Source organism: Mastigoproctus giganteus, chromosome 7 (assembly GCF_048544385.1).
Source record: "Mastigoproctus giganteus isolate SK-2022 chromosome 7, ASM4854438v1, whole genome shotgun sequence".
NCBI lineage: Eukaryota > Metazoa > Arthropoda > Arachnida > Uropygi > Thelyphonidae > Mastigoproctus > Mastigoproctus giganteus.
In genome coordinates, this window is record NC_143581.1 from 20222996 (window position 1) to 20367174 (window position 144179).

Below are 144179 nucleotides of genomic sequence, written 5' to 3' on the forward strand. Positions count from 1 at the left end.
ATATCTCCGAAGCTGTTTACTGCTGCCCTTGAGGAAGCTTTCAGAAGATTAGACTGGTCGCAGAAAGGAGTCAATGTGAACGGAGAGTACCTAAACCATTTACGATTTGCAGATGACATTGTGGTCATAAGCCACGATCCCAAAGAATTAGAGGAAAATCTTAATCAGTTATGCACAGTTAGTAAGGATTTTGGACTAAAGATGAATATGGCTAAAACAAAAGTAATGATGAGCAAGTATGCCGCAAAAAGGGAAATAATGATTGAAGGAGCAGTAATTGAAAAGGTGGAGTCATATACTTATCTGGGACAAGTTATTAGCTGTAATAATGATAAATGGCTGGAAGTCAAGAGAAGAACAAATTTTGGATGGATAGCATTCAGGAAATATAGTCACATACTGAAGAGCAATATCCCAGTTTGTCTGAAATGTAAAATAATGAACCAATGTATACTCCCCACCATGACTTATGGAAGTGAAACTTGGGCACTCATCAAGAGAATGGAAGAGAAGCTTAGAACTACACAGCAAAGAATGGAACAAATTATATTGGGAATCAGACTGTTAGATAAGAAGAGAAACACATGGATTAGGCAGCAAACTCAAGTAAAGGACATTCTTTTCAAAACTAAAGAACTAAAATGGTCTTGGGCAGGGCACATAGCTCGAAGACATGATGACAGATGGACTAAGAAAATAACAGAATGGTACCCAAGAGGAGCTAGAATGAATCAGACTGTTAGATAAGAAGAGAAACACAGGGATTAAGTAGCAAACTCAAGTAAAGGACATTCTTTTCAAAACTAAAGAACTAAAATGGTCTTGGGCAGGACACATAGCTCGAAGACATGACAGATGGACTAAGAAAATAACAGAATGGTACCGAAGAGGAGCTAGAAGAAAACCTGGAAGACAAAGGCGGAGATGGATAAATGAAATTCATGAGTTTTTGGGTAGTAAATGGATGGCCAGTGCTCAAAACAGAAGGAACTGGAAAGTTGCTGGAGAGGCATTCATCCTGCAGTGGATTGAAAATGGCTGATGATGATGATCATCATCAGTACTTAGTCCAAGTCTATAGAATTTAATAATTGTCTGAGAATAGTAGTCACCTTTACGAAAGAAAAACTCTTCCCTATACCGCTGATGGTAGTTACATCTTTAAGTAAATCTGACATCCATACACTGTGATTACTGTCACCTAGTGTTCCCCTTATCTTCGGATTCTTAATGCATAAGAGTCACTACTGATAATCAGATTCAGAGTATTACTCCCTCTAGTTTCCTTCCTGAACATGCTGCTGTAGAAAACAATCATCCAATAAATCCACAAAAGCTTTGCTAGTGTGCGAGTGACCAACCCACAAATTCCAGTCAATATCTGAGAAATTAAAATTCCCTATTGAGACACACTGATTTACTGGCCTATTCTATTTCTCTGTACAGTTATTACACTCATCAGAATCATTAGGCCTATAACACACTCCTACTCTTATTTTTGCTTTCCCTGTGCTTATGTCACACCAAACTGATTCAACATTGCACTGTCCATCTATGTCAACTGGATGCACTTCCTTCGATTTTATGTATTTCTTAACTAACAGCACAACCCCTCCTCCCTTCCTATCCTTTCTGTACACATTTTACTCCCCAAATTCCAATTCTGCACTGCTTATATCTGTGACACCATGTATCTGATGTCTTGACCAGCACTTCATATTCATCAAATTTATTTACTATACTCCTAGCATTGGCGTACAAACTATACATGCCCCAATTCTCATTCTTAGGTACCCTAAAACAGCCCATGTATTTACTTGTTCCATGATGACTCTCAGCAGTTGACAGCACCTTGCTTTCCAGTCTGCTGCTCATTCCAATAGAAGCAGTGCAAGAATCACTTTCACCTCTGCCTGTGGCTACTGTTATCTACTGTTATATATACTGTGAATCCCCCAAGCTAGCAGTTTTCCGACCAACCTAACACTGACTCGATAGCATCAGCAAATATTCTTGCACCCTTTCTATTTAAGTGTATCCCATCCGTGTAGAAGCAGTCTTTCCTGTTAACAATCACAGAAGACACTTAGGAAAATTCTACCCAATGAGCCTTGCACAATCTCTCCAGGGCCGCATCATATAACCCGTATCATGTCTGGGCAGAAGTGAAGACACTGTCAAATTTAATCTTAACTCAAGACTTTTTTTTTTATCACAAAAGATTTCTATATTTTAGATAACCAAAAATTATCTTTATGATTCACACTGTGCAACTGAAGCTCTTTTTTTAATACCAATTTAACAATGGGAGAATGGTTGTGGGCCTATTAACAAGAGGTGTAAACTGTATTGAATGCACTTAAATGATGTAGAATAAAGTCAAGAGGTCTAGAATTTATTTTAATATTATTTAACCTTTAAAAAAATTTAAAACTTTATTTGAATTTTTTTTTTTTTTGGTAAAATTATTTTAACATTACTAGTAGGGAATGGTGCAGAGATCTGTTGAGCGAGTTTCAGTAACATAGTGAATTAATGAACAAAAGAAAACAGTGAGCTCAGTGTGCAGCAATATAAAATGTCATTAAAATCAATATACGTAAGATATGTAATGATTCTGATAATTCACTAAAATCTTAAAAAAAATTATACTAGAAAACGCTGATAAAGTGAGAAATGTGAATATAAGCATCATGTAACAAAAGGTAAATTTTGCAATGACATTCAAAATAATTTCATATATTAACTGAACTGTGTAATTAAGATGGCTGAATTGTATTTTATCTTGAATTGTACATACTTTTAAAAATGGAATATTCTGGTTTTATAATTTAAAAAATTTTCAGATTCCCATTCTTTATAAGAAATATACAGTTTTCTTCATCAAAATAATCTGATCACCTTAAGAAAAAGGACAACCTTGGTCTATATTCCCCTTGATGATATGCTTAGGTAATAACTCTGAGGAAGAAAGGAAACAGGTTTAACTTATACATGCCAACATTTTGTAAGGATTGTCTGTAGTCTGCCTTGAATGACATTGGGAATATCAGGGCCTTTTGAAAAATTCTGTACAATGTGTTAATATTATATGTTGGTTTCAATGAAATGATGCACTAACTTCCACAGCTCATGTGGCAGCAATACTGCTGTAAATCACTTCCACAATAAAATAATCACAAGAGGTACTGATTTCACATACCAATCTCATCCTCAAGACTAAATTTTTCCCTTAACTGATTTTCCCCCCGCAGAATACTCAAAACAACTGTTTACAGAGATCCCGTATACCTATTGCTCTGTTTCAATTGATGGAAATATTGTAAGCACTGTTAAAACCAGGTTCCTACATAAATGATGAATGCAATTATCCTTGTTTAGGCTGAAATGAAAGACATTTGGAACACATTATGCACCAACAGATAGGTAAAATAAACTCTTTTTATACAGTAAGTGAAATGTACTTTTTCTGTGTAGCAAGTGCTATAATAAATGAATGAAAAAGAAATGTGTTTTGTGGTATACTTCATTATAAACCATTCTGTATTTATCAAGGTGAACTCCCCCCCCCCCCCAATAAACATTTACTTTTTTCTAATTTTCACAGACTTGATTAAATAAGGCCTCAGATATTTTGGAACCATGGAGGAACAAAAATACTAATGCTGGAAATATATGAACATGTCTCATTAAAGAAGTCATTATTAGTCCAAATAAAGTCAAATAAGCTCATAAATAATAATTTACTGAAACCAGTGATTATGCATAAAAACTTAATTAAAACAGAAATAAAATAATTATTTACAAATAGAACTTTAGAAGATAAAAATTAAAAGAAAAAAAATTATTCATGGCATATTTGACAGAATGTGTTACAATAAATGAAAGAAATTAAAAGTGCTAAGGTAAATAAAACAAAAAAGTATAAATATAAAATCACTTTAATGCTTTTTCTGCTAGCTTTTATGATCTTTTTGCCCTGGGATGGAGTCAATCTGGATTTGTGGAGGGCATTTTTCATTTTTGGGCTTTCTTTTCACTATGTCAGCCTCTGGTGAAGGTTGCTTGACAAAAATATCCAGTTTTTCATCTATTGAATTTGAAGAAAAATTTATAAAAGTAGGGTTGTTTTGCCTCCAATTAGATTAAAACCTGATGTTGCATATTTGCATCATGAAACAGTCAATGTGTTAAAATAATACTTTTGACTGGCCATACTCTTTACAAACCAGAGACTTAGAAGTAGAGGCAGAAAGTTATAATAAAGGTGAAGAAATATGTCAGAAGAAGGCACTGGAAGGGAACAACACAGAAATTATGTGAAAAAGTGGGTGGGGGTTAGAAGAAAGGCAACCCTTCTCACTGGTGGTATGTATTTCCTTCTATCCCACTCTTTTCCTCTTTCTTTCTTCCTCCTGTTACTTCAGACATTGGTGGCAACAATTTATTATTTAAGGGGATATCTTGAAGGGGAAATACTGTATAGCAGTACTAAAATTATTTTGAAATCTTATAACCAATACTATGCCATTTAATTATTTTAATGCCCTTTTTTTATATATGCATAAAATGGTGAATTAATAATACTATTATTTGAAATGGTGATAACACATGATTATTTATAGCAAATGATATTACACCATGTAATGTAATGGTGGTATAGGGTGCAAATGGTGTGTCTTTCTTTGCATTAATAACAATATTGTGTACTGTTTTATCTTTATAATGTATACCACAATGTGGAAGTAGCTTTATTTCACTCTGCTTGTTTCAAAACTATTAAAATTAAGTTTTCTTATTCAAATTATTGTCATTTTGTAAGTGCTGAAAGTTTAATTATTTTGCATACTGAACATCATTTCCATTCTCTTCTTGAGAAACTATTCAAAAGTTTTAATTTAACAATAATGCAAAATGAAATAATTGAAACTGTGCAACCTTATTACAAATCAATTTTATTAATAAAAGATGTAATTGTGATTTATTATATAAACTTATAAAAATTAGTGGTGTGTTTGAGAGAATCGTGCTATGATAACTGATCCGTCTTCAAGATGATCCAACTGAAGCCAGAATAACACATTCTGCATATGGGTGCAAATGCATTAAACACATATGAGTATATTCACATGCATGCTTTATCTGGCATTTGTTATGCACATGGAGCAAATACTTAGTATTAATTAGAATTAATAATGAAAAATAATGCAAGAAAGCAAACTTATATCAACATCTGCCAAAAAAAAAAAAAAAAAATCCCATTTCACCCTTGTAATTTATATTATAATAATCTAGGATACATGTTAGCACAAACTAACTACCCTTACTTTTTTTTACTGTTACACTGTACTTATTTCAAAATACAGGAGGAGTTATTCACTTTAGCTATCAACATACTTTCATTTACATATCTGAGTTAAGCTTCATATAGTGATCATATGTTGATCAGGTGGGCCCTTACTGTGATAAGGGAATTTATTTTTTATATTGTAAATATGAATTATACACTGGTAACAACAACATTCTTTTAACTTTCTTATTATGGCTGCTATTAGGAAAATTAATTTAAGTAAATATTACTCATCTAGTTGGAGGCTTCATTTTAGGAAGGATATAGATCTGCTGGAATGGGTGCAGAGAAGGGCAACAAGGTTAGTGAAGGGAACAAAAGAAGGTCTTAGCAAGAAAGGCTTCAGTTCTGCAAATTGCAGCATCTGGAGACTAGGCACCTCAAGGTGCCTAGTCTCCAGATGCTTGATTGATAGTCTCCAGATGATTGAGGTGTTTAATTTGAATGGATTGAACAAGCTCAATGCCAATAACATTGCTCAGACTAAACATTAGGGGACAAATTCAAATTGCAGGATAGATGTGTGGAAATTTGCCTTTAGTCAGCATGTGGTTGATTGTTTGGAACAAATTTCCATCTGTTATAGAAGAGGGTAATTTGAATAAATTTAAGGAAGAAGGAAGATTTATGGAAGGAAGGAATTTAACAAAACAAACTATTGGAGGGCTGGGCTGGTGATGTGGGATTTTTTTTTGCAGACATTTTATAAGTTTGCTTTCTTGCATCGTCTGCTACTACTAATCATGTTCAACTGTGTATAAATTCCCATTTAGAATTCATTCTAGGTATTTACATACAAATTACTTAACTAGCTATTTAATTCACTGCTCATGTCTAACTAAAGAATGGACCAAGTTTAACTAAATATAACCACTGTACTCACATTCTGTGATTAACAAAATTATGTGAAATGATATTTAAACTAATAATATAATGACATCCTTTTTAGTGGCAAACTGGCACATGTGCTAACTGAATTTAAGCAAAGGAAATAAATTCATCCGAGAGAGAGCTTAGCATTTTTTATAATTTAAAAAAAATTTAAGTAAATGCATTTTTTAAAACAATATCAAATTTGTTGTTTTTGGTATTGCTACAGACTGTGCAGTAAACATAATTACGGAACTACAGATAATCTGAAATAGTTGACATGTATGGTAATTATCTCTGTACCGCATTTTTTCTATTGTCAATTTGTCTGTTTGACAGGAATAAATTAGAATACCAAGAGGAAACCACAAAATGCAAGAGAATAACCAATGCGATGCTAAGTAAAAAATAAATATATATATAAATTTATTTATTTTACTTAATTTAGTGAATGACTAAAATTTTATGTTAACAGCGTCCCTTAATGATTTCTGTTTACTACAATTAACTATTAGAAACCAAATAGCTGTTTTAATACAAGGTTTTTACTATTTTATGTTTAAAATTTAGAATAAATATTTTAAAATATAGGTAAAAAGTTAAATAAGTTCCTATAGGATTCAAGCTACAAAATTACTGCAGAATAACATTCAAAGGTATATTAAATATTATAAAAAAGTCTTTCCCAGAATAAATAACATATGATTGTCTAAAGTTCCAAGGCTAACTTTGTGGAAATAGAACTGTTACCTGTTATTTTAATTAACTGTTATACATTCATAAAATTCATATACATTCATTCTACAGTTTACTTCTAAATCACTTGAAACTGAAATATATTTTGATTATAGTCTCGGAGTAAAAATATATAAAGTATTCTGTTATGGATACTTTATACTTTTACTGTGATAACAGCAAGTGATAATAAGTCTACTCTCCTAATGATCTTGCAAATCGTATCACTGCAAAATCTTTAATACCTTTGAGTTATTCTCCCTTTAAAGGAATGACACTTTTCCTTTCCTTAATTATTTAGAATTTTCTTTCATCTAAATTCTTTTCATCATAAGTAGCTCCAAACCAATTTTCAGCTGGCTATTTCATGTAAAGGAAGACCCACTATAAATGCTAATCAGAGAGAATTACTGAAATCAAAATAATGTGTTGTAAATACTGTGAATATCCACCCACAATATTCAAAAATTCACCAGCAATGAGACTATGCACATTCAGCTAAGTACCATATAAACATATATATACATACATACATTGCTAATCTAACTCCAAAATAAATATAAATAGGAATAAGCTCAAATTCACAATAATATGCCTGTAAAGCAAGAGAAAAATTAGCAGTTATGTTTTGAACAAAAATGAAAAGTGTAGTGGTTTTTTATCATCATCTAGAATTATATAAAGAAAAAAACTGCAAAGTAAACTATTTATATAACAAACATATTATTATAATTTACTTATTTTTTTAAATTACTAGCAAATAATCAGATGGCAACAGTCACTGATGTTTGATGCCTGTTTACATTCAGTTTAACTAAAAGATGAAGTAACAGCTTCCAGATGATTACTCCCCCCCCCAATATAATCCAGACTATTAAATCAACACTTCTGTTTAAGAAATACCAGATATAAATGAATGGAATATAAGATAAGCTTAAAAGTAATTATCACTTCTGAAACTATTACTCTAATTAATAAGTTATTTTACATAGAAATGACTAGACTCAACAGTAACAATGTGCATAGAAAGGAAGCAAATTTTATGGACCAGTCTGCAAAAAAAAAAAAAAACACTTGCATTTTTTAAATGAAAATGTTTATCCTTTTTAGCAGCAATTCTTTTTTATTTGTTTGGTGTTAAATACAGTCATCAGAAATAAAATTACTTTTGAATTCCATTTATGAATAATTAAAAACAAAATATTTACTCAGCAAAGAAGAAACCAAGAAATACTGATATCTGAGAATAAGGTTTTATTATAAAACACATGGGATAACTACTAACTAAACAATACTCAAAATAAAATACAGAATATTCTTTTCAAGAATTAATGAAACTAAGAACAAAAATAAATAAAGCTGTTTGTAAAATATCTTAGCATTAATTATTTTTTAAAAAAATACTGAAAATCTAGATGGGATTTCCAAACGTATAAACAGAATGTTATTTTTATTCATGGAACCCTGATGCAAACATAAAATAAAAATAAAAAAACTCCTATTCTCAGAAACTGCACATACTTCACAATCATCAGATCCTCCTCTATCCCTTCGTTTTGATGAAGAATGGACATAAAGCAAAAACACAGAGTGGATTGTGAGAGCCACTAACAAATGAGAAGTATCTTTGTTTGTGGGATGCCTAAGACACACAATGCTTCTCATTTCAAATTGAGCTTCTGTGAGTTCCTTATGCCATGTAACTATTAAAGTGCAGAATGTCATTATTCTACAGAATAGCAGATCATTTCAGTTCAAGGGTGAAAATCTTTTAAGCTGAATATCCTTTAAAGATACTATCTATTGGCTCCATTATTCACAAACTGGTGGCACTGCTTGTTATGCTTACTGCTGCAATCTTTCATTATCATCAATATGGTCTCAAGGATAGCATTCTTCTTAGGCTCTGTAACTGTGATTCAAATGTTATGCAAGCATCTAGCACAACAACTGACCTTAGATTTAAAGTCAGTTAAGCTACCAGTTGCCAACAGTAGAGGCGTGAGCAAATCCATAGGCTGAAGAACATCATTTCAGAATAATGAGAATGAAAAATAGCATTTCACTCAGAGTAAATATAAAAATTATAATATTATAATTAATACTGAAGATATAGTCTTAAAAAAAAGAAAAAAAGTCCAGTTAGGCTTCTCAGCTTATGACTTTAGCAACTACACTAACCTCATCTTTCAAACAAGGTTAGTTTCTCTTAACTTTAGTAGCCATAAAAGACTACTACAACTAGCACTACATAAAACAAGAGTAGCTGTAATTTGAGAAAGTAGACTGCACCTTCACTCAAAATAAATTCATGCTTCAACCAAAACAAAACTATTAATTGAATAACCAAAAACATTCCAGGATATAACTGATAACAAATTTATTTTGTAAAAAAAAAAAAAAATAAAATAAATTAAACTACATTACAGGATTTCTGTCACTATAATCACAAATGCTTCATTCACAGCAAAAAAAAAAAAAAAAAAAAAAAAACTTTGTATTAGTTGCGAGTGTTATTAATGGGACTAACAAAGACCTGTAAAATAAAGTTTGATAGCCTAATTTTTCAATTTTTTTCATAAACTATATTTGTTATCAGTTATATTCTGGAGTACTGTGGCTATTCAATTGGTTTACCTGATGGATCTATCCTGTGAAGAAGGCCATTCATTCAAGAACAAGACTAAGGCAAAACAATTTACCTTTTGGGATAGCAAAATATAACACTTTAACAGTAAAAAATGTATCACACATTTGTCATAAGCAGCATAATTCTGTAACATATTAACACACTGATATCTGCATAATTGTGCTTAGAAAGTAGTCTGGATTTCTATAGTTCATATATTTAAATTTTATTAAAAAACTAATTGCATTTTCAATTTTAAAAAATATTTTAAATCCAAACAAAATTAAGTCCAGCTTCCTTGAAGAGAAGCTTTCACAAACAAGAAGGCTACAGGCTTAGTTGCAATCAGCTGACAGTGAATTTTCCTGAAGAGCCATCCAGCATTCAAAGAACACAGTAACAGTCCTTTTCTGAATCCCTTTCCTTAGCCACAGAACTGGACAACACCTAGAGCACTGAACTGCCTGTTTTTTTTTTTGTATAATGCAATGTAGTTTTCAAACATCATAAAAATTTATAAAAACTTAAATTTAATATTTTTTTTCTTTCTCATGTACTACCATCTATCAAGTGCATTAATAACAGTGGTTTTCCTTTATTACTTTTAAAGTATTTTGGAACCATCTGTCATTGGACAAAATACTTTAATAAAACAAATACAACCAAATCAAGCTTATAAAAATCCTGTTTCATTATTAAAATAGATGTTTTTCATAAAGATTTCCCAAAATATTAAAAAATGATAATACTTAAAACGAATTGTTAAAATTTATTCTTTCTTTATTTCTTATTAGTTCTATTAACTGTGGCAGTAATATTTGTCCTAATATGTTTTCTTACTAAAATTATACAAATGAATAGAGATTAATATAACTTAATTTACATTAATTATGTTATTTACATATGTTGCATTTTGAAATACTTCCACACTAGTATCTACATATAGTTTTCATCATAAACTCTTAAAGGTAAGCTGACAAACAATAATAGCAGAGCCATCACCTTGATTGCTATCTTCAGTTTTAAAGAAAATCTCAGACGAACTTTTGTTATAGGCTTACTGAAGGGACCATCAAATTCTGTACATATCTTTAACATTACCAAAATTTGTAAATAATTAGGATACCTATACTTTTGGAACATGATTTCTAAACTATCAAATTGTAATAAACTATATTCAAAATATTTTTTTCTGATATACACACATCATGAAAATACAACCATATAAATATTGAAATAAATAACAAGAACATCAAATAAAGTTTTACACCTGAAAAAGAAATAGCTTTTAATTAAACTCAATTAGTGATGATTTTAATTCCAAGTTTTCCAAAAATATGATTATAACTTGCATTTAGGAATTAGAGTATTAAAAAATTAACTTGTTGCTTATATTTATTTGCCTGCTTAATTTCCAACTTTATAAAATTAAATACTGCAGAATGATTCTTGCTCGCTCACTCTCTCTCTCTCTCTCTCTCTCTCTCTCATGTAAAGTTATCTTATTACAGGAGTATGCAAGAATGAGAGAAAAGTGAAAATTTAATAATTCCCTAAAGGTGTGCCATATCCTCAATTGGTGGTAGTTATGAGTAAATTACTAGTATGTATTTTTAATGAGTTAAGAATTAGTTTACTAATTATGGTTTGGAACATGCTTAGTAATTAAGGCAATTCTAATTAGTTCATGGTATATGACCTATATTAAATTATATACAATTACTTGTTTTCAGTCTGTCTCCTAACGTAATTCTCAAAACAAGATAATTTTCTAGTAAAAACATGGGCTATTCCAATATCTCATTTTTACAGCATGCTTCCTACACTACTTGGTATCTTTCATTTTATGATTTAATTCATTACCGGATTTTCAGAAACTACATTAATAGGATGCTATCTACTGATGATATGATAATAACCATCAAAATGCTCAGTTGACTGGTTGCACCACATTATGAATAGCATTATATGAAATACATACACGAAGGGTGAATTACGCAGGAATTACAAATGTACATATTTTATACATACTGCACTGATATCAGAAGGAATATTTTGGAATGCACTTTCAAAATCATACAGTGCAACTAGCATCTCCTGAGTAGCACTTTCAATTTTGTAAAATAAGATGCTAAAAAGATATGACAAGAAGCGATGAGAAAGTCTCAGTAAGCACTGTGTACTCCTGCAAGTACCTCCCAAAATCTCCTTTTTTCAATGCAATGTAGCATAAAATATATGAAAATTTATTATGCTTCTCTAAGAAATGCTATTTATTTATAAAATAACAACAGGAGACAACTTATAGTAATGACATAAGTCAAAGCCTAATACAAGAATTTGTTCTGTTTTTTCATGAATTTCACTTGGAAATCCTACTATATTTGCAAATGAGCAGGATACCGGTAGTTTAATTGTCAAGAAAATTTTATTTATTTCCACTAATACTCTGCCATGGTTAAGCAATTAAGGGAACTTTACATGTGAGTTGCTAAACATGTTTCATAGTACGTAATATTACAATTTATAGCATTGAGTTCTCAACTTGGTTTTCACTGTCTGCAGGTTTAAAAGCTTTTATTTAAAAGTTAATTAAAAAAAAAAAAAAAAATTCCTGCAACTGCAATAATTACATTACTTCTCATTTGGCTTAAAAATAAAAATCAATGAAAACAGTCACCACTTTTCATTCATTTTTAAAGGTATGAATTCAAATCCCATTCAAGAAGATAATCTTAAAGATCCCTTCAACTGAGGCTGTAGTTAGATGATCCAGGCTATGCAAGCAGAATTTTTCCACAAGTTTTTCTGCATTTTTTTTAGCCCATAAACAATGCAAATCTGCCTAAGAAAATATATATTTGTACAGACATAATATACATGAACTGGTGCATTATGACCAAAGTAGTTAATGCACTTAAAACTCTCAAAACAATCACCAAACAACTGAAACATGTCTACTGTTATGTAAAATGCACTAAGCTATAAATCATCAGTGACAGCAAAAGTAAGGAGATTTAGAATGTTTAAATCCAATCTTTGTAATAAATTTTCATTCAAGAAATTTCTGTCAACTGAATAAATGAAAATTCAGGATTCAAAATGAAATTTTCTTTTTCTTTTAAATGCCATTACATATAATAATTTTCAGCCATTCAAACAAGATAGGGATGCCAGCACAGACCAGCTAAGAAGGGTTTACATGGTGTAAGATCAGCAATAACATAAAATAGGCATATGATGGTATTGAGAAAAAATAAATAAAATGTAAATGATTAAAGTGAAGACTGCTAAAAGATAAAAATTTAAATGCTGTGGATTTAAAGAGATGGAGATTCTAGTGGATCATGGGTGAAATTCACTAGTGAAGGAAGTCCCAAATGTTGACAAAGTCACTCTAGCCAGTGATCAGAGACAGAGAACTTGATAGCCAACAAAGTATAATAGGCATGATTTCAATTTATTGGTACAGCTGATGATGATATGACACAGTGTCATCTCGCCAACCCAAACTTGGCATTTAGCCACATGATGAGAAAATATTCAGCAGATATGATAGGCTGAAGAGCAAATGTTGAGATTAATGGCCAAATTAGTGAGGTATAGGGGGCATCAATTAGAATTTAGATTTCAATGTACAGGGTGATTCACAAGTATGTTACCACTCTTTTGAGCTTTGAGTTGGGTCAGGGAAAAAATAGCAAAGACGTTATGTTAGAGAAATTTCAGAAAGTTTTGCATTTTCTATGCTTTATAAAAATAAGTATAAATAATAATTTAAAAAAAAATAAATAAAAATAAAGAATCAAGAGTTTATGGTATTTTGTATTTATACGTTTCACCATTACAGTGGTGAAAAGACAGAATGATTCATAATATATTTATGAATCACTTTATATTTACAAATGTACAGTCGATTCCGGTTATTTGGGACACATCAGGACTAGTGCATTTTTGCCCGATTAAGCGGCTGCCCCAATTATCCGAAGTTTCATGTAAATAGCTAAAAATACAATGGACCCCACTTTACAATTGGTTCACTGTACAATCAAATCATGTTACGATGGACTCACCATAGTAAAATACCGTTCACTATACGATGTGTAGTAAGCGCCGGTCATTGTGATCACGTTTGTGAATTGAATTTTAATTCTATTAAACAGCGATTCTAATTAGCGAAAATAGGAGGAATATTATCTGCAGGCTATAAAAGTAAAGATATATTAAGCACAAATTTACCCTTTATTACCTTACCAATTAAAAAATTAAATGATTTTTTTTTTTTTTTTTTTTTTTGATTTGGTAGTTATTGGCGCATCGGCTTCTGTGGCCATATTGCACCTCCCAAGGTTTTTGCAGTACTTTGATCCAAGCCCGAGGCGGGAATCGAACCCGCGACCTTTGGGTTGCCGGGCAGGTACTTTACCCACTCGGCTAGCCCGGTCGGCAAAAATTAAATGATACGTGATAATCGGAATAATTAATATGTACTGTAATATGTACATACTAACTAGTCGACATTTCTGTTCACTGACATTTGTGGGTGGGGATTAAAATTTAAAACAGTAAAAAGATAAGCAATCAGTAACAAAGAACATGGCCACACAAATTTCAAGTAACACAATACGCGCAAGTGAGAACGGAGTAACAAGTTACGAAGCTTTAAAAATAGAAATGAAGATAAGATTCTAAAAATTAATTTTTTTATATGATTGTAGATTCCGTGGAAGTGCAAACACATTTCACCATAATAACCCACAGAATTCCAGCTGTCGGTATTATCACAAATTCAATAAGATCGAGTTTACTATCCATTTATGATAGATTGCACTAACAGAAAAGCCCAATAAACAGATGACTGCTAATTATTTTTATTGTTTTATGGTTGTGACCTCCAGAAATCCGACCAAACCACGTGGTACAGTCGGAGACAATCGTAGGGTAATCTCGAGTGCTGCGGTCTCCTGCCCCGATTAAACGGCATGTTGTCTCAATTAAGCGAAGTAAACCCTGGCTATTTTCTTGATTGGGTTCCGTTTTTTAAAATTTGGCCCAAATAAACCGGTGGCCCAAATAACCGGAATCCATTGTATTTGGATTAAATGAGGGAAAGGTCACATTTCATAAACCAAAAGGCAGTGAAGATGGTAGAGTAAAGTTCTATGCAATGGATTGAGAAATGAAGTTTAGAGTCCAACTGTACACCTAAAAATTTCATGCAGATTACAGGAGGAATACGAATTACTTTGGATTGCATTCCAACTTCAAGGAAAAAACAAATGGTAATTACATCTTTGAGGGATTGACATGCAAGCTGAAAGGTTTAACATAATCTAGAAAGTCATCAATAAGTTACTAAGCTATACAAGATGAACTGAGAAATCAGATATTACTGAAACAGGGTTGGTAAACCAGAAAAATGTCATCAACATAAGGGGATTGCAGAACAAGTTCAAATTATTGGCCAAGGCTGCAAATACGACGCATACAAAAATCAAATCTGAATTTAAATGATAAATTACAATTGTGCTATGTAATTAAGTTTTTAAAAAAATAAAGAATTTAGAATTAAACTTTGGTAAAACAAATTTATATATAACAAATTTTTTAATCTTTTTTTAAAATTTTAAATGGATGATTTTAACCCATGAGCAACCTGAGTGGAAGTAATTTTGACCCTCACTTTTTCTTTTAGTTATTTTTCATTCTAAAGTCACTCTGTTTATAGCTATAAATCACAATACAAACCTCACAAGAAAAGTTGTCTACCAGAGTTATAAACAAGCAGCTCAACTTTTCTTTCTTTTTTTTTTTTTTTTAAATAATAACCCCTGTGACTACAGAATGTTCATTCAAAATAAATAGGAAAGCTAACTTCAAAGACAAGTAGTTGCAATTCTGAGACTTATCTAATACTAAAAATGCAGATCTAATATTTTTAAACAAACATGGCATTTTCTTTATCTGGCAATAACCCAAGCCACTAAAGATTACAACTGAAAAATTCACACTATAATTATAGAAACACAATTTATAATATTGATATAATAAGAAAGTTTTATATTTATATAATCTATTCAGTAGTAAGTGTTGTTTAATATGTTATTTATAAAAAAAATGTAAAGTTTCAATAAAGATGAAATTCATTATAATGTGACATGGGTTACCACCAAGCTGCAATTAAACATGCTAAAACTGTAAAAGAGAGGAGAGTTATGAACCAACTAGATAGCTGATTTACTGAAGGATCATTAATTAGAGTTAAGAGTCAGCATCACAGGACCAGTAACATTTTTATTCATGTTTTAGCCACCTATAAAATTTATGTTTTACCTTTCCATTTACATTTATTGAAAATTTATTTTCAATAGATTTACTGTCATTAAAAATCCACTGCCAAAAGTTGTACTAAATTTACTTCCAAATAACAAATTGATCTTAAGGTGTTATCTTTTTAGATTATATTTTACTTTAATATTTATAATTTAAGTTTTGCTAATTCTTTTTATACCATTTTATGTATAGATCTATAACATTATTACTATACATGTGCATACTAAATAGGTAAAAATTTCTTTTAATATTGCTACAAGATTTCTTAAAACTCCTGCACTTCATACCTTCTTACCAATCATTCTGTTCTTTTAAAACATGAAACAGTATGCATACGCTAGAGAAAATTCATTTGGGTAGGTCAGGATATGTTAGCAAAACAAGTGGCAAAATTTAGTTGAATCAAGCTTGTGGAAAATATTACTTTCTTTATAAGCAGAAATGTTTATAAAATCAAGAATTTTGTATCACTATGGCGAGATAAGAATGTTTAGAATTTCAAACCATTAGTAAAAAAAATGTTTAAAGAAAAATAACCAACTAATTCTCACTTTATCTTCTTTGTTCATTCTTGATCCCCCTCCACCCACCCCAAACCTTACTCCAGAATTTATATGGTAAGAGATTTTTTCTACATCTATATATATATATATATACACACACATATATACAATACTTCAAAACAACTATGCACCAAAAAAGTAAGTGAATATCATTGGGAAATTAATCCCGCATTCTTGTAGGGATTTGACACCAGATATGCAGGCTTTTAATCATATTTTTGAACAACACTGTGATTAAATTCCATTTAAATGAGCTACTAAATTTTGTCAAAACAACCCTGTCAATGATACTTTAAAAAAAATTCAAACAATTATTTCACAATATACATGATGATATTTAAAGAAGGACACACTATTTTATACAACGTAACATACTGCATACAGATATGCAGTATATAAAATGCCACAAAATGTACACGTCACAGTTAACCAAACCTTTAATAACTGATATAAGCTCAGATGTATGTTGGCGAATCCTTCAAACTGGCTCCACATGCAGTGCAATCTTCTGCATCTTTTTCATTTACTAGAGTACATTTTGGACACTCCCTTCCACCACTTACTAATGGTGTGCTCTCTGCTCCTGGATATTTACTACGTCCACACATGTCGCAAATACGTTTATTAGGAGAATTGAAAAATGTACAGGAAGAACAAGACCATTTCTTTAATTCCTTGCTGTCTTTATGATTTACTATAGGTGGCGATTTTGCTGAGGTAACTTTAGCATCTGTGGACGCAACTGAAACTGTACTACTTTGTGGAAGATCGCCTGCACTCTGGGAGCAACTATCAGTTTTAACCACTGATTTTAAGCGAGCAGTCTTCACTGATGGATTAGCACTACTGGACGAGGAATCTGTAACAACCACATTCTTCTGACTTTTGTTCTTACCCGTAGTTGTAGCATTTCCTGTGCTTACACTATTCTGAAGTGGTATATCCTTCTTAACACTGGGAGATTTTCCTGTGGCATATGCTGTGTCAACTGCATCTATCTCTGTACCAACTGGTACATTATCATAAAAACTTCCTCGTTTGGCAACATTCTGAGATTTCTGTGAGCCACTACTTGGTGTGACAGAACTTCCTGCAGCATCACTTTTAGTTTTTTGGGAAGTATAACATACCAGCCCATCTGCTGCTGGAAAATGCCCAGGCTTGGGATCTGAGGATTGTGCTAATGAAAGATGTAATGGAGCATTTGAAAACTCAAGTGGTCCATCAGATTTATGCTTTTCTGACCTACCATATAGACTATCTGCACTTATGTAACTGGAAAGTGGGTCTTTATGGTGAAGACAATCTTGTAAAAGAGGAAAGGACTGTTCACAACAGACACGACACTGGCATTGTTGTGCAGCATGAAATAAAACATGAGGAGAACTAAATGGATAACCACTCATACCAGCTGGGAGTATGTGAGGTGGTGAAAACTGAGATATATAGTGAGAAGTATAAGGTGGTTTTGATAGTGGAATTTGCCCATAACCTACTCTGTCTTTAGGAAATTCTGAAAATACACTATGACTATCCTGAAGTGAATGCCTTTGTAGAGGGGAGCATAGTAAATCCCATGAATCTTCTTTGCTATCCACATGACTGGGAGCTACAGGAAACTTCTGTGGTTGTTGGTAATTTCCATCTAAAGAAGAAGTCCAGTTAGCTCTGACTGGGTAGTCAAATGCACTTGAAAATTCATCTATATCATTTGCTTTAATTGAAGAAGTTCTCCTTGCTTGCCATCCATCTACATGGGAAGAGACCCCCTCACTCCAAGAAGGTGACTTAGAATGTGTTAAGATCATTCCTCCCTGTGTGCCTGCATAGTCTTGTGAAGGGTAATGACTAGAGTGATGCAATGGCCCATCAGTAAAACCAGCAGGTGCACTATTTGGCCATGTATTAGGGATATCAACTAGCACACCTGTTTTCTGATATAAACTTTTTGTATCTGACAATGAATGCTGCTGATTTGTCTCTAATACGTCTTTGTTTCTCAACCATTTCTCATGCTTTTCTTGATCTACAGCTGCTCTTTTAAGTTGGTGAAGAATGCGAACTGCTTCATCAATGCCACAAATGTATTCTTGTCGTACAGTGTGAATTTCTGACCATGAACATTTGAAAGTTTTGACTTTTTCACAAATTTGGACCATTATCTAAAAAGAACAAAACAAAAACACTATATATAAAATAAACCTTTAAAAAAACAACTATTATTCAATAATCAGGGCATCAACTAGCGAATATTCATAATTTATTATATCTAGCCCAAAGTCAAAAATGTTTTACTGGAATTAGTGTTTACTGTCAGACGGTAATAAAGCAGAATAATAGCATAATAAATTATGTATAAATTATGATTTATTACACTTAGTTTAAAATCAAAGTTTATACAAAAAGATTTTATTAGCCCCTTTCCAAAAAAAAAAAAAAAGAAAAAAAAAAATACACATTCATACTGTGACAGTTTTGAAATAATCTCTTAAGTAACAAATTAGCTAATGAATAAAGACTATTTGTGAGAAATTGATACATGGGTATTACAAATTAAAAGTGCACACGCACACACACACAGTATAAATTATATGATACATCATGTATAAATTATATTATGTATAAATTATATGATTTACAGAGAGAATTACTGAAATCAAAATAATGTGTTGTAAATACTGTGAATATCCACCCACAATATTCAAAAATTCACTAGCAATGAGACTATGCACATTCAACTAAGTACCATATAAACATATATATACATACATTGCTAATCTAACTTTAAAATAAATATAAATAGGAATAAGCTCAAATTCACAATAATATGCCTGTAAAGCAAGAGAAAAATTTCTCTTGCTTTACAGGCATATTATTGTGAATTTGAGTTGAATCTTGTTCGACAACCTCTGTTGTCAAACAAGATGTGCATGCTGTATTTTATCCAGTCAGCCTTTGAAAATTTCCATTTTACTAGATTATCTGTTGATAAAGAATAGGATGTTTGAATTTTACATATTATCAGGTAATGGTTGCTGCTGTGAGGATAGTTAAGTGTTACCCAATCAATACTTGGATAAAGGATTGGAGAGCAAATGGAAAGGTCTATTGCAGCGGCTGATTTTGGTTGAGAAATGGATATGGTAAGAGAGCTAGTATTCATTAATGTTAAATCCTGTTTGTCGATCAGCATCTCAATAATGCTTTCCAAGTCTGCCTAACGTGAAGTAACCCCATAATGGATGGTGTGCATTAGTCACCTAGTAAATAGAATGGAGGTGGTAATTGCAAAACAAGTTCTTCAATTTCCTGAATGGTATATGGTTGATTAGGTGGAAGTTATAGTGAGATCAAAGTTATAGTGATACCAATTACTGTATGGTATGTATTCCAACAGCTTCTAAAGTAGGCCTGCAATGGAATGCATCTGGAGGGGACTCTTAAGCCCAAGAGTATGGCTACTCCTCCATGAGCACTATTAGTGTCTGATCTATCTTTCCTAAGGATAAGATAATTTTTGATTGAAGGGGATTTGTTGTTGTTGTTTATTTGGTTTTTAGGAGCATTAGCAACTAAGGCCATATTGCTACGGGATATGCAGTGGTCATTCCCTGACTTTTCTGCATCCTCCGTATTTGGTGGAGATGGGCTTGAACCCTGGTCTAATCAAGAAGCGTGTGCTACGCACTGCTGCTCCTTCCCACCTGGCTACGGAGGCGCCGATTGAAGGGGAGACCTGGGATGTCAAATTAGTTCCTTGTAAGCACATGGAAACAGGATCGAAGTGGTGAATTAGTTCGTGATATCATCAATGTTACTGCAAAAACCTCTGCATTCCATTGTATGATGCATTAAATTATTTGGTTTTGTAAGTGGAAGATGAATCTGTCTACCTTTTATGGGTAGATTGTTTATAACAGTCAAGTTTGCAATGAATGTGTATGGAGGACTCAAGTCCTAGAATATAGCTACACCAGTAATTTAATTTTCGACAAAATTAGTATCCGATCTATCTTGCCTGAAGATCGGTCAAAGTTTGCAATGGAATGCATCTGGAGGGGGACTGGACTCTTCAGTCCAAGAGTACGAGCACTATTATTGTCTGATCTATCTTGCCTGAAGATAGTATAATTTTTGATTGAAGGGGAGATTTTTGCAATTTTTCTGCTACTTGACAATGAGGACTTCGGGATGGAATTGTGAGTGGCATATTATTGCTTTGGTCTACCAAGTTTGGTTTAGATGAATGCTGGACCAAGAATACTGATCGAGCTCAGTCTGAGATTGATGTGTTTGGAGAGATGGACACTTCTGTCTGACATGCCACTGATTGGTAACCGTGGATAGCAGAAGCATAAGTGAGTTTTGGCATACTTAAATTAACCTGTCTTTTTGCTTTTTTGGTAAGGGCCTTTATTTTCAATTTTATATTTTAACTTCCAGAATTCACAATCTTTGAAGTAAGCTGGATGGTTGTCCCTGCAATTAGGACACTGCAGTGTTGGTGTCTTGCATTCTGTTTGTGTGAGAATTTTTCACCCATAGTTTGGACACGTTGCTTCTTCATGGCATGCTGTCTGGGAGTGGCCAAATTTCTGGCATTTATAACATCTTAGAGGGTTTGGAATAAATGGCCAATCATGGCAGTTCAAGTAACCTGTTTTGACAGAAGCTGGTAGATTTGGTGTACTGAACGTTGTTTGGTTTTTAGGAGCATTAGCAACTAAGGCCGTATTGCTCCGGGAATATGCGGTGGTCATTCCCTAACCTTTCCGCATCCACCGTATTTGGTGGTGACGGGCTTGAACCCCGGTCTAATCAGGTGTACTGAAAGTTAAGATTATGTTCTGAATGGGGCAACTAAATCGCTGTCTTTTCTGATCTTTTGCTAGTGTGACATTTTGATCTTTTAGTTCCTGGACTATTTCTCCTTCAGAAACATTTAATAGATCCTATTCGGTGGTCACTCCCTTGGAAGGATTCAGTGTGTTATGTGGGGTGATTTGAATCGAAATTCCATTTAAAGAAGTGAGCCATAATAGTAGCTCAGAGTACCTTGAGTGAGAGGTCTCTATTAGTAAATCTCCTGATTGGAGAAGTTTCACCATTTTCGGTGAACCTGTGGCATTTTCAAGGCATTTCTGAATAATGAAAGGGGAGAGCTCTCACAAGTTGTGCAGAAAGATAATGCAATATCAAGAATGCTGGAGATTCCTGCTTGCTTGTGTCCTTTTTCAATCTTTGACAGCGAGAGAAGTAATGGTCAGTGTAATTGTCACGTTGAGAGCTCTTTGGCATTAAACATGGAGATTCAATGGTTTCCGTTTTTGCTCCTTTTAGCCCTAAGGGTTGGTCCCCCCCAGGTTTCCGGCCCCAGCACATGAAGGCAGGAGTGGTGCCAACAGTGACCAAGCAGTTGTTGAAGTTATTAGAGTTGGTTATTGATTGATATATACACTGAAAAAAAGAAAGGTGCATTCCCTTTCTGGGTTCTTACTTTAGACCATGCAAGCACAGAACCACTTGATGTAAAAGAGAAAATCACAGAGAAAAGAAAAGAAGTAAAACTATATCACTTTGAAAGAATACTACATGTTGCAGGGAGCAAACTGCTTGTCACTATCATACTGCATACAGATATGCAGTATATAAAATGGCACAAAATGTACACGTCACAGTTTACCAAACCTTTAATAAGTTTTTAATGAGTTAATGGAAACTTGCTCACATACAGTTTGGCCGTGTAAACACTGCATTTAGTTGAATGGGGGAAAGACGTGTGGTTTTGGGAAGGAACACAGTAGCACCTACAGATGTTTCCATTTTTGGGATGTCAGTATATAACTGAACAAAACTTGAGTCTGCTGATAAATGCTCTGCATACAGTTGTCGGATATTTAGATTTGCAAGGGGGTGTTGCCCCATTGACAGAAGTGATTATTACAAAAAGGTATGCATGTCTTCCAAAAAGGTTCTGCATCTGCTGTGTTTTCAAATGTACTATTAAGGTAAATATTTAAACTTTTCATTAATTCCTGTAATCTGATTCCTATAGGTGTGATCTCATTCTGCAACTGGATGGGAAAAGAAGGAAGACTTTGTATTTTAGCTGAATAGTTGAATGATAGCAATTTTCTTCTAAGGTGTAGTGGAGGTTCATTTTGCCTCTATATAAAGGTGCTATGCTGGATTGGATTAAGCCATTGCAAGGTGTTTGTTCTAACAGTCGTAGACAGAAGTTCCATAATCTAATTGGGATTGGATGAGCGTTTATCACAGGTGGACCCAGCTCTCAGATGACTCTAAGGATATTTAGCTTCTTCAGGCAAAGCACTCATATATACTTTATGTGACTGAGAAAATACAGTACGCTGTCAAATGTAAGTCCAAGAAACTACACACTGTTAGGAACTGATATTGGATGATTTCCCAGCCAAAGTTCGGGATGTATTTTCCGTTTTTTTTTTTTTTTTTTTTGCAGAAGTGCATGGCAGTACTTTTCTGTAATGAGAGGTGGAAGCCATTATGCAGCATCTAATATTCAATTTTATTAATAGACATTTGAAGTTGTCTCTTAATGGAAAAAATATTTTGGGACGTGACAAGAGATGGTAAGATTGTCAGCATATATGTACATTTCGATAGTGTTTGGAAGATTTTGTGTTATGCTATTGATTCTAATTGTAAACAGTGTAGCACTCAGGACCAAACCTTGCAAAACTCCTTTGTCTTGGACAAATAATTTTGAGAGTATACTTCAATAACGAACTTGGAAGTGGTAGACGATTCTCATGAACCAGTGCAATACCATCACTTTGCTTATTGGAGGCTTGAAGAGGTGAAACTCATGTCTAGTCTCAAGAGCAAAGCTGCAGCAACCCCCATTTATTCCATTATGCAGCGTGATTGATGTCTTTTGCAGTTATGATGGACATCTTGATGAGATCCAATCTTCCTTACATTTTGAGGGAACAGCTCTAAAACAGGCTAGTCGCTAGATAGTCCACCAGGCTGAACTTATTTGTAAGTCTCTAAGTGGCATCCAGATCAGTTAAGGTATAATCTCGCTGCCTCTACTCTGCCAGATAGTGACTGGAGGAGTCTGAGTAGTGTGTATGCGGGAGGCATTGTCCCGGCCACATTATGTCAAAGGAGCTGGGTATATTCTTGCCTACTGCTCATTTCTGTGTAAGCCCTATCCAAAAATTTCATTACTTCAGACTACACATCCTCCCAACCTTTTCTTACTATTGAATACATCATGAATAGTCAAACTAATAGAACAAACTTATCTGCAAAAAATATCTAAACCACCAAAACACTTTCTCATACATTTCACAAATAGACGTGGTGTCAGTTCCAATCTCTATGATATCATTTTCGCTTACAGTCCGCCAATAACAACTTACCTCCTGAAAGAATCCCTATTTTAATGGTTGATTCAACCACTGCTCATCTAAATTGTTCTCATTATTCCCTGTATGATTCCTTTTGCTTCAAAGGTAGTACTTGCGCATATGTCCACTCTGATATGCCCTGTCAGAGACTTAGTAATTTGGAATCTCCTCTTTTCAATCTTCTCTGGCTTAAAATCTCTTTATCCCATTCTGTTAAATTCATCCGTTGCCTCTATCATTCTCCCAACTCCACTAATCACTTTGAACTCTGACTTCCTTTTTTGAAATTTCACTTTCTTCTGGCCAACTTTCTTAACAAAGAGGTATTTTCCTTGGTGATTTTAATGTTCACAACTCTAACTGGCTTCCATTTTCTAGTCATATAGACCAGCTGGTTGAGAAGCATCATGAAGCTTTTGCAAATACTAACAACCTCACACACACATTCATTTAACTACCAGAATACCAGACAATCCTAACCACACAGCCAACACTTTTGATCTTTTTCTCACAAACAACCCTTTCAAGTAGATGGTTGAGATGAGTGGTCCTCTAGGCAATTCAAATCACAATTTGGTGATGGTCTATTCTCCAGTAGCGCCTTTCTCTCATGGCTATTCTCAACCTCATGTTGTTTGGCATTACAAGAATGCAAAATGGTGTGATCTGCGAGATTTCCATTCTTCTCTTCCTTGGCTGGATGACCATTTTAAATCTTCTGATGTCAATTTTTTGCTCAGATCATATCAATGAAATTATTCTTATAGGGTTGAAATCCTTTATAATTATGATCTTGAAAAAAGTAAATATAAGTATGTATATATAATGCCCAAAAACAATGAATATACCTTTGCACAAGTACTCTACAAAGGGTTAAAAAATTTTAATAAAAAAATTAACACACACACACACACACACACACACACACACACACACTATTATTATTATTAACATATGGCATCACAAAATACATGCATAAATTTAAACTAATTGTAGTCTTTTTTCCAAGAAAAAACCAAATACCGAACACTATACAGAAACATGTTGGCATACAGAGTTCACTTTTAGGCGTGATTATTTTTATACAGCCACCCATGAAAGAAGAAATACATCATTAAAGAAACTATTCGACATAAATAACCAAAACAAACATTAGTTGATTGTTCTGACTTAATTCATAGTGTATATACATATATAGCACATACAAATGCAAAAGAAGTATGATCAAAAAAGTCTGGGGACTGAATTAATATTTGGAAACTGAAAAAGCTTACAAGATATTCTGATGGATCTCCTTCAAAGTAGTCCCCTTGCCATTATATACACTGATTCCAGAGTTTCTGCAACCATCAAAAACATTCCTGATAGGGTTTCCTTTGGAATTGCTAACAGTTATTGTATCACATTTGATTGATTTCCTCAGTTGTTGCATATCTATGACCTTTTTTGAGGAGGGGGCTTTAAGCATGGAAAAGAAATAAAAAAAAATAAAAATAAATAAAAATAGAGAACTAAATTTTTTTTTTATGAAAACCCCAAACAAGAGAGGTATTAGAACCTATAGTACCCAGTACCATGATTGGGTTGGAGGGTGAGAAGATGAAAGAAGATATTTGTTGACATTGGACTTCTGTAGACTGTAATTTTCAGGAAATACATATGAAGGAAGGTTGTTCCAGAAAACGGCAGTTGAATGAATAAACGAGGAAGATGAAAAGTTGGTTCTGTGAGTTTGACGTTGGACAGTAAATGGACGTTGGCTCATGGTGGCATGTGTTCGGACTGTTTTGAAAGAGAGAGAGAGAGAGAGCGGGAATTATCGAAGCCAATTCAGAAGAACAGTACTCATGGAAGTATCTGTAGAAAAGGCATGCAGCAGAAACAGTACGTCTATGAGACAGCGAGTGGAGAGACTCTGTTAGAGATAAATCATTAACCTAATTGCCCTCTTCTGAATGGAATCAAGAAGCCTGAGAGAGATTTTGGGGGCACCACCCCAGTTGTGGGAACAATATTCCATGGTAGGGTGGATTTGCGATTTATACAGAGTGAGCAGATGTTTGGAAGAAAAGTAACGCCGAGAATGAAAGAGAAAACCAAGTTTTTTAGATGCAAAGGAAGCAATATTTGTAATGTGCTTATGACAAGAGAGATTAAAAGTCAGGGTAATCCCCAAAAGAGATATATCATTTTGCCTAGAAATCGGAGTGTCACCAAAGATAACCATAGGAGCAGAAGAATCCTTTTTTGCGAGATATAAGACAAGACTGAGTTTTAAAAGGGTTGAAATCAACTAAGTTGTCTTTTCCCCACTGGAGAATTACCTGAAGATCAGCATTTAAGGAATTGGTAGCAGATTTTCGAGAAGTTGAAGCTGATTGAGCAGGGCAAGGTTTCTCAAAATGGAAAGTGGAATGCAATGTGCTATCATCGGCAAAATTATGGAAAGGATTTCCAGTCAATGGAAGAAGGTCATTAAAATACAAGAGGAATAAAGTGGGGGACACAGGGATTAGTGGAGAAGTTAGAAGACAGAGAGTCATCGACCATCACCCTCAGTGAGCAATCAGAGAGAAAACTGGATAACCAATTACAAAAAACAGTTGGAAAACCATAAGATGGAAGCTTGTTTAGAAGACCTTTATGGCAAACACGATCGAAAACCTTTGAGATGTCAAGAGCAACTACTTGTGTTTCACCGAACCTTTCCATTGAATTAGTCAATAAGTGGGTAACATAAGCCAGAATATCACCAGTGGATCGACACCGACGGAATCCATACTGGTGATTGTTGATCAGACGGAAGGTTTCTAGGTAGTTTAAAAGTTGGCAGTTAATTGATTTCTTCATTACTTTAGAAAGAGTAGAAGTAATTGCAATGGGACGATAATTGGATGAAATGGATTTGTCACCCTTTTTAGGAACTGGCTGGATATGAGCAAATTTCCAAGCAGAAGGAAAAACACCTTTAGAATAAGAAAGTGAAAAATAGGAGTAAGTTCAGGAGCACAGGTTTTGAGAACAAGTGGAGAAATACCATCGGAACCTGGAGCTTTCTTAGCATAAAGATTCATCGAAATCCTTCTGACATCCTTTTGACGGAAGACCACAGGAGGCATTGAATGGAGTGTGTTGGGAATGGTGGGAGGTGTTTTCCCAAGATCATTAACACGCGAGTTGGAAGAAAAATAGGATGCTAGCAGGTCAGCTTTATCCTTGGCTGAAGTGACAATAGAACCATCTGGTTTTGACAGAGGTGGGAGCAGAGATGGGGAAAAGTTGCGGCTAATAGCTTTGGCAAGGGACCAGAATGCTTGGCAACCATTAGGGCAAGAAGCAAGTTTTCTACTCTTAGCCTGTTCGAACACTAGTTTGGACTGATTAATAACTGCTTTACAATTGTTGCGAGCTTTGGTGTGGGCAGAAAATGAAACTGAAGAATTAGAAACAAGCCAATTACGATATGCAACATTCTTCTCTTGAACAGCCTTAACACATTTATTGGAAAACCAAGGTTTAGATAAAGGATGAGATTTTAAAGTGGAGTGTAGGATAAAGGATTTCATTCCTGCAAGAATAATTTTACTGACACGATCTGAGCAGACACTGACATCAGAAGTTTTGAAACAGTAATACGACCAAGGAAAAGAAGAAAAGAAATCTCGCAGGTCATCCCATTTTGCATTCTTGTAATGCCAAACAACACGAGGTTGGGAATAGCCATGAGATAAAGGCTCCATTGGAGAAAAGACAATCACCAAGTTGTGATCTGAAGTGCCTAAAGAACCTCTCACTTCGGCCGTGTACTTAGAAGGGTTGTTTGTGAGAAAAAGATCAAGCGTGTTGGCTGTATCGTTAGGATTCTCTAGTATCCTTGTAGGTAAATAAACAATCTGTGCAAGGTCATTAGTAATTGCAAATGCCTCAGCATCTCGACCAGCTGTGTAGGTGTGACTAGAAAATGGAAGCCAGCTGGAGTTGTGAACATTAAAATCACCAAGGAAAATTACCTCACTGTTAGGAAAGTTGGATTGGAGAAAATCAAAGAGCTCCAAGTGATTAGTGGAGTTGGGAGAACGGTAGAGACAACAGATGAATTTGACAAAATGAGGTAGAGAGATTTTAAGCTAGAGAAGATTAAAGAGAGGAGATTCCAAATTGCCAAGTCTCTGACAGGAAATATCAAAACAGACATATGCACAAGTACCACTTTTGAGGCGAAAGGTATCATACAGCGAATAATTTGGGCATCTGAGATGAGCAGTAGTTGAATAAACCGATAACTGAGATTCTGTCAGAAAAAGTACATGGGGTTTTGCAGACTGCAAGTGGAAATGGACATCGTTGAGATTAGAATTGAGACCACGTATATTTGTGAAATGAATTAGGAAGTGTTTGGAAGGTTTAGATCTTTTCACAGATAAGCTTGCTCTATTAGTTTGACAAGTCATGGTGTATTCAATAGTAATAAAAAGTGAGTGGGACATGCTGTATGAAGTAATGAAATTTTTGGATATGGCGTACACATGGTAAGAATATACCCAGATCCTTAACATAACGTGGCCTCGACAGTGCTCCCCACATACACACTACTTGGACTCCCTCCAGTCACTATCTGGCAGAGTAGAGGTAGCAAGATTATACACTAGCTGATCCGGAAGCCTCCTAGAGAGTTACCAATAGGTTCAGTGTACTAACTAGCAGCCGGCCTGCGAACACCATTTTAGAGCTGTACCCTCGAAATGTAAGGAATATTGGATCTCGCCACGATGTTCATCATAACCTCAAAAGTCATCAATCATACTGCATGATGATAGAGATGGGGAAGGGTTGACCGGAACTTAGCTCTCGAGATAAACATGGGTTCCACCACTTCAAGCCTCAATAAGCAAAGTGGTGGTGGTACTGCACCGGTTGACGAGTCATCTACTACCTAGTACTGCCTGGTAACATAGAGGGGCGGCATTCCTCCATGTGGCGCGGGTGCCACACCTCGACCCCTGCTTATGTTGGTTCACACCTGGGTGGTCACCCACCACGTACTTGTGCATGAAGGTTATACCCAGGATTACTAACAGTCCCACCATCGTGAAGGTGCAAGCAGAGGATTTGGGTGTCACAGATCATCAGGACCTCACCAAAATTTGGTCCACTTGACTTGAGTGTCACCGAATATCAGTTCCATCGTTTTAGACTTCCAGGTAACAAGTATAGATTGTCTGGCATATCTGAGAGAATGTCTCTGACAGTTTAAAGGACCAAAATCTGATGAGTATGGCAAATGGGAGATCACAATGATGGATTGCATCACAAAAAAATTCTTAAATGGATAGTGCCAAATTGTGCAGGGGCACTGTCATAATGCAAGCACAAAAGCTCACTTTCCCAGCCATTTTCTTTGAACAGCATTACGCAGTTGCAGAACTGTTTTGTAGTATTTCTGGTTCACTGTTTAACCACCTGGAACAAATTCCTAATGAACTTCTTTGTGAGTCAAAAAATAAGATAAGCATGACCATCACATCTTATTGAGATTGTCTTGATTTGGAGATTGATAGGAGGGTGGGCCTTTGTTTCTAGATCGCTGCCATACACCCATCTATCACCAGTAATGACAGAAAAAAAAACAAAGCATGGGTCTGCAGCACCACACTGATGAAGATACTGTCATGTTGACATGGGTGGCTAGTGCAATACTGAGTCAGTTTGGTGTGACGTAAGCACTGGGAAAGCAAAAATGAGAGCAGTAGTGTATTATAGGCCTAATGGCTCTGTGAGTACAATGAAGAACTTAACAGAAAATAAGAGTGGGTCAGTAAATCAGAATGTCTTATAATGGGAGATTTTAACTTTCCAGATATTGACTGGAATTGTGGGTTGGTTATTCACACACTAGAAAGACTTGTGTGGATATCCTGGATAACTGTTTTCTACAGCTGCATATTCGAGAGGAAACCAGAGGAAGTAATTCTTTTGATCTGATAATCAGCAGTGATTATTCATGCATTAAGAATCTGCAGATAAAGGAACCAATAGGTTGCACTGATCACAGTGTACTGATTTGAGATTTTCTTAAAGATGTAACTACCATCAGGGGGTAAAGGGAAGAGTTTTTGCTTTCATAAAAATGGCTATGGTGGTCTCAGACAGTTTTTAAATTCTATACAGTAGGACCAACTGATGATGTTACCAACAGCAAATTCTAAATGGGAAGATTCAGGAATTAATCTTGCAAGCTATTAGGATTTTTATAACTAAGAACTACTGTTTAAGGTTTCAGCCTAAATGGATGTCAAATGAACTAATGAGACTTGTGGCAGAGAAGAAAAACACATTGGATTCATATAAATTATCAGGTGACACAGGAGCCTATGGTAGATATAAGCTAGTCTGTAATCAAGTCACAAAGGAAGTTAGGCAAGTGAAGGCTGATTACAAGAAATATTTGGCAAAGGATTCAAAGAAAAACAGCACTGGCTTCTTTACTTACATAAATTCTAGAAGGAAGGGGTTGAATTAGATTGGTTCACTTGGTATTGATGGTTTGACTGTTGATGATCCTGCTCAGGTAGCTGACAAACGGAATGAGTATTTTGCATCTACATTCACATATGAGGAATTTTGTGAGGTAGTGGAGGCCAAAAGTTTATCAAACTCTAACAAGAAGCTAAATGATTTAGTAATAACTGAGAGCAAAGTGGAGGAGAAATTGTTGAAGTTAAACATAAGAATGGCATATGGTGTGGATGGGATCTACCTCATTATATCAAGAGAGACCACATAGGAAGTAAGCAAACCCTTAGCCACAAATATGAGAGCCTTGTTGTTCTCAGGGGAGGTTCTTGCAGGCTGGAGATTTGTAAATGTATCCCCAATTCACAAAGGGGGAATCAAAGAGTGCCACGACTAATTATATACCTGTTATTTTAACTTCTGCTCTGGGGAAAATAATGGAGTTACTGGTTAGAGAAGCAATGCAGAATCATCTTGACAAGACTGCAGTTATAGTTCAGACAGCATGGGTTTGTTAAGAGAAAATCTTGCCTGACAAATTTTAATGGATACTATGTGGTAATATGTGGTCACAAAGGAACTGGATGCAAAAAATAATTTTGATATTGTATACTTGAATTTCAGAAAAACCTATGATATCGTTGCACATAAAAGACTGCTGCACAAATTGCTGCTATGGATAAAGGGATGGTTGAGTGGGAGAAGATAGAGAGTGGTAATCAATGGATGGACACTGCTCTTTGTGGACTAATGTTATTAGTGGAGTCCTCCATGGTTTGGTGTTGGGACCATAGTTGTTTTCTATATTTATTAATGATATTGGTGTAGTAATGACGGTATGCTGCTTCAACAGGATCTATGAAAATTGGGCAGATGGTTGAGCAATGGCAACTGGAATTTAACATTGACAAAAGCAATGTCCTTCATATGGGTAGCAGTATCCCCAAAGTAATGTACCAACTGTGCATTACTACATTCAGAGTAGTGGCGAATAAAAAGAACTGGGAGGTAATTGTGCACTGAAATATGAAGTTTTCTGAACAGTGTAGTCATGCTGCCAGAGCAGCTCATGGAGTCTTGCCAGTGATATTCAGGAACTTTGATAGCAGGGAAAAGGAGGCGATTATCCCTTTGTATAAGGCAATGGTCAGGCCAGGCCTTAAGTACTGTGTACAAGTCTGGAGACCTCATTCTAGGAAGGATGTAGAGTTGCTTGAGTGAGTACAGAGAAGGGCAACAAGATTGGGGAGGGGAACAAAGGATACTCTTACCAAGAAAGGCTTAATTTCTGCAAATTGCAGCATCTGGAGGCTAGGCACCTGCAAGGTGATCTGATTAAGGTGTACAAGGCTTTGAATGGTTTTAGCAAGCTCAGTTGCTGATCACATTCTTCCTCTTGCTCAGATTATGCACTTGTGTGGGCATAAATTCAAATTGAGAAAAGACAGGTGCAGAACCGATGTGCAGAAATTTGTCTTTAGCCAGCGAGTAGTTGATTGCTAGAACAAACTTCTATCTGTTGTGGAAGTTGATAGCTTAAATAGATTCAAGAAAGAACTGGAAAACTTTTGGAGCAAATGGATAGATGAAATGGGAACTTTTTTTTTTTTTTGACTGATGCTGTATAAGCTTGCTTTCTTGCATCATATGCCACTACTAATGCTAAGGTGAGAAATTTCCACTCTCTGTGATTATTGGGGAGGATGTGAGGCACAAACTTGGCCAAAACACATTATGTTCCCAAATCCTGTGTTAAAATTGCTTGATGTCTCAAAAAATAACAATTCCATTAGCAACTATGTGGGTAATTAAAAAATGGTCACTCCTCAATAGAGCACAAGCACAAAGTGAATGAATTATGCGTGTTTGAAGATGAAGGCAGCCAAAGTGAGGATAATCTTCGATGGGCAAGCAACCTCTATACTTTGCAAACCACTCAGTCTTCAAACAAAATATAGCATCTTCTAAGAAAGCTGCTTTTAACATTTCATGGGTTTCTGTTGCATTTTCCCTAAATTCTTAATTCAAATGTGCTGTTCAATAAAATCACTCATTTTAAAATGTGATGAAATGCAAAAAACCTTCTATTCAACATGCAGTAATTCAAACTGACTTCAGATAAATGTATGGTTTATGCATTACCATGTCTAGATGAGTCACAGAACATGTTACAAGTCACAACTTTCTAAGATGCCACAGTTTTGATGTACAAAGTCAGTCCCCAAAACTTTCTGATCAAACTTTGTATATATGCACTGAATTTATAAATAATTCTCATAACAATCGTAAAACACAATGCAAAACAAATAAAAAATAAATATTCAAGAAATCTAAATCAGCAAATAATACCTGACATTCAACGTAAGCAGTTAAACAATCAAGTGCAACACTGGCTACATGGTCAGGATCCACTGGTTCTTCCAAAAATAAAACTGTATCATTATGTGGCACATAGCCAAGAAGGGAGAGTACATCATCAGCACCAAACAGCTGTGTTTCCACCCGATGCTTGTAAAATCCACTGTAAAGCTGGGGGGGAGGTAAATAGAGTGTTTATTTTTATAATATAATGAACATTATAAAATCACATTATGATAATAATATAGAAAGTGCTTTAATAACACTGCAATAAATAAAGTTATAACACACACAATACATGTCACAAAAATATATTGCAACTGTCTGTTCTTTTGATATTTAATGATTAAATTAGAATTAAAAAAAACTAAATTAGGCAAATTTATGCATCCAAGCTAGAAATAACTGCCAGCAGCAATCCCAAAATAACATATCAATTGTGCGGTACCACACTCAAGATAGCAGAGAACAAAAGACCTGGAGGTAATTGTGCAGTTGGACATGAATTCTTTGAGCAGTGCAGATGAGCTGCTATAATCACAGGGGTTTGTCAATGATATAGAGGAATTTTGCCAGCAGAGAGGATGAGGGGGGTGATGATTCCATTGTATAAGGCAATAGTTAGGCCTCATGTTGAATAATGCATACAGATCTGAAGTCCTCATTTTAGGAAGGATGTGATTCTGCAGGAATCAGTGCAAAGGATGGCAAACATTGTTGAGGGGGAACAAAAGAGTGCTCTTACCAAGAAAGGCTTCAGTTCTGTAAATTGCAGCATCTGGAGGCTAGGCACCTGTGAGGTGATATGATTGAGGTGTTTAAGACTTTGGATTGAGTAAGATAAATGTTGATAGAACCCTTATTTTTGCTCGGACAACTCACAAAAGGGGAAATGCATTTAAATTGAGGAAGGATGATTGCAGAATAGATGCACATAAATTTAATTTAAGGTACTTGATTGTTGGAAATAACTTCCATCTGCTATTTTACTGATGCTACATAAGCTTGCTTCCTTGTATAATTTGATACTACTAATACTATTTTATTTCAGCAATCATCCTTTCTGTTGCTTCCATTATGTAACAACTTGACTTCCACTGGAAATCAAGTTGTTACATGTGAACAGTCAGATGGATGGGCATGGTAAAGACAGTAGGCACTTTATGATGTGCCTACTATCTTTACCAACTTCATTTGTGACATAACTAAACAGTGACTAAATTTTTGTAAAAAAATAATATTAAAACTCCTCTAAATGTTTCTAAATTACTGTCATAGAGAAATATTTTTTACCTAAATGTGCCAATATGTAGTCTACTCTTTGTTTACTTGATATGGTAGTAGCACAAAGATGCCTAGTACTGAAAGCAAAAATCAAAATTGACTGCAAGAAAGAACAAAATAAATCGGTCAAGTCAACTAAAGTGATGAAGACTGACACTAACCAACTATAGAAAAATTAAAACTTGGAACTAGAACTGTCCAATTGTTTTCATGTGCTGCAAGACCTTCCTGACATAGATATTTCAATCGCTAATGACAAAGTCATTGAGACTATCATAGACACTGCTCATGCTCTTGAACCTAATGCAAAACAGAAAAACCAACTAGAATATCAAAAGAAACAATTGCCATGAAGAAAAAGAGATGAGAAATTAAGTAAAGTGGTAACATAGAAAGAAGGTAGAATATGTAGAAATGTGCAATACCATAAGCAAGTGCATAAAAGAAGAAATGTGCAAGTTCAACATTGATCTTGTCAGAAAAACATTAGAATAAAATCAAGGGCTAAAGAAAGTAAAATGAAAAATGGTTACACACAACAGCCAAATGTTTGCTTTGAAGCTTGAGGATGGCACAACAACAAATACTAAAACAAGTGGAAGAATTTTATACAAATCTTTATAAGGATAAAGGACAACACTGGATCCAATACCAGATGCAGAACCTGTACCAGATATTTTGGTGTAAGAGTAGATGCTATAAAATAAATGAAAAATGGCAAAGCAGAAGGACCTGATAAAATCACTGTTGAAATGTTGAAAGCTGGAGGCTAGCCAATATGTAAAGCTTTAGTCAAACTATTTTCAAAATGCCTTCTACTTCACAAAGTACCTGTGGCATGGGAAAATGCAGAATCCATCCTACTGCACAAGAAAGGTGACAAGTCAGATTTAAACAATTACTGAGCAATAAGTCTATTGCCAGTCATTTACAAGGTTTTCACAAATATACTTTTAAGAATAATAGGCACAATACTTGACGTGGCACAAATCAAAGAGCAAACAGGTTTCAGAAGCAGCTTTAGTACAATGGACCACATCCAAACAGTGTAGCAAGTTATAGAGTGGCACAATGAATACAACCTTCCATTATGTATAGCCTTCACTGGCTGTGAAAAAGCAACAAACTCAGCCACAAAACAAGCAATAATCAACACCCTAATCAACCAAGGTGTAGACAGAGCTTACATCAATATTTTCCAGTCAATATATGAAAAGGAAACTGCATCAATATGGGTTAGCAATGATTAAGTTCAGATCAACGTAGAAAAAGGCATCTGACAAGGGGAGACAAGCTCCCCAAAACTATTTTCTTCCTTTTAGAAGAAATTTTTTGCAAGCTAAATTGGGATAATAACAGACTCAAGATAAATGGAGATTACCTAAATCACTTATAATTTGCAGATGATATCATTCTCTTTGCCAATGATCAGGAAGAATTGCAACAGAACATTGAAGAACTGCAGCATGAAAGCAAGAAGTTCAGTTTAAAGATGAATATCATGAAAACACAGGTTACGTTAAACAAATTTACCAGACCAAAGAAAATCATGGCAGATGGACAAGAACTAGAAGTGGAAAGGTATGTTTACCCTGGACAAGAAATTTCAACAGATGGAAATATAATGATGGAAATTAAACAGCGCATAAAATTGGAGTGGCAAGCATTTGGAAAGCGTAATACAGTCTTCGAGACAAACTTGCAACTCTGTTCCAAACAAAACATTTTTGATCAATGTATCTTCCCTGTCATAATATATGGTTGTGAATCATGGACATTGAATGCCAAAGCTTTACAAAGACTGAGGGTCACACAGAGAAGTATGGAGTGCCAAATTTTGAACATAACCAAAAAGAGATTAAAAAACATGCATGGATTCACCAACAAACCAAGGTCTGTGGCATCACTGGAAGAACAAAGCACTTAAAATTGAAATGGGCAGGTCACATATCAAGACGAACTGATGATAGATAGACCAAATTAATTTTGGAATGGATACTGCTTGACTCTAAACAGAAAAAAAAGATGAGATGGATTGATGAAATTGTGAAATTTGTTGGTGTACAATGGCAACAGAAAGCACAAGGCCACAGTTGCTGGAAACATGTTGAGGAAGCCTTCATTTTGCAGTGGATCGACAATGGCTGAAGATGAAGATGATTGAATCGCATAACAAGAAAGCGGAAATAAAAAGATAGAAAAATGGAGGAATGGGGGGGGGTAGTCAAGTGCAGTCAAACCAATGTCTATTAATTTCAGTTATCAATTCAAAGTCAGTTATAATTTCAGTTATCAATTCCAGTTTTAATTTCTCATCTTCATAGTGTCAACTGTAAAGTTCACAAGCCACTTTCTAAAATAAAAAAAAAACCTTTTAATTCTTGTAATTTTTATTTTGTTAACTAAATTTTATTTTCATTTTCATTTATTTTGGTAACTAGATTTTATTCTAATTTTTATTTATGTTTATGCTTTTCATCCTTTGGCTTGTGGTTTACATCAGGAATGAAGACACATGTTATTTTGTTTGCAATCCTGGCCTTTGGCACCTGATGTGCATATGACAAAGGCCAGGATTTTGCAAGGCTGCTTTTGTAAGTTGTGTGGCAACAGCCTTGTTTTATCAATTTTGTAATTATATATTTCTTATTATGCATATTTTATTAGTTATCTTCTCTCTCTGTCTCCCTCACTTTCTTTAACTTATTTTTATTTATTATTTATTGCTTCACACACACACACACACACACACAATAAATTTCCCAGACTGGTGTAGTTCTGATCGTGTTCAACAAGTTTAAAAATAAACAGAAATGTTATGTTGCAGTTTAAACTTCATCAAACAGATGGTGGTACAGAGATTGTTCAGCAGATTGACAAGTTTCAAGTAATTATTTCATTAGTAGCACTAATGTTCTTTCTGTGTTGCAACAATTTTGCAATGGAACAATGAATGGATATCAAATTTTTCTTTAAACTGGGAAAATCTGCGACAGAAACAGAAATGTTAAAAACTGTTTATGGCGATGAAACGTTAAGTTGTACCAGTGTGTTTGAATGGTATAAGTGGTTCAAAGACTGGCATGAGGATGTTTGCAATGACCTAAGAAGTATCTGGGTATCTGTCAACCTCTCGAAATGAGAACAGAGTTGCAAAAGTTCGAAAAATTGTGGCAAGAGATTATTATTATTATTAGCCATATGTTGCAAGGAAGCCTGAGGCTTATGCTGCACTAGCCAAAAAAATTTCCTGGGAGTTACCCTGAGAGAGAGTAGTAGAAAGGAATCACCGAGAAAGAGAGGAATGATATCCAGCTCAGGACCCTAGGTGTGCCAAGCCCATACTCAATAGATGTGAGCCGCTTATATGATGCACAGGTATATTGAAATAGAGAATAGTGAAAATATAAGAACTACAACCTATCTAGAGCAAAATCCATCCTTAATCTCTTCAGAACGCAGACAATTCTCAGACAACCTGTGGTACTGTACCATTTCTTCAGTGAATGAATTGCTCTCCTTATTACATTGTCAACCTCTCTCTCTCTCACGCACGCACACACATACACACGCATCCATCCAATCTGAGGGTGAATTATCCAATTTACCCTCAGAATGATGGGTTGGGATATGAATAACAGTACTAGCATTGTCGTACAGTGCAAAAAAAAAAAAAAAAAAAAAAACCACAAGTAGATAAGAAAATACAAATCACAGCAGAACCCGGATAAGAAGTTTTCCAAGGGACTGGATATTTAGAACTTCTTAAGCAGGAAAACTCCTTAGAAGGGAAAATGGCCTAAGGGTATGAAATATTAACTACACAAATAAAAATGAAAAGATACACATACATAAGTTAAAAATCATTTTTAAGCACTATTTTAGAATTTCTCTCTGCCTATGGGAAACATTTTTAAACTGAGGATTTCTAATTACTTAACATTCTATCCATTAAACTCCTTACCAAATACTCAGTACCAAGTTGGAAGGATGAGCTCCTTTGGAGTTTCAACGTACCTTAAAAGATCACAATTACAATAAGACAGAGCAACAATACACTAAGTAATTCAGAACAGTTGACAGCTGTTCAGAACTGGAAAGCTAAACATCAGAACTTAACAGCATGTGGTCGATGTATCCAATTATGAATACTGATGAAAACAATTGCAATATGTCACTTCCATTATATCAAAATGTTTTTACTAAAAAGGACTTAGCGCCGAAAGCCCCAGACTACAGAAAATTCACTAACTGAACAAGTCAGTGAAATGGAATCGTTTTGGTGATATCTCATATTGTGAATGGCTTCACAACGAGTTTCCCTGAATTGCACTACCTATAATAAGCACTGCTTTGCAATGGAGAAGACTAATGTTACTTATTCTAGACAGGAGGAGTGGTGGTATCTGCCTAGAATAAGTAACATTAGTCTTCTCCATTGCAAAGCAGTGCTTATTATAGGTAGTGCAATATCAGGGCAACTTGTTGTGAAGGCATTCACACTATATATGAGATACATGTATATCAAAATCGATGCCATTTCACTTACTTCAGTGATTTACTAAAAACTAAAATGACGATATGCAATAACTTTTTCGATTACCAAAATGTTCATATCGTTTAATATTTTTTAATATTAAAAATAAAGAATTTGTATATTTAAAAAACATATTAAGTGGGAAAACATCATTACAATAATACACTGTGTATTCTTTATGATGAACTTTTTATGTGGGAAAACTTTTTACCCGGGAAACTTCTTACACGGGAAAATAGTACATTACAACATAAAAAGTTGAAGTTGGCACTTGAGAAACCAAACCTAGTACAGTTGTTGTTATTTGGTTTTTAGGAGCATTAGCAACTAAGGCCATATTGCTCCGGGGATATGCGGTGGTCATTTCATTCCCTGACCTTTCCGCATCTTCAGTATTCGGTGGTCACGGGCTTGAACCCCGGTCTAATCAAAAAGCGTGTGCTACGCACTGCTGCTCCTGCCCACCTGGCTACGAAGGTGCCTCCTAGTACAGAGGAAAACGTCTTGTGAGAGAATTTCTTATCTGGGTTCTACTGTATATGCTTTCCTCCTCACAAGTTTACCTTTTTTTACCAAGTTTACAAAGGTAAACTACCCAGTTTACCTTTGAATTAATTTAAACTGTTAGCCTCAACTACCTGCAAGAGCAACTTGTTCCAATAATCAACGACTTGCTCACTAAAAGAAAACTTCCTACAATCTAATCTAAATCTCAACCCCTGTAATTTGAATTTGTGACTCCTAGTTCTGGAATTCTTTATAACAGTGAGAATTCCACCTTCATTCATTTTACTAATCCCTCTCAGAGCCTTATAAAACCTTAATGAGGTTACCTCTGTGGTGCCTGGTTGCCAAGCTCTGTAGTAATCGGAGTCTTTCCTCAAACGGTCATCCTTCTGCTGATCTCACCATTCGAGTTGCCCATCTTTGGACCCTTTCAAGAAGCTCAAAGTCTTTTTTCAGATGAGGTCTCCATACTTGAACACAGTATTCAAAATGTGGTCTTACAATATCCTTTTATAAGGAGATGATTCATCAAATTCTACATGAAAATATAGGGAAATTTTACACAAATTTGTGCCACACAGCTCACGGATGAGCAGAAACAACAAAGAATGTCATCATGCAAAGCCATCCAGAATTGTCAAAACAATTCTTATTTCCTTGACTGTATTGTCACTGGAGATGAATGTTGGGTATTTCAGTACAACCCAGAAATGAAGCATCAGAGCATACAGTGGACTTCAAAATAATCACAAAAGTCAAAAGGTTTTGTTTACAGAAGTCCAGGATCAAGACGACATTGATCATGTTTTTCAACAAAGAGAGTGTATACAAGGAATTTGTACCTGAAGGGGAGAGAGTCAATGCTCTGTTCTAAGTACAGCAGGCTTTAAAGACTGCTGAAGTGCATCGCCTGGAAGAGGCTGCAATTTTGGAGAAAGGCAGCTGGTTCTCATTGCACAACAATGCTTCCACCCATTCCAAACTTGTTGTGAAGATATTTCTGACAAAACATGGCACTGCACAGATAAACTATCCATCCTGCTCTGTCTCCCAATCTAGCACCAGTGCACTTTTTCCTCTTTCCCAAGGTGAAAACTGCCTGAAAGGTGAGAGATTTCAGGATGTTGAGGACAAAGAAAAACATAACCACTGAATTGGACATCATCTATTTGGGCACCTTTGATGACCCTTTTCAGAAACTTTTAAAATGGCATAATAAGTGCATTCAATCAGGTGCATTCAATATTTTGAATAAAAATAAGACCATTTTTGAACCCCTTCACTTTGTATTCTTTTTATTGTGCCAGTCCAGGAACTTTATTGCCACACCTTGTAATAGTAATAGTAGCATGTGATGCAAGAAAGCAAGTGCATGAGCTTATGCAGAATCAGACAAAAAAAAAAAAAAAAAAATTCACACAACCATTCCCTCTAAAAGTTTGTCCAGTTCCTCCTTTATTTAAGCTATCAACTTCCACAATGACAGATGGAAGTTTGTTCCAGCAATTAGCCACCCACTGGCTAAAGGCAAATTTCTGCACATCTATTCTACAACTGTCTTTCCTCAATTTGATTTTATGCTCCCTTAGGTTCGTAATCTTTGCAAGTGGAAGAATCCCATCAGAATTCAGCGTGCTCAACCCATTCAAGGCCTTATACACCTCAATCAGATCACCTTGCAGGTGCCTAGTCTCCAGCTGCTGCAATTTGCAGAACTTAAGCCTCTCTTTGTAAGAGGATCCCTTCATTTCCCTCACCAATCATGTACATACAAGGTATAATAAAAAAAAAAAGTTTGGGAACCTAGCTAATATTTTGATTCTGTTAGCATACATACCTAATTCTGGTAACATCGCTGACAGGCTTCTTTTGGAATTGCTAAAAGTTCGATGTCCCATTATAAATTTATTCAGTCATTTCAAATCCATGACCTTTTAAGGAGGTTTTAAGCTTGTAAACAAAAAAAAAAAAAAAAAAACACAAAGAGCTAATCTAGTGAGCATGAAAGTGGAAGATAGGAGACAATAGTAATGCAGTGTTTTGCAAGAAATTTTTGAATGGAAGTGCCAAGTGTGTAGGGACATTGTCATGATGTAAGTGTTAATTCTCTGAAGTCCACTCTTCCAGTGGTTCTCTCTGAACAGCATCACACAATAGTTGTAGAATTGTTTTGTAGTATTCCTGGTTCATTGTTTGATTCTGAAGGACAAATTCATAATGAACAATGCCTTCTAAGTTAAAAAATATGATATGCATAATCTTCATATTTGATCAAGATTGTCTTGCTTGTTTTGGAGAAGACAGTCTTCCACTGAAAGGGCTGGGCATTTGTTTCTGGATGATGCTATACACCCATGATTCATTATCAGTAATGACAGAAGAAACAAATGATCATCAGTGAGGATGTGGGCACAAATGCATCTGAAATCTTGCATTAAAATTGAATAACACATCCCATAAGAAATAGCAGTTTCACTACAACTTTATGGATAGTTAAAAATTAATCACTCCTTATGAGGTCATGAACAATTAGTGAATGAATCATCGGTTTCTGAATTTGAAGGCAGCTAGAGAAGGACCATCTTTGACAGGCAAGCTGCCCTCTTTAAACTTTGCAAATTGCTCAAAAGTCTTTAAAAGAGACAGAGCATTTTCTCTAAAAGCTGTTTTTAACATTTTGTGGGTTTCCATTGCACTATTCCCTATTTTTGAAATAACATTTGATGCAACAAAATTCAATTATACAAAAAAAATTTTATGAAACAAAATTCACTGCTCAGTAAAACCAGTATGCCAGTCCCCAAACTCTCTGGTGACACCGTGTATATAAGTGTTCCATGTGTGTGCTTTTTGGAGCACAAATGTACATATAAAACTTTCAAGTGTATCCCCCTGTGGTACCTCAGCATATGATTTTAAGGTAGTTTAAATAATGCATGTATTTATCTTGATAGGATAAGCTAAACACTTCTGAGGACAACTTTTGAAGAGTTGGAGAAAAAAGCGGAAAGGGTTTGGATGAAGGTAAATGAAAATAAAATGAAGTTTATGATTACAGGTGGGAGAGAGAGACAAAGTATCCAACAGATCTGGCAAACAGCGAAGCATAGTTTCAATAGAACAGAATCCTTCAAATATCTGGGTGCGGGGATTCAACACGATAGTGGTAACATCCCAGAAATTCAGGCTCGTCTTAATGCTGGTAATAGATGCTATTTTTCCCTGCAGCAATACTTTTGATCAAAACTGCTCTCTAGAAGAACAAAATTAGCGTTATACAAAACAGTGATATGACCTGTTGTGACTTATGCTAGTGAAACATGGGTGCTTAAAAAGAAGAACAAAAAGTCTTTTAAATGTGTGAGAAAGGAAGATATTAAGGAAAATCTTTGACCCTGTAAAAGTTGGGGAAGAGTGGAAAATAAGGACAAATCAAGAGCTGAAGGAACTGTATGGAGAAATGGATATAGTAGGAGTGATAAAGAGCTCAAGACTTAGATGGGCAGGCCATGTGATACAAATGGAGGAAAACAGATGGCCAAGGATAGCAATGGAAGGGCAACCGGGTGGAAAAAGATTGAGAGGCAGACCGAAAAGGAGGTGGGTGAATGAAATAGAGAACGATCTATGACAACTTAGGGTGAGACAATGGCCATGGAAAGAGACAGCTGGAAGAAAATTATTGAGGAGGCCAAGGTTCTACAAGGACCGTAGTGCCGTGGAGTAAGTAAGTAAGTATGCTAAAACACTTATGTATGAAATGTATATAAATCTTCATGGATATTACTATATATTATCTGTTTCTTAGTTAAGATAAAAGGTGAAAAGAAAAGCATGCACCTCTTAGTGTTAGCTATCTGACTATGGCTTACAAAAATTGTAAATTCTTTGGAACTCTGATCTATAAGTTGATGAAACTGAATCAAGTGATATAAATATATAGAGGATAAAACTTGATACACAAAAAAAAAAAAAAAGCGTATTTATGTTTTTTTTTTTTTTTTTTTTGTTTTTTTTTTTAAGTTTGATTTATAGGAGAATAATTTTATTCTAATGGTGAACAATCAAGCGAAAAGAACAAATTATTATTTAAAATCATTTGCATACAAAGTATTCATTTTTACAAAAATATTTTACATGGAAACTCACTATCTACCCACACAAATTTGAGAAAACACAAGGCTATGTGCACTTTGAGAACTAATGTACAAAATTTAAATGTTAAAAATGAATTTATGTATTACTAAGTTTACCAAGTGAAAATATTTCTGAATTTGCAATTTATTAAACTCTTTAGGTACTGTACTTTTTCTAAAAAATAAAATATGCTTTTAATAAAATAAATTTTTTTGTATATACTATGTATTTTGTTTTATTTATTTATTATTACTTTTTAACTTGATATTTAATTAAAATAAAGTGGAAATTATTATCACTGAATGCTATAAAAGAGAAAATGAACTTATCTCATTAAATAATACGATTTCTTAAACAAATTTTGGGTGGTCTTCAGTAAACTGAAAATGATTCATGCTTCCCTTAGAAGTTTGTTCTAATGAGATCTTAACAGATCATTCAGAATTGTTTCATTTTGATAAGACATATTTGTTTCAGCATTTCTGAATTTTCTTATCAATAAAATGATATTTAGAAGTACAGAGAGATTTATTTCAATGCTTCACTTTTATTGGAAAAAAATCAAGAATTTCGGATTTATAGCATTCAGTTTTTATTTTGTTTCTTATTTAGTTCTGAATTTTGCACTGAGTATTTCTTAAGTAAGTGACAAACGAGATGAAGTTTTTCTTGCCTAGTTCATATGACATGATGCTGCTACTTTCTTTATCATTCTATTTTATTTTGTTCATTTCATTTTATGAAAAATTATGAACATCCAATGAATGTGCTATGATGACAGAAAAGACAATATAGTCTCAGTAAACAAAGTGTATTTGTTAGTGCTTTCCAAAGTCCTTCAAAATTAGGAATGCAGTATGTTAAAAACAGTGTGTTAAAAACAAACATGAAATTATAAATACCTTTATAACTTTATATTCTTTCCTCCATGGATTGCTTAGCAAATTAGTGGCATATTTTTCCAAGGCTTCAAATGCTACTGATCCTTTGCAAGCACCAAAATTAGGATTGTGAACAATACTATTATGAAGAACATCGGCTATTTCAAGATAGTTAAATTTTTGGTTATGTGGCACTAGAGACAGGAACTCGGCAATAAGGTCTTCCAAATTATGACGCTGCTCTAGTTTTGCTGGAGTTTCCTCTTGATTAAGATAAGCAAGATGGCTCCTGAATATACGCTGCCTCACATCTTCACTCTTGGAGCTTTGTAAAAAATGTCCGTGGAACGACATTGTCTGTCATTCCTGTAAGGGGGAAAAATTAAAATAAATATGATATAATAAATTTATTTTAATTTATTCCACTATGATAAACTCAAGTATATTTATAGCAAAGGCTTCAGAGATACATGAGATAATAATACTGAAGTATGCAAAACGACAAAAGGCTCATTTTCTCTGTGTAGCTTGAAAACTATGTGCTTCCCTCACTCCTTTGGGTGAGGGAAGCACATAGGATGATAGGCTTAATTTCCTTTTCTTTTATTAATTATTATTATTATTTATTTATTTTTTTTTTTTATCATTGTTTTATTCGGGTTTTTTTTTTTGGCTGGTGCAGCATAAGCCATAGGCTTTCTTGCACCATGCGGCCATTACTAATACTAATACTAACTAATTTGCTACAAATTGTAGCAAATTAGTCCTCACATCCCTTATGTCTGATTGGCCCCACGACTCTACAATGCCTGCATTTGATGACTTCATCAGTACTTAAAATTTTGCCACTCAATGTATTTCAGTGATCACATTTAGGCTATAAGGAGGAAAAAAGAAAAATTAAACTATTAAGGAGGAGTTACCATCTAAGATGGTAACTCCTCGAGTACTGTATGCAGGTCTGGAGGCCTCATTTCAAGAAGGATGTAGAGCTGCTGGAACGAGTACAGAGAAGAGCAACAAGATTAGTGAATGGAACAAAGGGGTACTCTTACGAAGAAAGGCTTAAGTTTTGCAAATTACAGTGTCTGGAGACTAGGCACCAGCGAGGTGATCTGATAGAGGTGTATAAAGCATTGAATGGTTTGAGCATGCTCAATGCTGATGGGATTCTTCCTCTAGCTCAGAATAACCACCTGAGAGGGCATAAATTCAAATTGAGGAAAGACAGATGTAGGATAGACGTGCGGAAATTAGCCAGCGAGTGGTTGGTTGGTGGAACAGACTTCCATCCCTTGTCGTGGAAGTTGATAGCCTAAATAAGTTTAAGGCTCAGCTGGACAGGTATTTTGAACGAACAGAGGGGTGAAGTGGAAGTGGTTTTTTTTTTTTTTTTGGCTGATGCTGCATAAGCTTGCTTTCTTGCATCAAATGCCTCTACTAATGCTAATGCTAAGATGCTATTACAAAAGTTTGGCTACAAACCTTAATTCTCTAAAAAGAGAATTAATATTCAAAACACCAGAATTTTCTTCAGTCAACTTGATGGCATGTTACACTGAAAATCTGGAAACTTGTGACTTGTTTACTTTAAAAATGACTAAACAAAATGCCATTTTCGAGATGACACCTTTTTGCTAGTAACTGCATCCCACTAATCAATGAATCCTGCCTGGTTCTGCACTTCTTGGAGAAATAAAGCCATATGACAGAGGGGAAAAAAAAAAAATGGCACCACTTCCCTAAAACCATTATGCTAGTGCATTTCTGTAATTGTAAATCCTTGTTATATTTATAATATAACAATCCTTATTATAGATGGATACTTAGTATCTATCTTCTTGGTGGATAGTATTTTACTATTTATGCTTTGTCATACCTTCTGGCATCACTATCTCTATTCAATTCTTTAATTAATAAACTATCATTTAATAAATATCATTTATAAAATAATTTAAAATATCATTTAAAAATGTGCGAAATGTGAAATGTTTGCTGAACTTTCTAAAATGGGACATGATCCAGCCAAGGAAATTGTCTTTGTGTGTGTGTTGCTAGATGCCTAGAGTGTCAAGAAATTAGGCACCAACTCAGCGTTCTGATGGGCATCTATGAGAGCTTGAGGTGTAAGGTAAATGCCCTCAAAGATTGTTGTTATTTGGTTTTTAGGAGCATTAGCAACTAAGGCCATATTGCTCCAGGGATATGCTGTTGTTGTTTGGTTTTTAGGAGCATTAGCAACTATTGCTCCGGGAAATGTGGTGGTCATTCCCTGACCTTTCCGCATCCTCCACATTTGGTGGTGACGGGCTCGAACCCCGGTCTAATCAAGAAGCGTGTGCTACGCACTGCCGCTCCTGCCCACCTGGCTACGGAGGCACCACCCTCAAAGAAATTAATATGAGGGGGCCCATCAAGCTCTCAGCTGCCAAGCTCAACGGCAGAGCTCACCCCTGTGCATCAGGCAACACAGAGAATCTCCAAGGTAGAATACGCTGGTCCCAAAGGAATGAGTTATTGTTGGTGACTCTATTGTCAGGGAGATGGGGAATATACTATGCAAGAAGGTTAGGTGGAACAGGACCAGGGTATGTCAGCCAGGGGCAAAAGTTGATGACGTTATAGAGCAGATATCATCTATTAAGGGCACAAAAGGTGACATTGTTGTACTCATTGGAACTAATGATATAAAGAGTAAGAGATCTGCAGATTTACTCAAAGAGTACAGGTCAATGTTGAAAAAAAAAGTTGCGAGTTAGGGTTGAATGTGAAAGTGTCTGCAATTCTGCCCAGACATGATAGGAGGGAGTATATGATGAAAGCCTTGACGATCAATTCGGCACTGGAGAGATTGTGCAAGGCTCAAGGGGTAGAATTTTTTTCAGTTTGGTCTGTGCCTGTTGACAGGAGAGACTGCTTCTACAGGGATGGGGTACACTTAAATAGAAAGGGTGCAAGAATATTTTCTGATGCTATCGAGGCAGTGTTAGGTGGGTCAGAAAACTGCTAGCTTGAGGAGGGGATACACAGACTAAAAGGTTAACAGTGGCCGCAGGCAGAGGCAAAAGTGATTCTTGCACTGCTTCTATTAGAATGAGCAGCAGTCTGGAAAGCAAAGCAATAAAGATTTCCAGGACTGCTGATTGTCATAGTGGAACAAATAAATACATGGGCTGTTAGGGTGTCTAAGAGTAGAAACAGGTACATGTACAGCAGGCTCTCGATTTACCAGGATCGGATTAACCGGGACACTTCAAGACTCCAAGTTAAAAAAAAAAACCAACCAGAAATCATAAAATTCAAGTAATAACTAGAATAGGTATAAACAGATGTTTTGCAAGTCGTAAATAAGCGACGTTATAAGTCGTCATTGGGAGATTAGTGTATCTATTATCTTGAAACCTTCGCTGTCTTCACACCCGCCGTTCAAAAAAAAGAGACCAAATGTTTAGTGTGTTTTAATGCCATGCGTCAATTGTTGTTCTGTCACACTGCAAAAGGACAAGTTTTGTTTCGTTATTTATGTCAGGAATGTCGAAATTTTTTTTAATATTAATATATTTTTTTTTTCTTTAGAAATCGAGAAAATGATGCTGATTCTTCTACAAGAGTTGTGCTTTCAATTAAACAAAAACTTGAAATTATTGAAAAGTTTGAAAACGGTGCATTCGTTAACGAATTATAATGGAACCTTTATAATGTTGGAGACAAAATCATACGCAACGTTGTAAAAAATAAAGGAAAGCTATTAGATTTAAAATCTACAAAAAATAAATAAATGCGTGTCCAATATGCACTACTTGCATATTGGACACGCGAGTAATGCGTGGTAAGTTTTTTGTTTTTTGCCATACTTTTTACATAGGTTGCTGAATATTTTTCGATACAGAAGTCCCCGGCGTATATAGTTTCAGACTTATGTTATATATATATATATGACTGAAGATTTCACTGAAGGAGAGAGACATTTCACCATAATAACCTAAAAACCCACAGAATTCCAGCTATTGGTATTATAGCAATAAGATCGAGTTTACTACCCGTTTAAAATGAATTTCACTAACAGAAAACCAGTAACCTGGAAAGTGCATATTGTTTTATGGTAGCGACCTCCAGAGATATGCTTTCGTAAAATGCGAGCTCGCGTGGGGTGATAATAATGAGTTTTCGCCTTAACCTGTGAAGTTTTTTTTCAAAAAATTTAATTTTGGCTGTTATCACGGTACCGACTAAAAGAATAACTGAAAGCGGTACTAGTAAATCTATCAAGAAAAGGAAAGCGATCGAGTTGGATCAGAAAATGAATATAATAAGGATGTATGAAAATGGCTAAATATTATTAAGTATCGTGTGGAATTTCGATTTCTTAGTGGCTTTATTTGGTTTTTAGGAGCATTAGCAACTAAGGCCATATTGCTCCGGGATATGCGGTGGTCATTCCCTGACCTTTCCGCATCCTCCGTATTTGGTGGTCATGGGCTCGAACCCCGGTCTAATCAAGAAGCATGTGCTATGCACTGCTGCTCCTGCCTACCTGGCTACGAAGGCGCCGATTTCTCAGTGGCAACGGTGAACACAATAAGGGAGAAAGACAATACAAGAAGCAGTCGACACCAATGCTACGAAATACAAATCAGTTTTCGCAGTACAATAGCATGCGCTTTTTCTTCATTACATGTTTTCTTTTCTTATGTGCCACTCTGGCTACTTATTATTATTTGCCATTTGGTGCAAGGAAGCCTGAGGCTTATGCTGCACCAGCCAAAAAAAAAAAAAAATTCTGAATTATTCTGAGAGAGAGTGTCAGAAGTAGAAGGGAATCACCAAGAAAGAGAAGAATGATGATGAAGAATGAAGAATAGGCTTGGTACACCCTGGCTCAGGACCCAGGGTGTACCAAGCCTATACTCACCAGATGTGAGCCCCTGGGGTTGGTTCACTGCTGTCCTCAGTTAGTTTTTAATTGAACTAATTAAAAATATATAACTATTTTTCTTCATTCTTCTAAGGATATTATGTGATATTTGTAACTTTGGCATATCAGGGATATAGTAGCAATATTTTATTAGTCATTCCCGAGTACATAAAACTCAACTTACGAAGTCCTGGAACATATCTCTTACGTATGTTGGGGATTTACTGTATTTTTGGATTAACCGGGAAATCGATTGTCCAGGAATTTTTTTTTTTTTTTTAATCTATCCCAGAAAATTGAGAGTCTACTGTACTTGCATGTGCACCAATGCTAGCAGTATAATTAATAAATTTGATGAGCTTGAAGTGCTAGTCAAGACATCAAAGGTAGATAATATTGGGAAATCAGAGATGTGGTGTCTCACAGACATAAGCAGTGCACAATTGGAATTTGGGGAGTACAATGTGTACAGAAAGGACAGACAGGACAGGAAGGGAGGAGACATTATGCTGTTAGTTAAGAAACTAACAAATCTAAGGAAGTGCATCCAATTGATGGTGGACAATGTAATGTTGAGTCTGTTTGGTGTGACATAAGCACTGGGAAAAGAAAAATGAGAGTAGATGTGTGTTATAGGCCTAATGAATTTGATGAGTATAATGAGCAATTGTGCAGAGAAATAGTGGTCCAGTAAATCAGAGTGTCTTATAACGGGTGATTTTAACTTTCCAGATACTGACTGGAACTTGTTGAATGGTCATTCACATACTAGCAAGACTTTTGTGAATTTATTGGATGACTGTTTTCTACAGCAACATGATCGAGAGGCAACCAGAGGGTGTAACAGTCTTGATCTGATTATCAGCGGTGATTATTCATGCAGATAAGGGAACCACTGGGTGATAGTGATCACAATGTATTGATATGGGAATTACTTAAAGATGTAACTACCATCAGTTCTAAAAGGGAAGGGCTATTGCTTTTGTAAAGGTGACTACAGGGGTCTCGGACAGTTTTTAAATTCTGTACAGTGGGATCAACTAATGATGTTACCAACGTTGAATTCTAAATTAATTCTAAACGGGGACTTAATTTTGGAGGCTACTAGGGTTTTCATTCCAACTACAAAATACTGTTCAAGGTTTAGGGCTAAATGGATGTAGTAGTAGTAGTGGTGGCATGTGATGCAAGAAAGCAAATGTATGAGCTTATGCAGCATTAGCCAAAAAAAAAAAAAAAAAAAAAAAAATCACACCATTCCCTCCAAATGCCTGTCCAGTTCCTCCTTAAATTTATTCAACCTATCAACTTCCACGACAGATGGAAGTTTGTTGCAGCAATTAACCACCCGTTGGCTAAAGGCAAATTTCGGCACATCTATTCTACATCTGTCCTTTCTTAATTTGAATTTATGCACCCTTAGATTCGTAATCTGAACAAGTGGAAGGATTCCATCAGAATTCAGCGTGCTCAACCCATTCAAGGCCTTATACACCTTAATCAGATCACTGTGCAGGTGCCTAGTCTCCAGCCACTGCAATTTGCAGAACTTAAGCCTCTCTTGGTAAGAGGATCCCTTCATTCCCCTCACCAATCTTGTTGCCCTTCTCTGTACATGCTCAAGCAAATCTACATCCTTCCTAAAATGAGTCCTCCAGACCTGTACACAGTACTCAAGGCGTGGCCTGACCATTGCCTTATACAAAGGAACAATCACCTCCTTTTCCCTGCTAGCAAAATTCCTGTATATCATTGACAAAACCCCATGACCTGCCCTGGCAGCTTGTCTGCATTGCTCAGAAAACTTCATATCTGACTGCACAATTACTCCCAGGTCTTTTTCATTTTCTACCACCTTAAGTGTAGTACCACAGAGTTGGTACTTTTCTCTGGGGTTACTTCTACCTACATGCAGTACTTTGCATTTGTCAAGGTTAAACTTCAGTTGCCACTTCTTAGCCCATCTGCCCAAATTATCTAGATCCTGTTGCAGTAGCACACTGCCATTACTGTCATTAACAACCCTGCCAACCTTGTATCATCTGCAAATTTCAACATTAAGCCTGATATACCTTCATCAATATCATTGATAAATATACAAAACAACAGTGGACCCAACACTGAACCCTGTGGAACTCCACTAATAACATTAGTCCACGAAGAGCATCACCCATTGATTACCACCCTCTGTCTTCTCCCACTTAACCATCCTTTTATCCATTGTAGCAACTTACCCTTAATACCATTCTGCTCCAATTTGTACAATAGTCTTCCATGCACAACAGTGTCAAAAGCTTTCTTGAACTCCAAATATATGATGTCAAAATTATTTTTTGCATCCAGTTCCTTTGTAACCACATCATAATAATCTATAAAATTTGTCAGACAAGACTTTCCCTTAACAAACCCATGCTGTGTCTGAATTATTGCTGCAGTCTTGTCTAGATAATCCTGCAATGCATCTTTAACCAGTGACTCCATTATTTTACCCGGAACAGAAGTTAAACTAACTGGTCTGTAATTACTCGTGTCACCCTTCGATCCCCCTTTGTGAATTGGGGATACATTTGCACATCTCCAGTTCATGGGAACCTCCCCTGAGTCCAAGGATGCTCTCATAATTATGACTAAGGGTTTGCTTAGTTGCTTTGCCACCTCCTTTAATATAACTGGATAGATCCCATCCACCCCAGGTGCTTTTCTTATGTTTAACTTCAACAATTTCCCCTCCACTTTGCTCTCAGTTATTACAAAATCATTTCAGATGAACTAATGAGGCTTGTGGCCGAGAAGTAAAATGTATGGGATGCATATAAAGTATCAGGTGACATAGAAGCCTATGGCAGATATAAACTAGTCTGTAAGCAAGTCACAAAGGAGGTTAGGCAGGCGAAGGCAGATTATGAGAAATCCTAGGCAAAGGATGCAAAGAAAAACAGCTAAGAGTTCTTTACTTATGTAAACTCTAGAATGAAAGGGATGAATCAGATTGGACCACTTAACATAGATGGGTTGACTATTGATGATCATGCTGATAAACTGAATGGGTATTTTGCATCTACATTCACACATGAAGAGTTATTCAATGAGGGGAGTGTCAGATGTTTATCAAACTCTAACAGGGAGCTAAGTGATTTTATAATAACTGAGAGCAAAGTGGAGGAGAAATTGTTGAAGTTAAACATAAGGAAGGCACCTGGGGTGCATGGGATCTATCCAGTTATATTAAAGGAGGCAGCAAAGGAAGTAAGCAAACCATTAGCCATAATTATGAGAGCTTCCTTGGACTCAGGGGAGGTCAGAGGGTTCAAAAGGTGACACAGGTAATTATAGACCTGTTAGTTTAACTTGTGTTCCGAGGAAAATAATGGAATCACCAGTTAAAGAAGCACTGCAGTAATAGTTAAGACACAGCATGGGTTTGTTAAAGTTTGTCTGTTGGTGTTGTGCCCATTGTTGTTTTGTATATTTATCAATGATATCGATGAAGGTATATATCAGGTTTAATGTCCACGTTTGCAGACGATACAAAGGTTGGCAGAGTTGTTAACGACAGTAAAGACAGTATGCTACTCCAACTGGATCTAGGTAAGTTGGGCAAATGGGCTGAAAAGTGGCAACTGAAATTTAACATTGACAAATGCAAAGTACTGCATACGGGTAGCGATAATCATAGAAAAAAGTACAAACTGTGTGGTACTACACTCAGGGAAGTGGAAAGTGAAAAAGACCTGGGGGTAATTGTGCAGTTGGTTGGTGGAATAGACTTTCATCCCTTGTCGTGGAAGTTGATAGCCTAAATAAGTTTAAGGCTCAGCTGGACAGGTATTTCGAACAAACAGAGGGGTGAAGTGGAAGTGGTTTTTTTTTTTTTTTTTGGCTGATGCTGCATAAGCTTGCTTTCTTGCATCAAATGCCTCTACTAATGCTAATGCTAATGTCAAATATGAAGTTCGCTGAGCAGTGCAGAGGGGCTGCCAGGGCAGGTCATGGAGTCTTGTCAATGATATATAGGAATTTTGCTAGCAGGGACAGGGAGGTGATTATCCTGTTATACAAAGCAATGGTCAGGCCATACCTAGAGTACTGTGTACAGGTCTGGAGGCCTCATTTTAGAAAGGATGTAGAGTTGCTAGAACGAGTACAAAGAAGGGTAATAAGATTGGTGAGGGGAACAAAGGGGTGCTCTTAACAAGAAAGGCTTAAGTTCTGAAAATTGCAGTGCCTAGAGAGTAGAAACCTGCGAGGTAATGTGATTGAAGTGTATAAGGCCTTGAATGGTTTGATCAAGCTGAATGCTGATGGGATTCTTCCTCTTGCTCAGATTAAGAACCTGATGGGGTACAGATTCAAATTGAGGAAAGACAGTTGTAGAATAGATGTGTGGAAATATGCCTTTAGCCAGTGGGTAGTTGATTGGTGGAACAGACTTCTATCTTTTGTTGTGGAAGTTGATAGCCTAAATAAATTTAAGGTTGAGCTGGACAGGCATTTGGAACGAATGGAGGGAAGAAATGGGAGGGTTCTGGTTTTTTTTTTTGGCTGATGCTGCATAAGCTTGCTTTCTTGCATCGTATGCCTCTACTAATGCTAAATATAAAGAGTGACTATATAAAGACTGACACCAAAAATAATTCTGGAGTCAGTAATTATAATTTAACATATTAAATCTAAGTACCTGTGCAATTTTATGTTTGAAGTCATTTATTCCCCATATCCATCTGTATACGAAAGACATAAATATATTAAAAACAGAGTATCATTAAATATGTATTATTAATAGTGGTAAATGATGCAAGAAAACAAGCTTATACAGCAGCAATTAAAAAAAAAATATATATACATATATATATCTAATTTCACCAATCCATCCCCTCAAATAGTTTGTCTAGTTCTTCCTTGAATTTATTCAAACTATCCACTTCCACATGTCTATTCTGCAATAATATTTCCTCAATTTGAATTTATGCCCCCTCATGTGCATAGTCTGAGCATATGGAAAAATCCCAAAAATGTTTTATAAAATTTTTTTATTAAAAACATTTTCAACAAATACTATTTTATTTAAAATACATAAGAAAGTCAAAACTTTTTTTACCCTTATCCACAAAAATATCTATTTAAGGACTGGAAAAATTCAATTCAATTAAAATACGCTGTAGAAGTTAGATTAATTCAACTCTATATAGAGAAACAAACATCCTAGACTAATTGCAGAACAGGATGTCAATTACTTATACTGAAAAACACTCTACTATATATATCTGAATGCATTTTCTAATGATAAAATTAGTAAAGAACATTCATCTTAACTGTAATAATTTAAAAACGTGTAAACATACAGAATTTTATTTTTGTTTAATTACTATATTTCACTTGCAGAATGCAGCTTCATAAAAACTTGAGGATCAATGTCCTGTGGCAAAGAGCCAAATTTTTCTACTTCTAAATTTAAACATTTTTTACTCTCTTTTTTTTTTTATGCTGACCTAAATGAGCATTTATACCTTCAGTTTCTTCTGTGTGAAACATATGCAACATAAAAGTCCACATAATCAAACTTTTTCATAATCAAAATACTAGCTGGAAAAAACAATTTTGGTTCCTTCAACTTAATTAAAACATTGCATTTTTAAACATTTTTCACCTTATACAGTAAAGCCAATAATAATTATCAAGCTGACTAATTATTAAAGGTTACAATTTTGAATATGCAAAATGCATACAGCAAATACTACTCTGGGAAAAATTAAATGTATCTGCAGTGTTCACATGCTGATTAAATAATTTTAAAATATTTCCTCCTGCTTCAATAATTATACTGATATATGCCTAATTTCAAATTTATGAATTACAATTTTCAAATATTGTTTCTATATTGTGGCTATATGCGACCATAAATGTGCAGTTATTTCACTCATTTTCAAATTATTTCTCTCTGAACGTGGATATTTTTTTAATTTTAAATTAAATATGCTAATTACAAATAACTATACATAATTTAAAAAGCATTTTCCATTTCAATATCTAGTTCGGCTAATTAAAAGATAAAATGTAAAGTTTTTTTAATCAAAGATTCTACATTGTGACAAAATTTTTAAAATTTTTGTAACAGTTATTAATCAACAAAAAATAAACTTGGGTCTCATACTTTTCTATGAGTGCGACAGTGGGAGTGACAATAAGCATGCCACTTGGTCAAATGAAGGCAAATTTAATCCACTGACATTCATGTGGGGCTCACAATGGCTTTTTTTTTTTTTAATCGCTTTTGCATTCTTAAAACGACCTGCTCGTCCAGCTGTTACACAGTTCCGATCAAAAAATTTCTTTACTTGGTTTCTCTACTAAAAATTAAAGAAATTTACAACGATTAGGATGAAATCTTTGAAATGATCCTCGCATGCCAATGGGTTTTCAAGCACTGGGCTAACTTACTAGGTTTAGACAGGCAACTCACAGAATTTGCATCCCTTTTTAGGTGTGTTTACAAAAACACACACCTATTGTCTTCATCACATCCATCCATCTGCCTGCCTGTTTGCAAAGTAAACCAGGCTTAATATCTAAGTCTACACCCGATACGAAGATCAGAAGGGTTGTTAATGACGCTAATGACAGTAGGCTGCTGCAACAGGATCTAGAAAAGTTGAGCAGATGGGCTGAGAGGTGACAACTGAAGTTTACCATTGACAAATGTAAAATACTGCATATGGGAAGCAGTAACCTCAGAGTAACGTGTCAACTGTGTGGTATTACACTGACAGTGGTAGAGAATGAAAAGGACCTGGGGGTAATTTTGCAGGCAGATATGAAGTTTTCTGAGCAGTGCAAACGGTCTGTAGGAGTAGCTCATGGTGTCTTGTCAATGATATATAGGAATTTTTAAAGCAGAGATAAGGAGGTGATTAACCCCTTGTATAAGGCAATGGTCAGGCCACACCTTGAGTACTGTATACTGATCTGGAGGCCTCATTTTAAGAAGGATGTAGAGCTGCTGGAACAAGTACAGAGAAGGGCAACAAGTTTAGTTAATGGAACAAAGGGTTGCTCTTATGAAGAAAGGCTTAAGTTTTGCAAATTACAGTGTCTGGAAACTAGGCACCTGCAAGGTGATCTGATTGAGGTGTATAAGGCTTTGAATGGTTTGAGCATGCTCAATGCTGATGGGATTCTTCCTCTTGCTCAGACATTACCTGAGAGGGCATAAATTCAAATGGAGGAAAGGCAGCTGTAGGACAGATGTGCGGAAGTTTGCCTTTAGCCAACGGGTGGTTGATTGCTGGAACAAAACTTCTGTCATTTTAGAAGTTGATAGCTCAAATAGATTCAAGGCAGAACTAGACAAACATTTGGAGCAAGTGGATGGGTGAAATGAACAGGGTTTTTTGGTTGGCTGATGCTGTATAAGCTTGTGTTCTTGCATCATATGCTTTTATGAATACTAACTCCCAATGGACAGATTTTCATAAAATTTTATATTTGGGTCTTTTAGACAAGTTTGTCAAGCTATCCCAAATTTCATTAAAATTGAGCAAATACAAATCTGACTATCATTTCATCTCTCTCTCTCTCTCTCTCTCTTTTTTTTTTTTTTACAGATCCCATAGATTACCATGTATCATATATTGTAGCCAAGGCACTGGATGGGTTTTCAGGAAATTTTATATTTAGACCTTTTAGAAAGATTTATCCAGCCTTTCTCCAATTCATTTAAATCACAAAAACAGGAAACTACCAAACATTATTATTTTTAGCATTAGCATTAGTAGAGGCATATGATGCAAGAAAGCAAACTTATTCAGCATCAGCCAAAAAAAAAAAAAAAAACCCCACTCCCATTTCACCCATCTGTTCGTTCCAAATACCTGTCCAGTTGAGCTTTAAATTTGTTTAGGCTATCAACTTCTACAACAAGTGATGGAAGTCGGTTCCACCAACCAATCAACCGCTGGCCAAAGGCAAATTTCCGCACATCTATCCGACATCCGTCCTTCCTCAATTTGAATTTATGCCCTCTGAGGTGATTATTCTGAGCAAGATGAAGAATCCCATTGGCATTGAGCATGCTCAAACCATTCAAAGCCTTATACACCTCTATCAGATCACCTCGCCGGTGCCTAGTCTCCAGACACTGTAATTTGCAAAACTTAAGCCTTTCTTCGTAAGAGCAACCCTTTGTTCCATTCACTAATCTTGTTGCCCTTCTCTGTACCCGTTCCAGCAGTTCTACATCCTTCTTGAAATGAGGCCTCCAGACCTGTATACAGTACTCAAGATGTGGCCTAACCATTGCCTTATACAAGGGAATAATCACCTCCTTATCCCTGCTAGAAAAATTCCTGTATATCATTGACAACACACCATGAGCTACTCTTGCAGCTCGTCTGCACTGCTCAGAGAACTTCATATCTGCCTGCACAATTACCCCCAGGTCCTTTTCATTCTCCACCACTGTCAGTGTAGTACCGCAGAGTTGATACGTTGCTCTGGGGTTACTGTTTCCCATATGTAGTACTTTACATTTGTCAATGTTAAACTTCATTTGCCACCTCTCAGCCCATCTGTTCAACCTTTCCAGATCCTGTTGCAGCAGCATAGCGTCAGTAGTGTCCTTAACGACCCTGCCAACCTTTGTATCATCTGCAAACTTGGACATTAAACTTGATATCCCATCATCAATATCATTCATAAACACCGAAAACAACAATGGACCCAACACTGAACCTTGAGGAACTCCACTAATAACATTAGTCCACGTTGAGCAGTGTCCATTGATTACCACTCTCTGTCTTCTGCCACTCAACCAACCCCTTATCCATAGCAGCAATTTGCCTCCAATGCCACACTGCTCCAATTTGTGCAGCAGTCTTCCATGTGCAACAGTATCAAAAGCCTTTCTAAGATCCAAATATATAATATCAAAGTTATTCCCTGCATCCAGTTCTTTTGTGACTACATCATAGTATCCAATAAAATTGGTCAGGCAAGACCTGCCCTTAACAAAACCATGCTGCGTCTGAGCTATAACTGAATTCTTGTCTAGATGATCCTGCAGTGCTTCTTTATCCAGTGCCTCCATTAATTTACCTGGAACAGAAGTTAAACTAACAGGTCTATAATTACTTGTGTCAGCCTTTGATCCTCCTTTGTGAATTGGGGTTACATTTGCACATCTCCAGTCTATGGGTACCTCCCCTGAGTCCAAAGAAGCTCTCATAATTATGGCTAGGGGTTTGCATACTTCCTTTGCTGCCTCCTTTAATATAACTGGATAGATCCCATCCACCCCAGGTGCCTTTTTTATGTTTATCCTCAACAATCTCTCCTCCACTTTCCTCTCAGTTATTACAAAATCATCTAGCTCACTGCCAATGTTTACTTTACCTACATCATTCTCCTTCCTGAATAACTCCTCATGCGTGAATGTAGATGCAAAATACTCGTTTAGATTGTTAGCCACCTGAGCAGGATCCTCAACTGTTGAACCATCAATATCCAGTGGACCAATCTGATTCATCCCTTTCCTTCTCGAGTTCAAATATGTAAAGAACTCTTTTCTGTTTTTCTTTGCATCCTTTGCCAAGGATTTTTCGTAGTCTGCCTTTGCCTGCCTAATCTCCTTTGTGACTTGGTTACAGACCAACTTATATCTATCATAGGCTTCCATGTCACCCATTAATTTGTACGTATCCCATGCATTTTTCTTCTCTGCCACATGTCTCATTAATTCATCTGACAACCATTTAGGCCTAAACCTTGAACAATATTTCTTAGTTGGTATGTAAAGCCTGGTAGCCTCCAAGATTAGTTCCTTGAATGCTTCCCATTTTGAGTTTGCTGTTGGTAACATCATCAGTTGGTCCCACTGTATAGAATTTAAATACTGTCTCAGACCATCATAGTCGCCTTTACGAAAACAAAAACCCTTCCCTTTACCTCTGATGGTAGTTACCTCCTTGAGTAAATCCCACTTCAACACACTGTGATCACTGCCACCTAGTGGTTCATTTATCTGCAGATTCTTAATGCATGAAGAATCACTACTGATAATCAGATCAAGAGTATTGCTCCCTCTTGTTGCCTCACGAACATGCTGATGTAGAAAACAATCATCCAATAAATCCACAAAAGCCTTGCTAGTGTGCGAGTGACCAATCCACAAATTCCAGTCAATATCTGGGAAATTAAAATCCCCCATTATAAGACTCTCTGATTTACTGGCCCACTCTATTTCCCTGTACAATATCTTATTATACTCATCAGAGTCATTAGGCCTATAGCACACTCCTACTCTCAATTTTGATTTCCCTATGCTTATGTCACACCAGACTGACTCGACACTGCCCTGTCCATCGATGTCGACTGGCTTCACTTCCTTGGACTTTGTGTTTCTTAATTAATAGCATTACCCCTCCTCCCCTCCTGTCCTGTCTATCCTTTCTATACACATTGTATTCCCCAAATTCCAGTTCCGCATTACTTATATCTGTGTGACACCACGTCTCTGATATCCCAATAATATCTGCCTTGGATGTTTTGAGCAATACCTCAAATTCATCAAATTTATTTACCAAACTCCTAGCATTGGTGTACACGCAGGTATACATGCACCTGTTTCTATTCTTAGCTACCCTAACACAACCCATGTGTTTACTTGTACCGCAATGACTACCAGCAGTCTCTGAAATATCCTGCATCTTGTTTTCCAGGCTTCTGCTCATTTCAATAGAAGCAGTGCAAGAATCACTTCCACCTCTGCCAGTGGCTACTGTTAATCTATTAGTCCTTGTATCCCCCCAACTAGCAGTTTTCCGACCCACCTAACACTGCCTCGACAGCATCAGCAAAAATTCTTGCACCCTTTCTATTTAAGTGTATCCCATCCCTGTAGAAGCAATCTCTCCTGTTAACAAGTACAGTCCAGGCTGAAAAAAATTCTACCCCTTGAGCCTTGCACAATCCCTCCAGGGCCGAATTGATCGACAAGGCTCTCATCATATACTCCCTCCTATCGTGTCTGGGCAGAATTGCAGACACTTTCAAGTTCAACCCTAATTCACGGCTTTTTTTCAACAGTGACCTGTACTTGCTAAGTAATTCCGCCGGTCTCCTACTCTTAATATCATTAGTGCCAACGTGTACAACTATATCACCTTTTGTGCCCTTAAAAGATGATATCCGCTCTACAACGTCATCAACCTTTGCCCCTGGCAGACATACCCTGGTCCTATTCCACCTATCCTTTTTACAAAGCATTTTTTATATATACAGCAGACTCTCGATTAACCTTGCCACTTCAAGACTCCAAATAAAAAAAAAAATAAAAATCAACCAGAAATAAAAAATAATTCAAGTAATAACTAGAATAGGTATTAACAGATATTTTGCAAGTCGTAAATAAGCAACATTATAAGTCGTCACTGGGAGATTAGTGTACCTATTATCTTGCAACCCCCGCTGTCTTCACACCGGCCGCTCAAAAAAAAGAAAGAAAATATATATATATATATATATAGAGACCAAATGTTTAGTTTGTTTTAGTGCTTCGCGTCGATTGCTATGTTCCGCTGCTGCGTAAAAGGACAAATTTTGTTTCGTTATTTTTGTCAGGGATGTGAGAATTTTTTTTTTATAGTAAAAAAAAAAATTTTTTTTTTTTTTTTTTTTGTTTAGAAATCGCGAAAATGATGGCTAAACGCAAAAGAGTTGCATTTTCAGACAAAAACTTGAAATATTCAAAAGTTTGAAAACGGTGCATCCGTTAAATCTCTAAAGAACCATTATAATGTTGGTGACCAAACCATACGCAACATCGTAAAAAATAAAGGGAAGCTATTAGATATAAAATCGACATCGTAGAAAAATATAGGAAAGCTATTAGACTTAAGGTGGCCATCGCAAAAAATAAAGGGACGCGGTAAGTTTTTTCGTTTTTTTTTATCTATCGCCATATTTTTTACGTAGGTTGCTGAACATTTTGCGATACAGTAAGTCCCCGACTTACTCAACGACGGATTTAGGTAATTTTTTTTTTCGCTCAATTTTTTTTTTTTTTTTTTTAGGATTGTAAAATTTAAAACAAAAATAATAAATAAATAAAATAAGCAATCAATAACGACGATCACGGTATGCAGAAATTGGACAAGTGAGATACACAGTAACAACCAAAAAAAATAGGAAAGAAAAGGTTCTTACAATTCATTTATGGGTTTTTTTTTTTTTTGTTTTTTTTTTTTTAAATATGACTGAAGATTTCAGTGAAGGGGGCACACACTTCGCCACAATAACGTAAAATCCCACACAATTCCAGCTATCGGTATTATTGCAAATGCAACAAGATCGAGTTTACTACCCGTTTATAATTATATGTAAGGACAGAAACGCCCAGTAACCAGGAAGGTGCAAATTGTTTAAATGCAGTGACCTCCAGAAATGTGCTTCAGTAAAATGCGAGTTCGCGTGGGGTATTAATAGTGTTTTCCCCCTTAACACTGTGAAGTTCTTTTCAGAAAATTTCGTTTTGAGCGTTATCATGGTGCCGACTTGGAGAATAAGTGACAGCGCTACTAGTAAATCTACCAACAAAAGGAAAGCCATCGATTTGGATCAGAAAATTAAACTAATAAGGATGTATGAAAATGGCCAAACATTAACAAGTATCGCGCGGAATTCAGATTTGCCAATAATAATATAGTAGCAATATGTTATTAGTCATTCCCGAGTTACGTAAAACTCGACGAAGTAAGAAGTCCTGGAACGTATCTCTTACGTATGTCGGGGACTTTTGGATTAACCGGGAAATCGATTATCCGGGATTTGTTTTTTACCACCTATCCCGGAAAATCGAGTCTACTGCAGTGGTTTCCAAACTTTATGTTACTACACCCCCTTTTTAAAAAAATCTAATCTTGGCGCCTCCCCCCTTTTTATTTCATAAAATAATAGACACATTTTTAAATAGTAAAAATGTATTAATACAAAAAATTTAAAAAAAACGTAATTGACAGAATAATAACAAGGTTTTACTATACATATATTCATTTTTAATGCAATGGATGTGCTTGTTTATTAGCACAAAGTTTATCAAATCTAGGTGTCATTGAGGAGATTGTTACTCGTAGCCCTTTTTCTACTACCAAACGGTCTCAATATTTGGATTTCATTGCAGCTAATCAGAAAATCCCGTTTCGCATAAATATGATGTTACGAATGGCAGCAGTACTTAAATGCAGCTTGACAAAGTATTATATTCTTCACTTCGATTCAACCAAAATTGAACTAGGGTTTCGCTCCGAAATTTTTGTTTCAATGAAGTATCGCGTGATAATTCTATCAATTTTTCCTTTTCAATAGTTGTCAATCCAAATTCATCATCTTGTTCATCGACAAATGGATTCTGTATCCACGCGAACTTTGTAAAATCAAGATCTTTGAAATAATGTGAAAAGTGCATTAGCAAACCATCCAAGTATTCAGTAAATTGATTTTTGTTTGCTTCAATATTAACTCTGGCGCAGAAATCATTTAAAAGTGGAAACATGTCGAACTTATTTTTTTATAAATTTGATTTCCATAGCTCCAATTTTTTTATGAATGCTTTCACACTGTCTTTTTGAATCAGTGAATGCATTTGTGGTTCTTGCATTGATTTATTCAAAACACTCAATTTTCCAAAAATTTCAACCAAATAGACAAGTTAAACAATAAAGTTAACATTCCTAAATAAATTTTCCTCTTCACTATGATTTTCATCAAGAAAAATTGCAATCTCTTCTTCGAGTTCAAACACCCTTTGAATCACTTTTGCACGAGATAGCCAGCGCACTTCACAATAGTATAGAAGTGAGGTATAATTAGCTTGCATATCTTCACACAGCTTTGCAAACAACCTAACTTTATAACTTTCGTAAAAATGTTGTTGAGTTCCTCGCTCATATTTTTTGACACAAGAGCTGCTCTGTGAAGCATGCAGTGCGTCCAGATAACTTCGGGTGCTTTCTAATGCTGGAAGACCTGCCTTGTGTCCTGACATTGACTGTGCTCCGTCAGTACAGAGTCCAATGCAATTATTCCACTTTATGTCGTTCTCATCAAAAAAAGTGTCAATTATATTAAAATTTTCGTTGGATGCGGCCTTTCCAGGAATGGGGTTGCAAAATAATATATTTTCCATTATTTTGCAGTTTCCAGTTTTGCAACATATCGAACATACGCTTAATTGCGTATGGGCTCTTTAGCTACATCAGTTGCCTCATCTACTTGTATGGCGAATTTCGAAGTACGCAGTCGAGAAACTAACTGATCGCAAAGATCTTCAGATACTGTATATATCATCGATTCTTCTTCCAACTGTATTATCAGCAAGCGGTATTTGTCGCAACTGTTTCGCATATGAACCGCCGAACATTATTTTAACCATATCAATAGCTACTGGCAAAACTAGAGTTTCTCCTATTGTGTGTGTGTGGTTTTTTACATTTCGCGATTCTGTAAGAAACTTGGTACGACGCTAGCAATGCATTTGATGGAACAGAAACTATTTTTTTTTTTTTTTTTTTTTTGAACGTTTGCTTTTGTTTATTAAACTCGTCTAATTTTCTTTGAAAAAATTCTATGGGCTTACCAACGTATTCAGAATGCATAATTTTAAGGTGCCGTTTTAATTTGCCTGTTCTCATACTATCTGCAGCCAAAACTTTCGTATAAAAACAAACACATTGGTTTTTCCAAGCCATCTATAATAACACTTGTGAATCCTAATGATAAATGGGATGAATCGTATTTTCTTGTCTTGGGAGTTCTACCTCCTTGTTCCCTGTTGCTTGTATTCCCACTACCTTTACTTCTATCAGTATCTTCATTATTAGTGGATTTTCTCTCGTAACCAGTCAAAAATTTATCCATTCGTCTAAAAATATTAGGATTAAATTTATATTAAAAAAAAATACAACTTATAAATTACTAACGATTATTATCAGTAAGTAATCACGCCAAAAATAAAAAACACAATCGCACACCGCTGAAACCATATTTTCAACCATGAAGCTAATGCTATACTATGCAATCTACTATATATGTCACACATAGTACGCACTAAATTATATACTATATATTACATTACATCATATCAATCATAATTCATCAATCCATTTCAACAAAATATTTTTTTTTTCCAAATAAATGTTTATATCGAAGTTAGAGTGAGATAGGTGGCGGTAAATGCTTTAAAAATAGGTTATAAAATTTAATGTTATGTTATGAAAGTTTATTTATATGTATATATATTTTTTATTTATATATGTTATGTTATGAAGATTACATTTCTGTTAAACTTTTCGCACCTCCTTTTGCACTAGTCCGCGCCTCCCGGTTTGGAAATCGCTGGTCTACTGTATATCATGGGCTATCCATATAGTGTATATTGCAGCTAAAGCTGCCAGATATTATTGAGAAAGAAATGGACAAGGGGCAGATGTACAGAAATGAAGTGTTCTTGGGTTGTGCATAAAAGTCATCACTGAGCTTTAAGAAGGTTGTGTTTTTGTCGTCAGTTTACTAAATAAGTAAATCATGAATCTATTTGCTTATTATATTTAATCACAGGAAAAATATTAAATGTGTATTATATTTCAATTGTTACTATTACTAAGATCCAAGGATAAATAAACAAATTACATTATGAAGCCCTGGCAGCATGCTGGCAACACTTTCATAATGCAGCATACTAGGATATTATTTATTTATTAAATCTCAGATTTAATAAACTAAACAATGTTTAGTTTGTTAGCTTAGCTTATAGTTTGTTATATGTGTTGCATTTCAAGTGCTGTGATTACAAAGTTTAACAACACTAGTGGTACATGATACAGCTAAATGGATATATCTTTGTGTACTTTTGTTGCAGTGAGTGTGAGGAAATTAACTGCCAACTCAGCATTCTGATGGGCTTATATGAGGGCCAACAGGGTTGCTGTCCTGAAAGAAATAAAATAAAGGGACATCCATTAAGTACTCAGATGCCTAGCACAGCACTGGACACTACACTCGTAAATCGTAGCACGAAAACATCCTACATGGCAGAAAGCACTGGTTCACAGAACATAGCTATTCTTGGTGTCAGGGAAATGGGACATATTTGGTAAAACGGATAAGCGGAATAGTGCCAGGGTATATCTGCCAAGGGCAAAAGTTGTTAGAGCAGCTATTGTTATTTAAGGGCACAAGAAGTGACATTGTTGAAAACACTGGTACTAATGATATTAAGAATAGGAGAGCTAAGGATTTACTTATGGAGCAAGGTTGGGAAAAAGTCATTATTTAGGATTAAATTTGAATGTGTTGGCAAATTCTGTCCAGACACAATAGGAGGGAGTGCATGATGAGAGCCTTGTCAATCAATTTGGCCCTGGAAAGACTGTACAAGGCTCATGAAGTGCAATTTTTCACAGCATGGTCTGTGCTTATCAGATAAGCACAGATCAGGTTAGCAGATAAGCCTGTTTTTACAGGGGCAGGAATCCACTTAAATAGAAGGGATGGAAGGATATTTGCTGATGCCATTGAGGCAGTGTTAGGCAGGTCCGAAAACTGCTAGCTTAGGGGACAAAAGGGGAGAAGTTTAAGTGAATTTTGGAATGCTGCTATTGAGACATGCGGCAGCTTGGAAAAAAGTATCACGAGCAGGTTAAAGACTGGGAAACAACTACTTTCCTTTCGATTACTTTACATTCTGTAAAGAAATTATATTCTTTACTTCTGTAAGTTGTATGTTTAGAAAATTGATATGGAGTTAAGTTGTTCCTGAGACCAAAAGTAGAGATCATTAATGGATACTGGTTGGTTAACACGTCTCTTCTGACATTCGTTTTGCAACTGGCATTACACTCCAAACGACTAAGGCTGTGAGGAATCCGTATATAATGGCTGTAAATTGCACATTATCAATTTGTTTTGTTACTTTTATAAAAAAACATGAGTTACCTGGTGGGGGGAAAACTTGCACTCACCAGTAATAATTCCTCTTGTTGTGATGGGATTTTATGCGACACATCCAGACTCCACCACAGAAAGGGCCCCCAAAAACTTACCATGTACCTGGGCCCATGGATACCACTGCATCTGCACATTCCAGGAATAATCTCACAGAATGATTGAGTATATTCCTATTATCTTCTGCATGACTGTCTGTCCATATTGTAAAGTTACAATATGAAAGAACAATCATTATGAAGATAATAGGCACATACCCACTTTCCAAACTCCCTTTAAGTAAGTGATGGGCATAATCCATTATTTAATTTGATTATTTCATTTATACTCATCATTTGAATGATTCTTTTGATTATATCACTTGAATAGTTAGTAGTCAGTAACTACTACTCATTCAATTATTTTGATTATCAAAAACTCTCAATAACTAACTATTCAATTATGCCAGACACTAATATAAGTAGGATTAGCTTGAATACTTTTACACAAAATAAATTCATAAAAAAAAATAAAATAAATAAATCCTCTCATTTTTCTATTATTTTCTAAATTTCTACATTCCTCCTGTTTAAATAACTAAAATTTCTTCTAGTTTCCCAAACATTTTACTTCATTGATTTTTAAAATTTCTGATCTGTATGTGATACACCAAATTATTGTACTCACCAAACTGTTGTAGCCACTAATTTTCTTTCACCAAACTGTCTTATACACCGAATTGTCATGCATCAAACTGTCTTATGCTCAAACGATATGATCCCAGGCAGCGGGTTGTCACACATTGGATAAAGTTCATTGCATCATTTGACCTTACTAATACTAAGTCTAATAAACAAGTTTGATGGCTTTGAAGTACTGGTTTACTGGCACAAAAGGTGATATAGTTGTACACGTTGGCACTAATGACATTAAGAGTAGGAGACCGGCGGAATTACTTGACAAGTACAGGTCACTGATGAAAAAAAGCCGTGAATTAGGGTTGAAATTGAAAGTGTCTGCAATTCTGCCCAGACACGATAGGAGGGAGTATATGATGAGAGCCCTGTCAATCAATTCGGCCCTGGAAAGATTGTGCAGGGCTCAAGGGGTAGAATTTTTTTCAGCCTGGTCTGTACTTGTTAACAGGAGAGACTGCTTCTACAGGGATGGGATACACTTAAATAGAAAGGGTGCAAGAATGTTTGCTGATGCTATCGAGGCAATGTTAGGTGGGTCGGAAAACTGCTAGATTGGGGGGATACAAGGACTAATAGATTAACAGTAGCCACTGGCAGAGGTGAAAGTGATTCTTGCACTGCTTCTATTGGAATGAGCCGCAGCCTGGAAAATAAGATGCAGGATATTTCAGAGACTGCTGGGAATCATTGGGGTACAAGTAAACACATGGGTTGTGTTAGGGTAGCTAAGAAAAAGAACAGGTGCATGTATACTTGTGTGTACACCAATGCTAGGAGTTTAGTAAATAAATTTGATGAATTTGAGGTATTGCTCAAAACATCAAAGGCAGATATTGTGGGGATTTCAGAGACGTGGTGTCACACAGATATAAGAAATGCAGAACTGGAATTTGGGGAGTACAATGTCTACAGAAAGGATAGACAGGATAGGAAGGGAGGAGGGGTTATGCTATTAGTTAAAAAACACATAAAATCCAAGGAAGTGAAGCCAGTCGACATCGCTGGACAGTGCAGTGTCGAGTCAGTTTGGTGTGACATAAGCATTGGGAGATCAAAATTGAGAGTAGGAGTGTGCTATAGGCCTAATGACTCTGATGAGTATAATAAGAAACTGTTCGGAGAAATAGAGTGGGCCAGTAAATCAGAGAGTCTTATAATGGGGGATTTTAATTTCCCAGATATTGACTGGAATTTGGGGGCTGGTCACTCACACAGTAGCAAGGCTTTTGTGGATTTATTGGATGATTGTTTTCTACATCAGCATGTTCGGGAGGCAACTAGAGGGAGTAATACTCTTGATTTGATTATCAGTAGTGATTCTTCATGCATTAAGAATCTGCAGATAAATGAACCACTTGGTGGCAGTGATCACAGTGTGCTGAAGTGGGAGTTACTCAAAGAGGTAACTACCATTAGGGGTAAAGGGAAGGGTTATTGCTTTCGTAAAGGCGACTACAATGGACTGAGACAGTATTTAAATTCTATACAGTGGGATCAACTGATGATATTGCCAACAGCAAATTCAAAATGGGAAGCATTCAAAGAACTTATTGTGGAAGCTACTAGGCTTTACATACCAACTAAGAAATATTGTTCAAGGTTTAGGCCTAAATGGTTGTCAGATGAACTAATGAGGCATATGGCAGAGAAGAAAAATGCATGGGATACATACAAATTAACACGTGACACGGACGCCTATGATAGATACAAGTTGATCTGTAACCAAGTTACAAAGGCGGTTAGGCAGGCGAAGGCAGATTACGAGAGATCCTTGGAAGGGATGCGAAGAAAAACAGCAAAGAGTTCTTTACTTATGTAAACTCTAGAAGGAAGGGGATGAATCAGATTGGTCCACTTGAGATCGATGGGTCAACTGTTGATGACCCTGCTCGGGTAGCTAACAAACTAAATGAATATTTTGCATCGACATTCACACATGAGGAGTTATTCAGCGAGGGGAATGCCAGAGGTGTATTCAACTCTAGCAGTAAGCTAGAGAATCTTGTAATAACTGAGAGCAAAGTGGAGGAGAAATTGTTGAAGATAAACACAAGAAAGGCACCTGGGGTGGATGGGATCTATCCAGTTATATTAAAGGAGGCAGCAAAGGAGGTAAGCAAACCCTTAGCCATAATTATGAGAGCTTCCTTGGACTCAGGGGAGGTACCCATTGACTGGAGATGTGCAAATGTGACCCCAATTCACAAAGGGGGATCAAAGGCTGACACAAGTAATTATAGACCTGTGAGTTTAACTTCTGTTCCCGGAAAATTAATGGAGGCACTGGTGAAAGAAGCACTGCAGGATCATCTAGACAAGACTTCAGTTATAGCTAGGACACAGCATGGTTTTGTTAAGGGGAAGTCTTGCCTGACCAATTTGATTGGATACTATGATGCAGTCACAAAAGAACTGGATGCAGGGAATAACTTTGATATTATATACTTGGATCTTAGAAAGGCTTTTGATACTGTTGCACATGGAAGACTGCTGCACAAATTGGAGCAGTGTGGCATTGGAGGCAAGTTGCTGCTATGGATAAAGGGGTGGTTGAGGGGGAGAAGACAGAGAGTGGTAATCAATGGACACTGCTCATCGTGGACTAATGTTATTAGTGGAGTCCCTCAGGGTTCAGTATTGGGGCCTTTATTGTTTTCTGTATTTATAAATGATATTGATGATGGTATATCAGGCTTAATGTCCAAGTTTGCAGACGATACGAAGGTTGGCAGGGTTGTCAAGGACACTACTGACACTATGCTGCTGCAACAGGATTTGGAAAGGTTGAGCAGATGGGCTTCGAGGTGGCAAATGAAGTTTAACATTGACAAATGTAAAGTACTACATATGGGAAACAGCAACCCCAGAGCAACGTATCAACTCTGTGGTACTACACTGACAGTGGTAGAGAATGAAAGGGACCTGGGGGTGGTGGTGCAGGCAGATATGAAGTTCTCTGAGCAGTGCAGACGAGCTGCAAGAGTAGCTCATGGTGTATTGTCAATGATATATAGGAATTTTTCTAGCAGGGATAAGGAGGTGATTATTCCCTTGTATAAGGCAATGGTCAGGCCACACCTAGAGTACTGTATACAGGCCTGGAGGCCTCATTTCAGGAAGGATGTAGAGCTGTTGGAACGAGTACAGAGAAGGGCAACTAGATTGGTGAATGGGACAAAGGGGTTCTCTTACGAAGAAAGGCTTAAGTTTTGCAAATTACAGTGTCTGGAAACTAGGCACCAGCGGGGTGATCTGATAGAGGTGTACAAAGCCTTGAATGGTTTGAGCATGCTCAATGCTGATGGGATTCTTCCTCTAGCTCAGAAAAATCACCTGAGAGGGCATAAATTCAAATTGAGGAAAGACAGATGTAGGATAGATGTGCGGAAATTTGCCTTTAGCCAGCGGGTGGTTGGTGGGTGGAACAGACTTCCATCCCTTGTCGTGGAAGTTGATAGCCTAAATAAGTTTAAGGCTCAGCTGGACAGGTATTTCGAACGAACAGAGGGGTGAAGTGGAAGTGGTTATTTTTATTTATTTATGTTACTTTTTTTTTTTTTTTTTGGCTGATGCTGCATAAGCTTGCTTTCTTGCATCAAATGCCTCTACTAATGCTAATGCTAATGCTAATTTTTCTATTATTTTCTAAATTTCTACATTCCTCCTGTTTAAATAACTAAAATTTCTTCTAGTTTCCCAAACATTTTACTTCATTGATTTTTAAAATTTCTGATCTGTATGTGATACACCAAATTATTGTACTCACCAAACTGTTGTAGCCACTAATTTTCTTTCACCAAACTGTCTTATACACCGAATTGTCATGCATCAAACTGTCTTATGCTCAAACGATATGATCCCAGGCAGCGGGTTGTCACACATTGGATAAAGTTCATTGCATCATTTGACCTTACTAATACTAAGTCTAATAAACAAGTTTGATGGCTTTGAAGTACTGGTTTAGTCATCAAATATAGATATCGTAGGGATATGAGACATGGTGTGAATCAGACAAACAGACGCAGAATTCAAATATAAGGAGTACAAATGTGTACAGAATGGGGGGGGGGGGTATTTTTTTTTTTTTTGGCTGATGCTGTAAGCTTGCTTTTTTACATCATTTTCCATTACTAATAACATTAGTAAATTAATAAGAGGAGTTTACCTCAATATAGTACGTGGAACACTTCCGTATGATACCCTCCAGAAATTAAAACGGAAAAAACGAAAAAATCGACAACTTACCGGTACATTAAAGTAAAATATAAATAATTAAAGTAAATTATAAATAATTAAATAATCAATTTAACACAATTCAAAATCAATTCAAAACAATTAAAATTCAAATTAACGCAATTAAAAGAATCTAACGAAAATATTCAAAACGATTTTCCTTTCTCAAGGAAAATCGTTTTGAATATTTTCGTTAGATTCTTTTAATTGCGTTTAATTTTATTTATTAATAGTTAACTTATATTGTTAACTATTAATAAATAAAAGTTTTAGTAAAAGCCTAATAAGTAATAATCATTTTTAAACCCTATTCATAAGCTGACAGAGAATCACATAAGATGGCTAAGTGAATGAAAGAAGTTGAACACGTAGGATAACATAATAGTAATACTTACAAATACTAACACTAGGTGGTAAATGACTCATCAACTGGTGCAATACCACCACTTTGATTACTGGAGGCTTGAAGTGGCAATACCCATGTTTAGTCTCCAGAGCAGTGTCCAGCATCCCTCCCTTCAACCCATGCATGGTAATAACTACTAAATTAGAATTAGCAGCAGCAAATGATGCAAAAAGGAAGCTTATACAGCATTAGCCAAAAAAAAAAAAAAAAAAACAGGACACCTCCCATTTCACCTATTCATTCCTTCCAATAGTCTGTCTAGTTCTTCCTTGAATTAATTTAAACTATCAACTTCCACAACAGATGGAAGTCTGTTCCAACAATCAGCTACCCATTGGCTAAAAGCAAACTTCCACATATCTATTCTGCAACCGTCCTTTCTCAATTTGAAAGCCTTAAAACACTCAATCAGATCACCTCATAGGTGCCTAGTCTCCAGACAATGCAATTTACAGAACTGCAGTTTACATTTCTTGGTAAAATACTTTTGTTCCACTCACTAATCTTGCTGCCCCTCTCTGTACTTGCTCCAGGAGCTCCACATCCTTCCTAAAATGAGACCTCCAGACCTGTATGCAGTACTTAAGATGTGGCCTGGCCATTGCCTTATACAATGGGATAATCACCTCCTTAGTATATGTTTCTGGAGAAATTTCATTTTTCACAACTTTTGTCTTATATGCTTATAAATTTTAAGCATTTTATTTTTTTCTTTTTATCTTATAAAAATTTATTCATCTTTAACCAAGAATATTTCTTAACCACTTTTATTAATGTAATTTACTGTTGCTTTCTTTCTTTTCCATCACAGTTGTTTACATTATAGTTATAAACTGTGGAGCTTTTTATAGTATCTGTTATACTTCCCAACCTTTCTTTATTTGCTGCTATTGCATTTTTGGAAACTACCCAAGTCAGAAGAGTGTGTGATCAGTTTCCCAATTGAAGAAAACATTATTCCAGGCTTTGAATAAAACCATCTTCTTTACTTGTTTCTTTCTCCTCTGACTGAACAATATATTCCTGAAATATATGCCAAAATTAGAGGCATAATAAGTTCTCTTTCAAGACACTGCATGAAAATGTAGGAGAGGATGAAAAGGTCACATGAAAGGTAAATTAAAAAGAATTGTCTCCCACACCATTATGCCAAGTAAAATGAAAATACATGTGCAGTACTGCAAGTATTAATAGAAATAACTGAAGCAGATTGCTCTTGTGTTAGAGCATTGCTGCAATAAACAAAGCCAAATTTCTTACAACACAAATACAATTAGATTTTGTGTAATACAATTACACAAAAGCAATTAGCTGTTATTACATCTCTAACAATTTTTTTTATTAAGAACACTTCTTTGGGAGAGACAATTCTTTGCTAAATTTCAAATCATAAATATTAATGTTCTTCAAAAAATATTAATTTATGTGAAATAAGAATGCCACACATTTTCATTTTGTAGGACTTTTTTTCATAAGCTAAAATTAAAAATTTTTAAGTAGTAAATATTAGAGATACTAGTCAGATATCTAGTGCCTGAATTTCAGTTTTTCATGAAGGTTGGTAATAGTTTTCAAATTAGGTGATACAGAGAAAATACATTTCAGAAGCAGGCCCCTACAGCCAGGGCCTATCTTAGGCCTAGGCAAACTCAGCATGTGCCTAGGGGCTGTACTTTGATTATTACAGCTAATTTTGGCTGTATACGTTGCCATAAATGGCAACGTATACAGCCAAAATTAGCTGTAATAATGATAAATGGCTGGAAGTCAAGAGAAGAATAAATTTTGGATGGATAGCATTCAGGAAATATAGTCACATACTGAAGAGCAATATCCCAGTTTGTCTGAAACGTAAAATAATGAATCAATGTATACTCCCCACCATGACTTATGGAAGTGAAACTTGGGCACTCACCAAAAGAATGGAAGAGAAGCTGAGAACTACACAGCGAAGAATGGAACAAATCATATTGGGAATCAGACTGTTAGATAAGAAGAGAAACACATGGATTAGGCAACAAACTCAAGTAAAGGACATTCTGATCAAAACTAAAGAACTAAAATGGTCTTGGGCAGGACACATAGCTCGAAGACATGATGACAGATGGACTAAGAAAATAACAGAATGGTATCCAAGAGGAGCTAGAAGAAAACCTGGAAGACAAAGGCGGAGATGGATAGATGAAATTCATGAGTTTGTGGGTAGTATTGGATGGCCAGTGCTCAAAACAGAAGGAACTGGAAAGTTGCTGGAGACGCCTTCATCCTGCAGTGGATTGAAAATGGCTGATGATGATGATGACAGCCAAAATCAATGATATCAAGTAGCATAACGACAAGCATAAGCGGTCATGTTCCTTATCAAATTTGTAAATAAAATATACTTTCAAATTGCAATGTTGTAGTTTCTGGTCAAAAGGTGTCTGCCACTTATACATTCAGATTAGCATATATTTCCTTTGAAATATATGCAAATTTATTTGCTTTACATTTTTATATTGAATGTAATCCTAATTTTGGATTATAGTGTTAATTTTTGATAACATCTACGGCAGCAGTAGAGTAAAATCGATTGGTAACAAAATTTTCTTGTAATGGAAATGACGCAATTGATTGGTAATGAAGAAAACTGACCGTTTAGATTTTAAATGAGAAAAACTGTCACTTCCTATTAGGTGGCTGTTAGATTTTAAATGACTCAAATGACGACACTTCCTAAATGGCACTAACGATGCCAAGGTAGGGTAAGTAGTTAATTCAGTAGAGTAAGTTCATACTAAGATACGGAAATGACGTCACTTCCTAAAGGCCACTAACTCAGTCACTAACATTGATTCAGTAGAGTAAGCAGCGGGTAGTAATATTATGCAAGAATAAAAGCTTCGAAGCCACTGAAGAAGCTTCTCGTGTTGAAAAGGAACAAGTTCAAAAACATGGAGAATGAAAAAATGCAGACTTTAATAAAATCTGCAGATTTAAAGAATATTCTTTCACACAAGACCATTTCATTGCTTAAAATTTAAACGGCTTTGATTCAAGAACACAACAATAAAACAATCACTTCAACAAACTACCTCTTGCAGTAGTTTTTGGTTATGACATCATACTAGTCTAAAAATGGATTTCACTAACTATTGAATTGTAAAAATACCTATAAAATTATTTCGAAGATGGCTAACACTCCAGCTTAGGGAAATCGAGAGAAGTAAGAATAAAAGCTTCAAAGCTGCCGAAGAAGCTTCCCATGTTGACAAAAGAACAAGTTCAAAAACATACACAGAGAACGAAAAAAAATGCAGAGTTTAATAAAATATGCTTCTCAAGATTTTGATCAACATCAACCTTAATTACCTGAGGATTTTCCATTGATTCCTGAACCGGCTAGACAGAGTATACTGCAACAACTAGCTTTGACTTTGAGGGACCTCCTCAAACGAAGGCTTGTTAATTTGCTATGGCTGGAGAAATTGATTTAGAAGCCATACAGATCGCAAGAAGAAGTACTAGTGTTTCGCTGAATAACAACAGAATGATTTCGGCTAAACGAAATCATTTTCCACTAATAGCGGCTTGTGCTATTACCATCCATAAATCTCAGGGAGGTACTTTCGATTCTATAGTTTATGAATACAAGAAATGTCACGAATAACAACTAGTTTATGTTGCATTATCTTGAGTTACCGATATTAATGATCTTTACATTACTGCTGAAAATGGAGAAAAGAAATTTTATCATGACCTGAGAAATGCTACATCCACTCTTGCACTTCAAGCTGAAATGATCAGGTTGTCGAGTAATCCTCTATTTACCATGCAAGATACTTTATACGCGTTCATCAGTATATGACAAGATCTTTCCATTCTAACATTAAATTATCAAAGTTTATGTGCTCAGTGATGATCTCACTGATGCAGTCACATAACAATCCAATTGACTTCTACTTTCTGAAACATGGCTAAAAAACAAAGAAGTAAGCATATCTAACTTCGATTGTGTTGTTCAATTCAAACAAGATAAACAAGCTGGTGGTGTAGCACTTTATCATAACAGAGAAAATCATACTCATGTTGTTACTTCTCATATGGAAGTGATTTATCGACAAACTGTTGACAAATCCGTGAGTGTTAGACCTGTTGGACACATTTGTGCAGCTGAATGCCTTCTTCCTGATGATCAAATGATAATGTCGGCAGTTATTTACATTTCACCTAACCAAAAGATCGAACGCATCATTGAATTCATCCATTTTGCTTTACTTCCTTACATGATCAAAGGAGCTGCACTGCTACAAAAATTTTCTCACAAGAAATGCAACTGAATACCAATGATACTTAGTGGAGATTTCAACATTAAATTTGCAGATACTCAATCCAAACCTTTGACTGATTTCTCAGAAAATAAATTTGGACTAATGTTAAATACTTCTAGATCTGCATCGGCTACTAATCATGGAACTATAATTGATGCCGTGTTTCAAACACATTTACACTCTTTACAATCTCAAGTGTATGTATCATATTTTAGCTATCACAAACCTACTGTAAGTAAATTACCTATTGAACATGTATTGCAACCTCAAATTCATGAAACTGTCGAAAAAAAAAAAAAATGCTTTAAAATGTTCAACGTGTTCAGATTCTTTTCATACTAAACCCCTTTAACCTCGTCCAAGTCAGGGATGTTTTCACATAAAATAAAACATCTTTCGTGCATACAAGTTACACATGGTATTTTTTTTTTTTTTTTAATAAAGTGTAGGGCCCTTGGAAAATATTTGGCCTAGGGCCCAAATACTCCAAAGATAGGCACTGCCTACAAGCATATAATAAATTCTGTATATCTGAACAGTTGCATTGATCAGGTAATCCAATATTAGTGTGCAGACTACAGTGAACGTGTTTACATTAAGGAAAAAAGCATGAACTGTTCTCAATATCTTCTTTTCTCTGGCAAGTTGAAAGAAAGTTATTCAGTTCTTCATTCACCAGTTGAGAAAATTTTTCAATAATGTTTTTTAGCTATGACTTATACAAAATATGTTTATGCTACATAAGCTTGTCTCTTTGCATGCATTCTTCTGCCAGTACTAATACTAAAATCCCAAAAAAGAAGAAACCTGGGAGATTTCCCAGACTGAAACTGATGTAAGACACTCTGGGGAAATTTCAGTTGAGTGTATAAATCAGTCAAAAAAAAAAAAAAAAAACCACCAAAGGACAGTTTATCCTGTTTGTGTCCACAAAAACATTGGCTCCTCTAATACCAACACCAGCTTGAATTCAAACACAAGACAACAATGAAAGTTTTTTTTACTCGGAAGTAAAAAAAATACATACAGACTGTATGAAAGATTTAAAGATTTACAATAACAGAAACTGATTTATGCAAATTTTAAGCTTAAGTTAATTAAGCATGGCATCTTGCCAAAACTTGCTTAACTATCTACATCTATTTATCATCATAGTATACATACATACACACAGATTTAGATACTGTGGTAAATCAACTAAAACTATGCTGTGTTTATAAATTACTCAAATGTTAATGATGTAAAGAGAGTTGTGGAAAATATTACAGCAGATGCTTTTAATTAATTTATTTTTTTAATGCATCTTATACTGGATTAGTGTCATGTCATAAAACTAAAACTATACAATTTTTTTTTTTTTTTTTTTTAACTACAGGAATTCAAAAAACGTATAATATTGTATTAATATGTCAAAGTACATCTCCATCTGTTGGTAAAAATTGTAACAGTTTATCATGCCACAATTGTAAAGGGAATTCACAAGAATTACAACCTTGCTGGCAGTAGAAACTAACAATGGTTTGTGCTTTCCCAAAATATATCAGTCTTCTTTTCTTCAAGAAAACACTGCACCATTGGCTGATGCTACATAAGCTCATACACTTGCTTTATTGCATCACATGCCACTACTACAACTACTACCACAATTTATTTCATCTCCTGAAGAGACTGCCAATTCCAACAAAACAATGCATAATTAGCAACAATAAGAATGTTACATGAATAACTGCCAGATTTGTGACCACTTTGATCCCCATAATTGTTTTAAAATGGCTCCTTTTTCTGAAATAAAGTGGCATGAAAAATGCCCCATATTAGAAGAACTGCAATGGAATAATGGATTTTCAACATAATATCTACAACTGGTTGAGTTGTAGATATTATGTTGCAACCAACAAGTTGGGTGGGGTCCTTTTAGCATCTTTTGTGATTGCAACACGGCACTGTTACAATACTATGGATAAAGGGGTGGTTGAGGGGGAGAAGACAGAGAGTAGTAATCAATGGACACTGCTCATCGTGGACTAATGTTATTAGTGGAGTCCCTCAGGGTTCAGTGTTGGTTCCATTATTGTTTTCTGTATTTATAAATGATATTGATGATGGTATATCAAGCTTAATGTCCAAGTTTGCAGACGATACAAAGGTTGGCAGGGTTGTCAAGGACACTACTGACACTATGCTGCTGCAACAGGATCTGGAAAGGTTGAGCAGATGGGCTGAGAGGTGGCAAATGAAGTTTAACATTGACAAATGTAAAGTACTACATATGGGAAACAGCAACCCCAGAGCAATGTATCAACTCTGTGGTACTACACTGACAGTGGTAGAGAATGAAAAGGACCTAGAGGTAATTGTGCAGGCAGATATGAAGTTCTCTGACAGTGCAGATGGGCTGCAAGAGAAGCTCGTGGTGTCTTGTCAATGATATATAGGAATTTTTCTAGCAGGGATAAGGAAGTAATTATTCCCTTGTATAAGGCAATGGTCAGGCCACACCTTGAGTACTGTATACAGGTCTGGAGGCCTCATTTCAAGAAGGATGTAGAGCTGCTGGAACAAGTACAGAGAAGGGCAACAAGATTAGTGAATGGAACAAAGGGGTACTCTTATGAAGAAAGGCTTAAGTTTTGCGAAGACTAGGCACCAGCAAGGTGATCCGATAGAGGTGTATAAAGCCTTGAATGGTTTGAGCATGCTCAGTGCTGATGGGATTCTTCCTCTTGCTCAGAATAATCACCTGAGAGGGCATAAATTCAAATTGAGGAAAGACAGATGTAGGATAGATGTGTGGAAATTTGCCTTTAGCCAGCGGGTAGTTGGTTGGTGGAACAGACTTCCATCCCTTGTCGTAGAAGTTGATAGCCTAAATAAATTTAAGGCTCAGCTGGACAGGTATTTCGAACGAACGGAGGGGTGACGTGGAAGCTTACTTTCTTGCATCATATGCCTCTACTAATGCTAATACTAAATATTATCAGAAAATGTGACACATAATTTGATGAGATAATACAAGCTATTAAATAACAAGAGAGTGTATAATGGGTGCACGTGCAGTCACTATACACCCTCTTGAGATAGATTTTCAATACCTTGTATTTTTGCAGTTTGCTGGAAAAATGACAGACAAAAGAATCAAACAACACATCAACCTAATATTTTTAACAAAACTAAAGAAAACACCAACTAAAAGTTATGCGTTAATATGCCAAGTTTATGGAGAAGATACTATGTCAAGATCTCACGTGTTTGAATGGCATAAAAGAGTTTTAGAAGAGCGAATGTAGACAATGATGAACGACCAGACCGTCCCGTATCCATGGAAACTGATGAAAATGTGAACTGGGTAAAGATATTGATTAGAAGTGATCACCATTTAAGCATTAGAATGGTTGCATCAGAATTCAATATGGACAAAGAAACAGGTTGTTCCAATACAACCCAGAAACTAAGAGTCAATGCAATGGAAGACAAAAGTCCCACAGACCAAAAAAAAAAAGCAAGTGTATCAAAATCAAAAATGAAAACCATGCTTCTTTGATACTATTGGCTGAATATGTCCCACAAAATCATACTGTTAATCAAACGTACTACACTGAAGTTCTGACAAGGCTGCATAAAATGGTGGAAGGATGGCTGGATGCTCCATCAAGACAATGCTCCAGCACATTCTGTTCACCAGTTTCTGGCCAAAAAACTAATCCCAATGTGCGAACATATACCCTACTTGTCAGACCTAACCTCTTGTGACTTTTTCTCTTCCTTAAACTGAAAAGTGTACTTAAAAGAAGCCAAGCCATTTTCAGTCCATTGAAGACATTCAGAAATGACTGAAGTGTTAAAAGGGCTTGCAGCAGATGACTTTCAGAAATGTTTCTGTGCTTGGAAGAAAAGTATGGAACAGTGTGCAAGCCCAAAGCAATTATTTTGAAGGGGATAACTTGTAAGATATGAAATATTTCATTATATTTATTTCATTGCAACAGCCTCATTATTTAATAGCCACACCTCATATATGTTTTGGGAATTCACATAGCTAACTAAAAATATGTTTGGTTTGGAGGTTGCATGACTAACTCATTCTGTATTTTCATATTAATAACTTTCATATTAAATATGGTAAAAATTCCATGTAAACCTATAGGGTTTCACTTTGAGTTATGCTGAACTGAGTGTTTCCAAAAATGTTTAAGGAGCTATATATATAAAAAGCACACTACTGTTCCATGGGCAGATTGTCTATATTCATAAGAACCTTACCCATAAAAACCTTACACTTTCACTTAAAATTGGATAATTGGTTATTTAATCTATAGTCTTGCCAAAATACTTCTTATATATGGAGGAGAGGGGAATATTGGCACATATTTAATAGAAATTTTTAATTGAGAAATCAAGAAAAAATTTTTCCAGACACTGACTAAAAACAATCACACTTTCCAACTATCATGTTGAATAGACCAGTTTAAAAGAATTAAAAAACAAAAATAAAAGGGGAGGGGGTTGAAAAAAAGCCTTAAAATAGTACAGTAAGGAAAACCTCAAGTTTTAGGTGAGAGAGAAAAAAATTCTGCCCAAGACTGGTTAACTACAACCTCTACTGAAACAGCTTTTACAGAAAATTTGTCAAGTCTGCAATAGGAATCACACCTAAAATCATGAGAGAGAGAGAGAGAGTTCAACTCACAATGGCTAACCCAACTCATATGAACTAATGAGACTTGCAGCAAAGAAGAAAAATGCAAGAGATGCATATAAATTAAAATAATAAAGAAGCCTATTATACTATATATAAAGTAGTCTGCAAAAAGATCAAAAAGGAGGTTATGCAAGCTGAGGCAGATAAGTCTTTGGCAAAGGATGCAAAGAAAATCAGCAAAGACATCTTTACTTATATATCACACTGGTCCACTTGATATTAATTAGCATTAGCATTAGTAGAGGCATTTGATGCAAGAAAGCAAGCTTATGCAGCATCAGCTAAAAAAAATAAAGTAAAATAAATAAATAAAAACTAACCACTTCCACTTCACCCCTCTGTTCATTTGATTCGAAACAGTTAATAGTTTAACTGTTGATGATTCTGCTCAGGTTGCTGACATACTGAATGGGTATTCTGCATCTAAATTTGCATATGAGGAATTCCTTTGGGAAGGGGATGACAGAAGTTTATCATAACTCTAACAGGGAGCTAAATGATTTTGTAAAAATTGAGAGGAAAGTGGAAGATAAATTGTTGAAGCTAAACATAAAAAAGGCACCCAGGATCTATCCAATTATATTAAGGGAGGCAAGCAAAGGAGGTAGGCAAACCCTTAGCCATAATTATGAGAGCATCTCTGAATTCAGGGGAGGCTGCAGTGAACTGGAGATGTGTGAAAGTATCCTCAATTTACAAAGGGTGACATGAGTAATTACAGACCTGTTAGCTTAAATTCTATTCCAGAGAAAATAATAGAGTCACTGGTTAAAGAAGTAATGCAGAACCATCTAAACAGGAATGCAGTCACACTTCAGTAACACATTGTTAAAGGGTGATCTTGTCTCTGTCCAATTTAATTGGATACTATGTTGCAATAACAAAGGAACTGGATGCAAAATATAATTTTAATATCATATAATTGGACTTCAGGAAAGCTTTTAATACTGTTGCACATAAAAGACTGCAGTACATATTGGAGGAGTGATGCTCCTCCAATATGTACTGCTTTATTTTAGAAACAGTTTTATTCTTAATAATATAAATATAGATTTCACAATATGAGATGTTACAATAACGACGCCAATCTACAAACTTCAGTTTGTCTAAAAAATTCAACTATGTAGTAGTAATAATGGCAAATGATGCAGGAAAGCAAGTTTATATAGCATCAACCAAAAAAAAAAAAAAAAAAAAAAAAACAGTTCATCCATCCGTATCCTCCAAGAATTTGTCTAGTTCTTCCTTGAATTTATTCAACCCATCCACTTCCGCAACAGATGGGAAAAAAAAAAAAAAAAAAAAAAATGGTAAACTACAGCCATTACAACCCACTGCAGGATGGAAGCCTCCTCAACAATTCATGCTGAGGGAAATGGACCATAATCTGCCACTCTGGTCCAGTGTAGGTTGGCAGATCAACCATATTTAGCAGTCAGGGGCTTGAACCCTGGTCTACTCAAAGAGCGTGTGCTGCTGCACTCCCGCTCATGACCACTCGGCTATGGAGGCCTTCAGATGGAAGCCTGATCTAACAATCAATGACCCACTGGCTGAAGGCAAACTTCTGCATATCTATCCTGAAACCATCCTTCAACTTGATTTATGCCCCCTTATGTGTGTAGTCTCAAGCAAGTGGAAGAATAACATTCAGCTTATCAATCCATTCAAATCCACTCAATCCTTTAAACACCTAGATCAGATCTCCCCACAGACACCGAGTCTTGAAACGCTTCAATTTGCAGAAATGAAGCCTTTCCAGATAAGAGCACACTTTTGTTGCATTAATCACTCTAGCTGCCCTTCTCTGCACCCATTCCAGCATATCCACATCCTTCCTAAAATGAGACCTGCAGACCTGTATACAGTACTCAAGCTGAGGCCTAACTATGGCCTTATACAATGGGATAATCACCTCCTTATCCCTGCTAGCAAAGTTTCTGTATATCATTAACAAAACACCATGAGCTGTGCTAGCAGCATGTCTGCACTGCTCAGAGCATTTCATGCCTGAATGCACAATTGCCCTAGGTCTTTTTCATTCTCTACTACCCTGAGTGTAGTACCACACAGTTGAGAGTTACTCTGGGGTTTCTGCTACCAATGTGCAGTACCTTGCACCCATCAGTGTTAAACTTCAACTGCCATTTCTGAGCCCATCAGCCCAATTTTCCTAGATCTTGTTGCAGTAGCTCATCCTGATGAATGTTGTTAACCACCCTGCCAACTTTTGTATAATCTGCAAACTTAGATATTAAGCCTGATATACCTTCATCAATATCACTGATAAATATTGAAAACAACAATGGACCCAGCACTGAACCCTGGGGAACTCCACTAAGAATATTAGTCCAAGAAGAGCAGTTGCCCATTGATAACTATTCTGTCTTCTTCCACTTAACCATCCCTTTATCCATAGCAGTAACTTTCCCTTAATACCATATTTCTCCAGTTTGTACAGTAGTCTTATGTGAAACAGTATCAAAAGCCTTCCTGAAACTCAAGTATATGACGTTAAAATTATTTTTTACATCCAGTTCGTTGGTCACTGCATCATAGTAACCTATCAGTTTAGTTAGACAAGACTAGATGCTCCTTGAAAAATCCATGCTGTTAATGCAGTATAACTGCATGCCTGCCGAAATGGTCCTGCATTATTTCTTCAACCAGTGATTCCATTATTTTCCCTGAAAAGATTAAGTTAACAGGTCTGTAATTACTCATGTTGCCTTTTGATCCCGCTTTAGGAATTGGGGATATATTCACACATTTCTAGTCCATAGGATCCTCCCCTGAATTCAAGGATGCTCTTATAATTATGGCTAAGGGTTTGCTTACCTCCTTTGCTGTCTCCCTTAATATAATTGGATAGATTCCATCTGCTCCAATGTGTTTTTTTTATGTCCATCCTCAATAATTCTCCTCCACTTTCCTTTCAGTTATCACAAAGTCATTTAGCTCCTCATTAGTTTGATAAACATCTGGCATCCCCCACCCTAAAGAATTCCTCATGTGCGAATGTCGATGCAAGATACCTATTCAATTTGTCCACTACCTAAACAGTGGTCATCAGCAGTTAACCCATAGACATCAAATGCCCCAATGTGATTCAACCCCTTCCTTCTACTGTTAATATAAGCATAGAAGTCTTTGCTGTTTTTCTTTGCATTCTTTGCCGGAGACTTCTCATAATCTGCCTCACCTTTACTAACTAACCTCCTTTGTGACTTGATTATAGACAAATTTATCTACCACAGGTTTCTGTATCACCTGATAATTTATATACATCCCATACACTTTTCTTCTCTGCCACATTTCTCAGTAGTTCATCTGACATCAGGCGCCTCCGTAGCCAGGTGGGAAGGAGCAGCAGTGCGTAGCACACGCTTCTTGATTAGACCGGGGTTCGAGCCCGTCACCACTAAATACGGAGGATGCGGAAAGGTCAGGGAATAACCACCGCATATCCCGGAGCAATATGGCCTTAGTTGCTAATGCTCCTAAAAACCAAATAAACAACAAACAATCATCTGACATCCATTTAGGTCTAAACCTTGAACAGTATTTCTTTGTTGGTACAAAAAGCCTAATAGCTTCTTTGATTACTTCCCCGAATACTTCCCATTTAGAGTTTTGCTGTTGGTAACATCATCAGTTGGTCCGCACACAATTTAAAAACTGTCTGAGACCACCATCATCGCCCTTACAAAAGCAAAAGCCTTTCCCTTTACCCTTGACAACAGCTATGTCTTAAATTAAATTCCACATTAGTACACCGTGATCACTGCCACACAGAGGATCTTTTACCTGCAGGTTCTTAATGCACGAAGAGTTTCTGATGATAATCAGATCAAGAATATTGCTTCCTCTTGTTGCCTATCTAACATGCTGCTGCAGAAAACAATCATCTAAGAAATCCACAAAAGCCTTGATAAAAGCCAAAAGATCTGCAAGTGACCCACAAATTCCAGTCAACATCTGGAAAGTAAAACTCCCCCATTATGAGACATTCTGATTTGATGTAGTAATGATACAAATGCACTAACTAATCTCATATTTAAAATATAATACAGACCAAGAAAAACAAAGTGGAATTACCGTAAGTTAAATTTCATTAGTCATTTTTTACATGAATAGGATCATTTTGATGCTATTCAAAAGTCACAAAGGAAAAAACTTTGATAAGCATTGCAATTTGCAAATGGGTGGGCACAGTGGTGAGAACGCTATGAAAAGGCACCACACTATAATAAAAAAAAAGCATTAAATGTATTAATGCTATATTTTAACTGCATTTACTGTGTAGACTTCAAAATGCTTGAAATTCTGGTATTTCATATAGTAGAAGTAAACCACTTTCTCACAGAACAATCTATATGGGAGTTATTTTTTTTTTTGGCTCATTCAGTTCACCACTCTGTTCACTCTGGTGAAACTCATATTGCCGTACAAAAAAAGTTTTATCCTTGGTTTCTCAATTAAAAATCTGTGAAAGTTCCAGTAAAAAAAAATTTAAAAAAAAATTGACCCATACAACCAGATTTTAATGTGATAAGTGATGCATTAAACCTAAAATGTTGTGTTAATGATCCTTCCAAAGTCAGAATTCCATTTAGACTACAATATATATGCAAAATAAAAGTACTTTATTTTACTAGTTTTCAAAATTAAGGCATGCTCTAATCCAAAAAGTCAATCTACAACTCACTACACTCATCACCACATCATCAGCCATTTTCAATCCACTGCACGATGAAGGAATCTCCGGCAACTTTCCATTTCCTTATGTTTTGTGCAATGGCCATCCATTTACTACCCACAAACTCATGAATTTCATCTATCCGTCTCCACTATTGTCTTCCAGGTTTTCTTCTAGCTCCTCTTGGGTACCATTCTGTTATTTTCTTAGTCCATCTGTCATCATGTCTTCAAGCTATATGTCGTGCCCAAGACCATTTTAGTTCTTTAGTTTTGATAAGAATGTCCTTTACTTGAGTTTGCTGCCTAATCCATGTGTTTCTCTTCTTATCTAACAGTATAATTCATTTAATCCAATATAATTCATTCCATTCTTCGCTGTGTGGCACCTCCATAGCCAGGCGGGTAGGAGCAGCAGAGTGTAGCACACGCTTCTTGATTAGACCGGGGTTCGAGCCCATGACCACCAAATACGGAGTATGTGGAAAGGTCAGGGAATGATCACCACATATCCCCGGAGCAATATGGCCTTAGTTGCTAATGCTCCTAAAAACCAAATAACAACAACAACATCTTCGCTGTGTAGTTCTCAGCTTCTCTTCCATTCTTTTGGTCAGTGCCCAAGTTTCACTTCCATAAGTCATGGTGAGGAGTATACATTGGTTCATTATTTTATGTTTCAGACAAACTGGGATATTGCTCTTCAGTATATGACTATATTTCCTGAATGCTATCCATCCAAAATTTATTCTTCTCTTGACTTACAGCCATTTATCATTATTACAGCTAATAACTTGTCCCAGATAAGTATATGACTCCACCTTTTCGATTACTGCTATTTCAATCATTATGTCCCTTTCTGTGGCATACTTGTTCATCATTACTTTTGTTTTAGCCATATTCATATTTAGTCCAAAATCCTTACTAACTGTGTATAACTGATTAAGATTTTCCTCTCTAATTCTTTGGGATCGTGGCTTATGACCACAATGTCATCTGCAAATCGTAAATGGTTTAGGTACTCTCCATTCACATTGACTCCTTTCTGCAACCAGTCTAATCTTCTGAAAGCTTCCTCAAGGGCAGCAGTAAACAACTTCGGAGATATTGTGTCTCCTTGTCGAACTCCTTTCTCGATTTTAAATTTGCTACTTTCTTTGTCTAGTCTAATAAAGGAAGTAGCGTTCTCATATATTTTCTTCAAAATCATAATATATGGGATATCTATGCCTTGCCTTTCCAGTGCCTGAAACATTGCCTTATGCTGTATGGAGTCAAATGCCTTTTCATAATCCACAAATGCCAGGCATAATGGTGTTTTATATTCATTTGCTTTCTCCATTAGCTGTGATATTACGTGAAGGTGATCCATAGTTGAGAATCCTGTCCTAAAGCCAGCTTGCTCTTTCGGTTGATTCTCATCAAGTATTCTTTCTAATCTGTTAGTAATGACCCTTGTGAACAACTTGTAGATGTGGAATAACAAGCTAATTGGTCTATAATTTCCAATTATGCAGCAAAACTATGATTGCATTATTCCTCTGCTTAGGCATCACACCTTCTCTAATGCATTTTGTGAAGAGCCTTGCCAGTTTTTGTGTTATGTCTCTTCCTCCCAATTTTAACAATTCTACAGTAACTTCATCTTCCCCCGGGGCTTTCTGATTCTTCATTTTCTTCAATGCATGTTCTACCTCATCAGGAAGAATATCGGGTATGTCGTATGTGCTGCTACTTTGCAATCCATCTTCCCCACTGCTGGTATCATTCCCTCGCTCCTTGTATAATTCTCTATAGTAGTCTTCTGCTATTTGAATTATGCCTTCTCTGCTGTTTATAAGTACACCATCGCTATTCTTCAGTTTCAGTATCATTTGTCTTTCTGTATTACTGCTCATGGCTGCTGATTTAAGTCCTTTGTTTTCCCTTAATGCTTGTTCTACTTTTCTTGTGTTAAATCTTATATCCTCTGAGCCTCTTTCTAATGGCTTTGCATAACTCAGTATACTCAATTTTTTCCTTGTCAGTGTTTATCTTGCTGTACATTTGTCGCCTTCAGTTCATCATAACAAGTGTTTCTTGACTAATTTTTTCTTTTTTGGATTTCTTTTTCCCTAGTTTCTTGGGCTTATCACTTTCAGAAAGTTGTAATATTCCTCATCGATATCTTGTTCCTGAGCAGTCTGCAGAAGTTCACACTTGTTCTTAAGTTCCAGTACATACTGCTCTTTCTGCTCTTCTGTTATCTCAAAGATCTTCGTATTATTTACTCAAGTCAGTTTTTTCCTTTCCTACATCTATATCAAGTGTGCATCTTACCATTCTGTGATCACTTCCAACATGTACCTTATTCAGGAGGTAACATCATTCACGATATATCTTCTGTTAGTGAGGATGAAGTCAATTTCATTAGTTGTTAATCCATTTGTGCTCTTCCATGTCCACTTTCTGTTCACCCTTTTCTTGAAAAAAGTGTTCGTTACTGACAATCCTTGAGATTCTGAAAATTCCACATCAGCACATATCCTAATGTAATACATGGAGTTGTCCTGTTGTAGCACCCAGTGTAAATTAAAAAAAAAAAAAAAAAAAAAAGCAAGAGAAAATATTTTTTCCATTTTGGTAGTGTTGTTAAAATAAGTATTTCTGGCATATGATATGGAATCAGTATGTCCAAGTTTCAACTATATTTTCAGTGTGTAATTTGAGTGAAGTTAAAATACATATTAAATAAAACTCCACACTGAAATTAACTTTAGCCTGTGTAGGAAAGAAACATGTAAAGTTTGAATTTAGTATTAATTGCTATCTCTAGAACAAGTCTGGTGATCTACTCTGAATTCTATTTTAGTTAACACTTAAGGTGCTGAAATACTTCAACTCTGTATTACTAAACCTACTGAGAGTTTTATGCAATCAGAGGCAACTTATTTTTCATTTCCAACATGAACGGTGCTTGAACATTTTTAATTCTAACATTAAAACCTGAATTAGAATACTTGAACATCTGTATTTCTTCAAAAAAGAAATATTCAAATAGTCTAATGAGCAATTTATTTAAATGATAACAGTAATTGATAAAAATTAATTTTATATATAAATAACCACACGGAGAAAAGTTGGTTGTTGTTTGTTATTTGTTTTTTTAGGAGCATTAGCAACTAAGGCCATATTGCTCCGGGATATGCGGTGGTCATTCACTGACCTTTCCGCTTCCTCCGTGTTTGGTGGTGACGGGCTCGAACCCCGGTCTAATCAAGAAGCGTGTGCTACGCACTGCTGCTCCTTCCCACCTGGCTACGGAGAAAAGCAAAATGATTTTAACTGCTTGGTTTTATTTACAATAGCACACAGGAACAGGAAGAATTTTCTACTTTACAAGAGTGTCATTTTTCAGCAAACTTGAAACCATATTCAACACTAAGAGACTGCACCAACTTTTAACAAAGAAACAAAGGGGAAAAAACTTTGAGAGGCATTACAAGTTGCAAATCAGTGAATGCAGTAGTCAAAATGTTATGAAAAGGAGCTGCACTATGAAATAAATAAATAAATAAAAAAAAACATTAAACGCTATAATACTGTATTTTTACTACATTTACTGTGTGGAGTAGAGGAGCTTGAAATTTTGCTGTGTGATATAGTAGAAATGTAAACTCTCACTAAGCTGAGCTCTTGAGTACCCTCACTGAAGGTTCAAATGACTGAGCTGATGTCTGATATGTTCAGCAGATTGATGGAGAGTGATGGTGAGGAAAATCATGGCTCCCTGGCACTCTGGTTTATTGTAAAAATAGTCTCTTCAAAAAGTATCTGGACTGCTAAGATACAATGACAATAAGCATATGCAGGGTGGTTGATTTAATTCCCTTTGAAAGAGTATTACCCTCTCTGGTTGCCTCTCAAACATGCTGCTGCAGAAAACAATCATCCAATAAATCCACAAAAGTCTTGCTAGCGAAAAGTAACTTAAGTTACTTTTCATGAAATAAGTTATTTTTTTCTCAGAATAACTTTTATCTAAACTTACTTATTTTTATCACCAACTATACTAATACATTAGTATTAGTATAGTATTAGCAAATGATGCAAAAAGGAAAAAAAAAAAAAAAAACAGCATATGAAGAATCAGCCAAAAAAATAAAAAACCTTCCCCCATCACATACATATCCATCCTCTCCAATAGTTTGTCTAGTTCATTCATTCCCTATCTTTCGTCACTCAAATCACACCCGAAGTTAAAAGATGCATATTCACGGCACACCTAAGTAGTAATTGCCAATGAACTCTGTGTTTTTCCTAATCTCATGGCACATCAATATGCAAGGAGCACACAGGTTGGGAACCACTGGTCTAGTTCTTCCTTGAATTTATTAAAATTATCCACTTCCACAACAAAGATGGAAGTGCATTCCAACAATCCACTATCCCACTGGCCGAAGGCAAACTTCTGCTCATCTATCCTGCAATTGCCCTTCTTCAATTTGAATTTATATCCTCCCTCATGTATGTGTAATCTGAGCAAGAGGAAGAATTTCACCACACTGAGCTTGCTCGGTCCACTGCAACCAAATATTATTCCCCATCAATCTTGCTGCCCTTCTCAGCACCGATTCCAACAGATCTATATCCTCCCTAAAATGAGGCTTCCAGACCTGTATCAGCTTAACTATTACCTTGTACAATGGACTAATCACCTCCTTTTCCCTACTAGTAAAGTTCCTGTATATCATTGACAAAAGGTATGGGTATGTCTGCCCATACCTTTTGTCAATGATATACAGATATGTATGTATGGGTATGACATTGTAGAGCAGATATCATCTTTTAAGGGCACAAAAGGTGATATTGTACATGTTGGCACTAATGATATTAAGAGTAGGAGACAGGTCACTGTTGAAAAAAAGCCGTGAATTCGGGTTGAATTTGAAAATGTCTGCAATTCTGCCCAGACACGATAGGAGGGAGTATATGATGAGAGCCTTGTCAATCACAATTCGGCCCTGGAAAGATTTCGCAAGGCTCAAGGGGTAGAATTTTTTTCAGCCTGGTCTGTACTTATTAACAGGAGAGAGTGCTTCTTCAGGGATGGGATACACTTAAATAGAAAGGGTGCAAGAATATTAGTAGAGGCATTTGATGCAAGAAAGCAAGCTTATGCAGCATCAGCCAAAAAAAAAAAAAAAACCCACTTCCACTTCACCCCTCTGTTCGTTCAAAATACCTGTCCAGCTGAGCCTTAAACTTATTTAGGCTGTCAACCTCCACCACAAGGGATGGAAGTCTGTTCCACCAACCAACCACCCGCTGGCTAAAGGCAAATTTCCGCACGTCTATCCTACATCTGTCTTTCCTCAATTTGAATTTATGCCCTCTCAGGTGATTTTTCTGAGCTAGAGGAAGAATCCCATCAGCACTGAGCATGCTTAAACCATTCAAGGCTTTATACACCTCTATCAGATCACCTCGCTGGTGCCTAGTCTCCAGACACTGTAATTTGCAAAACTTAAGCCTTTCTTCGTAAGAGCACCCCTTTGTTCCATTCACTAATCTTGTTGCCCTTCTCTGTACTCGTTCCAGCAGCTCTACATCCTTCTTGAAATGAGGCCTCCAGACCTGTATACAGTACTCTAGGTGTGGCCTGACCATCGCCTTATACAATGGAATAATCACCTCCTTATCCCTGCTGGAAAAATTCCTGTATATCATTGACAATACTCCATGAGCTACTCTTGCAGCCCGTCTGCACTGCTCAGAGAACTTCATATCTGCCTGCACAACCACCCCCAAGTCCCTTCCATTCTCTACCACTGTCAGTGTAGTACCACAGAGTTGATACGTTGCTCTGGGGTTGCTGTTTCCCATGTGTAGTACTTTACATTTGTCAATGTTAAACTTCATTTGCCACCTCTCAGCCCATCTGCTCAACCTTTCCAGATCCTGTTGCAGCAGCATAGTGTCAGTAGTGTCCTTGACAACCCTGCCAACCTTTGTATCGTCTGCAAACTTGGACATTAAGCCCGATATACCATCATCAATATCATTTATAAATACAGAAAACAATAATGGACCCAACACTGAGCCCTGAGGGACTCCACTAATAACATCAGTCCACGATGAGCAGTGTCCATTGATTACCACTCTCTGTCTTCTCCCCCTCAACCACCCCTTTATCCATAGCAGCAATTTGCCTCCAATGTCACACTGCTCCAATTTGTGTAGCAGTCTTCCATGTGCAATCAAAAGCCTTTCTAAGATCCAAGTATATAATATCAAAGTTATTCCCTGCATCCAGTTCTTTTGTGACTGCATCATAGTATCCAATCAAGTTGGTCAGGCAAGACTTCCCCTTAACAAAACCATGCTGTGTCTGAGCTATAACTGAAGTCTTGTCTAAATGATCCTGCAGTGCTTCTTTAACCAGTGCCTCCATTAATTTTCCTGGAACAGAAGTTAAGCTCACAGGTCTATAATTACTTGTGTCAGCCTTTGATCCTCCTTTGTGAATTGGGGTCACATTTGCACATTTCCAGTCGATGGGTACCTCCCCTGAGTCCAAGGAAGCTCTCATAATTATGGCTAAGGGTTTGCTTACTTCCTTTGCTGCCTCCTTTAATATAACTGGATAGATCCCATCCACCCCGGGTGCCTTTCTTGTGTTTATCTTCAACAGTTTGCTGTGGAAGATAAGGAGAAGCCTTGTCTTACCAATTTGATTGGATACTATGATGTGGTCACAAAAGAACTGGATGCTGGGAATAACTTTAGTAACATATATTTGGATCTTAGAAAGGCTTTTGATACTGTTCCACATGGAAGACTACTGTACAAATTGGAGCAGCGTGGCATTGGAGACAAATTGCTGCTATAGATAAAGGGATGGTTGAGTGGAAGAAGACACTGCTCTTCGTGGACTAATGTTATTAGTGGAGTCCCTCGGGGTTCAATGTTGGGTCCATTGTTGTTTTCTGTATTTATAAATGATATTGATGATAGTATATCAAGCTTAATGTCCAAGTTTGCAGACGTTATGAAGGTTGGCAGGGTTGTTAAGGACACAAATGACAGTAAGCTGCTGCAACAGGATCTAGAAAAGTTGAGCAGATGGGCTGAGAGGTGGCAATTGAAGTTTAATATTGACAAATGTAAAGTACTGCATATGGGAAGCAGTTGTTGTTGTTTGTTTGTTGTTTGGTTTTTTTTTTAGGAGCATTAGCAACTAAGGCCATATTGTTCCGTGGATATGTGGTGGTCATTCCCTGACCTTTCTGCATCCTCCGTATTTGGTGGTGACAGGCTCGAACCCCGGTCTAATCAAGAAGCGTGTGCTACGCACTGCTGCTCCTTCCCACCTGGCTACGGAGGCGCCTTCCATGGGAAGCAGTAACCCCAGAGTAACATATTAACTCTGTGGTACTACACTGGCAGTGGTAGAGAATGAAAAGGACCTGTGGGTAATTGTGCAGGCAGATATGAAGTTTTCTGAGCGGTGCAGATGGTCTGCAAGAGTAGCTCATGGTGTCTTGTCAATGATATACAGGAATTTTTCTAGCAGGGATAAGGAGGTGATTATCCCCTTGTATAAGGCAATGGTAACGGCCTCCATAGCCAAGTGGTCAGGAGCGAAAGTGCAGTAGCACATGCTCTTTGAGTAGACCGGGGTTCAAGCCCCTGACTGCTAAATACGGTCGATCTGCCAACCCACACTGGACCAGCGTGGCAGATTATGGTCCATTTCCCTCAGCATGAATTGTTGAGGAGGCTTCCATCCTGCAGTGGGTTGATAATGGCTGCAATTTACCTTTACCTTTATAAGGCAATTGTCAGGCTACACATTGAGTCAGTGGCGGATTTCCGCACAGGCGCGTGCCTGGGGCCTCTTAAATCGAGGGGGCCTCTTAAATCTCAGGTCTCAAAAAAATAATAATAAAATTGTTTCACTTTAAATTTTTTACACTCATCTTTATTACCGTTACTAAATAAAACTATAATTTAATATGAGAAGTTAGTAAACTCTTATGCGAATATCCCCACATATATGAAATATCTATGCAAACTAAGTGAATCTGAAGTAGAATACATATTATCATTAATGCTAGATTTTATGTATTACTTTTATGTATTAATGTTAGATTTGGGAGGGATGGTAGTTGTCATTTTTTCATTTAAACATTAGTTAAAATATGTATGAAAGAATTGCAAAACCAAAATGATTAAAACCGCAACACCAAATCTAGAGCGTGTGCTATAGTAAAAACGTGCGCATAGAATGAACACTGTAGTGGTACCGAAAATATTTAGAGGGGGGCCTCAAAATTGAATTGCGCCTGGGGCCTCTCAAGTGCTAAATTCGTCACTGCATTGAGTACTGTATACAGGTCTGGAGGCCTCATTTTAAGAAGGATGTAGAGCTGTTGGAAAGAGTACAGAGAAAGGCAACAAGATTAGTGAATGGAATGAATGATTGCTCTTACGAAAAAAGGCTTAAGTTTTGCAAATTACAGCGTCTGGACACTAGTCACCTGCGAGGTGATCTGATTGAGGTGTATAAAGTCTGGAATGGTTTGAGCATGCTCAATGCTGATGGGATTCTTCCTCTTGCTCAGAATAATCACCTGAGGGCATAAATTGAAATTGAGGAAAGACAGTTGTAGGATAGACATGCGGAAGTTTGCCTTTAGCCAGCGGGTAGTTGATTGGTGGAACAGCCTTCCATCTTTTGTTGTGGAAGTTGATAGCCTAAATAAATTTAAGGCCAGCTAGACAAGTATTTGGAATGAACGGAGGGGTGAAATGGGAGCAGGTTTTTTTTTTTTTGGCTGATGCTGCATAAGCTTGCTTTCTTGCATCGTATGCCTCTACTAATGCTAATGCTAATGCTAAAACCCCATGAGCTGTCCTGGCTGCCTGTCTACACTACTCAGAGAACTTCATCTAGCTGTACAATTACCCCCAAGCCTTTCTTAAATATGGCATATGTTTTTCTTGAATTACTTCTACCCATAGGCAGTACCTTGCATTTGTCAACATTAAACTTCAACTGCCATTTCCAAGCCCATCTGATTAATTTTCCTAGATCTTGTCGCAATAGCGTATCTTAATTATTGTCATTAACCACCCTGCCAACCTTTGTATCATCTACAAACTTAGACATTAAGCCTGATATACCTTCATAGATATCATTAATAAATAAAGAAAACAACAGATCCAGATGAATCCTGGGATACACCACAAATAACATTAGACCATGAATAGCAGTGGCCATTAATAATCACTCCCTGTCTTCTTCTACTCAGTCATCCTTTTATTCATAGCAGTAACCTGCCCTTAATGTCAACACTGCTCTAATTTCTATAACAGTTTTTTTTTATGTGCAACAGTATCAAAGCTTTCCTGAAATCCAAGTATATGATCACCCCAGGGGCTCACATCTGGTGAGTATAGGATTGGCACACCCTGGTTCTCAGCTGGATATCATTATTCTTCTCTTTCTTGGTGATTCCTTTCTACTTGTGATTCTCTCTCTCTCTCTCTCTCTCTCTCTCTCTCTCTCTCTCTCTCTCTCTCTCTCAGGGTAACTTGGGAATTTTTTTTGCCTAGTGCAGCATGCTCCCACTCCCTAAAGAATTGCTCATATGTGAATTTAAATTCAAAATAACTATTCAGTTTGTCAGAAACCTGAGCAAGATTATCAACAGTTAAACTTCCTTCTTTCTTCCTTCTACTGTTAACATAAATAAAGAAGTCTTCACTGCTTTTCTTTGCATTCTTTGCCAGCATGGGTTTGTTAAGGCTTCTTATAATCTGCCTTAGCTTGTCTAAGCCCCTTTCTATCTTGATTGCAGACTAGTTTATATCTACCGAGTCTTCTGTATCACCTGATAATATATATGCATCCCATGCATTTTTCTTATGCACATATGTACTGATTTTTTTAGATCTTGTTGCAATAGCTTATCTTGATTATTGAAATATTGGTTGAAACGAGAATAGAAAATAACTAAGAGGTGCAAACTACAGTAAACTCCCAGCAGGCCAAAAAAAAACCTGTTAACTTTAATTTCTAAGGTTTATATGAAGGAAAAACATTAGTTAATGTTTACTGTTTTTGAAATAAGATGGATTTGCAGCCCCTTGCTCTTATAATTCACGGGGCAGGAAAGCATTTGTTGATGATTGAGATTCATTTACGTTGGAATGCAACTCATGCTTTCTGAGAATTTCTACTGTATTTTTCGTATAACATTTTCCTTCAAGGGAATTAATTTATTTGTAATACATGAACAGACAATGCAGCAGAACAGGATAATTCTTGAAACCACAACAAACTTCGACACAACTTAGTGTCAAAGTTTGCAGATGATACAAAGGTTGGCAGGGTTGTTAATGACAGTAATGGCAGTGCGCTACTGCAACATGATCTAGAAAATTTGGGCAGATGGGCTAAGAAGTGGCAATTGAAGTTTAACCTTGACAAATGCAAAGTACTGCATATGGGTAGAAGTAACCCCAGAGAAACGTACCACCTGTGTAGTACTACACTTAAGGTGGTAGAAAATGAAAAAGACCTGGGAGTAATTGTACAGTCAGATATAAAGTTTTCTGAGCAATGCAGACAGGCTGCCAGGGCAGTTCATGGGGTTTTGTCAATGATATACAGGAATTTTGCTAGCAGGGAAAATGAGGTGATTGTCCCTCTGTATAAGGCAATGATCAGGCCACACCTTGAGTACTGTGTACAGGTCTGGAGGTCTCATTTTAGGAAGGATGTAGATTTGTTTGAGCGTGTACAGAGAAGGGCAACAAAATTGGTGAGGGGAATGAAGGGATCCTCTTACCAAGAGAGGCTTAAGTTCTGCAAATTGCAGTGGCTGGAGACTAGCCGCCTGTGCGGTGATCTGATTGAGGTGTGTATAAGGCCTTGATTGGGTTCAGCACACTGAATTCTGATGGGATCCTTCCACTTGTTTAGATTACGAACCTAAGGGGGCATAAATTCAAATTAAGAAAAGACAGGTGTAGAATAGATGTGCGGAAATTTGCCTTTAGCCAGCAGGTGGTTAATTGCTGGAAAAAACTTCCATCTGTCGTTGTGGAAGTTGATAGGTTAAATAAATTTAAGGAGGAACTGGACAGGCGTTTGGAGGGAATGGTGTGATTTTTTTTTTTGGCTGATGCTGCATAAGCTCATACACTTGCTTTCTTGCCTCACATACCACTACTACTACTACTTCTAGATGCTACTACATAGTAAAGGTGATTTTTCTTAAATAAATGGCTGTTGACATTCTCAGATACATAGCTGTAATTCTGTTTGCATTCAGTTATATAGGAAGATCACCCACCAATGCAACAACAAAAAAAAAATTAATTGTATCAGAAAATGAAATGCTAAAAACAAAATTTAAGCTACACTTTTCTCTAACTCTGTACTTACATTGCATGTTAGTACAGAATAAGAGAAAACAAAATTGCCAAGGGTTATCATGCTTTAGGTAATGTGTAAAAGCAAACAGCTCATTAGTAGCTGACCTTCAAAGAGGTGTCATCAGATTGGCTGAAACAAGAATAGAAAATAACTAAGAGGTGCAAACTACAGTAAACTCCCAGCAGGCCAAAAAAAACCTGTTAACTTTAATTTCTAATGTTTATATGAAGTTAAAATGAACAAAGTTCATTAACACTGAAAAAAATTTATGTGGGAGAAATAAAATTATCAGCTACTCCAACAAAGTGTTTATATGCAAGAGTATATACAATTTTGTTTAATTATAACTGCTTACATTTCAATCATGTTAAATAATTAAAAAAAAAAAAAAAACTACCTCCTTAAGTCAAAAAGGTATCTTGGTGAAACTAATATTCTGCACATCTAATTTGTATGGGAAAAGATGCCAAAATACATCATTCTTTTCTGGTTGATATAATTATTTTGTAATCTTCTGAAACCATTTCTAAAGAAGCAGGACAGAAATTCAGCTAAAATGGGAAACACTTACAATACCAAGTACTAAAATGGGAGACACTCGCAGTAAGCAGAGCCAGCTGAACAATGTGGTAAATGGTTCATTAGTGATGCTTCACATTCAAGTTACATTTAATATTTTGCTTTATATCTAAGATGATTTTGTCCCCAATTAAATTTATATATCAATATAATCTTTAAGCAAAGGATACAGTTCCAAAAAATAATTGTACATCTAAAAAGTTTATTTGAATATGCTTGAAATGCTCCTTAAAAATTTCTGTATGACATGTTGTAGGTATAAAATAAATACCAGTTTTCCATTACCACACATAATCAGCAGCAACTAAGGAGCCTACCCTATAGCTAAGGCTGGGGAGGGGGTAGATTTACATAGCAGAATAACAGTGCCATATCAAATTACACAAAAACATCAAAATAATCCCATATATATATATATATATATATATATATATATATATATATATATAATATCACACATTTTACATATTAAGAGTACAATAAACTATTTTATATTTGCAAGTTACTTTTTGTTACAGTCACATTAACCTAAGATCACATAATTAAATAACACCTAAAAACTTAACACTTAAAATTTGCTCTCTTAATTTAAAAAAAAAAAAAAAAAACATGCATTCCTGAAAAGTAGTTTGTAAAGCAAAAGTTCATAAATAAGGAGTGATTTTTCCATAGATATAATTGTGTAATGAGAGGATGCAGTCCAAAAAATAAAATGCTTATTCTCCAAAAATATATGACAACTGGGATAACCACAAGGAAACTTTTTAACAATAACTTCAAATAGAATGCAATGGATTGCATGTTTTTTTTTTTTTTTTCAATGGATTACATCTGAGAAGCAAAAATTGTGAATTAATGAAATATATGAGTATCACTGCTGATAACCAGATCAAGGGTATTCCGCTTTCTCTGGTTGCCTCTCGAACATGCTGCTGCAGGAAACAATCCTCCAATAAATCCATAAAAGTCTTGCTAGCATGCGAGTGACAAACCCACAAGTTCCAGTCAATATCTAGGAAGTTAAAATCTCCTATTATAATACACAATCTGATTTACTGGCCCATTCTATTTCTCTATATAACTGTTCATTGTACTCAGAGTCATTAAGCCTATAACACAGACCTACTCTCATTTTTGATTTCCAGGTGCTTATGTCACACCAAATGGACTCAACATTGCACTGTCCATCTATGTCAACTGGATGCATTTTCTTAGATTTTATGTTTTTCTTAATTAACAGCATAACCCCTCCTCCCTTTCTATCCTTTCTGTACACATTGCACTCCCCAAATTCCAATTCTGCATTCCTAATATCTGTGTGACACCATGTCTCTGATATCCCAACAATATCCATATCCGCCTTTGATTTAATGACTAGCACTTCAAATTCATCAAATTTATTTACTATACTTCTAGCATCGGTGTACATGCAAGTATACATGCACCTATTCGTATTCTTAGTTACCCTAAACACAGCCCATGTATTTATTTGTTTCGTGATGACTCCCATCAGTCCCTGAAAACCCAAGCACTCTGCCCTCTAGGCCACTGCTCATTCTAATAGTAGTAGTGCAAGAATCACCTCTGCCTGCAGCTTCTTTTAACCTTTCAGTCTGTGAATCACCCCAACCTAGCAATTTTCCGACCAACCTAATGCTGCCTCAGTAGCATCTGCAAACACTCTTGCACCCCCTTCAATTTAAGTGTATCCCATTACTGTAGAAGTAATCTCTCCTGTTAACAGGCACAGACCATGCTAAGAAAAATTCTACCCCAGCTTTGTACAATCCCTCCAGAGCAAAAATGATTGACAAGGCTCTCATCATATACTCCCTCCTATTGTGCATGGACAGAATTGCAGACACTTTCAAATTTAACCCTAACTCAGGACTCAGGGGAAATCCCCACAGACTGAAGATGTGCAAATGTATCTCCTTTTTCACAAAGGGGATCTAAGGGTGACACGAATAATTACAGACCAGTTAGCTTAACTTCTACTACGGGTAAAAAAATGGAGTCACTGGTTAAAGATGTATTGCAGGATCATCTAGACAAGACTGCAGCAATAATTCAGATACAGTGTGGGTTTGTTAAGGGAAAGTCTTGTCTGACAAATTTGATTGGATACTGATGTGGTCACAAAGGAATTGGATGCAAAAAACAATTTTGATATCATATACTTGGATTTCAGGAAAGCTTTTGACACTGGAAGATTACTGTACAAATTGGAGCAGTAAAGTATTAAGGGTAAGTTGCTTCAATGGATGAAAGGGTAGTTGAGTGGAAGACAGAGAGTGGTAATCAATGGACACTGCTCTTCGTGGACTAATGTTATTAGTGGAGTCGCCTGGGGCAGGGCCGTGCCGAGCCATTTTAGTACCTGAGGCAAGAATGAAAAATTGAGCCCTACTGTTAATGATGGCAACATTGGCAATTATTCATTCTTTCTTTTGGCACCCCTTTCAGCTTTTAACCTGAGGCAAGAGCCTCATTAGCCTTACCCTCAGCACAGCTCTGCCCCAGAGTTCAGTGTTGGGCCCACTATTGTTTTGTATATTTAGCAATGATATTGATGAAGGTATATCAGGCTTAGTGTCAAAGTTTGCAGATGATACAAAGGTTGGCAGGGTTGTTAATGCAGTAATGGTAGTGTGCTACAGCAACAGGATCTAGAAAATTTGGACAGATGGGCTGAGAAGTGGCAACTGAAGTTTAAAATTGACAAATGCAAAGCACTGCATATGGGTAGAAGTAACCCCAGAGGAACATACCAATTGTGTGGTACTACCAGTGCTTTTTTTGGGACAGTATACAACGGTACGATGTACCGGCACCTTTATTAACAGTGACGTGTGACATATGGATACAGCGCACTTTGAAATTTGTAATATTCTGTAAATTTTTTTTCACGTTTACCTACTATTCAAATAAGCTTAAAATTATTTAACTAAATTTGCATTTTTTACTGTCTATTGTTATATTTTCTATTTTTATAATTCGAAATTACTCAGTTGGACCTCTGTTTAACGAAGTCCATTTATAGCGAATTATTTTGAATTCCCCTTGGAAGTTACATTTAAAATAGTTTCCACTGAGTGAAGAAAATTTTCATATAGCAAACGGATTAGGAGAGAATTAACTTGGTATGCACTGTTCGCATTTCTGGCCTTCAGGCAATTTAGGCAAATAGTGCTGCTGCATGAATTAAGAGAACTAAAGGGATTATCATTCTACAACTTAGTGGTACCTGGTAAAACCTATCCGACCACCTGTCCCACATATGGAGAGGTCGCGCTAGTCAAGAGTGAGCAGATCAAGGTGTATTCCCAATGGGCTCTGGCCCACCTACTGCAGTGGTGTCCAACCTTTTCCTGTACAGAGACCATATTCAAAAAAATTCAGTTCTTTAGTGTGGTACATTTTCCATATCTTGTTGCATGTAAAAGTAAAATTGAAAATATCTGAAAATTTTATTAAACACAATACAATTACATTTACTGAACAAAACATTTAACGAGAAAATTTTTTTGATAATTAACAATTTTAAAATACTATTTTAGTTCACTTGCTTCGCAGGCCTTAGGTTGGACACCACTGTGAATCAACTGAAATCGCCCCGTTCGAGAATTAGAAAAGTGATTTTCTTTTACCCTGACAAATAATCATCTGTTGTTTCGCGGAAGTGCATTATCCACATTTTCCATAAATTTTCCTTATCTCTGTTTACATGGTCACAGTACTTGAATATCCGAATGACACTGACAATTTGGATAGTTTAAAAAAATATAATAAAAATAAAAATAAAAAATAAAAATTCAAATTTAAGAACTAGTGACAATACCGATGACGAGAGAAGAAAAACCTTCTATACATAAATTCCTTTATGCTACCTCCTTTATTAGACTAGACAAAGACAGTAGTAAATTTAAAATTGAGAAAGGAGTTCCACAAGGAGACACAATATCTCCGAAGTTGTTTACTGCTGCCCTTGAGGAAACTTTCAGAAGATTAGACTGGTCGCAGAAAGGAGTCAATGTGAATGGAGAGTACCTAAACCATTACGATTTGCAGATGACATTGTGGTCATAAGCAATGATCCCAAAGAATTAAAGAGGAAAATCTTAATCAGTTATACACAGTTAGTAAGGATTTTGAACTAAAGATGAATATGGCTAAAACAAAAGTAATGATGAACAAGTATGCCACAGAAAGGGGCATAATGATTGAAGGAGCAGTAATCGAAAAGGTGGAGTCATATACTTATCTGGGACAAGTTATTAGCTGTAATAATGATAAATGGCTGGAAGTGAAGAGAAGAATAAATTTTGGATGGATAGCATTCAGGAAATATAGTCACATACTGAGGAGCAATATCCCAATTTGCCTAAAACGTAAAATAGTGAACCAATGTATACTCCCCACCACGACTTATGGAAGTGAAACTTGGGCACTCACCAAAAGAATGGAAGAGAAGCTGAGAACTACACAGCGAAGATGTTGTTGTTGTTATTTGGTTTTTAGGAGCATTAGCAACTAAGGCCATATTGCTCCGGGGATATGCAGTGGTCATTCCCTGACCTTTCCACATACTCCGTATTTGGTGGTGGTGGGCTCGAACCCCGGTCTAATCTATAAGTGTATGCCACACACTGCTGCTCCTGCCCGCCTGGCTACGGAGGCGCCAACACAGCGAAGAATGGAACGAATTATATTGGGAATCAGACTGTTAGATAAGAAGAGAAACACATGGGTTAGGCAGCAAACTCAAGTAAAGGACATTCTTATCAAAACTAAAGAACTAAAATGGTCTTGGGCAGGACTCATAGCTCGAAGATATGATGACAGATGGACTAAGAAAATAACAGAATGGTACCCAAGAGGAGCTAAGAGAAAACCTGGAAGACAAAAACGGAGATGGACAGATGAAATTCGCGAGTTTGTGGGTAGTAAATGGATGGCCATTGCACAAAACAGAAGGAACTGTCATTGTCTAATAGTGCAGTGTGTGACCAGATCAATCATAAGCTTATGGAGCTATTCATATACTTAGATGAATTTGGCCTGGCTCTATATCCACAAAAGACTATAATGATGGTGTATTCTCTCAAAAAATCACCAACACTCGTACATCCAAAAACAAAACAGATCTGGGGATTATTTTTTACACCAAACGTCAATATGTGATGTTCACGTCACACATTGACTTACTTGTAAAGAGGATGAACTATCTACAATGGACAAAACAGATCTGGGGATTATTTTTTTACACCAAACGTCAATATGTGATGTTCACGTCACACATTGATTTACTTGTAAAGAGGATGAACTATCTACAATGGACATCCAAGCAAAGCCTTTTGCACATAAGACAAGCTGTGACAACCGTGCGATAAATAAGAACAACAGTGTATTTGGCCATACTGTATGGTGCTGAATTGTGGGCATCCACCACCCCTACCCACATTAAGAGAATATATGGGACTGAATTCTGGCTGCTGAACAACAAGCACCATCTCATCAGTTAAGGACCACGCAACTTGCAGAACAACTGGAACTACAGCATTTGCCCAATGTCATTGCCTGGAAACGACTCATAACTATAATAAAGATGATGATGGGCATGATATCCTCACTGTGCTTCTGGCAGATTTGTGAGTGGCACATCCTGCCATCTGCCTTAAGAGGCACTAAATCCCTGAGGATGAAAGCAAACAGACTGAAGATGTCTGATAGGTTCTTACCAGCCAGGCCATTGGAATGACCTGCTGCTTATCTCAAATTGGAATTGATCTGGAAAGGCTAATAGAAGATCTGAAGTATAGAAAAAAAAAAAAAAAAAAAAATGTGATGTGGTTTGCTAAGGCTACTGCTGCCCAACAGTTGTGCACGTTTTTGAAGTGTATGTACTGAATGGTTGCTTATGTGAACAAGCGTCTATAGTGTTTTCAGTAGTTGTTGTTGTTATAATGAGCAACTTGCACATTAACTGTCAGGACAGAAATGCAGTGTAAATTTAATGAATCTACATTTTCTATTTATTTATATTGTTTTATATGTAAATCCTCTGGCATTTACTGCCGCCGTGAAGGGAATTTGTCACTCACCATGGTAACACTTTATTTAGTATGGTAGGACAAATAAAGATTATTTATTTATAAAGACAAGGAAACAATCAATATTAAGCAAATCTTTTATTTCAAAACAAACAAAACACAGTACTGCCCAGATACAAGTAAATGTCTTGGGAGCTGCACAATTACCAAAAGTGAGTACTGCCTACCTCGGAAATACTCATATTTATGCCACATGAATTCCAAAGTTCATTTTGGAATTCACCTGGATTTGGATTCTCAACACAATTAGTTCTTTACATGTTCTCTTGATGGTTAATACTACTAAGACAAAAATGTTTTCATGACTGTATTCAGTATCAAATACTTGTACTGAAAAAAAGGAGGAGATACACCCTCAAAATATATACTTGTTCTTTGCACAGTTGTGTATTTTGGCTATTTCACAGCAAAATGATTATTTAACGTGGAGTGTTTCATTCATCTAGTATAATTTTCTACATAAGGTGTGTGCTCATTCAAGAACAGAACTGCATAGGAATAACACAGATTAATGAATTGATTCTGAGTAAAAGTAAATTTAAAAATACATTCAAAATAAATCAGATAAATATAATATATACACTATCATGACATTCTTTTTAATTCTACAAGCTAAAACTGTAACCATATTGCTCAACCTCTGATTAAAATGTATGAATGACTACTTGATATGAATCATCCATGACTAATTTTTATAAATCATTTAAATGGTTCATCACTATTGTGTTAGCATCTGAATTTTATTTTGTGAATGTTAGAGCCTAGCTGAGAATACAGTAAGATTTGTCATGATTTTATATTTTATTATAAACTGTATTAGTCACTTTTTTTGTAGTACTTCCAGAAATTTGCAAAATTTATTCAACTAGATCAGTCATTTTGATTAATAACCATACAGAACAAACATAAGGAATATTTTTTTTTATAGGGTCATTTATGGCATATAATTATATTTAGAGAATTATTACGAATTTGTTCTACCAAAAGTGTTAGAAATATCAGTATACTGGGATGGTTATGGCTCTGGGGTGATGGATATGGATAAGTGTGTCACACATTTTACAAGCTCAATTGCACACTCCCAAAAAATTTATATAGCCCACTGTTAACTATTCTGCTGGCATACTGACTGCGATAATTTATAATTAAATTTTAAAATCTTGTAGTCATACCACGTATAAAAGGAAATTTAATTTTTTATTTAAAGTGTATATCCTAAATATACAGCATAACTGAAGAGTATTTTATTATGATGAATAGTCAGTTGTACATAACAAGATGCACGGGTAGTGTTGGCATTCATTACAAGATATGGATGAGTGAGATATGTATACCCAATTCTTAGTCTCACTAACATTACTTCCTCCTATCTGCTCTGCAGGAAGTTGGAAGACCACAGCTTCAGGTACCACTTTATCCAATAGAGTTTATCTGGATAACCGTTCCAGATTGAGCAACTATCAAAACAGACTTTATGGATAACAGGTTCATATGTGGCACATTGGAAAAAGCTGTGAATTTGTAGTATATGGATGTTTTGCTATAAAGTCTGCTCTTTTGTTCCCTACTCTGGTTGAACTCATTGTAATGCATTCAAAATCAGATGGTTGAATCACTACTCTAATTAAAATATATACTGCACTGTGTTGTAATAACAATTTAGAAATTTAATTAATTAATGACTGAACATTACAAGAAATCAAAACATTCCAGAACATTGTGGTTCCTTCAGTTATAGGAATAAATATACAATGAAACTACATCTGAAGATGCCTACAGTCTGCAGTGAATATTACACATGGTCCTCCTGTCATGATACCTAATGCAATGAGGTCAAGAAGAGAGCATCCAAAGATGGAAGATCAAGTGATCAGTTTGTGCCTTTTTGATTGAATTGAATTAGGGCTTCTTTTCATAGATAACTATGCTAAATACCACAGGGAATTGGGTAATTTGCTCTTGTGAACCGCTTCTGTATGTGCGGTTGTTGCCTCTGGCTGAACTGTAAACTTGGCTTCCAGTGAAGTCCAGAAATGTAACTAAACTGAAGGTTTGAAAGCTAGCATGGGGGTTGCAGCTATTTTGTAGGTTATTATGATGACTGTAATTTTGTTATATGTTATCAGTTCAGGCTGACACTCTGTTGAAGAGATATATCAGAAATATAGACAGAAATACAGGTAGAGTTACTACCTCCCAATCCTGGATAACTCTTCGAAAGCTGGCCTTCAAACCTCCAGTTCAGTTACATTTACACACCTTAGCAGAAGCCAAGTTTACAGTCAGCCACAACAACAACACAAGCAGCACTTCACAAGAGCAAGTTCCTCATCCCCTAGGGCATTCAGTGTAGCTAGCAGCAAAGAGAAGCCATTAAGTCCAATGAAGATGGCACAAACTGACCACCTGGCCTTTCTTTGTTCCTAACCTTCCTTTTCCAGACATACTCTTCTTGGCCTCATTTAGTCAGGAATCATTACTTCATGTAATATTTATTCCAGACTATAAGCATATCAAGATGTAATTTCATTGTAAATGTATTCAAATTCCCACAAATGAAGAAATTATCTATGGGAATTGGAATAGATATACAATGAAATTAGTGTTTCGAAACATTTGAGTTTCTTGAAATGTCGTTATTAAATTTCTAAATTATGATATTAAAATCCAGTGCAGTGTACATTTTAAACAGATAAAAAAGTATGCTTTTTATTTTAGAGTGAAAAAGAGGTGGGAATGGTTCATTAGAGACAACACCAAAGAAGTCGGGGTATATTAAGACAGGAATGATTGAAAGTTCACTAATCTGATGCAGAGCTAGTTTGACAGCATAAGACTCAACAGTGAAGATAGGTCACAGCATGTGAAGGTCATACTGATTGCAATTTTTGACAATGAGTGGATGGTGGTAAAGGAATTCATTCTGCAAGGTGTCACTGTTAATGCAGACAAAATGGTTGCGAGACGCAATCTGCTGTAAATGTCTAGAAAAATGAGAAATGGTTATCTCCTCTATTTTAATGAGCACATCACTCGATGTCTGGCAATTTTTGAAAAAAACAAAAACATTCCCATCATGCTGTTCCCACCTCATTTGGCAATCATGCAACTTTTAATTTTCCTAAAATTAAAACTGGTCACGAAAGGAAAACAATGAGTCAATTCAAAGAAACTAAACAAACAACAAATCACCTAAAAATGTTCACAAAAAAAGAAAAAAAAACTTTCAAAAATGTTTGGATCAGTGACAGACATTAGAAACAAGTATGTGGTTGGCATACTTGTTACAAGAATATCAACAATGTAAACATTTATCACTGAATAAAATTAATTTTTTTCAACATTCAATCTTTTTGATCAAACGTAAAGTTCAAATTATTCTAGAAGCTGTATCCAAATGACTGCCCATGAATTTGTTGCTATCATGCTAGACTCAACCACCAGGGCTGACTAAGCTATAGCCTGAAGCATAAGCCTTGGAATGCCACATGTAATCTAATATTTAACCTGAGCCTGTCACACAAAATTTATGAGATCCAGACAATATTTTAGTAATTTGTGCTCTTCAACTACTCTACCCATATGCTGAAACTGTTTTTGAAAATGTTTTCTTTGATTTCTCCACTAAAAATTCTAAAAATCTCTGTTAATTATCACACAATTAGGAAAAATTCAAGAATTAAGTTATACCTAATTATAAGCATTTCTTGACTGGCATCAACCAAATACAATTATTGACAGTGAGCTGGTTTTATTGATACTTGCTTTCCTCCATCAGTAACACTCGGGCTTTCTGATATTGAAGGATTGTCATCAAACTGTTGATGCTGATGCATGTGCTTCATGTTTCATGTAGTGGGCATTCCTGTTATTGAATTGACAGGCTGGCATCCAATCGCATGCTTTCTTTGGAGCATGTGGATTTTTTGATTTGCATTTTGCTAGTTGACAGGTCTAAAAGGGAGTTTTAATATCAAAAATTAATTAAAATATCAAATTTTAATCAAAATTTGATATTTTAAAATATCAAAATTAATTAAAAGCATGTTTTTAATACAAAAAAAAAAAAAAACTGGTTTTTCACAGTTGTGTTCAGCAATGATTGAAAATATGGCATCAAATAAGTGAAAATTTTTGAATTACTGTACTTTTTTGCTGATTTTTCAATTATATAATTCTTATATTTGTAAACTATAAATCATGATAACAAGAAAAGAGATTATATAATATAGGCTCAAATTGATGGTTTTCATAAAAAAAAAAAATATATATATATATATATATAATAAAATAAAATTGCTTTAAAATTTATTTAATTATAATTTTCAACTAATTTACTTTTTGCAGGTTTTTAAAGTGACAGCAGCAGTTGCATTGGTGTACAGAATTCATAATCAGGTTTTTGGGATAAATGGCAAGAAATAATTGGAAGCTAAATTATTCTTAATTTTGACACTATGTTGGATAACAATAACAAAAATTATCTTTTCAAACAATAGCGTATTATCAAAAAATAATAATAATAATAAATATATATATTATTTTCCCCCCTAACTGCGATAAGGCATTTTCAATCACTGATCAACTGGCCACTTTATGGAAAATTAACATTATTTTATTTAAGCCTATATTTTACACTAAAACAGAGCTCCTGAAAGAATTGTTTTATGGCTATATTTCTCCAATTAAAAAATAATTAATGATGCAAATGGAAGACTTTTACCATACATGAGGAGAACTAAAATATTCACATTAGCTTCTCAGTGTTGACTGATACAGAAGTGCACAAATTTGCTAATCATTTCAGCAAATATTTGGAATTCAGAAAAACCTGGCATGAAGCAAATTAGCATTAGCATTAGTAAGGGCACATAATGCAAGAAAGCAAGCTTATATAGCATCAGCCAAAAAAAAAAAAAAAACCCCTTCTCATTTCACCCATTCACTCGCTCCAAATGTTTGTCCAGTTCTGACTTGAATCTGTTTAAGCTATCAACTTCTACAACGACAGATGGAAGTTTGTTCCAGCAATCAACCACTCGCTGGCTAAAGGCAAACTTCCGCACATCTATCCTACAACTGTCTTTCCTCAATTTGAATTTATGCCCTCTCAGGCAATTATTCTGATATGGAGTAATAGCCTCAAAATCTGAATGGCAAGGTCTAATCATGAAAAGATTGCCTATTTGTTGACAAAATGTGACTCTGTCACATTTCATCAATATCCCAAGATCTTACAGGTTTCAATGCTACTTGAATGCTTTTTGATGAATCATTATTTTTCAATAGGACAGTGTAGCATACTGTCTTTCCACTTGATTTTCCGGGCTCTCAAAAATAATCCTGTTGGAATTTCTTTGAGGTTACATAAAGGATATTATTGATCAGACACCCATCCCCAAAACTAAGGTTTTTAAACTTATAATAAGAGGTGTCATTTCTTATAACTAATTTCTAAACAATATTAAATAGTATTAATAATGGCAAATGATGCAAGAAAGCAAGCTTATAGAGTATCAGCCAAAAAAAAAAAAAAAATCCCCATTTTATTTATCCATCTCCTGAAATAGATGGTCTAGTTCTTCCTTGAATTTATTCAAAATAACCACTTCCACAACAACGGATAGAAATTTGTTCCACCAGATGGCTGAAGGCAAACTAGGCCCAAATATTCTGCAACCATCCTTTCAATTTGAATTTATGTCCGTGCATGTATATAGTCTTAGCAAAAGAAAGAATCCCATTAGCACTGAGTTTGCTCGAGTTATTCAAAGCCTTAAACACATCAATCAGGTTAAACACATCAATCAGCATCTTGCTCAGTTTCCAGATATGGCAATTTGCAGAACTGAAGCTTTTCTTGGTAAGAGCAACCCCTTTGTTCTCAGCAATCTTGTTGCCCTTCTCTGTACCCATTCTAGCAGTCCTACATCCTTCCTAAAATGAGGCCTCCAGACCTGCATGCAGTACTCCAAATGTGGTCTGACCACTGCTTTATACATAAGATATAAGGTATGTTCGTGTCAGACGGCACCTAAGATTTCTCCCATCTCTGTGTGTTTTTCTCTGTATCGAGGACAGTACACTGTCAAGCCAGAGACTTGAAAGTGTGTGGGCCATGTCTGTGCAGTGTGATATGTTGTGCCCATTATTTATCCAGCTTACTGGCCGCCAGGCCCCTAGTGGAGCCCGATGTTGCCCATAACTTGCCATGTGGAGGCTAGCCAAATGTATCCAGTATCGCAACAAATTGCTCTGGCAGGTCCTGCCACCTAGTTTTCTAGGATTTCAGTGGCTAGGAGCTTGCTTTATACAATGGGATAATCACTATCTTATTACTGCTAGCAAAATCCTGTATACAGGATGTTTCAAAAGTGATGGTCAATAATTTAAAGGTGAACTATACAGACTACAATATGCAAAAAAAGCCTAGTTTGAGCAGGTAGGCCCAGAAGCATAACACCTGATGTTGAAGTGTTAGAAAGAACATCCTGTAACATCTGTAAAATCCTGTAGTGTTGAAACCAAAAATTAAAAATGTATTATCTTATGTTTAATAAAACCACCCTTAGTTAATTCGGTCCTTAAGTGAATCGTTTTCGAGATATTGCACATTTCTAGTTGGGATCCACCACTGACAAGGTGAACTGTACAGAGTTGGGATCCACCACTGACTTGTTTGTTTAGGTTAGGTTATGCTCATTCTCTCCGTTTCCCCTCTCTCAATGCTCTGAGACGTAGCGGGCAAACATTTCCATGTTGACTTGTCAAAGGACAGTCAACATGGAAAGAGGTTACAGCAATGAAGAGTATGCGGACATGCACTTCATGTATGGTAAAGCCAATGACAGTGCACTTGAGGCTGCACGTTTGTACCAAAAAGCATTTCCCCGCCAAAGGCAGCCCAACAGGTGCACATTCATCAGGGTACATCACTGCCTTAGGCACTTCACACATGGAGTACGATGTTTGTTTGTTTGTTATTTGGTTTTTAGGAGCATTAGCAACTAAGGCCATATTGCTCCGGGAATATGCGGTGGTCATTCCCTGATCTTTCTGCATCCTCCGTATTTGGTGGTGACGGGCTCGAACCCCGGTCTAATCAAGAAGCGTGTGCTGCTGCTCCTTCCCACCTGGCTATGGAGGCGCCCATGGAGTATGAGCAAGTAGGCCCAGAAGCATAACACCCGATGTTGAAGTGTTAGAAAGAACATCCTGTAACATGTAATATCTGTAAAATCCTGTGGTGCTGAAACCAAAAATTAAAAATGTATTATCTTATGTTTAATAAAACCACCCTTAACAAAGGATTCACAGCTTTTTGCTAAACTAGTGCTCCCATAGTCAGTGGCGGATCTTAACAGAAAATTTGCATTATCTCAAAAACAGTTCATTTGCGGCCCAACATTCACCGGGACTTTTCACCTTTAAATTATTGACCATTTTTGAAACACCCTGTATATCATTAACAAAACCCTTGAGCTGTCCTGGTGGCCTGTCTGCACTTCTCAGAAAACTTCATATCAGACTGCACAATTACTCCTAGGTCCTTTTCATTTTCCACTACCCTGAGCATAGCACCACACAGTTGATATATTATTCTGGGATTATGGCTACCCATATGCAGTACCTTGAATTTGTGAATGTTAAACTTCAATTGCCATTTCTCAGCACATCTTCCTAATTTTTCTAGATCTTGTTACAGCAGCATAATTTCATTACTATCATTAACCACCCTGCCAACCTTTATATAATTTGCAAACTTAGGCATTAAGCCTGATATACCCTCATCAATATCTTTAATAAATTTTAAGTAAATCCTTCATACAGAAAACAACAATGGGCCTGCATCGAACACAGTAGAACTCCACTAATAACATTAGTCCACAAAGTAGTGTCCATTGATTACTACTCTGTCTTCTCCCACTCAACCATCCCTTTAATGTCTCACTGCCTCCAATTTGTACAACAGTCTTTTAGGTGCAACAGTATCAAAAGCTTTCCTGAAATCCAAGTATATGATATCAAATTATTTTTTATATCCATTTTCTTTGACATTGTATCATAGTATACAAGAAATTAGTCAGACAAGATCTCCCCTTAACATACCGATGCTGTGAATGAAGTATTACTAAACCGCTGTCTAGATGGTCCTGCATTACTTCTTTAACCAGTGACTCCATTATTTTCTCCTGATACAGAAGTTAAGCTAACAGTTCTGTAACTACTCATGTCACCCTTTAATCCCCTCCTGTGTAAATTGGGGATACATTTGCACATCTCCAGTCCACAGGGACCTCCCCTAAATCCAAAGATGCTCTAATAATTATGGCTCAGGCTTTGCTTACCTCCTTTACTGCCTCCTCAATATTTAATTGTATACATTCCATCCACCACAGGTGCTTTATTTTATTTATTTTTTTTATGTTTAACTTCAATAATTTCTCTTCTCCTCTCCTCTCAGTTATCACAAAATCGTTAGCTGCCTTTTAGAGTTTGATAAACTTCTAGCATCCCTCTCCGTAAAGAATTACTTGCATGTGAATGTAGATACAAAATACCTATTCAACCTATCAGTAAACTAAGCAGGTTCATCAATATCAAGTGGGCTAATATGATTCAGACCCTACTTTCTACTGTAAATATAAGTAAAGAAGTTTTGCTGCTTTTCTTGGCATTATTTGCCAGACTTCTCATAACCTGCCCTGGCTTGCCTAACCCTTTTTGTGACTTGATTGCAGACTAGTTTATATCTACCATATCACTTGATAATTCATATGCATCCCATGCATTTTTCTTTTCTGCCACAAATCTCATTAGTTCATATGATATCTATTTAGGCCTAAACCTTCAACAGTATTTCTCATTTGGTATGAAAATGCCTAGTAGCATCCATGATTAATTCCTTGAATGCTCCCCATTTAGAATTTTGCTGTTGGTAACAAAGTCAATTGGTCCCACTGTATAGAATCTAAAAACTGTCTGAGATCACTGTAGTCACTTTTACGAAAGCAAAAACCCTATACCTCTGATAATTGTATCTTTAAGTAAATCCTTCATCAATACACTGTCACCTAGTGGTTTTCTTATCTGCAAATTCTTAATGCATGAAAAATTACTGCTGATAATCAATTCAAGAGTATCATTCTCTTGTTGCCTCTCTAACATTCTGCTGTAGAAAACAGTCATTCAATAAATCCACAAAAATCTTGCTAGTGTGTATGTGTGTGTGCGCGTGGCACCCACTATTTCTCTTTACAGTTGTTCAATCTATAACACACACTCCAATCTTAATTTTAGTTTCCCAATGTTTACATCACATCAAACTGACTCAACATCGTATTGACCACCCATGTTAACTGGATGCACTACTTTAGATTTTATGTGCTTCTTAACTAAGAGCATTGCCCCTTCTCATCCCTCTGTCCTGTCTGTATACATTTTACTCCCCATATTCAAATTCTGCATTCCTTATATCTGAGTGACATATCTTTGATATCCCCACAATACTTGCGGGTGCTGGTAATTTGATAAGTTACCAGCACTTCAAATTCATCAAATTTATTTACTATCCTCCTAGTATTTATGTATATGCAAGTATAGATGCACCTGTTCTTGCTCTTAGTTACCCTAATACAGCCCATGTATTTACTTGTTTCATAATGATCTATAGCAGTGCTTGAAATCCCCAACACCTTTCTCTCTGCTGCATGCATGTTCCAATAAAAGCAGTGCTATAATCATTTACATCTCTGCCTGGGGCTCTAATTAACCTATCAGTCTGTATCCCCCCGGCTAGCAGTTTTCCAACCCACCTAACACTGCCTTGATAGCATCAGCAAATATTCTTGCACTCTTCTATTTAAGTGTATTCCATCCCTGTAGAAGCAGTTTCTCCTGTTAACAAGCAGAGACCACACTGCAAAAAATTCTATCCCACAAGCCCTGCACTCCAGGAATGAACTGACTGACAAGTCTCTCATCATGTACTCTCTCCTACGGTGTCTAGGCAGAATGGCAGACACTGTCAAATTTAATTAACTCAACTTTTTCTCAACATTCCCCTGTATTTGTTAAGTCCTCAGATCTCCTATTGTTAATATCATTAATGCCAATGTGTACAATATCACCTTTTGTGCTCTTTAAAGATATTTACTCTACATCATCAACCTTTTTCCCCTAGCAGACATACACTGTTCCTATTCCACCTATACTTCTTGCACAATATAAATCTGTTTCCCTGACAAAGGACTGAATTTCATTTTGAAGTGTTACATGCCACAAACTGTGCATTCATTTTGTGATTATCAAGAAAATTTAAAAACCAGGGATATGAGAAAAGTTACAGCTGAACTTTGTAGTCATGCAAGCTCATGTTTCTGCTAGTTTTAGATTGATGTATTTTTATAATAATTAAGATACTTTTTGTCAATCTGTACATAGTGTTTATGTTTGGTTAAATTCTTACTTATTGGTCAATATAAAAATAGCAGTACTCTAGCATGACAAAATATCTCATTAAAATTCATATACAAACAATGATTCCAAAAGTTAAGTTAAAACCATAAAATGTGAGAAAACAAATTTTGTTTTTAATGTATTTCATGGAATCCTAACAAATCCTCAGTGGAAGTGTATCGATTGTGAAATTAAATTACACTGTTTGCAGTAGCAGATCTAACAACTAGCAAGGTTATTGTATACTAAATGGGGCCCTCAAAATATGGTTCCTGCTGATTTAGAAGTTCCAATGCAGACATTGTTGAAATAAAAACAAATACAATTTGGATATTATGATTTCATAGTTTTTTCTAGAATAGCTGCAGATCTACATTGACAGATGACTAGGTGAATGATTATGCAATGTTATTTATCAAAATAAATTCAGCTGAAACTTTACATTTTAGCAAAATTAATCAAAAATTAGTGCAAATAAATTAGATAAAATGAATTTCACTAGCCAGTCATTTTTTATTTCAATACGTTGTTTATGTTAGTATATAATATAATATTGGTGTAAAAACACCATTTTTTATTTCAATACGTTGTTTATGTTAGTATATAATGTAATATTGGTGTAAAAACACCATAGACAACTCTTAAAGGAAAAAACTACGATAGTAGTGTAACAGGCATCATTTCAACTGTATCTCATATTGTGCTCATCCTTCACAACAAGTTACCATGTTTTGCACTACCTTGAATAAGTAATGCTTCACTAATAGAGAAGACTATTGTTGCTTTTGGCATCTCTCATATTGTGGGATTATCTTCACAACTGGTTTGTCATGTTTGCAATACCAGGGTGCCTGCCCACCAACTGATGAAAGGCTAACAAGCCTTGAAATGGTGCCATCTGGGTGGTGGTGCCCACTGAGAATAAGTAACAGTAGTCATGTCTATTAGTGAAGCATTACTTATTCGAGGTAGTGCAAAACGTGGTAACTCGTTGTGAAGGATGAGCCTTCACAACAAGTTACCACGAGTTTCATCTAGAAGAATTTTCTAGATCCTGTTACAGTAGCACATTGTCATTAACAACCCTGCAACCTTTGTATCATCTGCAAACTTGAACAATATGCCTGATGTACCTCCATCAATATCATTGATAAATAGACAAAACAACAGTGGGCCCAACACTGAACCCTGTGGGACTAGACTAATAACATTAGTCCATGAAGAGCAGCATCTATTGATTGCCACCCTCTTTTCCCATTCAACCACCCTTTTATCCATGGGAGCAACTTACCCTTCATACCATTCTGCTCCAATTTGTACAGTGGTCTTCCATGCACAACAATGTCAAAAGCTATCCTGAAATCCAAGTATATGATATCAAAATTATTTTTTGCGTCCAGTTCCTTTGTAACTACATCATAATACCCAATCAGATTTGTCAGACAAGACTTTCCCCTTAACAAACCCATGCTGTGTCTGATTTATTGCTGCAGTCTTGTCTAGATGATCCTGCAATGTATCTTTAACCAGAGACTCAATTATTTTACCCAGAACAGAAGATAAACTAACTGGTCTGTAATTACTCGTAGTAGTAGTAGTAGTAGTAGTGGCATGTGATGCAAGAAAGCAAGTGTATGAGCTTATGCAGCATCAGCCAAAAAAAAAAAAAATCACACCATTCCCTCCAAATGCCCGTCCAGTTCCTCCTTAAATTTATTCAACCTATCAACTTCCACAACGACAGATGGAAGTTTGTTCCAGCAATTAACCACCCGCTGACTAAAGGCAAATTTCCGCACATCTATTCTACATCTGTCTTCTCTTAATTTAAATTTATGCCCCCTTAGGTTCGTAATCTGAACAAAGTGGAAGGATCCCATCAGAATTCAGCGTGCTCATCCCATTCAAGGCCTTATACACCTCAATCAGATCACCGCGCAGGTGCCTAGTCTCCAGCTAGTCTCTTCCTTAATAACTCCACTGCAATTTGCAGGAGACTTGTGTCACCCTTTGATCCCCCTTTGTGAATTGGGGATACATTTGCACTTCTCCAGTCCATGAGGACTTCCCCTGAGTCCAAGGATGCTCTAATAATTATGGCTAAGGGTTTGCTTAGTTAATCTACCGCCTCCTTTAATATAACTGGATAGATCCCATCCATCCGAAGTACCTTTCTTATGTTTAACTTCAACAATTTCTCCTCCACTTTGTTCTCAGTTGTTACAAAAATTAAGCACCCTGTTACAATTTGACAAACTCCTAGCATTTTTCTTCCTTAATAACTCCTCATGTGTGAATGTAGATGCAAAATACTCATTCAGTTTGTTTACTATCTGAGCAGGATCAATAACAGTCGATCCATCAATATCAAGTGGATCAATCTGATTCATCCCCTTTCTTTTAGAGTTTACATAAGTGAAGAAATCCTTGATGTTTTACTTAGCATCCTTTGCCAAAGATTTCTCGTAATCGGCCTTCGTTTTCCTAACCTCCTTTGTGACTTGATTACAGACTAGCTTATATCTGCCATAGGATTTTGTGTCGCCTGATAATTTATATGCATCCCATGCATTTTCCTTCTGTGCCACGAGTCTCATTAATTCATTTTATAAGAGTTTAGGCCTAAACCTTGAACAATATTTCTTAATACGTACAAAAAGTCTAGCTTCCAAGATTAATTCCTTGAATGCTTCCCACTTAGAATTTGCTTTCAATAACATCATCAGTTGGTCCCACTGTACAGAATTTAAAAATTGCCTGAGACCACTGTAGTCACCTTTACGGAAGCAAAAAAACCCTTTCCTTTACCCCTGATGGTAATTATATCTTTAAGTAAATCCCACATCAGTACACATTGTGATCATTGCCACCTAGTGGTTCCTTTATCTGCAAATTCTTAATACACGAATGATCACTGCTGATAACCAGATCAAGAGTATTACCCTCTCTGGTTGCTCTCGAACATGCTGCTACAGAAAACAATCATCCAATAAATCCACAAAAGTCTTGCTAGTGTGTGTGAGTGACCAACCCACAAGTTTCAGTCAATATCTGGGAAGTTAAAATCCCCCATTATACGACATTCTGATTTACTAGCCCACTCTATGTCTCTGTACAACTGTTCGTTGTACTCTTTCGAGTCATTTATGGCCTGCAGCAAGTTTTATGTTAAGTCACCTCACATTTCCTATGGAAATATAAGATTATGATAATAACTGCAGTTTATCTGGTTGAAGATAAAGTTAGAAGTTCAATAAAAATTTCTGACCAGCTTCATTTGTATGCTAAAGTGTCTTAAAAATACATGAATGATAATGTAACCACATACTTTGTAATTATAGTCAATAAAAAAAATTAGAACGTTATATCAGACAGTAACAGGTTTCCTAACAGAGTAATCAGATATTAACTGAAAAAAACCTAAATTTTCAATAATTTAATTAAAATAACTAGATAAAAAAAATAAGTGTGAAGTTGATAGATACTCTTTCAGAAAGTATATTACTATTTATCAATTTGGTATTTTTTCATGCATCATAATTTATAAATTTGTGTTGGAATTTAGTTTTCTATTAAAAAATGGAATAGGCACAGAAGACAGTACATATTTAAAATAATGATTCATAAAAATCGAATTTTTTTTAAGTTAGACAAATAAAAAAAAAAAATGTAATCAAAGGCTTTAAAAAAGGGCATCCACAAGGTTAAAAAATTTTCCAGTGCATTTTCTAGTCATTTCTGAGCTAGCTGGTTTTTTGGCAATGTTCCAGTTTCCCACCAAATGTTGTATACTTGTGATATTCAAACTATTGATGTAGGGTAGGCAGTGGCATTTCCATGGGTTTATCTATAATTAGTTAGTAGGGTGGGAGGGAACCATAAAACTAAACTATTATTGACTGACCCAGAAAACTGAAATTCAACTATCATAAAGATCCAGAGGCAAATAATTCTTAATGAAACCAATATTTATGATTGCAACTAAAGTTTCAGAGTATGCTGAAGAAAAATGAAATGCACTAAATAGTAAGTTCTCACATTTTGAAAAGTATTGAATTTTATGATAATGCCAATTTCTGAAAACTAATTGTAGAAGTTTGATCAGTGGCATTTCATCACAAGCTTGGGCCCTGGTGCCATATAATTTATTTATTTTTATGTGCTTTCTAATTATTCTTCTTTTCTTCCCCTCCACCCCACCAAGAACTCTGGCATAGCTGCACAAAAGGATGATGTTCTATTGAGTTTAATTATTTTGCAGTTTTAAAAATAACCATGTGATGCACACATTTAATATTGCATAATATAATATGAAGCAATGCAGGCTATAACACCAGAGCTAAAAATTCTGTACATAAATAGCAACACCAAAAGTTTGCAGCTATCCCAAAAATGGTTGGCTAGGGTGCACGGATGACACCACGTAAAACCTTGTATGTAAGGATCAAATAATCCAACTTTCCGCCAAATTTATGTATTGCACTTAAGCAATAAACACTAATAGCACATTCTGCATATTCCTGTACTTTCTCTAATTACGCAGCCCCTGGCCCCATCCACTGGTGGAAAGTCAATGCGCCTTTTTAATAACACGAATATAATTAACTATATTCCCAATTTGTCTGAAAGATTTTCATAAAGAAACGAAAAAAATGCCCCCACATTTACTGTATCGAGTATTGAACAGTGAGTATAGAACAGTTACTGGCTGCAGATGTAACTTCTACCGCATGGGCATCAAGAAGAGCATCTTAAACTTGATCTGCGTGTGGATAACAGAAGCACCTTGGTAACTACTAAAACAAGCGTCTGTGGCTCTTATCAGCTGAAAATTTTGCTTACTATTTATGCATAATCAGAGTTCGCAAATTAGAAGCATTTAATTGAATAAAACATAATTTTAAAATATGGTATTGCCTAAAAGTTAAGTCTGGGTTGACTAGGCACTACGCTTGCACGAGATCTTTCTTGACAGCAACCGTCAGTGTCAAATGTGTGAAATAGTAATTTTCGGTACCTGATTAGAACTCTTACCTTTTATGAAACCATCACAGAAGCACTGATGAACTAAACGCCATACTAAACACACTGACAAAATCAAAATGATTCACACCAAACATGGTTAAAGACGATAAGAGTAACCAAAAACGCCGACGTAGCAATGAACCAGAGACTGGTTAGCTCTTGCACCGAAAACAGCCAGATATGACGACAGAGCTTTACTCATGCCAACCTTCAAAACATAACTGACATTTTTCAGAAATATTTTATTTATTACACGATTTCCTAAAGTAGATTACTACAAATAATTTACTGATCTTTTCTAATATATTTTTTTAAAATAAAATCTTAGAACGGCTAATATTTTTGAACGTAATCACGTCCAGAAAGGAAAACTATTTAACGTCACTTGATATCAAACACCTACTCAAGGACTGTACTGTTAGTAAATAAACTAGAGCAAAACGTAAGGTGTATTGTTTATTTATTTTGTCATATTTTACTTTCAAAGATACATTTTTTTTTTTTTTTTTTTTTTTTTTTTGCTGAAAACATAGATGAGAACATAAAATAATACCAAACAAAACGTGCATATTATAATTATTTTCTATACTATTTTTATCAACAGAGCGTTAACAAGAATCCCATTCGTTAATTGTATGAACTTGGATGATTTTGAATTTAAAAGGGTGCATTTGTGAGGTTTAAGAAGAAACTACTTTAATATTTAAACTTCACCATAAATTTGCGATCATTTTGAATATATATCTTCAATCGTTTCTCTTTTTGTTTTATTAATCCAATTTATGGCTTTAATTTGCAAAATAAAATTTCTTCCCCAGTTTGAAACCAAAGTTGTTGATCAAAGAGGAACCAAAAGATTGGCGCGCGTTGTAAACGCTAAGCCATGAGGCGTAGTGCATCATATCTGTAATTGCACGTACTTTCGATCGATTTGCCAGTTAGCTAGACGAAGAATCTGCTTTTACAAAACAAAAAAACTAATGAACAGACTGATTCAGCAATAAGTTCTGCAAATTGCAGCGTCTGGAGATTAGGCACCTGCGAGGTGATCTGATTGACCCCAGGGGCTCACATCTGGTGAGCATGGACTTGGCACACCCAGGGTCCTGAGCTGGATATCATCATTCTTCCCTCTCTCTCTCTCTCTCTCTCTCTCTCTCTCTCTCTCTCTCTCTCTCTCTCTCTCTCTCTCTCTCTCTCAGGGTAATAGAATTTTTTTTTTTTTTTTTGGCCGGTGCAACATGAGCCCCAAGCTTCCTTGCACCATATGGCCAATATTAATAATAAGGTGTATAAGGCCTTGAATGGCTTGGGCAGACTCAGTGCTGATGGGATTCTTCCTCTTGTTCAGATTACAAACCTGACGGGACATAAGTTCAAATTGAAGAAAGGCAGTTGTATAATAGATGTGCGGAAAGTTTCCTTTAGCCAGCATGTAGTTGATTGCGGGAACAAACGTCCATCTGTCGTTCTGGAAGTTGATAGCTTAAATAAATTCAAGGAAGAAGTGGACAAACTTTTGGAGCGAATTGATGGGTGAAATGGGAAGTGTTTTTTTTTTTTTTTTGGCTCATGCTGTATAAGCTTGCTTTCTTGCATCATATGCCTCTACTAATGCTAATGCTACAGTCAGTACAGTGACCTCTTTAAATACAGGGACATTTTTATAATTATTACTAAAGGTTTCCTAAGCTCATTTGCTGCTTATTTTAATAAAATTGCATAGGTTCTATAAATTTTCAACAATTGCTCTTTTTTCGTCTCAGTTATCACTCGTTTAACCATGACTGAAGATAAAAAATCTTTTATTTCCGGTTAGAATTAAATATACATCTGGAATGCGAATCCTGAAAAATTTATCCATTTGTGATTGTACGAGGGCCATTTGAAAAGTTGGTGGCATGATGTTGTTGGGTTGGGTTTTCAGGAGCATCGGCGACTAAGCCCATGTGTATATTGTTCTGAGGGCGATTTTATGTTTGCTCGAAAAAAACGCCAGTTTTCTGGAGAAAAACCATGCTACCCTCGCCTGAGACTGACTAACACACCCAGGATTTCAAAAAAGCCCATAAAAATTCCTGCCGTCATCGAAGGGTTTAAACAAGTCATTTCCACCCGCTGTGCACAGGATGGCGATCTACCAACTGTGCTGTCCAAGAGGGCATGTGAACTAAGTATTATTATTACAGTGGTGTGCAAACTTTAAGGACCAGTCAGGTTTTCGCTTGTAGCTTCTCATATGAGTGGCCTGGATATGAGAAAACCATACCAAAGGAACTTCGTGAGGTACAGAAATGAAGAAGGAAACAACACCGACATAACAACAGAAACGAAACGGTACAGATGGACTTTATTCAAAAATGGTAACACAGCACTGGCAGCCATGATACAGATGCATCACTGTCAAAGATGGAACAAAGGTAAGAAGTGGTCCTCAGTAGGAAACATGTCCTCCCCTAATGTCGATGCAGGCTTTGCACCGTCTGTCCATATTAGAACAATGATGTTGATAAGTTCTTGCGGTAACATCGTCCATTCATCTGTCAGCGCCATCTCCAGCTGGTGAACATTGTCTGGAGGATGTGGATGTGCCGCTAGGCGTCTCCCCAGAGCGTCCCATATGTGTTCGATAGGATTTAGATCGACGGGAATGGGCAGACCAATCCATACGAACAATGTCCTCAATTTCCAAAAGCATATGACAACTGCAGTGTGATTGAGTGTGGCGTTATCATCCGTAAGACGAACTTAAGGCCAATGGCACCTCGGAACAGATGCACATGGGGAAGGATTATCTCCGTACAGTAGCGTGCACCGGTTACAGTACCGCCTTCCAGTATCTCTAGTTGTGTACGTCCATCCAAGATAACGCCTCCCCAGACGAGAACACCTCGACCGCCATATCGATCCCTTTCAGTGATGTTTGCGGGCTGATACCGTGTGCCAACCTCTCGCCAGATTAGCTGACGTCCATAATCGCTGCTGAGACTGAATCGACTCTCATCAATAAAGAGTACCTTAAGTAAAGATTTTGTGGTTGTAACCTTTAGAAATAGTGGTGGTCCTTAAGTTTTGCACACCAGTGTATTATTAGCCATATGGTGCAAGGAATTCTGAGGCTTATCTGAGAGAGAGGGGGGGGGGAATCATCAAAAAAGAGAAGAATAATGATATCCAGCTCAGACCCTGGTGGGCCAAGCCCAAGCTCACCAGATGCGAGCCACTGGAATAATATATTTGTTTGAGGAGTCTGGTAACATGTTACCTTTCAACATATTCCCCTTTGGACTGAAAAACCCCCTTTTTTTTTTTTTATTTCATCGATGCTGCAATGTGTTGATTTCACCTACGAAATAAGTTTTTTCTTGGGCCTTAAGAAATGCATTTCTGCAGCAATGACGTCCGTATTGGTGGAAAAACGGATGCATACAACTATGTTTTCAAATAAAGAAGTTGTTGTTTTATGGTTTTAGGAGAATCGGTGATTAATACCATATTGCTTCGTGTATACTGTCTGTAAATTGCACGTGTTCTGATTTCGAGAGTCTGTTTGATGGACGAAAAACCGAGTTTGTGGGAGAAAAACCATGCTACCCTCGCCTGAGACCGACTAACTCACCACGTTGTGAAAAAGGCCCATAAAAATTCCTCACGTCATCGACGGGAATCAAACTCAGGTCTTTTCCAACCGGTGTGACGAGGACGCTTGTCATACCAACTGTGCTACCCATGAGGGCAATTACGAAGTACATAAAAGTCCGATGATGATAGAGTTGAGAATATGGAGAATGATCCAATATTTCAAATCTGCACTCATAAAATGGATCTCTGACAATGATAGACTTGTAAGCAGATTCATTTACTGAGTTTTCCTTAGCGTTTGTCTTTGATGTTTTCAAGTAGACGTTTCACGACACTTACAGAGGCATATTGTACGAAACGATCTGTGTAATATGCCTCTATGACTGTCGTCTAGCCTTTATGAATGTAATCCACAGTAACGCTCCATTAGCCTCCCTAAAAACAGATGTAATCAATTTGTCAGCAAAAGAAATCAACTAGGCCTTCTTTGGAGGAGGAGGAAGAGGAGGAGGAGGAGGATAGTGGTGTTTCCACTCTTTGGACCACTCGTTTGTCTCTGGATGAAAGTGATGAATCCACATCTCCAGTTCATAAACGTTTGGAGGAAATTTGCTCGATCTGCTTGGAAATGATTCAAATGTTCGCTTAAGTTAGCAACACCTATGCATCTCTGATTTGCTGTTGATATCTTTGGGGCCCATTGTGCTGGCACCTTTTTCATAGCGAGAACTTATGTTATGTGTTCCACTTTCTGATAGATACCCAAGACACTGGCAATGTAATGTACCGAACTGTCACTCGTCGATCACTGATCACCAGATCATGCACACTGACAACTGGCTAAAATTATTCCATTAATCAACAGCTGACTTGCTGCCTAGAAAAAACATCATATAAACCATTAAGCTTTTTATAATTCACAGTTTAGACCCAAATAGAAGTAAGATGAAATGGTGACTCTAATGGAAAAAATATGCAGGTGAAAAATATGCATGGGATGATTATAAATTATCAGGGGAAACAGATGACTATAGTAATTATAAACTTGTCACTTGTACTACTGAAGATCCAGTTCATGTTGCTTATTAACTCTAAAAACAATATGCATTTACGAGGAGGATATTAAAAGTTCGTAGCCTGAGTATGAAAAAGTTCGTAGGTTAGCTGAATATGAAAGGGTAGTGGTACTAAGTGGTATTGTCAGTACCAGGAAAGCTTTTGACACTGTTGCGCATGGAAGAAAGACTATTGTACAAATTGGAGCAGAATGGTATTAAGGGTAAGTTGCTACAATGGATAAAAGGATGGTTGAGTGCGAGAAGACAGAGGGTGGTAATCAATGGGTGCTGCTCTTCATGGACTAACGTTATTAGTGGAGTCCCACGGGGTTCGGTGTTGGGTCCACTGCTGTTGTGTATATTTATCAATGATATTGATGAAGGTATATCAGGCTTAATGTCGAAGTTTGCAGATGATACAAAGGTTGGCAGGGTTGTTAATGACAGTAATGGCACTGTGCTGCTGCAACAGGATCTAGATAATTTGGGCAGATGGGCTAAGAAGTGGCAACTGAAGTTTAACCTTGATAAATGCAAAGTAATGCATAGGGGTAGAAGTAACCCCAGAGAAACATACCAACTGTGTGGTACTACACTTAAGGTGGTAGAAAATGAAAAAGACCTGAGAGTAATTGTGCAGTCAGATATGAAGTTTTCTGAGCAATGCAGACAGGCTACCAGAGCAGGTCATGGGGTGTTATCAACCTAGAAAAAACATCATATAAACCATTAAGCTTTTTATAATTCACAGTTTAGACCCAAATAGAAGTAAGATGAAATGGTGACTCTAATGGAAAAAATATGCAGGTGAAAAATATGCATGGGATGATTATAAATTATCAGGGGAAACAGATGACTATAGTAATTATAAACTTGTCACTTGTACTACTGAAGATCCAGTTCATGTTGCTTATTAACTCTAAAAACAATATGCATTTACGAGGAGGATATTAAAAGTTCGTAGCCTGAGTATGAAAAAGTTCGTAGGTTAGCTGAATATGAAAGGGTAGTGGTACTAAGTGGTATTGTCAGTACCAGGAAAGCTTTTGACACTGTTGCGCATGGAAGAAAGACTATTGTACAAATTGGAGCAGAATGGTATTAAGGGTAAGTTGCTACAATGGATAAAAGGATGGTTGAGTGCGAGAAGACAGAGGGTGGTAATCAATGGGTGCTGCTCTTCATGGACTAACGTTATTAGTGGAGTCCCACGGGGTTCGGTGTTGGGTCCACTGCTGTTGTGTATATTTATCAATGATATTGATGAAGGTATATCAGGCTTAATGTCGAAGTTTGCAGATGATACAAAGGTTGGCAGGGTTGTTAATGACAGTAATGGCACTGTGCTGCTGCAACAGGATCTAGATAATTTGGGCAGATGGGCTAAGAAGTGGCAACTGAAGTTTAACCTTGATAAATGCAAAGTAATGCATAGGGGTAGAAGTAACCCCAGAGAAACATACCAACTGTGTGGTACTACACTTAAGGTGGTAGAAAATGAAAAAGACCTGAGAGTAATTGTGCAGTCAGATATGAAGTTTTCTGAGCAATGCAGACAGGCTACCAGAGCAGGTCATGGGGTGTTATCAACCTAGAAAAAACATCATATAAACCATTAAGCTTTTTATAATTCACAGTTTAGACCCAAATAGAAGTAAGATGAAATGGTGACTCTAATGGAAAAAATATGCAGGTGAAAAATATGCATGGGATGATTATAAATTATCAGGGGAAACAGATGACTATAGTAATTATAAACTTGTCACTTGTACTACTGAAGATCCAGTTCATGTTGCTTATTAACTCTAAAAACAATATGCATTTACGAGGAGGATATTAAAAGTTCGTAGCCTGAGTATGAAAAAGTTCGTAGGTTAGCTGAATATGAAAGGGTAGTGGTACTAAGTGGTATTGTCAGTACCAGGAAAGCTTTTGACACTGTTGCGCATGGAAGAAAGACTATTGTACAAATTGGAGCAGAATGGTATTAAGGGTAAGTTGCTACAATGGATAAAAGGATGGTTGAGTGCGAGAAGACAGAGGGTGGTAATCAATGGGTGCTGCTCTTCATGGACTAACGTTATTAGTGGAGTCCCACGGGGTTCGGTGTTGGGTCCACTGCTGTTGTGTATATTTATCAATGATATTGATGAAGGTATATCAGGCTTAATGTCGAAGTTTGCAGATGATACAAAGGTTGGCAGGGTTGTTAATGACAGTAATGGCACTGTGCTGCTGCAACAGGATCTAGATAATTTGGGCAGATGGGCTAAGAAGTGGCAACTGAAGTTTAACCTTGATAAATGCAAAGTAATGCATAGGGGTAGAAGTAACCCCAGAGAAACATACCAACTGTGTGGTACTACACTTAAGGTGGTAGAAAATGAAAAAGACCTGAGAGTAATTGTGCAGTCAGATATGAAGTTTTCTGAGCAATGCAGACAGGCTACCAGAGCAGGTCATGGGGTGTTATCAATGATATACAGGAATTTTTATAGCAGGGAAAAGGAGGTGATTGTCTCTCTGTATAAGGCAATGGTCAGGCCACGCCTTGAGTACTGCGTACAGGTCTGGAGGCCTCATTTTAGGAAGGATGTCGATTTGCTTGAGCGTGTACAGAGAAGGGCAACAAGATTGGTGAGGTGAATGAAGGAATCCTCTTACAAAGAGAGGCTTAAGTTCTGAAAATTACAGCGGCTGGAGACTGGGCACCTGCGAGGTGATCTGATTGAGGTGTGTAAGGCCTTGAATGTGTTGAGCACGCTGAATTCTGATGGGATCCTTCCACTTGTTCAGATTACGAACCTAAGGCGGTATAAATTCAAATTGAGGAAAGACAGATGTAGATTAGATGTGCAGAAATTTGCCTTCATCTAGTGGGTGGTTGCTGGAAAAATGTTTGCATCTCTCGTTGTGGAAGTTGATAGGTTAAATAAATTTAAGGAGGAACTGGACAAACATTTAGAGGGAATGGATGTGCGAATTTTTTTTTTTTTTTTTTTGGCTGATGCTACATACGCTCATCCGCTTGCTTTCTTGCATCACATGCCACTATTACTACTTATACTGCTATTACCTTTGCGAAATCAAAATCTATTTTTTCCGTTACACTTGAGAGAAGTTATATCTTTAAATAAAACATCAATACACTTTGTTCACGACACTCATTGTATTCTCTTGTTGAAGATTTTCTATGCATAAGAAATCAAATAGCAGGTACAAACATTGAATATAATTTTTAATAACGCGAAATAAATTAAATTGTTTACATGGTCTTCAAAACATATGAGCATACATAATTCTACAAGCATTCTTGTTTTTTTTATTATAAGTATACTCTTCTAATTTTTATATTTGCAAAATCATTAACCACACCGTATCACCAAAATCAAAAGATAATATCATCCTTCGGTAATACACGATTCTAATTCACAAATTGAGAGATCAAACCCGCACACTACCATAACCACGGGGACTCACATCTGGTAAAGTATGGGCTGGGCACACCCAGGGTCCCGAGCTGGAAATCATCACTCTTCTCTTTTTGGTGATTCCCTTCTACTTTTGACTCTCTCTCTCTCTCTCTCTCTCTCTCTCTCTCTCTCTCTCTCTCTCTCTCTCTCTCTCTCTCTCTCTCTCAGGGTAACTTGGGAACTTTTTTATTCCTGGTGCAGCATAAGCCTCAGACTTCCTTGCACCATATGGCTATTAATAATAATAATAATAATAATAATAATAATAATAATAATAATAATAAAGAGTGGATAATCTATTGTTATCTGTTCAGATAATAAATCGGCTGTAAAAAAAAATAAAACATGGGACTTCGACAGCCATCACGGGCTCTGCGATAAACAAACCCATTGAGCTAGTGCGCTTTACCGTGGTGGAAACCGGAATACGGTATCTAGGCTCGTGGAAACTTAGCTGTCTCCCGCCCCCTCTTGCAGCTTCAAAATAAAACAGTTACAGCGAATATCTTTATACTCTTTTGGCCTCTGCCATCCACTTCACAAAATGTTTTTTTTTTTACTCTCATGTTTAATTGACAATATGGATACTTCCACTCACAGAATAATGGAGTACTGTAGCCCCATTAATGGAATATCTCTAGCCCCACTAACCTTTGTTACGACATGATTGGGCTTAAATAATTTTTAATAAATTTCAATTTAAAAATTGAATTTTCACACAGCTGACCACAGGCAATACCAGAATTTGGATTTCCGTAGTTCTGCTGCAAATACTTTTATAGGTTCATAATAAAGTCGCAAGGGGGCGTGGGGAGCCCCATGTATCAACGGAAAATCTGTTTGTCGGTCAAGGTTCCCCGCAATTATCTAGTCGCTGGAGCAACTGCGCCAGTTAAATCAAGCCATGGTCACTGGCGAGGTTTACTAATATTTTCAAAGAAACAAAAACGTTGGAGAAATATCAGCGTTTTGATTCTTGTTAATGTAATTTAGAACTTCATAAGGGCATAATTCTAACATATGGTGCACAGGTCTAGGAATTCATTGCCCTCTGAAATTGATAACTGTACGCTTAAACGAATTGCACTAGGTAAACCAATATCTAATGCATTTTTCGGTGATTAACCATACAACTACGACCATAGTGTATTGCTTTTTTGTAAGTTATTCTCATTACCACCCTCCTAGTATTATCTGCAGCCTCTATAATTGTAAAGCACACAACAAAATTGTAAAATAAATTAATTAGCCTGTAATTTTCCAAGTGGTCCCTTTCAGGCTCCGCTACTCCTTAAAATTAACATTTCTGGAACTCCAATCCACTTCTTTTTCATCCGGTAGCTGATCCAAGAGGTATTCAATTGTACAAGTAAAGTACAAAGTGTGTTAGCTGTCTGACGGCACCAGGGTTTCCACCCTCTCCACGTTGTATACTCTGTGCTCACAGTACTCGGTGGAGGCCAGAGATTTAAAGTGTGCGGGGAGTGAAATGTCGTGTAGTGTTGTGTTCTGTTGTTCTTCTGACCATTTAGCCGTTGGTCCCTAATGGGACCCACCGTTGCCCACACTTTGCCACGGGGAGGCAGGTCAGGCACCCAGTAGATTTTAAAGTACTCAGGCAGGACCTGCCACCTAGTTTCCGAAGATTTCAGTGGCAAAAACCTATAGAACAGGCCACATCAGGAGAAGAGTGGGGAAGCAAGGGAGAGGAGGTGATGGGAACCATCCACACCCACTACCAGGGGATGGGGATTTAAATAAACCAGGTTAGGGCACCCGGTTTAGATCGCCAAATGGCAGAAGGTCAGATTCAGGATGTGGTTCTTCCTAACACCTCGACTGTGGGACTAAATGATCGTTCCATTAGTTGGTATTTGTTATACTTCAGTTGTATTTCCATTTCTTCCATTTGCTAGTATCGGTTTTGGTAGGGAATCTTGTACTAGTACTTGGCGCATTGTGGGTAGCCAGTTCTGGTCCATTAAACATGAGGCTGATTTGGGACATATCCATCATCAGTGTCATGTCGCCATAGGCATTCTCCTCTTTGTTCCTTGCCTTTTCTATTTAGTAGCGTCAAGTTTAGGTGTCATTTATGGGTGTTCAGTCAGTAAGGATTTGTTGATAGGAACACCATTCCCTTATTTAGGTTCCTTGCTGCTTTTTTCTTGCTCATTTGGTGGGAGTCTATGGTCTACTTTGTTAATCTCCTGCGTTGTTGTGCAGCGCAATCAATGTCCTGCTCCTTGCGAAAAGATCCTGCACGAACTTACTGAATGCTTTGTATTCTTTTTTCGTGTCCAGTAAAAGGTGTTTCCGATTACGAGGAAGGTATGTAGTCTTTATTATCAGGATGCTTCGGAGATCTTCATAATATTCACATTCATACATTATATGTTGCCAAGTCTCTAACTCTCATCCACAATTTGGGCCGCCTACAATTCTCATATTATTTAGCTTAGCATTTATGGCACCCTGGCCCGTCAGTAGGTATGTAGTGTGTAATCCTGGGAAGAACCAATGTGAGATTTCGGGGTAGACTCTGCTGACTTGAGGTATGAATTTTCTTGTGATTCTCCTTTATAGGAGTTGGACCCGCTCTCTTGCCATGCCTGCCGCAGGTACAGCACCAGCTGCGTCTTTTCCTGTTTCCGATTATTCGCCGGATCCGTTGTGTACCCTATGAACGTCGTTTGGATTCCTCTAGAAAGCATGTACATTAGCCCACAACGCACCACCTCTATATCCAGGGGAAGCGCACCTGTCAGGGTCTGTAGGGCATGGGTGCTCACAGTACAGCAGGCACGAGTTAAGTTAGTAGAATATTTCTCTGGATGGTGTCAAGAATTCTTTTGTTAACGGCTGTAACTGCCTTGGAAAAAAAATACAGGCGAGCCATAGGTTATTGCAGGGATAAAAGTCACTTTGTAATAGAGTGCCAGAGTTCTTCGTTTTAGTCCCCAGTCTTTTCTAGAGATTTTTGCAAATCATGGCCGTGTATTTGCTGACATAGTGGCAGCCCTCTGGCGCTGCACCTGGAACTGGTTGTAGATGTGCTGTTCACTTAGCATAGAATAATTCATGACCCTCATGCCGCCTCCATACACTTTTCAAGTACCAGCTATACGCTGGTCAGTTTTCGAAATATTGTCTACTTCCTCCGGTCAAGTTTATTTCATATTAGGTTACCTTAGAGAACAAACTCATCCACCCACATCACCCACATATGTTATTTCGTTAACGTAATAATGTAAATTGCCTTAATTCTGTGGTCGGTTTGTCTGGTTTGCTGAACGAAAAAACCCGAAATTCCAAAGTAAAAATCATTCAATAAACACAACAATGAGAACGACTTACTTAGCCACATTAGAAAAAAGGCGAGGAACTTTATTGGGTTTTTTCACTCCGTTGCTCGGTTAGTCGGTCTCAGGCGTAGATAGCAAGGTTTCTCCCTCAGAACTGGGGGCTTTCGTCCAGCAAAGCAGACAAAACGGCCATAGAACACACGCAATTAACAGACATAAGACACACAGCACAGCAGATGAATTTAATTATTCGGGTATTATAATTGTAATTATAATCGTATTGTATTGTAATTATAATCAAACAGGGAAGTATTATAATAATCTTATTCTTCTTTGCCTTTTCTTTGTATGTGTATCAATCACCTCATTTTCCGGTAACTCATTCGTACCTGCTAGGCTTAACTTCATGCAATCTTGCAATGTTTCCTGTTCCATTCGGTTTCTTAATTTTGTCCTCAATCGATTCATTGTGCTGAAAGAATGTTCAGCACTATCAGTTGAAACAAGAATACAGCATAGCTTGATATACAATGTATTTAGCTCAACATATCAAATATTTGATTCTAAAATTGAATCTATAAGATTGTTATTGAATTAGTTTTTTGTTTTTGCCACATATTTAACGAGTGAATTTTATTCCACAAAGGAGCAAAGCTCAAGTTGAGACAAGACGAGATTATCTTTATGTTATCTTCTGTTAGTTCGAAGAAAGATTTCGTTGATTCTAACTTTGCTATAACGTTGATGATCGACATTGCTTTGTCATTCAAACTATCCTTCACTGAAAGAGATTCTATCCCAACAAGGGGCGGCTCGTCCATAGGCACTGTGGCACACCCAGCTATTTAAATCTAGATAGACAGTGAACGAAGTTATACGAAATTTTGTGAAGAACAATTCAAAGCAATGAATATTTTTATTAACAGGACCCGCATACAGTATGTGCATCCTCTATTTCTAGTAATCATTTCAATAATAAACGAATAAAAACACGAAATCGTTTCCAACTTTGAAGTTTAATTAACCGTAGGCCTCATTGTGCGCCTGACAGTGACACATTTTGCATTCCAGTGAATATATGCTAGTTGGTTGCCATTGCAACCAGCATATTGGCAACTTGCCAATGTACATTTTTTAATAGGTGAAACGAATCAAAGTCACTGTAAAATGCGCAGTGCAGATTTCATCGTTGACCATGATGTGTGTGTAGCCACAATGTCGATGTTCTTCTGTTATTTTCCCGAATTCCCGTTAAGTAACTAAATAATATCAGTGTTAAGTCAATACTCAACATTCAACAGTGTAATTATGTGATTACAGCTTAATTGCGAATTGTGCTTGAACTTAGTAAGTTGAAGTTATATTACGAGGTGATGTGTAAGTAAAACTTTATTTCTACGACACACGATTTTGTGAAATTTGATTTGATCATGGCCTCCATACTTCCCCATGAAGTAAATTGCATGACAGTGAATAAACTTCAGCAACTTAGTTTTTCACTATTATCTCTCCAGGGAAAAAATGCGATTAAAAAAGAAAGCCACCCCACACCAAAGATTCTAATTTCTCAGAGGGAAATAAGTAATAATAAGAAATGTATTCGCAGTTTTAACACAGTATTAGCAACGAAAAGTTGACTTTGTGGTTGTGAAGTTAAAAATGCATTCTTCTGTTTTCCATGTTTACAGTTCGGAGGTGACTTAACGTGGACAAAAAGTGACTTTACAAACATAAACAGAATGAAAGAAAAAACTCTAAAACATGAGAGTTCGAAGAAACATATTGATAATGTGATTTCACTATCGCTTTTAGGAAGCGTAAATATTAAAGAACAGCTTAGTGAGGCCTACAGGCTTTCGATCTGCAAACATAACAGAAAAGTTACCAAGAATTGTGAGGTATTATCTAAAATACACTGGTGTGCAAGATTTAAGGAGCAGTCAGGTTTTCACCTGTAGCTTCTCATAGGAGTGGCCTGGATATGGGAAAACCATACCAAAGGAACCTCGTGAGGTACAGAAATGATGAAGGAAACAACGCCGACAAACAACGGAAACAAAACGGTATAGAAGGACTTTATTCAAAAATGGCAAAATGACACTGGCTGCCATGATACAGATGTATCACTGCCAAAGATAGAACGAAGGAAAGAGGTGGTCCTCAGTAGGAGATATGGCCACCCCTAATGTCGATGCAGGCTTTGCACCGCCTGTCCATATTAGAATAATGATGTTGATAAGTTCTTGCGGTAATGTCGTCCATTCCTCTGTCAGCGCCACCTTCAGCTGGTGAGGTGGGCATGAACATGCCGCTAGGCTTCTCCCCAGAGCTTCCCATATGTGTTCGAGGGGATTTAGATCGACGGGAACGGGTAGGTCAATCCATGCGAGCAATGTCCTCCCTTTCCAAAAGCAAAAGCATATCAACAGCTGCAGTGCGATTGAGTGTGGCGTTAACATCCATAAACACCAACTCGAGACCAATGGTACCTCGGAACAGACGCGCATGAGGAAGGATTATCTCAGTACAGTAGCGTGCACCGGTTACAGTACTGCCTTCCAGTATCTCGAGTTGTGTACGTCCATCCAAGATAACGCCTCCCCAGACGAGAACTCCTCGACCGCCATAACGATCCCTTTCAGTGATGTTTGTGGGCTGATACCGTGTGCCAACCTCTCGCCAGATTAGCTGACGTCAATAATCGCTGCTGAGACTGAATCAACTCTCATCAATAAAGAGTACCTTAAGTAAAGATTTTGTGGTTGTAACCTTTATAAATAGTGGTGGTCCTTAAGTTTTGCCCACCAGTATAATAGACTGCATTAAATTTTGTGGACAGTTTGAAATTCCTTTACGTGGACATTACGAAAAAGAGGATTCTAAAAATCCAGGAGTATTCAGAGGATTAATAAATTTCGTCTGTACATTAGATTCCAATTTAAAGAAACATTTAGAAAGTAATTCAGCATTTAAAGGCATTTCAAAAACTATTCAGAATGATATTCTGAACTGTTTGCTGCTAATATGCCGGGATGAAATAAAAAGAGGAATTAAAGAAGCTTCATTCGTAGTTGACATGGCTGATAACACAACAGATGTTTCAGAACATATACAAATGGTAATTGTTCTGAGATATGAACTGAATGGAGACTTTTTTTAGTATTTTTGGGGTTTTTCACTCCGGAAAAACCAAACGGCAGACCAATATCGAAGTGCATTCTAGATCGGTCAGACATAATCCTCGAAGAAATACTCAAAAATTGGTTGCTGAGACATTTGATAGCGCAAAGAGCGATGAAAGGCAAGAAAGGAGGAGTTTAGGCTAAAATAAAAAAAGTGTACAAAAATGCACATTTTATTCACTGCTATGAGGTAATTTTATTCACTGCTATTTCTCATCATCAGATTCAGTTGGTGTGCTATGCATTTCTCCTCTGATTCAGTTGGTGTGCTATGCACACCAACTGAATCAGATGAGAAATGCATCAAGTAGAACCCGAGATTCAAGAATATTCTTTTCGAACCTCATGTCGATACTAACATGTTTCTCGAGATCATTGCAGCGTCTCTCTGTTCTCAGATGGGAAGCCGTGTTGCCCGACCTTCCCCTACAAAATGGAACTTCAATATACGCACCGTGAACAGCGTTTATGAAAATTTTGAATCCTTAAAAAAGTGCGTGGAGGAACTACAAGCGACATCAAACGCAGATAAGACGATTTCAGAAGCAACTGGAATTTTGCACAACTTATGTAATGAAAAATTCGAGTTCTGGTTAGAACTTTTCCATCAGATAATGTCTCCCGTGGAAGTTATTTATAATCAAATGTAATCTCGAGCAATTGAGGCAGTTAAAATACAAGAATATATAGGAAACTTTAAGAATACCATTCTAAAAATCAGGAATGCAATGTACTGTGAAAACCCTTCAAAAACACTCATGATTGAAGCGAAGGAAGTATATGACTATATAAGTGTTGACATAGTGAGAAATATTTTTTTACAAAGCAATTAATTGCTGCTAAATTTTTTATCAAGAACTTTGTTATTTTTCGTACGAAATGGCCGTGGAAGAGGTACGGGAGACTACTGAGGCATATCGCATGATTAAAAGAGAAAAACTTCTTACGGAATTACAAGTTTTCTATAGCAGACATGATCTACATACACAAGTATTGCAAATTAACTGACTTTCTGGAATTTATCTCAGAAAATAATCTAGCTGAAGTTCTTGGTGAAATTGCAAAATTCATAAATTTAATTTAATGTAACTTTAAGACGCAGCACCCCCAAACATCATATTCACAAGCCACCACTGATTCATATACCCATGTGTATTGCGTCTGTTCTCTGTTCGATTTGCCTGTTTTGCTGGACAAAAAAACCCCAGTTTCTGGGAAAAACCTTACTATCTACTCCTGAGACGGACTAATTGAGCCACGGAGTGAAAAAAGCCTATAAAATTTCCTCGTGTCACCGACGGGTTTCGAACCCCGGCCTTTTCCACCCCGTGTGGGTAGTACGGTGACGATACCACTGTGCTACCGCGCAGACTAAACTTGATATAATAAAGAAAATAGAACGGGATATAAGCAGAAGTGTATTAATGGCAGAATATAACATTGGATTGTCAACATGTCTATGTTTTTTTATGTGCTGTTAATAAAATTACATTCTTAATCTCTTTATTTCTTATTTGGCCTCATTATTTCTGCATTAAATACATTAAAAATAAAACTTTCTTGATAACGACACCTCGAATCTGCAAAGGTGCCGTTATTCTGAAAGTTTACTGTAAAATGTATTGTTTATAACAGACGTTCCCAAACATTTTCGGTTCACGGTGCCCTTAGTGTCTCAGTAATTTTTTTCACTTTTCACAGCGCCCTTAGTTGTGTGTTGTTAGATTTGTTGGTTCTTCAGCAACGTAGGCTATAATGCACACGCTCTTAGTGTCTCAGTAATTTTTCCAGGCTGTCCCCTAGGCCATAAGAATTACCTAACAGTTCCGATTATTAAGTAGTTAGGTCCAAACAACTGAATAAGTAATGTTGAAACTGTGAACTACCTCGAGCTAGTAGTTCGTGCGGTGTCCGACAGATGTTGAGTATGGCTGTGTTTCCCTAGAAAATTTCAAATATCTCGTGGCGCCCCTGCGAGTTCGCTGCGGCGCCCTAGTAGGCCGCGGCGCACAGTTTGGGAACCACTGCTTTATAGGCTACGATCAAGTCGTTGTCTTGTTTGCGGTATACAAACGAAGAATTAGCCATAAGTAGACGCTTGCTGTGAAGAAAAAGAAATAAAGGGAACCGTGAAAACCACAAACCGACGATGAAATAGTGGCTGCAATAGACTTCTCTCTCTGCCCAGACTTTTTAGCCCTCCCCTGAAAGCCTTACGCGTACCACTGGCGGTACGAGTACCACACTTTGGGCTTTAGTTGATGTGATTTTTTGTGTTGTGTTTAATTGACAAAAATTTATTGAATTAGTGTTTTATAACTACAACATTGTGTAAACTGATAATATGACACCTAAAGAGCGCAGTAAGAAGAAAATTTCAACGTCCGAGGTCTTGGAACGAATATTAAAATAAAAATTACTATATTTCGCCGGGGGGGATTTTATTCCACCGGGGTGAGTTCATCCCCCTGGGTTCAACACTGGCAGATCCCTATACCTATTTTAAGAAGATCAAATGTTTCTTTTGCAGTTTTTAAGATTTAAAATCAAAATTACACATAGGCACACATGTGTGTGTAAACACCATCATCAAGTTGCTTCTGATTTGTTTGACGTTATGACTAATTTCGTAGCGCCCTTTAGCGGAAGAGGACTTTGCGCGTTTAGCAAATAAAACCTTATGTTTTGAAACATTGCCTATTCGATGTTGTATAATTCATGTTGAAACTGTTAGAAATTTTATAATCACCTTGTATTATTAATGCAATAAAAATTTTTCCTTCAATTCCACTCTCTGAGCGATTCAGTAATCCACGACCTGTATCTTTCAATGTAGCTCATATAGAGGGCGTAGTGTCAATGTTTACAAATGTCCGGTTGGGATGTGCTTATTACAGTCTTAGATTTGGTGCTTTTTAATTTTAAGTTTATTATGTGTATTATTTTATGCTATGCCTTGTCATAACGTGATCATGTATTCACATTTTTCATAGGAAAGCGGAACGCTTTGAACTGATGTGAACAGAGACAGAAACATTCTAAAAGGATAGCAATGTTGGAATCTTTATAGTGCTGTGCTCAGTCTTAAAAATATCCTGTAGTTTTGATACTTTGGCGTGTTTTTTTTTTTTTTTTTTTAACTGAGATCATTCATTTTGTGTAATTGTTGATTCAGACTACTCCAAACAACAATGGTAAGACTTCACGTAATAATAATTTTTTACATAAATAAAACAAAGTATGAATAAGAGTTTACTTAAAGAATACCAGAAACAGTAGACTTGCTCCACATTGTTGCAGTTCAGCGGTAGTAATTGTTGCTACAACTTACTATTAATTAATTGAGTTGCAATTTTATCGAACCTACAGCTGTAAACTTCATTATTAGTTTATTCATGTAGAGAAGAATAAATTTCAGTCATGTCTCAAGTTTTTTTTTTCTTATTATTATTAATAACATTTTTAAATGGATTTTTTTCCCCTCTATCGACAATTTTTTTAAACTTTTATTTTTAAGATATCTAATTGTCCTTTGTAATTTTAGTTTTATGATTTAATTGTTAAAAACGACCAAGTATTGGTTCCAAATTAATGTGTTATACTACTTTGAGTTTTTAAAACTTCATGTTATCCCACGTTCTCTTTCTACTTTTTTTGTATGAGGGCTGTTCAATAAAGAATGATCATAATTTTTTTTTCACAACGTACCTTTATTAATCATCCATATTTTGATGGGCCTTTTCAAAGCAAGCCCCATTTGATGAAATACACTTACCCCCAACGTTTCTGCCATACTTCAAAAACATGGTAGAAGCCATTTTTTTTTACGTGCATTTAAGAATCACCTCCGATGCCTTTACAACTTCTGATGACTGGAAACGTTTTCCTTGTAGCTTCTTCTTTAACTTTGGAAATAAAATAAAAAAAATTAAAAAATACATCGCAGGGTGCAAGGTCAGGGCTGTATAGTGGATGAGGAACACATTTGACATTAATGCTGGGTAAGCACTTGATGACAGTATGAGCAGATAATAATGTGCCGATAAATAATATGCTCGACAGACTGATGGAAGGCGACGTTGAGCAAAATCCTGGCTCTCTTGTGAAAATATTTTAACTGATCACAGTTACCATCAGACTAAGACAGTTACATCACATGGTTCTATACAAACAAAACTGGCTCAGCTGACACTTTCCATTTATTTCTGAAGTCAGTTAAATTAAAACAAGGGTTTACCATACACACATTATTCCCCAGTGTGCCTTGAGATATCTCATCCCAGAAAGTAATGCTTAATTCCCAAGGTCACACTGGAAGATGGCAGTACCGGTTAAATTATTTTGGAACAATTGGGAGCTTGAACAAGATGTGTTAGCTTCAAGTAGAGAATCAGATACATCATTATGGAAGGAAGGTAGCAAGATCCCAGTCTCTATATAACAGAAACTTCTAGAAAATGTCTCCCAGAGAGTTGTCATTAGATTGGGTTGTGAGGAAACACTCTATTAAAAATTTATTTTTCTAACCAGATGAATTTCATTTAATGTTCCAGTACATGTTGGATGACAATGTACATACATACATAAATAAATCAAAAAGCTGTAAAAGAAAACTGTAATACAAGTGGTAAGAAACAAGTGAATCTATTGTGTACAAAAAAAGAGAAAAAAACACATGTTGTATAACATACAACTTCAGTATCATTATCAAGAGTCATCTAACAAATCTGTGAGAAAAGGTGGAAACATTTAGACCTCTGTTTCTGATGTAACCATTATGCAAGTAAATAGCAATTAGATTTTGAATTTAGAAAAAGAAATAAAGGGATGTTAAGGGCAGAAATACTTAAATAAAATACTATTAATAACAAGCATGTGGTTTATGATTGACCTGCCAAAGGATCAAGCAGAATAAGGAAAAGTAAACAAAAATAAAAAGAACCTACTGTTTCCAAAATCGAACATACATCTAAAATAAGATTTTTTTTTTTTTTTTAATGCTAAAACTATAACAACCTTAGGTAAAGATAATAGGATAAATGAATAAATTCTAGAAGGAAACAGAAATAAGTGTATATTGTTAATGTTTTTTTAAATTCATGATAAATACAGCTCAGCATAGAAAAGAAAGTAAAAAAATAAACAGAGTAGCAAAATAAAAGATGTAAACTTTGTGGGGAAAAAAAAGGAGAGAAAATTAATATGAAAACTATAACAACCTTAGGTAAAGATAATAGGATAAATGAATAAATTCTAGAAGGAAACAGAAATAAGTGTATATTGTTAATGTTTTTTTAAATTCATGATAAATACAGCTCAGCATAGAAAAGAAAGCAAAAAAATAAACAGAGTAGCAAAATAAAAGATGTAAACTTTGTGGGGAAAAAAAAGGAGAGAAAATTAATATGAGAAGAATGTAGCGTCTCGTTATGCATTTGTAAAACTAATGGCTTACAAGAAATAAAAAGATTATAGAAAACTAAAGGAAAAGGTAGAAAAATAGATAAACTCTGGCAATTCAGGGTTGCAGCACTTGTTTCTATAAATAGGTTTATACTCCCAGATCTCTGTCCAAGGGAACAAAGATATGAAAGTATAAACTGTGAATTTGAAGTTACTTATATATTAAAAAAAATAATAAAATATTTAAAAAAAATACAGAGAGAGAGAGAGAACAAGCCAATCAGTAGGTACAAGTTTTCTAGACCAGTGGTTCCCAAACTACTGAAATCTGTGGACCCTTTCAAAAATAAAAAAAAGTTTATGGACCCCTATATATAATATATGCGTTTGTTATATATATATATGGTTGACTACCGTTTTGCGGACCCACTGGAACTAGGTTACGGACCCCCAGGGGGTCTGCAGACCCCAGTTTGGGAAACACTGTTCTAGACTATTATAAGATGCTGCAGTGGCAAGGTACTATATACAAACAACTACAGTATATAAAAATATACAAACGTGGATGCTTGAGATGTGGGGGAAGAAGAAATAAATAACTCACAGACATGTATGGAGAACATACAAGTTAGTACAAATACATCATGTGCATATGCAATAAATTAACCAAAATTATTATAGTGGCATCATTTCATTACATCTCATATTGTGAAGGCCTTCATAACAAGTTGCCTATTTGGTTATACTGTACTTCAAATGAGTAATGCTTCCCCAATAGAGAAGAATATTGTTACTTATTCTCAGTGGATACCACCACTCAGACTAGGGCTATTTGGCCTTTTATTGGTGGGTGGGTAGGTACTGTGATGGTATAACAGCTGACAACCTAGTTTTGAAATTAAGTTCACAATATGAGAGATGCCAGATGGTGTTTGAAAGTCCTTTCCAATAGTTTATCTAGTTTTATTAGAATTTATTCAAATTACCTACTTCCACAACAACAGATGGAAGTTTGTTCAACAGTCAACTACCCACTGGCTGAAGACAAACTTCCACGTATCTGTCCTACAACCACCCTTCCTCAATATGAATTTATGCCCCCCATATGTGTAGTCTGAGCAAGAGGATGAATGCCATCAGCATTAAGCCTTGCCCAGTCCATTCATAGCCTTAAACTTCTCAATCAGATCACCTTGCAGGTGCCTTGTCTCCAGATGCTGTAATTTGCAGAACTGAAGACTTTTTTAATTAAAACCATCCTTTTTGTTCCCCCTATCTCGTTGTCCTATGTACCCATTCCAAGCAGATCCAAACCCTCCTTAAATGAGACCTTCAGACCTGTATGCAGTACTCAAGATGTGGTCTAACCATTGCCTTATATAATGGGATAATCACCTCTTTTATCGTATTAGCAAAATTACTGTATATCATTGACAAAACCCCTTTAGCTGTCCTGGCAACCTGTCTACACTGCTCAGAGAACTATATATCTGAATGCAGAGTTTTCCCCTAGGCCTTTTTAATTTTCCAGTATCCTAAGTGTAGTACCACACAGTTGGTAGATACATTAACCTAATAAGATATTTTTTGGTCCTTGAGGCCGGCATAAACATTCTTTTAGGTATGTCAAGCTGGGCTTGCTACCTGGGAGTCTAAAACACAGATGGAACTCAAGTCAAATGGACCGAATTTTGGTTAAGTCCTATCGTTCTGTGATAACCAAATCCTCTGCTTGCACCTTCACGATGGTGGACTACTAGTAACCCTGGAATATTTCTGGGTATAACCCCATGTGCAAGTCCTGAAATATGACACCTAGTTGGTGACTACCTAGTGTGAACCAACATAAGCAGGGGTCAAGGTGTAGAGGCCATACAACATGTAGGAATGCCATAAAATACAAAAAAACTGAATGATGCCTTTTGGGGTTATGATGGACATAATGGCAAGATCCAATCTTCCTTACATTTCAAGGGTACAGCTGTAAAATGTTATTCACAGGCTGGTCACTAGATAGTCCACCAAACTGAACCTATTGTTAAATCTCTAGGAGGCTTCCGGATCAGCTAGTGAATAATCTTGCTGCCTTTACTCTGCCAGTAACTAGAGGGAGTCCGAGTAGTGCGTATGCGAGATTCGTTGTCAAGGCCACATTATGTCAAAGAGTTGGGTATATTCTTACCACGTATGCCAAAGAACAAAGTGGTTTTTCAGCTGGGAGGTCATGTATAGATCATATCTCAACAGTACGACAGATCCTTGAAAAATGCCAATCAAAAGGGAAAAAAATCTTTATGATTTTCATTGACCTCGAAAAGGCATATGACAGTGTTCCAAGAAAACTCTTATGGGAAGCACTGAAAGAGGCAAATATTGATGGACAACTGATTAACATTATTAAGGCAATTTACAGGAATAATAGATGCAGAATTAAAGTGGGATCAGCTTTGTCACCTGAATTCCACACTTCAAAAGGCTTATTACAAGGTTGTTGCATGTCACCAACACTTTTCAAAATTTATATTGACATCTGCCTAAGATTCTGGTCAAAAAAACGTAATAAAATGGGATTGCCGATTAATAAGAACACCTATATTCACAATTTACTTTTTGCAGATGATCAGGTGGTGATAGCACAAGACTTAGAAGATGCAAAGTATGCATGTCATCAATTGTTTAAGGAATATAAACGATGGGGTCTAAAAATCAGTTTTAGCAAGACTGAAATGTTGTCTTCAGGGCCAGGACACATTCTAAATATTGCAGGTTTTAAAATCAAACAAGTCGATAAATTCAAATATTTAGGATCAATCTTACAAAGTGATGTATCATCCCAAGCAGAGATCAATAAGAGAATTACAGATGGCAGAAAAGCTATCGGCATGTTAAACTCTGTTCTGTGGAGCAAAAATATCCTAAATAAAAGAAAGAAACTTATATTTCAAACGACTGTACAAAGTCTTCTATTGTATGGAGCGGAAACCTGGACATTAAATAGGCGAGCGGAAAACAAATTGCTCTCCACAGAAATGGATTTTTGGAGACTCTCAGCAGGAACTTCTAGAAGAGACAGAAAATGGAATGAAGACATAAGGGAAAAAATGGAAGTGAAAAAGACTATTATTGACACCATCAAAGAAAAGCGTCTAACATGGTATGGACATGTAAAACGGATGCAAGAAAACAGATATCCAAAGGCTATCCTGGAATGGATACCTCCTGGAAGAAGGAGAAAAGGAAGACCTAGGAGGACATGGATGGATGGAGTACGGGAGTGCATGACAGCCCGAGGCTTAACCGACCAAGACACCTTGAACCGCACTTTATGGCGGGAAAAATTCCTAACAAGAAATAACTTGTAGGCTGAGGAAACCCATTGTAAATGGAAACACTCCTCTTGAAGAAGAAGTATGCCATTCCAAAAACTTCATTATTTCATATAACATGCCCTCCCTATCTTTTCTTACTACTGAATACATCATGAATAGTCAAACTAATAGAACAAACTTATCTGTGAAAAGATCTAAACCTCCCAAACACTTCCTCATTCATTTCACAAATATACATGATCTTATTTCCAATTTCAATGATGTCCATTTCCACTTATGGTCTGCCAAATGCCCACATACTTTTTCTGACAGAATTCCAATTATCAGTTGCTTCAACTGCTACTGATCTCAGTGGTCCTGAGATGAGCAGTGATTGAATTATTCACTGTATGATTCCTTTTGTTTCAAAGGTGGTACTTGTGCATACATTGGCTCTGATATTCCCTGTCAGAGACTCTGTAATTTGCAATCTCTTCTTTTTGATCTTCTTTGGCTTAAAATCTCTCTGCCCCATTTTGTCAACTCTCTCTGCCCATTCTGTCAAATTCCTCTGTTGCGTCTATTGTTTTTCCCATCTCCACTAATCTCTTAGGACTCTTTGACTTTCTCCAGTCCAATTTTCCTAAGAGTGAGGTAATTTTCTTTGGTGATTTTAATGTTCCCAACTCCAGCTGGCTTCCATTTTCTAGTCACACAGACCCAGCTGGTCGAGATACTGAGGCTTTTGTAATCACTAATGACCTTGCATAGATTGTTCATATATCTACCAGAATACCAGACAATCCTAACGACTCATCCAACACTTGATCTTTTTCTTTGAGAAACTTTTCCCTGCACAAACAGCTACAACTTCTTGAATATCCCCTACCAGTTCCCTAAATATTCATCTCCAGTGGGACAAAGATAACTTAGTTGATTTCAATCTCTCTAAAATTCAGTCCTGTCTTATATTTTGCAAAAAGGTTTCTTCTGCTCATATGCTTATCTTTGATGACACTCAGATTTCTAGACAAGATAACATATCTCTATTAGGGATTACCCTGACTTCTAATCTGCCTTGGCATAAGCACATCACAAATATTGCTTCCTCTGCATCTTAAAAACTGAGTTTTCTCTTTTACTCTCAGCATTACTTTTCTTCCAAATAGCTGCCCATTCTGTACAAATCGCAAATCTATTTTCCATGGAATATTGTTCCACATCTGGGATGGTGCCCTTAAAACCTCCTTTGGACCTCTAGATATCATTCAAAGGAGGGCAGTTAGATTAATTAATGATCCATCTCTAACAAAGTCTCTCCACTCTCTGTCTCATAGAAGTTCTGTTTCTTCTGCATGCTTCTTCTGTAGATACTTTCATGGGCACTATTCTTCTGAATTGGCTTGTATAATTCCCACTCTTTCTTCCAAGCCCAACACATGTTGCAATCAGTCGGCATCCTTTTACTGTGCAACTTAAAACTCACAGAATCAACTTTTCTTGTTCCTCATTCAATCCTTCAACTTCCATTTTCTGGAACAACCTCCATACATATTTCCTGAAAATTACAATCTACAGAAATTCAAGTCTCATGTCAACAAGTAGCTTTTGTCGTCCCAACCTTCAACCCATGCACAGTACTAAGTGCTATAGGTTCTAATATATCTTGCGCTTGAAGTTTTCATTAAAAATAATAATAGTAATAGTCATATTTATATTTGCCGAATTTTAATGAAATTTGAGATGCTTTAACCATCTTCCTAATAACCTTCCTAACAGAAGAGACTTCGGGTGTCAGGTATACTGATATTGATAAAAATATTGCAATCACTGACTTGAATGTTAAATAATTTAAAAATAAAAATACATAGGCATTAAAATAAAAGAAACAATACTATTATGAACATAAAAGAACATATATATATATATATATATTTTTTTTTTTTTGCTCTGTCTGCCAGATGTGATGCACATATTGTTGTATATCTGGTTGTAACTTCTGTGGGTATAAGTAAGAATGGCTGTTGTTGTTGTTATTGCTTCAGTCTAGGTTGAAAAAGAGGCCCATATGCCTTGAAAGCTCCCTTCTATGTTGTTTATTTTATTGCTTTTAATTGCTGTACTGCATATTTTATTTCTTTTATTTCATTTTTATTTATTCACTTTTAATATCTTTTATGTCTTAATGGTATTGTTTCTTTTATTTTAATGCTTATATATTTTTATTTTTAAATTCAATTA

General features: G+C 36.3%; 1 protein-coding gene across 2 annotated transcripts; it reads right to left on the reverse strand.

The window, feature by feature from the left end:
• Positions 1 to 16831: 16831 nt before the first annotated feature.
• Positions 16832 to 118686, reverse strand: tamo (PUB and ZnF_RBZ domain-containing protein tamozhennic). 2 transcript variants are annotated; one of them, XM_090378716.1, is made up of 4 exons: positions 118637 to 118686; positions 44116 to 44460; positions 32740 to 32919; positions 16832 to 18642 (listed from the first exon to the last, which is right to left on the reverse strand). In XM_090378716.1, exons 2-4 carry the CDS (start codon positions 44446 to 44448, stop codon positions 16936 to 16938), a joined length of 2220 nt encoding a protein of 739 aa, XP_090234842.1. In that variant the 5' UTR covers positions 44449 to 44460; positions 118637 to 118686; the 3' UTR covers positions 16832 to 16935. The 2 variants fall into 2 exon arrangements, with proteins under 2 accessions (XP_090234842.1, XP_090234843.1); XM_090378717.1 differs by lacking the exon at positions 118637 to 118686 and adding an exon at positions 106835 to 106923.
• Between the last annotated feature and the right edge of the window lie 25493 nt (positions 118687 to 144179).

Bases quoted from the DNA above. Each gene is read 5' to 3' on its own strand.
- tamo (XM_090378716.1), bottom strand. From the start codon at position 44,448: ATGTCGTTCCACGGACATTTTTTACAAAGCTCCAAGAGTGAAGATGTG. The intron at 32,920-44,115 runs GTATTTATAATT...CCTCCCCCCCAG, and splicing joins AAGAATATAAAGTTATAAAG to CTTTACAGTGGATTTTACAA. The intron at 18,643-32,739 runs GTATTATTTGCT...TGTTCTTTTTAG, and splicing joins CTGCTTACGTTGAATGTCAG to ATAATGGTCCAAATTTGTGA.